Consider the following 144,179-nt stretch of genomic DNA (forward strand, 5'->3'; position numbering starts at 1 on the left):
TGTATATATGGTGACTAGATTAAAAGTGCCTTCTAGGTGATGACACCATTCTTGAAATGAATCCATGATTGCAAGAAGTTCTTTATTGTGGATTTCATAGTTAATCTTGGTTGCTAAAAAATTTCTAGAATGAAAAGCTACTAGGTGAAATTTATTATCTATTCCCATTTGTGATAATACAGCATGCAAAGCAAAGTCTGATGCATCTGTTTTCATAAAAAATGCCTTAGAAAAGTTGATATGATACAAAATTGGTGCAAAAATAAAGGTTGACTTCAAAGTTTCAAAAGATGCTTCAACTTCTTTGTTCTACTCAAGTTTGTCTTTGCAAGTCAAATGTATAAGTGGAGCTGCAACTCAAGAGAAGTCTTTGATGAAGATCCGATAATAGTTGACAAAGTTGAAAAAGCATTGGACATGTCTTATTGTTTTTAGAATCTTCCAATCTATAATCATTTGAACTTTTTTAGGATCCATCATAAGTCCATCATTTGAAATGATATATCCTAAAAAGTTGATTTGAGTAATATAGAATACACACTTTTTTATCTTGGCATAGAGTCTTGCATCTCTTAATTTTTGTAACACACAAAAAACATGAAGTTCATATTCATTTATATTCCTAGAATAGATTAAAATGTTGTCTAAATAACAGACAACAAAATTATCTAAAAATTCTTGAAAAACATCATTCTTTAGATGCTAAAAAGCTGTCGATGTATTTGTAAGTCCAAAAGGCATGATGTTGTATTCAAAATGTCCATACCTAGTTCAAAATACAGTCTTCCATTTATCTCCTTCTTTAATACATACTAAATTATATGCTCTCCATAGATCTATTTTTGTATAGATCTTAGCTTGATTCAATTGATCGAGAAGTCCAGATATCAAAGGTAGAGGGTACCTATTCTTGATGGTGATCTTGTTGAGTCCTCGATAATCAATATACATCCGCAATGATCCATCTTTCTTCTCTACAAATAAGTTTGGAGCTCCTCTTGGTGATTTGAAGTGGCGTATGAAATTCTTGGCCAGATTTTCTTCAATATATTCCTTGAGTTTAGCCAATTCATTTTGTGTTAAACTATAGATTGATCCAAATGGCAGTTATGCTCCTTCTTGAAGGTCAATTAAGTAGTCATAGGAATAATATTCTGGAAGAGTATCTCCATTCTTCTTCTCAAATACATCTTGAAATTCTTGATATTACCTAAGATTGCCACTTGAAGTCTTTGCATCATTAAAAATAGGTGTGGTGTAAATGACACAAGGTAATTCTTCTTTTGTAGCATGCAAAAAAGCTCTTGCATCTATAAACATAGGTTTAATTACACTAGACTTATAACTTTCTACTGGATTAATTTTACTTTTAATTATGCTTTTAGAAAAGTCAAGGGTATGAGAAATCCAATCTATACAAGGATTATACTTTTTTAACCATGATAAACCAAAAATGATTGGATTAGAGGGAGATTTAATTATATTAAAGATTACATAACTACTATGACCATTTATTGCTACATCTATAAGAAGTATTTCATGAAAAATATGTCTAGAAGACAATAGACGACCATCTATGACTTCTACATGAATAAATTTGATTTTTTGTACTAACGATATTTTATGACTTTTAATAAATTCTACGTCTAAGAAACAAGCTGAGGCTCTTGAATCTATCAAGACACAAGATTTATAATTATTAGATCCTAAATAAAAATTTATTATAAAATCAAGAGAGGGTTCTGAAGAGAGTATAGGACCTTCATTAAAAATTGTACAAGATGCTAGCCACATGATTCCTATTGTAGTTGAATAATTTTTTTTTCCGATACATTGTCTTTTGTGAGAGATGTACTTTTTATTTTGTGATTTTGTCGTTTCTTTGGACAATATTGAGTAGTGCATTTAGTTTCTCCACAATATAAGCATAATCCTTCTTGTAAACAACGAGTCTTTTCTTATTCGATAGAAGGTTTAAAATATATTACATCAATTTACATACCTTCTATTTTTGAATGTATGTATTGAAGAAATATTGGTATTGCCAACAAATTGTAGTAATGTTGAGGCTCATTTGTATGACTCTCAAATCAAAATTCAAAAAGTTGATTGTTATACTGCACATCAAAATCAATTGCTTGACTCAATGCTTAAGGATCAGATAAGTTGAGCATCAATTTCTTAACTTTATATTGTAATCCATAAAAAAAATAGCTAATAAATGCTGCATCATTTGACTTGATATCAATTGTAAGTTATCAAAACTGTAAAGCATATAACGTTACAAATTGATTACCTTATCACAAAATATAGAATTTATTTATAACAACATAAATTATATCTTATTTGCCATATATAGACCAAAATTTTGCCAAAAATACCTCCAGATTATCTAGTATTAGAACTTATTGTTCAAGAAAAGATGAAAATCACGATAGAGTTGAACTTGAAAGAAGTGTATTAATGAATCTAACTTGTGATCTTGAAGTTGGATAGCTTTGAGATTGAAGTTCAATCATAAGTTATATTTGATTGATAAATCCTTGAAATTTGGATCTTGTACCATCAAACTTCTCGGGCAAAGTAACTCTTGGTTCTCTAACACTTGAAGGATGTTCCACCATGGATGGAGGGACATGATTTGGTGTAGATGTTGAAGCAACTCTAATCATCTCTATATCCTCACTTTTTGCCATCTTTTTTGATCCTTGAAGTGGTAAGCTAAGTTGATGCATCGCAAGCATCAACTCTTTTAATTGCTCTTGCATTTGTGCCATAGTACTCTTTGTGATTGCTCGTTTTATTTATTCTGGAAGAAACTTCACAGAATAAATTCGTATAGGGGGATTCGAACACGGATAATGACTAGTTGCTTAAGCGTTCACGTTAAGGTCACATAATCAATTATCTCCTGAATGTATCATCTCTATTTTCAATATCTGAACACACAAAGAAACTATAATCTCCTCCTTCACCTTATCGGTCTCTTTTTTACAACAATTCAGTCATATCAATAACTGCTATTTCCACCAATATATTCACCCTCATAATCTCCAACTGTAATACTGCGCCCTCACAGCTTTCAACACACAATTATCCTCATTCCAATCACTGGAATTCTTCACACAGAATTGCCATTCATATTATAGTATTTTAGACAAACACAGACTCATTCTCTCTATTGAACTACAATCAGATGTAAGCATTCAATCTTTCTTCTTTTCAAATAATACCAATCACATTTCCATTCCATAATTCACTTCACAATATTCAGAAATTTTCAATCCTCTTATTCAAAGAAAATAACAAATAAAAGAAAAGAGATAGCACCAAGCTTATCCCGGCTCACACTATCACAGCGATGGTCCTTGGCTCACGACTTTCACAGTCTGGCTCTCGGCTTACGACTCTCACAGTTTGGCACCTTAATTAACTTCTACAACTCCTATATACTTTCTCCTGATTCTCCAGATTCTAACCGTTGTCGTGTTGTGGTTCGGCTATTATATGAAAATAATGTAATTATATATTTAATATATAATTTATTAAGTAACATGGTGAGAGCCATGTTAGTAGATTTTAGTTGGTTGTAGAATATAATTTGATTATTACTTTGAGAAGAGGGTGTTTAAAAAGATTACTATAGAATTTGTATAACTTTAATTTCTTTTTGATAGTGGCTTTTAAGATTGGTTTTGGTTGATAGTAACTTCTAAATATTTAGAGTCACCTTTGTTGGACATTGGTGATATTTGAAAACTTATTTTGGTTCTTTTATTTGGTGTTTAGAGCATACATTATGTAAATCTTATAAGAAAAAGGATTGAAGAAGGATTTTGGTAGCAAAGGGAGTAATTAGGTCACCAATATAGATGAATAGAGATGAAAAATAAAAATCTCTATTCCTATTGGTCAAAAATCATGACCAATGGGCTTTGAGGAGGCTGCCCGAGGCCATATTAGGGATTAGGGTTAGTTTCTCGAGCCCATTCGAACATTGAAGGCTAGGGTCAGAAGGTTTAGGTTTTTGGTTAAGGTTTTGGTTCAATTTTTGTGTCATTTGGGGTTTTTTTGAAGAAGTTATAGGCGCTCAAAGTTAAGGTGTTAGTTTTGGACCTACTGTCACTCTTTTGGTCATCACGCACGCGTACGGACGGCAATTGAGGATCGGCGACCGCGACTGGAGAGAGCACTTTTGCGGCTATACTTTTCACATACTGCTTACTGGATTCCAAGTTGGGATGAAGGAGTTATTGGATTTTGAAGTCAGCACATGCAATCTAAGGGTAGTAAGTAAACCGATTTACTAGTGTTTGTCTCTTGAGCTATATCTTGAGCAATTTTGTGAGGTTTTGGCTCAAAATTTCAAGGAATGTGTAATTTCATGTTAGTAAACTTTTTGCATAAGTTTTATGACATTTGGAGTTCGGATTTTTGAGATATAAGGAAAATAGTTTTCGGATGCTTGTAAATTAGGGTTTGGAGTGTCTGCTAGGGTTTCTTAGATGCCAGAAGATTGGGAGTGAATTTGCGGTTGGTTTTTTTTGTGGCATAAGTTAAGGGTAAATTAAACCTATCTTGTAAATTTGAAACAAACTGAACGGTTAGATCAATAGTTATGATTTTCTAAAGTTCGGGGAAGAAAAAACCCTTCGCGGGAAAAATATGTTTTGAAGGGATTTTGTTATATTTGGAGTTTTATACAAAAATAAAGGAGTTTTGGAAGCCAAGAAAAGAATCATATAAAGGTTTAAGATACACTCTCTACAGCTAGATACCCAGTGTATTCCCAAATAGCAAATCACGCCATACGATATCGTAATTCTGTAATAAATCACTTTTAATAACTAAATCACTCATCCGTTCTCCTGAATTTCCTATTATATGGACTATTAATATATTTTATCAATATCTTTCAAAAACGAATTAATATCTATTCTACATAGTCCCATTCCTATCTGTGTAGTGTCCTCGCAAATACTCAATTGATACCTATCAAAAAATTATCTAACAAATCTCTACAAAAATTGCGATCCCTCTGGCCTATCTAATTAATCAATTGCCATAGTATCTGTTATTGGTTCCACCGATTCCGGTTCCAACTACAAATCTTTGTCCTCCTCCAATCCTTCTATTGGCTCCTGCCTCAACTGAACTGAAAGGTCTTCATTGTACTCACCCAGTTCACGGACTTGAGCTTCCAATTTCAGGATCTGGACATCCTGAAGTTCCAATTATTGCTGCTGCTGACTCATCCATTCTAGAACATCTTCAATCAACACTTGTGATCGGCTCCTCACCGTTGTGTCTTAACTGGAACTACTACTATCCAAAACAGAAAAAATATAAGAAAATAGTACTCCAACCAATCCAAAACAACACCACAGAATGACTTTAACTGGTGCCCCACTCCTATTCTTTTACTACTTGGTGATAATGACAACATATTACCCATACTGTCTGTGAAAGGTAATGGAAAGTAATTTTTCTTGGTAGCCGCATTTAACTTTCAAAAATCTTGACATATCCTAATTTTTCCATTCATCTTTGGTACCATCACAATTGGCGACACCCATGCACTATGCGAAACAGGATAAATAAAATCCACGTCGAGAAGTTTATCCAATTCTTCTTTTATTAAAAGGAAATATTTTGGGTTAAGCCGGTATTGTCTTTGACAAACTGGCATAACACCCTCCTCCAGAATAATCTGGTGCTCATACACGTCGGCTAGCATCTCTTTCAAATCTGCATACGACCACGCAAAGGTAGATTTGAGATGGACGAAAAATTATTTTCAAGCATCCAATTCTGTACCTATAATACCGACATATATTTTAATTAGCTGTGGCGTTCCGTTGGTGCCCAACTTAATAGATTGATACACAGGGTCTTCAACAACCTCTGATTAAATTATCTTCTCCTGATCTGAATATCTTGTATTATCCGACATATGTGAACCACCTAAATCTGATTCCAATGTACTAATTCTATTGATTGCAAAATTATTCATCCATTCTACAATAGCATGATCTGAGTTAATCGCATCCTCTTGATGCAGTGAATATTTGCCAGGACTTCCACATTGGTAGACTCCTGCTTTTGTTGTTGAAGTGTTTTGTCCTACCTCAAATAGCGGTGAATTCATAGCATCATCATCTGCCTCAATCGATTGACTCTTGTTGTCCGATGTAAATTCTGATTCTGGCAATTGAGATTCACCATGATATTGTACCGGATATATCTGTAGAACAATCCGGTCTCGGCCTTTTCCAATTGTCAATGTGCCTCGGCCCCAATCGTTCTTAGCTTTGGCTTCATAAAGCCAAGGTCTGCCCAATGAAATGGGATATGATAACGTAGAACTCTGTAATTGAAATACAATATAATCGATTTTGTATGTCAATCCCACGATTATAGTGGCAATATTACATAAGATTCCCATTGTCTTTACTCGACTATGATCTGCCATTCGCAAGACCAATGTCGTAGGTAGCAATTGCTTTAGATCCAAGTCCTCCATTATATCCGTGTTCATTAAATTTACACTAGAGCCACCATCGACTTGTATCCCTAGAATTAAAATGCCATCGATTGATACATTGATTATTGGTGCTCCCGGATCTGGGTTTAAGCTAACTTCATGAATTTCTTTAGTGTGGGATCTTCGTCGTATTAGCGTTGAATTCAATGTAGATCGACATTCTGGTGCTACAACCAAAAGTTGCTTCATTGTAATTGAACATTGAATAACTTCCAAATCCTTCAGAATGTCGTAGGGTTCCATATTGAGAGTAATTTCTAATGCTCTTTTGCATTTCATTGGTTTCGATTTTACTCCGTGAGATAAGATATTCTTTCGCCTTGGACTCGGAATTGGAACAGCAGCCGGGGCTTCCTTAGAATTCCCATCCCCGAGAGGATCTTTCAATGAATAGGACGTTTCTCGGAACTGCGTAGAGATCGAAACTGCTTGGAACAGAATCGAAGCCTCCGTAATTGGGACCTCATTGGGTTCTACCACTGATTCAGGTCTCATATTGGGTACAAAGCCCATAATAGAACCTGGATTGGATGGTCTCGGCAAAGTGGCATGTGAAATCGAATTGGATTCCTTAATCTGTTGAAGTCTCAATATTGGGATACGTCCCAATATTGATATTGGTTTGTTTAGCCCCGTGGACGGCGCTACTTGCTCTCCTGCGATTGGTTCATCCATGTCTTGAATTAGATTCTTGTCTTTTTGTTGGCCTCTGGTAAGCACTATATTCACTACCTCGACACGATGTACTCATGAATTTCATTGAATTAGGCCTTTGTCCTCCGCCGGTTGGCTTGTTTGCATTTGTTGGTCCCAATTATTATAATTAAAGGGCGCATTGCATTACTGATAAGTGTGACCAGATTGCTTACAATTTCCACATATTGGAGCATAGTCATCACTGGCCCTTGGATTAGGACATTCACTCACATAATGTCCGATTTGTCTGCAACGATAGCAACAAAGTGGTCTCTTGCCAACTCCTTTAGGGATAATGGGTATCTCTATTGGTATATAATGGTTAGGTCTGTTCCATGTCAGATGAGTAAAGGATCCTGATTGACCCATTGTTACTATAGAGTCTGGCATTGGCTTCGTCATGGGTGGATATTGATGGTATCCTAATTGATTCATCGCCAATCCGTGAGTATTGGATACACCTTCTTAGTGAAGTTCAGAGTTTAGAAAATTGGAATAATTCCTGTTTTGTTTATTCGCTCAATTTCCATTCCAGCCAAATCTATTATTCGTCTGTACTTGATTGACATCCCACGAAGTTGGTTGAGTCATTATTTGATTACTGAGTTGTTGTTGCTTCCATAAATTCGAACAGTTGGTGGTAATATGCTTGCCCCTGCAAAAGGTACATTGTACAGTCATTTGAGGTGGTGAAGGATATTCTGTTACTAAATGACTGTGCCCCTTACAATTGTTGCACCATACATTGGTCCTAGTATTGGTAGGCTTTTGCCTCTTCTCCTTATCTTTGGCCATATTGATGGCCATTTCCTCCATTTTCTTCGTCAAATTCAATAACTAGGTTTCATTGGAATCTTTTAGGGCTAGCATTATTGGTATCTCTGCCGTAGTTAATGCTTGTTGTCTATACAAAAAATATGGAGCATATGTTGTTGTCATATTCGGTGGTATATCTTACAATGGGGTGACATTAACTAGCCCCTGAATAATGGTATTGGAATTGGCCTATGTTTCTAACATCCATGGATAACTACCCACTGATTCGTTCCAAGTTCAATTTTGATATCTACCTTGAATTGGAATCATCGTGGCTCCTGCAGTTAAAAACTGATCATAATGGCATTTCTCCCAAACCTTAGCTCTATTAAAGGATGCAGCCACCGTAACGGGTTGAGCTTCCTTTACAAACATTTTTAGCTTTGGTGAGAGCAAACCATCGATTAATATGGATAAGATAAATGCCTCCGGTATTTGGTGATTTGGCCACTTACTGAGTATATCAGCCACTCGGCCATAGTATGATTCCACCGCCTGTCTTAGGATCATTTTGTTGTTCATTAACCTCTCTCAAAAACCAATTGGCCGAAAATGAGATAAAAATGCATTCTTCAATGCTTCCCAATTCAAAAATTGACCCACTAGTTGGCGGTTGTACCATTCAAACGTCGTGTCTTGTAAGGTCACTGGCAGCCACTACAACCAAATATCTTCAGTTCTGCCATTATTAGCTATACATGCTGTAAGAAATTGAGACAAATATTGATCGGGATCCACACCTAGAAATCTCCAAAAAGTAGGTAGTAGCACGACATTAGTCGTACAATCGCCTACTGCACCCATTTATATTGCAATCGAAACGGCTGGTCCTCCTGAGGCCATTGAATTTCTTGTTTCGCTAAACTTCATTTTAAAATAATCTCTGCTTTCCCTTATTCTAATTTCTGAGCTCTCATTGCTCCTCGATTTCCTGTTATTTTATGCAATTAGTTTTATTGATTGAATTGCAGGTGAAAACATCAGATTTTGAAATACAATATAGTTATCTTTATTGGCGACCAATTTGTGCCAATCTGAAGAGCCACTATTGCTCGTTTCAGCGGTACCCCTATTGGAAAAATATCCAATGGAGTACCAAATTCTTTTATGCATCCTTCTCTTTCAGTTAACGGCCTCATGATTTCCACTAGAATGTTAACAAAATTTCTTGCGAGTATTCTTGGTAGTTTTTCTAATGGTACATACGACTGCAGAATTAATAGTCTGTCTGATTCTTGATATATTCAGATGCACCGACAAGCTTGCAACCATGGTTTAATCCAATTCTTTCGATGCTTCCTTTTAAGATTATGTTCTTGCTCCTCTCTAAGCAAGTTCCTTCTTTGCGCTCTTCCATGTCTTTCTCTCAACTGATTTATTTTCCTCGATGTAATGCTCTCGTTCTTATTAACCATAATCTTGCTTCAAATACTATTGAAATTTTCTTCCATTGCCAATTTTCTCACACGTTTGGTAATTAATTCCTAACACTCAAAGCTATTATCACTCCTCGGTAGCGGTGCCAAAATGTGATTGCTCGTTTTACTTATTTTGGAAGAAACCTCACAGAATAAACTCGTATAGGGAGATTCGAACACGGATAATGACTAGTTGCTTAAGCGTTCACGTTAGGGTCACATAATCAATTATCTCCTGAATGTATCATCTCTATTTTCAATATCTGAACACACAAAGAAACTATAATCTCCTCCTTCACCTTATCGGTCTCTTTTTTACAACAATTCAGTCATATCAATAACTGCTATTTCCACCAATATATTCACCCTCATAATCTCCAACTGTAATACTGCGCCCTCACAGCTTTCAACACACAATTATCCTCATTCCAATCACTGGAATTCTTCACACAGAATTGCCATTCATATTATAGTATTTTAGACAAACACAGACTCATTCTCTCTGTTGAACTACAATCAGATGTAAGCATTCAATCTTTCTTCTTTTCAAATAATACCAATCACATTTCCATTCCATAATTCACTTCACAATATTCAGAAATTTTCAATCCTCTTATTCAAAGAAAATAACAAATAAAAGAAAAGAGATAGCACCAAGCTTACCCCGGCTCACACTATCACAGCGATGGTCCTTGGCTCACGACTCTCACAGTCTGGCTCTCGGCTTACGACTCTCACAGTTTGGCACCTTAATTAACTTCTACAACTCCTATATACTTTCTCCTGATTTTCCAGATTCTAACCATAATTCTGTAATTAACCGCTTTTAATAACTAAATCACTCATCCGTCCTCCTGAATTTCCTATTATATGGACTATTAATATATTTTATCAATATCTTTCAAAAACAAATTAATATATATTCTACACTCTTCATTTTAATAAGCTCTGCCATGATAATACTCAAAAAAATATCTAATACTACTCAAGACAAGTAAAAGAAAGGGCTTAAAGATAAAAAAAAAAAAATATTAAGAATAATATCAGTTTGGATGAGGATAATCCGCAACTTCTAATATGCTTATGTCTTATCATGAGAAAGGGGTAATCCATTCTTAATCAAGATAAGACAAAGCTCTGATATTGTAAGTATACTCTTGTCAATTTGTGAAGGAGATGAATTAAAAGATGATGCATAAACCAATGAAATCCATATCAAAGAAAGAGTGATAAAATAGAAATAAGTAAGTACGTATATTAAAAAAAAATTGGAATGGCTTATTGCCAAAAGACAAGAAAACTTGAGATTCTTGAAATTAGACTAGAAACAAGAAAGGAGTTGATAAGAGTAAAGAGAGCTTCACTCTTATCTCTATATATACTATCTAACTAGGGGCTATGTGGCGATGTTCTATAGGACCTCCAATATATGTTGACTTTGTAGGACATATGCCTAGACTTACAAGGAAAGTTTTTTTATGTGTAGACCATATAGTTAGCTTGGTCTTCAAGTTAACAATATGTATAGCACATAGCCAACTTGTTGATCACGTTGCTAACCCAAAAATCAATTAAAGACACCTATAAAGTTAAAACAATATTTATAAAACTTCTTGGAAGCTTTCATAGAAGATATTATAGAATTAATTTACTTTTATCTACTTCTAATTACTTCTATCTATTTATACATGTAATTACTTGCTTACATGTGTATATCCGTGACATAGTACTATAATTTAATATAATTAGATTTCTTTTTAATGTAGTCATTTTATATTTATTGTAGCAAAAAATCTATAATCTTTGAATAGATTGGATTTCTTACAGTCTTGATTTTGTTTTAGAGCATAACTAAAAATCTTGTTAACCAAGTAAAAAGCCATAAGTTTAATGCAATTAATTTCTTATTTGTAGATATAAGAACTTTGTTGCATGTTATAGAAGAAAAACCATTTAATGTTATTTATGCCACTTTCATTTTTAATGGTGGAAAGACTTCAAGTAGTATTTCAAGCCAATATCAAGATTATCTAAATACTTTTTAGAAAAAAAATGTGGATACTTTTTTAGAATATTATTCTTATAATTACTAAATCAACTTTTAGAAGAGAGATCAACCACTATTTGAACCAATATATAATTTATCACAAAATAAAAATAGCTAAATTGAAGGCATATACTAATAAGAATGTAGCCAGGAATTTCACATGCCATTAAAAATCTCAAATATGAGCTTTTATTTTATTTGCAAAGAAAAAAGATGGATCATTGTAGATATCAATGGATTATTAATGACTTAACAAGATTATGATTAAAAATGGATATCTTCTACCTTTGATATTTAATCTTCTTGATTAATTAAAACAAGTCAAGATTTGTATAATAATAAATCTATAAAAAACATACAATATAGTAGACATTAAAGAGAAAGATGAATAGAAGATTGTACTTTGAATTAAGTATGGATGTTTTGAATACAATATCATGCCTTTTGGATTCACAAATGTACTAGTTATTTGTTAACATCTAATGAATAATATCTTTTAAGAGATTTTAGATGATTTTATTATGTATTATTTAAATAAAATTTTAATCTACTCTAAGAATATAAAAGATTATAAATTTTATATTTGTCATGTGTTACAAAAACTTAGAAATTTAAGACTATATGCTAAGATAAAAAAGTAAATATTTCACATTATTTAAGTTATTTTTTTATGATACATCATTTTAAATAATAGTCTTATGAAAGATCCTAAAAAAATTTAAACTATGAAAGATTAAAAGATTTTAAGAATAATAAGAGATGTCTAATATTTTTTTTGAGACTTGCAAATTATTATTAGATCTTCATCAAGAAATTTTTTTAAGCTACATCTCTATTTATATATTTGACTTGTGAAGACAAACTTGAATAGAATAAAAAAGATGAAACATTATTTGAAGCTTTAAAGACAACTTTGATTTTTTTACCAATCTTATGTCTTCTTGACTTTTTTAAATAATTTTTATAGAAACTTATGCATAAGAATTTGATTTGAATGTGGTACTATTACAAATGAGAATGAATAAAATACTTCACCTTATTTCTTATCATTTACAAAAAAATTCAGCAATAAAGATCAATTACAAGGTCTACAATAAAGAAATTCTTGTAATTATAGATTCATTTCAAGAATAGCCCCATTATTTAGAAGGTGCTTCAAGTCTAGTGAATATTTATAAAGATTATAAGAACCTTAAGTATTTTATATAAACATGTGTTTTAAATCATTATCAAGCTTGTTGCAACATGTTCTTGTCAAAATTTGAATTTAAGATTATATATTGGCTTAGAAATCAATAAGTTTTGTTAGGCGTCTTTTTTAGAAATTCTTATTTTATGCTAAAAAAAACACAACTTTTGATCAATAGCAAATAATTTTTTTGAAGCCAAAGTAATTTTATCTTTTAGTAATTAAATCAGCATTAACTATTCATTCAACTTTTCTTAAGCAAGTTTAATCAAATATGACCTTTGATTCTATTTTTTGTAATATTAAGAATAATTATTCTAAATCTCATGATGCTTTTAATTTCGAATTCAAAAATAATCTACTCTATTTTATGGGCCACTTATATATTCTAAAAGATAAAGTAAAATTATAAATTCTCCAAGTTTGTCAAGACTTTTCTATTGTTAATTTTTTGAATATAATAATACTTTAAATTTTATATTAAAAAATTTTTAGTAGCTATAAATATAAAATGTAGTTAAAATCTTTGTACAATCATGTAATATTTTTTTGAAAATAAAAAATTCCTTATCATCAATTTTATAAACTTCTACAACCACTATCTATATATTAAAATAAGTAGAATTTTATATTTTTGTGGATTTGATTAAAAATCTCTAAATTTAAAATTTATATAATTCTATACTTGTGAAAATAGATTATTTTATTAAGATGGCACATTTTATACTTTGTACAAAATCTATCACATGTAAAGGAATAATTTAACTTTTCTTTGTTAATATTTATTACTATCCTAGATTGTCAAGGAATTTTATATTTAATGGAAGAGCTTAATTTGTGTCAAGATTTTAGAGAGTCTTGTTAAGATATTATAAGTAGGTATAAAATTATCTTTGGTTTTTCATCCTCAAACTAATGGACAAATAAAATAAGAAAATTAAGTTTTGGATTAGTATTTGAAATGTATCATCAACTACCATGAAGATGATTAGAAAATTCTTTTGCCATTGATAAAGTTTGCATACAATAACAAAATATATTATGGCCTTAGTGTAAATCACTATCAATAGCTAAGAAAACTTATCAACTATTTTCAAAAGAAACAAAAATTAAAATATGTAGCAAATGCAGTTTATTGTATTTTGGACTTCTTCAACATGTTATGGATTGAAAGATCACAAAAATGGTATGAGATGTCCAATTTTTTTTGGGATTTGCCAACTACTATTGAATCTTTATCAAGGTTTTTTCTCGAGTTGCAGCTCTACTTAGACATTTGACTTGTAAAGACAAACTTCAGTGGAATCAAGAGGTGGAAGTAGCATTTGAAGCTTAAAAGACAGTCTTTATTTTTGCACCAATCTTCTATTGCATTGACTTCTTTAAGGCATTATTTATGAAAATAAACACATCAAACTTTGCTTTTGATGCCATATTATTATAAATAGAAATAGATGATAAACTTCACCTAATAGCTTTTTATTCTAAGAAATTTTTAGTAGTCAAGGTTAACAATGAGATCCATGACACAAAGCTTAGTAATTGTAGATTCTTTTCAAAAATGATATCAATATTTAGAAAGCGCTTTCAATCCAATCATCATGTATAGAGATCACAAGAATCTCAAATACTTCATGTGAGCACATGTTTTGAATTATTGCCAAACCCATTCGAGCATATTTTTATCAAGATTTGATTTCAAGTTTACATATCGACTTAAAAAACAACAAGGTTTATCAAACGCTCTTTCTAGACATTCTTAACTTATACCAAAAGAAGGAGATATAACTTTTGATCAACAAAGAATGATTTTCTTGAAGCTTGAGCATTTTCATCTTTGAATAATGAAATCAAAATTGATTGTTGATTCAACCTTTATCAAATAAATTCAATCAAGTTTGTCTTTTGATCTTTTTATTCATAATATCAAAAATCTTTCTTCCAAGTCTCATGATGCTTTCAAATTTGAATTCAAAAATAACCTACTCTACTTTGAAAGATGCCTATATATTCCAAAAAAAAGCACATATATATATTTTTCAAACACGCTACAATTTTTGCGGAATTGGATATTTTAGATATAACAAGACTTTAGAGTTGATATCTAAAGATTTTTGGTAGCCACAAATGTGGAAGGCGATCAAAGATTTTATTCAATCATATGATATTTACTCAAGATCAAAAACTCCCCGTCATTGACCTTACGGACTTCTTCAGTCATTACATATTTCAAAACAACCATAGTCTTCTGTTTCTATAGATTTTATCATCTTCTAGTCTCAAGTTTGTATAATTCTATATTTGTGATAGTAGATAGTTTTACAAAGATAGCACATTTTGTACCATATACAAAATCTATTATATATAAAAAAATAGCCAAGCTTTTCTTTGACAATATCTATTAGTATCATGGATTGTCTAAGGATGTTATATTTTATAGGGAGACTCAATTAGTATCAAGATTTTAGAAGAATCCTTTTCAAGATTCTAAAGATAGATATAAAGGTATCTTTGATCTTTCATCCTCAAATTAATGGACAAAAAAAGCATGTAAATTAAGTTTTGGAGCAATATTTAAAATATACAATTAATTATCAATAAGATGATTGAAAAACTCTTTTGTCATTGGTAGAATTTACTTACAATAATATAGTATATTTTTCTATGCAACAAACATATTTCTTTGTAAATTATGGTTACCATCTACGACTTGATATTTTTGACTTTTCAAAAATTGATAAATGAATAGCAAAAGATTTGGCAAATCATTTATTTGAGCTATATATAATAATGAAGGTGTAATTAAAAGAAGCACAAGAACAACAAAAGATCAATGTGAATGCCTATCAAAAAGAATAACCATAATTTAATGTAGGTGACATAGTATAGTTACTTTGTCGTAATATTAAGACTACTGTTATGGACATAGTGCTTAGAACCTTCTAGACACAAGTTTCTAGAACCTTCTAGAAGTAAGTCTCTAGAACCTTCTAGAAGCTTCCAAGTTGGTAGAAGTTACTTAAGAAGTTTCCTAAATAGGAGTATATATTAGAATCGAGGCTGAAGAATTCTTCAATCTCGACAACACATCTCTTGGAGCTCTAGCTCACCTCTTTGGTATTGTTCTTCTAGACACAAGTTTCTAGAACCTTCTAGAAGTAAGTCTCTAGAACCTTCTAGAAGCTTCCAAGTTGGTAGAAGTTACTTAAGAAGTTTCCTAAATAGGAGTATATATTAGAATCGAGGCTGAAGAGTTCTTCAATCTCGACAACACATCTCTTGGAGCTCTAGCTCACCTCTTTGGTATTGTTCTTGTATTCATCTGATTAATCTAGTTCTTGCCAATTCTTTTTGAACTTCTTGTTAGATCTTGAGCCTGTATCTTTGTGTCCATGACAATTTCTGTGTCCGTGACAGTTTGTCGAGACTTCACTCACCTCAGATATCAAAGTTAGTTTCTTCCTCGTTAGAATGCGGATTACCCCTCTGCTTGGAAATGTACTAGTATTTTAGAGGTTGCGGATTACCGTCCTCTAAACTGATACTTCTTTTGTTACAATATTGAAGTCTTATTCTTCTTGGAGAGAGTGGATTACCCCTTTTCTTGAAGTTCTTAAGGCATTTTAGAGGTTGCGGAGTACCCTCCTCTAAACCAATATTGTCTTCTTCTAGAATCATTTATGTCCTTCTCTTAGAATGGCCAGAGGCCAAGACATTAATATGAAGGAAAGTTCGGAGTCCAGTTGGATGCTATCATGAATGCCCTTGCTACATTATCACAAAGAATTACAGAGATTGAAGGAGTCGTAGCAAGGCTTCATAATGATGGGGCATCTGAGATGGCACAATCTAGGTTGTACCAGCCTCAAACTTCTGCACTTGGAGAAGCAACTTTGCCTCAGGTTTGACAAGCACCGTTGGTTCTACAACATAAGGAGCCCCAAGTTAGCCTTCCGGACAAGCTCGATGGTACGCATTCCAAGTTTCGAGGATTCGTCAATCAAATCAGGTTGATAATAGTTTTTAAATCCGAACGCTATCTAATGAAGGAGTCACGTGTTGGGCTTGTTGGAACCTTACTTACAAGGCAAGCTCTATCATGGTTTGCTCCTTTGTTTGAGAAACGATGGTCCATACTAAACAACTTTGAAACCTTTTTTGGGTGTTTGCGAAAGCATTTGGTGAACACGACAAGGTTCGATGGGCTACAACAAAGATCCAGTCACTACGACAAGGAATGTGCTCTACATTAGTCTATACATCAGATTTTAGGCAATTAGCATGCGACATCAATTGAGACGAAGAAGCATTGATGAGTCAATTCTATTGGGATTTAAGGGACGATGTGAAAGATTTGCTATTAACTCTTCCTGATCCATGAACACTCAACGAAGCTATTAGCCAAGCTGTGAAGTGCATTAAACATCCATTCCAACGTCGCCAAGACCAATGCTCAAGACAACATACGGTTTGCCATGCTCCAACTATGTCATCAAACAGCATGAATTCACATTGAAAGGTAGAAGACATGCAAATTGATGCGATACGTGTCAAATCTCTTACTCTAGAAGAAAAAAAAGTGGCATATGGAGGAAGGTCTATACTTATATTACGGTGAAGAAGGCCACAAAGTTGGAAACTGCCCCAAGAAGCAAAATTGATGCATTGTCAGGACCATGGGCACATTTATTCAAGAAAACGAGGATGCCCAGCCACAATAAGAACCGTACCACTGGACAGTGAAATATTGCAATAACAATCAGGTTCCTTTCTTTCTGCTCAACCTACCTTTTGTTTTACAATCCCTTTGTTTATTGGCCCTCAAAAACTAAGAACCTTAGCATTATTAGATTCAGGAGCATCTACTTGTTTCTGAGACGAAGAATTTGTGAAGCGTCATAAGATCCTTTTAGTACAAAAATCCAAACCTGTTCATATTGAGGTCATAAATGGGCGACCTTTATTGTCTGGTAGTATCACCCATGAATCAAAACCTATAGAAGTGACATTTAAGGGCCATAGTAGTCATATTATTTTTAATATTATTAAAATTCCATCAAATCCTATTATTCTTGGTCTTTCTTGGTTGGAAAAGCATAATCCATCCATAGATTGGAGGTTGCGGAAGATGACCTTTTCTACAAAACCATCCAAGAACAAGCCTAGTAGAAAACCCCGAATAGAGAAATTCTTATTCATTGGAGCAAGAGTATTTATAAGATCGTCCAAGGAAGGCACACCGTTTATCATTTATGCGGCTCTAACTATCAAAGAGAAGATCTCAACAACAAGTATACTTGAGCAATATAAAGATTTTAAAGACGTGTTTCAAAAAAAGAATGCCGACATGCTACCGGAACACCGACCATACGATTGCGCCATAGACTTGTAGGAAGGAGCACAACCGCCTTTTGGCCCAATCTACAATCTATCGCAAATGAAGTTGGCGGAGTTGCAAAAGTACATCGACGAGAATCTAGCCAAGAACTTCATCTGTCATTCAAAATCGTTAGCTGGAGCATCCATCTTATTTGTAAAGAAGAAAGATGGCTCGTTGCGGATGTGCGTAGACTATCAAGGCCTCAACAAGGTAACAAAGAAGAATCGTTATCCGTTACCCTTGATTTTTGTTCTCTTAGAACAACTTGAACGTGCAAGGATCTTTACAAAAATTGATCTAAGGGGAGCTTACAACTTTGTATGAATCAAGGAAGGAGATGAGTGGAAGACAGTGTTTCGTACAAGGTATGGCGATTTTGAGTATAATGTCATACCTTTTGGTCTTACCAATGCTCCAGTGGTCTTTCAACATATGATGAATGACATTTTTCGAGAGCACCTTGACGATTTTGTTGTCATCTATTTGAATGATATTCTGATATTCTCCAAAAACGAGGAAGAGCATGAAAAGCACGTTTGTTTGATCTTGAAGAAACTACGCAAGCGAGGACTATATGCCAAGTTAGAGAATTGTTTATTTCACCAAATAGAGATGGAGTTTTTGGGGTTTGTTGCGACTATGGAAGGCTTGAAGATGGACCCCATGAAGGTGGAAGTAATCATGTCCTAGGAGGTTCCAAAGACGGTTAGAGACGTACAATGCTTTCTTGGTTTTGCCAACTTCTATCGGATCTTCATCAAGAATTACTCTCAAGTTACTGCTCCTCTCACTTGGTTGACATGCAAGGATAAGCTGGAATGGGGACCTCTAGCGGAGAAGGCGTTTCAAGACTTGAAGAGCGCATTTACTATGGCTCCAATCTTGATACATCCAGACTTTACAAAGGCCTTTTATTCAGAAACTGATGCTTCAGATTTTGCTTTGAGAGCTGTACTTTCACAAATGAGAGAAGACAAGAAGCTCCATCTGGTTGCATTCTATTCTCGAAAGTTCTCTATTGCTGAAATCAATTATGAGATCCACGATAAGGAACTTCTTACTATAGTGGATTCTTTCCAAGAATGGCATCACTTTCTTGAAGGAGCTGCACACCCAGTGACCATATACATGGATCATAAGAATTTGGAGTATTTCATGTTGGCTCGAGTTCTAAATCGACGTCAAGCTCGGTGGAATATGTTGCTATTTAGGTTTGATTTTGTTATCACTTATCGACCTGGAAAGTAGCAAGGACTATCTGATGCCTTATCGAGGAGATCGTATCTTGTACCAAAGGCTGGAGAAGCAGCGTTTGATTAACAATGTACAATATTGTTGAAGCCAGAGCAATTTCAACTTTGCGCTACTATTGTGCCAATTGATGCTGACTTCCTGAACCAGGTACGTGCCTTGACCATTGAAGATTCAGTAGCCATTGATATCAAGTAGCGTGCGAATGACGACAAGTTCAAGGTGGAGGGAGATCTTTTATACTTTGAGGAGTGGTTGTATATTCCAAAAGGACCAACACGACTCCGAGTTCTTCAATGTCGCCACGATTTTCCAGCTATAGGACATTTTGGATTCAATAAGACCTTGGAACTTATTTCTCAAGATTTTTGGTGGCTCCAAATGTAGAAGGATGTGAAAGATTTTGTCCTCTCCTACGACATCTGTTCAAGATCTAAGAATCCTCGACATTGCCCTTATAGACTTCTACAGCCATTGCTAATTCCACGTCGACCATGGTCTTCAATTTCCATAGACTTCATCATGGACCTGCCATCATCGAACTCATTTGACAGCATCTTTGTCGTGGTAGATCGGCTTACAAAGATGGCGCACTTTGTCCCTTGCAAGAAGACATCATCTAGTGAAGTCACAGCAAGACTCTTTTTCGATAATGTGTATCGATATCATGGACTAGCAGATAATATTGTATCAGATCGAGGAACCCAGTTTGTGTCAAAGTTTTGGAGATCTCTCTTTGAAATACTGAAGGTGGATATCAAGCTTTCTTTAGCTTTTCATCCTCAAACTGACGGCCAAATGGAACGGATGAACCAAGTCTTGAAATAATATTTACGATGCAGCATCAACTATCAGCAAGACGATTGGATGGCATATTTGTCGCTAGCTGAGTTTACATATAAAAATACCCTCCATGTGTCGACTCAATACACACCATTGCCATGGACACAAAAATACAAACTCGAGATCTAACAAGAAGTTCAAGAAGAACTGACAAGAACTAGATTAATCAGATGAATACAAGAACAACACTAGAGAGGTGAACTAGAGCTCCAAGAGATGTGTTGTCAAGATTGAAGAACTCTTCAGCCTCGATTCCAATATATACCCCTATTTAGGAAGCTTCTCAAGCAACTTCTACTAACTAGAAAGCTTCTAGAAGGTTCTAGAGACTTGCTTCTAGAAGTTTCTAGAAACTTATCTCTAGAAGGTTCTAAGGACTATGTCTCTAACATCTTCTATCAACTAAGAAGCTTCTAGAAGGTTCTAGAGACTTGCTTCTAGAAGGTTCTAGAAACTTGTCTCTAGAAGGTTCTAAGGACTGTGTTCCTAACATCACCCCCTCCTTTAGCTTCGAGGTTTGTGAGAAGGAATGTTGTTGTTAATCAGTACCAACTCAAGAAAATGAAGATCTGTCGCATAACGTCTGCTATGAACTCTAACTGTTGTTCATGAAGCAAGTGGTACATCGACCCTTGAAGCCAACGGTAGTGGTCCACTCCTTCAACTTCTAACCAAGTATGAACTTTCGTATCTTCATTGTGAAATTGTCTTGCAAATACGCCTTCTAGCTGACCATCATAAGTAGGCTTGGACTCAAATACAATCACCAGTGATCGGTTACTTGGTATCCTCCGTCGTCGTCATGGTGTAGGTAGTTCTTCATCTCGGGGTCGCCTTCGTGAGCTAGTCGGTTGAGATAATCTAACTGGCATAGTATCTATCTCTTGGCTATCCATAACAGAAGACCAAACTATGGCTAGTGAAAAAATTCTATTTTATCTTGGAGAAAATAACTACATCAACTACGAATTTTGGTGGTGCTCTACCCCTTTCTTATATTCTTGGGTGAACAAGCTTTAAAAAGAAGCTATCGTCGAACCGGCTTAGATTTATGATGATGTTGTTGATGAAACTCTTGTACCTTTTGTGGCGCATTGGCGAGATTTTCAGCTGGCTCCCATGTTCACTCATTAATGTTGTAGCCACATTAATGAACAAGATACTCCAACTTGGCCCTCTTTCGCCGTGAATCCAGGACCTTTTCAACCTTGTATTACTCATGGTTCTCGATCTCAATACTAGGTGGCGGACATTGTACTCTCCAAAAAAAGACGACTCTCGATAAGGTTCCAACAGAGAAACATGAAAGACTAGATGTACCTTTATAAAAGCCGATAATTCCAGACAATACGCCATTGGATTGATTTGCTTCTAGATGATAAATGGTCCCAATCTTCGATAGTCCAACTTATCACATGCTCGCTTGGTCTTGATATTCCGTCGAAGAAACCATGCTTTATCTCCAATTTTGAAAGTAGGTACTTGATTCTGAAATCTATCTGCAGATGCCTTGTAGGATTCTTGAGTGGATTGTAATTAAAGCTTTAACGTATTTTGAAGCTCTGATAGTTGTTTCGCAAATCCTTCAGCTGCTGGATTGTTATTTGTTGATGGACTTAATAAATCAAGCTTCGGATGATACCCATAGTTGAAAAAGAATAGTGTATATTAAGTCGACGCATGGAGGGTGTTGTTATATGTAAACTCGACTAGCGGCAGATATGTGGTCGAATCGTCTTCCTGATAGTTGATGCTGCATCGTAAATATTGTTTCAAGAGTTGATTCATCCGTTCCATTTGGTCGTCAGTTTAAGGATGAAAAGCCGAAGAAAGCTTGATATCCACCTTGAGTATCTCAAAGAGAGATCTCCAAAACTTTGACACAAACTGGGTTCCTCGATCTGATACGATATCATCTGGTAGTCCATGATATCGATACACATTATCGAGAAAGAGCCTTGCTGTGACTTCACTAGACGATGTCTTCTTGCAAGGGACAAAGTGCGCCATCTTTGTAAGCCGATCTACCACGACAAAGATGCTGTCAAATGAGTTCGATGATGGCAGGTCCGTGATGAAGTCCATGGAAATTGAAGACCATGGTCGACGTGGAATCGAAAATGGCTGTAGAAGTCCATAAGGGCAATGTCGAGGATTCTTGAATCTTGAAAAAATGTCGTAAAAGAGGACAAAATCTTTCACATCCTTCCACATTTGGGGCCACCAAAAATCTCGAGAAATAAGCTCCAAGGTCTTGTTGAATCCAAAATGTCCCGCAACTGGAAAATCGTGGCGACATTGAAGAACTCGGAGTCGTGCTAGTCTTTTTGGGATATACAACCGCTCCTCAAAGTATAAAAGATCTTCCTCCACTTTGAACTTGTCGTCATTGGTACGCTGCTTAATATCAATGGCTACTGAATCTTTAATGGTCACGACACGTACCTGATTCAGGAAGTCAGCATCAATTGGCACAATAGTAGCGCAAAGCTGAAATTGCTCTGGCTTCAATAACGTTGTCGTATTGTAACACGAGTATACCGTGAAAATATAAAGAAAGGAGACTTTTATTAATATTCAATTACCTCGAATATTGGGGGCAACGACCAATTCCAGTGCAAATACTGGGAGGCCAAGGTCAATCACCCCGTTACAGTCAACCGGGGCATACTGAAATGCTCCGTTCGATTTCAATAACGGGAGTCAGCAAAAAAGAGAAAGGACCATTTCAACGACGGATGAGCCTAGTTCGAAGAGCCAATTGGATCCAATTTCAAGACATCTAATCCGGGTCCTCTTATCCAATATGAGACCTAAATTGGTCGGGCAACCCAATGCAGTCTAATTACGGAAAAATCCAGGTCTTACTACGGGCCTCAGCCAATCTGACGCGAAGGACCAATTTGATCCAATTACAGGAATATTCGGATCTTACTATTGGACTCTTACCTAATATGAGACTTGAATTGGTCGGGCGACTCAATGTGGTCCCAATTACGAGGCTCCGATTCCGTTTCAGGCTGTTTCGTCTTTTGTGCCGTTCCGGGAACGTCCTTTCAATAAAAAGATCTCTTAAAGGTAAAAACGAAGGAGAAAGCTTTGACGGCGAGAGCCAATTTTGGATCCAAGCTTTGACAGCGGGAGCCAATTTTGGATCCAAGATGGAAGATTGAAGAAATTCAAAATTAAGGTTAAGAAATGAGAGGGGAGAGAATAAGTTTTGGGAGGAGTTTTTAGAGGGGTCGGAGAGCTAGCTTCATGCTTCGGGCGGGGAAAAAAGACAGAGAATTGGGTTTTTTTTTCTTCATAGGGTTTAGGAAAGACTGAGGCAATCGTTGCTGAAGTCAGTATTGTAATAGTGAATCACGATTTTTAATAAAGTGGGTTTGATTACTCTTGACTATTTTGTGAAATCAAAGTTACGTCTGTGATTGAAGAATTAAAAGGGTGTCTATAGGATTGAGTATGCGGAGTCAATGAAATTAATTGGATTAGTCTAACGAGACAGTCAGTGAAAATAAGATCTTGAGTATAAAGCGGTATCCAAGATTAGGAATTTGGGTTGTTCGGGGTTCTCTGTAACGTCTAGAGACCTACCGACTAGGACAAAAAGGACTTCGACAAGCAGTCGAAGGGCATCCGTATAGATTTACAGTGTATTCTTGCAGTCGTTTATATTCCAACAGTCAAAAACGGATAGACTGCTTGAATATTGGCGAATCTCCATACTACCTTCTACAGCCAAACGCCCAGTGCATTCTTGAGCAGGAAAGCACGTAATACGACATAAGTGGTGAATCCGACGTGAAAGCTTGAGGTGGAAGGTATTGAATTTTGTTTGATTTTATTTTTATTTTTATTTTATGGAAAATGAAAATAGAAATTTTGAAAGATCTTTGGGAGGAGTTTCTGGTGGGGGTTCTTCTAAAGGACAAGGTATGCACATGGATCCATCTATTATTAGTATGTTTCAAGCCTTCTCATTATCAACGCAGCAACAGCAAAGCAATGATCGAAAGGAAGCTTTGGCAACCAAAGCATTGCAAGCAGTGGTCAATAAAATTGATCAATTTGATGGAAGGAATATTTCAAGGTATTTAAGATGTTATGTTCATGAAATGGAATTAAATCGGATTTCTGAGAAGAAAATGGTTGAATTATTTGGACTTGCCACAATGCCAGAGATAAGAGACCATATTACATCGATTACGGATCGTTATGGGAATTCATGGGAGGTTTTTTCACATGCATTGAAAGACGAATATTTCTTAGAAGATGCTGATCGCGTTACTAAGAAGTTGTTTTTCGAATAGATTGAACGGCTTAATAAGAATTTACAAGCAACAAAGCTACTAAGGAAATTTGAGAGGCAGTACTCTTAATTATCGAAGGTAGAAAAATTGACATTGGAGCCGAACAAAGTTGATCTATTTCTTCAAGTTGCTGATGGAGAATTGCAAGGGAAATTAGAACTCCTTCTTGAAGACAAAAAAGAAGATAAAGGATTGACAACAAAGTAGAAGAACGTTGAAGATGCGGTGGGGTTGCTTACAAAAAGAGAAAGGAGGAAGGATAGGAGCAATATTCCGAAAATAGTACAAGCACCCAAAGCTCCAGTATGTACAACACCACCAACAATGCCTACAGTTCAACCTTCGACATCCTTATCAAAGAAAGCAGATATGGGGATAGAAGAAATTATACGAGGAATGCGAGATCTTCAAATCAAATTGGCAAGACTTGAAGAAAATACTTCTACAAATAATTCGAAGAATGTTTCAAAACAAGGATACGTACAAAGATGCATTTGGTGTAATGACGCTTCACACACTAGAAAAGATTGAAATGAATTTAATAATATGATACGGCACTGAATTATTTGCTGAAAAGATGGGAAGATAGCATTAAAAGATAGGGAGGATCTTCTTCAAACCAATTTTGGTAAGGGAGGAATGAGAGCATTGGTTCAAGATTACTTAAAAGAGCATGAAACAGCAGCACGAGAAAGTGCAAGTTATGGTGCTAGAGTAGATGATGACCTTGGTGGAAGTACTGAAACTAGTGAGTTTTGGGCTTCTGCCGTTTCTACAATACAAGAAGGAAAATTACCTCGAGAAGCGTTATTGAGGACTGCAGCTACAATACGAGGTGCAACAGGGTGGATCCTGTTGAGTCTCTTTCAGTTCATGCATATATTGCTAAGAGCCAACATGAAGCTTTGATGGAAGAAAAGAGACGAGAAAATTTTGATGATACGAGAGAAGGAAATTCTTCTAAGAGGCAAACTTGAGGTCACAAGGCTCGGGAGGCAGCTTCACAAGAATTGCTTATAAAAGATACTTCAGCATCATTGGAAGAAAAAACAAAGGAGACAAAAGATAAAGGCAAATCAATTGCTTATAAGCTACTTTCTGACATTGAAGCGGCAACAAATTTGAAAGGGGTGTTGGAAGAACGTATATTAAATGCTAAGGTGGAATTCACATTGAAAGAAATCTTGGGAATTGCAAAGAAGGAGTTTCATGATGTTATCATTGACAGCATTAAGCAAAAGAAGTAATTAATGGGCGAATCTGGAATGAGTCATGCTATTGATGTAAGAATATATAAAGATGAAGAAGAGGTTGATATTGGTTACAAGCAACCAACAAATGAAAAGAATGGGTATAATCAACGAGTACGTTTCAAAGTAGATAGTGATAAAGAAATGGAAGCTTTGAGCCATTATACTCGAAAGCATTGGGCAAGGACAACTATTGAGGTATTGGTGAAAGTAGGAGATATAGAAGAACCAATTGTTGCTTTAGTCGACCATGGTTCTGAAATAAATCTCATGTCTAAAGATCTTTATAAGAAGCAAAAATGGCCAATTGATATGGAACATGGATGGGCAATTCGAGCAGCTAATAACACACAAGGCGAATTATATGGAGCTTGTCCAGATGTCAAAATTCGGATTGGGGATGTTACGACGGAGGAACATTTCTTTGTTTAAGATACAACGTCTTATCCGTTGATTTTAGGACAACCTTATATTACGGCAACACGGATGGAAACAAAAGTACTTAACGATGGTTCTGCTTACGTAAGGGTACGTAGCGAAGATGAGAGGAAAGCTGTACAATTTCTAACAGTATTTCCTAACCATGAACGGAATCGAGATAGGTTGAGGGAGAAACCATTGCCAAAGATTGTTGAAGGATTTAAGGATTTTGAGGAGGTACCACTGTAAAGCGAGATTATGGAGGTACAAAAGAATAGGTACTCTCGCGAGATGAAGGTGCCTTTGATGCGAGTTTTATTGGTATATTGGAAAATGGAAATATTATGTATAAGAAAGTTGATGATTTTAAAAGAAAAGAAAGAAAAAGATTATATAATATTGAAAAAGAATTACACAAGTTAGGTACATTGCAAGATGATGAGAGGATTTTAGGTATTTATGAAAAAAATGGACTGGAAGATTCATTGGAATTGATTACATCTATTGGATTAGGGGATAATGATAAGATTGTTGAGATTCATTCAAGAGAGGTTTATACCATACTTGAATCTTTTCAAGGACCAGAAGTCACAGTAGAGACGAGATATAAAACGGCAGATGAAAAGGTAAAGCCTGTTGCCGGACCATTGCCAGAAGATTCTAAAGAACAAATGGGAGAAGCATCAAAAGAAGCAAGTTTAAGAGATCCAATGAGTATTGGACATCAGTTTACTAAAGAGACTTTTGAAGAATTGAAGATTGGTTCTGATGGTTCTTTATTGCCGGAGCAAATTACTTGCTTCAAAAAAATGTTGACTAAACAAGATAGATTGTTTGCTTTCGAATCTCATGAAATTAGGTGTGTGGATCCGAATATTATAACACATATAAACAATTATAAGAATATACCGTAAATCTATACGGATGTCCTTCGATTGCTCGCTGAAGTCCTTTTTGCCCCTACCGGTAGGTCTCTAGACATTACAAAGAACCCCGAACAATCCAATCTGCTAATCTCTGATACCGCTTTATACTCATGACCTTGTATCCACTGACTGTCTTGTTAGATTAACCCAAAAAATTTTATTCACTCCGCATATTCAATCCTATAGACACCCTTTTAATTCTTCAATTACAAACGTAACTTCGATTTCACAAAACAGTCAAGAGTAATCACACCTACTTCATTAAAACCTCGATTCACCAGTACAACACATCGACTATTCAGCAACGATTGCCTCAGTCTTCTTAAAATCCTATGAAGAAAAAAACTCCAATTCTCTGTCTTTTTTCTCCCTCCAAAGCATGAAGCTAGGTCTCCAACCCTTCAAACCCTTATTCTCTCCCCTCTTTATTTCTTAACCTATCTTCTCCTTTAATTCTAATTCTCCCCTCTTTCAAACCCTAGCCTCTGAATTTCTTCAATCTTCCATCTTGGATCCGAAATTGGCTCCGTCGTCGGAGCCTCTCCTCCGTTTTTACCTTTAAGAGATCCTTTTACCAAAAGGACGTTCCCGGAATGGCACAAAGGACGGAACAGCCTGAAATAAAATTGGAACTCCCGTAATCGGGACCACATTGAGTCGCCCGACCAATTCAGGTCTCATATTGGCTAAGAGGCCCATAGTAAGACCTGGATGTTCTCGTAATTGGGTCAAATTGGTCCTTCACGTCAAGCTCGCTCAGTCATCGATTTAGACCTTTCAATTCTGTTGACTCCCACTATTAGACTTGAACGGAGCATTTCGTTACTAGTAAGTGTGCCTTGGCTGACTGTGATGGTGTCATATTACATGCTTTCCTACTCGAGAACGCGCCGGGCGTCTAGCTCTAGAAGGTAGTATGGAGATTCGCCGATAGTCACGCAGTCTATCAGTTTTTGACTGCTGGAATATAAACGACTGCAACAATGTACAGTAAATCTATACGGGTGCTCTTCGACTGCTTGTCGAAGTCCTTTTTGCCCTTGCCGATAGGTCTCTAGACGTTACAGAGAACCCCGAACAACCCAAACTGTTAATCTTCAATACCCCTTTGTACTTACGATCTTGTATCCACTGACTGTCCTGTTAGAATAACCCAATAAATTTCATTCACTCCGCATACTCAATCCTATAGACACCCCTTTAATCCTTCAATCACAGACGTAACTCGATTTTACAAAACAGTCAAGAGTATTCAAACCCACTTCATTTAAAAATCCCGATTCACCATTACAACACTGACTTCAGCAGCGATTGCCTCAGTCTTCCCAAAACTCTACGAAGAAGAAAAATCCAAATTCTATGTCTTTCCTTCCCCGACCCAAAGCATGAAGCTCCTCTCTCAAATTCCCCTGATCTTCAAAAACCTCCAATAAAAATCGAACTGATAACCTTGCAAAAGCTTGAAAACTAGCTCCCTCCTCAATTTCCTTGAAAAAAAAAACCCCCCCCCCTCAAAACTATATCCCCTCTAACCTTATCCTCTGAATTTCTTCAATCGATGTTGCTTATCAAATCGCGCCTTGTTTTGTAACCTTGCTCTTTTTAACCTTTCCAATGCTATCTGGACATCTTCCGTTCTTTGCTCCAATTGTCGAATCCTAATAGCCAGAAGTTCTTCTCTTGTCAATCCATCTTCCCATGGTAGCATACTCCAAGTAAGTACCTTTTCTTCAATCGACATAATTGGTTTTTGACCTGTCATAAGTTCTACTGGCATATATCCTATCACTGAACTATGTGTTGTTCGATCAGCCCATAATACAAATGACAAAAGCCGTGGCCACTCTTTAACCTTCCCATTACAAGCTTTAACCAATGCTTTCACAATCGGCGGGTGACCACATTCGCTTTTTGCATTCCCTTCTGGATTATAAGCAGTAGTCAGTGATAGTTTAACTCCACATCTTTCAAAGAACTTACGAACTTCTTGCGCATTTAATTCTCCATGATCTACACTGTTTTTTTCCAGGCATCCATAGCGGCAAATGACATCTTCAAGCAAAAACCTACAAATCCCCTCTATAGATTTTGTCCTCAATGCTCTTCCTTCTACTTGATTTGATAAATCTTCACGAGCTAAAACCAAATATCTCATCTGCCATAACCCAATCGGCATAATAACCAAATCAACAACCCATTTAAAATGAATAGCCAGAGGATACGTAGGATGAAGACCATCTCGATGTCGGATATTAGAATACGATTGATAGATTTCACATGACTCTACAAATGAGAGCACATCTCGATACATATTTTTCCACCAATATCGTTCCTTGAGTTTAGCAAAAGTAGCCCAGATTCCTCTATGCCCTGCCCATAAACTATCATGAAACTCCTTTAATAATTTTAGTTTTTCTTCCCTTTTGCCTATCACTCGTTGTGGCATCCCAATTCCTTTCTTCGGTCTCTTCCATAAGAATCCATCTCGAAGTAAAAATCCATATGCTTTTTTTCTTATTTGTTTGAATTTTTCTATAGACCAATTCCCCTGCTTAGACAAGGTATTCAAATAATGACCAATATCCAATAATTTTCCTTCATAAGATTCTTCAAGAAATAGCTTGTCTTCTCTGTTGAGATTTGATATTGAATAGAACTTCAATCCGACATCATCAATGTCTTCAACCATTTCGTCCTCCCTCTCGTATCTTACTCGAGATAGCATGTCTGCTACTAAATTGTCTTTTCCAGTGATATGCTTAAATTCTGGATTTAGTGACTTAATATAAGCAATCCATCTCAACATTGCAATATCTGGCGTTGAACAGTTAATAATCATTCCAAGCAATGGCAAGCAATCTGTTTCAATTACTACTACTGCCCCAATCAAATAGTCCTTTTCAGCTTTCATAGCCAAAACGACTCCCCAAAGTTCTCTTTTGACTTGCGAATATGCACGCTGACGAATACTTAAAACTTTAGCCCCAAATCGAACTGCAAATCTACTCCCATTCGAATCATCTTGACCCACAGTCCATCCAACGGCAATTGGACTAGCGTCTACAGTAAGAATCACTGGTCTATTGCACTTATAATCAACCTTCCTCAATATTGGAGGTGACATCAATAATTTCTTCAATCTTTGCATTGCCTGAATATGCCTTTCTTCCCATTCAAATCGGTAACCCTTGCGTAACAGTTCATATAATGGATCCGCTATGTGAGCATAATGAGGGATCCAGATTCGATAAAATACACATGCACCCAAAAACCTGCGAACCTCTGTTAAAGAATCACAATCCTCTTTCATCCTTCCAATTGCATCAACTTTAGTCGGATCTGGTTTTCTTCCGTAAGATCCACATAAATGTCCAAGAATTACAACCTCTTGCACTCCAAATACGGACTTCATACCCGATAATGTAAGATGAACTTCTCCAAGCCGAGTTAAAATCTTTTCACAATCTTGTATATGATCAACAACATATCTGCGACACCCCCTCGTATTTAAAGTTTCATCCTTGTCTCCTTCTTTGCATCCTTTTATAGGAACATCATCCAAAAAAGGCATAGTCTTTTCCAGAATAAAATCTCTCAATACCTTATTCATCCCATTCATTATATGCGCAACTGAGTTGGTTGCGCCTTGAGGAAGAGTGCACATTCTAACCAATCCAAGCGGTGTCCTCATGGTTGTCATATCTCTACTTCCTTCGACAAGTTGAAATTGATCATAACCTGAATACAAATCACCCATTGAGTAGATCGCCCTTCCAGCAAACGCCTCAGCAAATTCATCCACAATAGGTCCAATTCCTGCATTCCTAACAGTTACAGCATTCACCGGCTGCATATCTTGAATAAACCGTAGTGATCCATTCTTCTTAGGTACCGTAAACCATCGACTAGGATACGGCGCAAATGAAGGTTCCAATATTTTCATCTTTATCTTTTTTTTTAATAGCTCAACCAATTTAGGTAAATGTGCCCTCGGTACTGGAATCGGTCTTAGATTCCAAGGTACATGTGGTACAGTGAAGATAACCATAGGTATTATAATATTTGGATCCACACACCCAATTTCATGAGATTCGAAGGCAAACGATCTACCTTGTTTAGCCAACATTTTTTTGAAGCAAGTAATTTCCTCCGGCAATAAAGAACCATGAGAACCAATCTTCAATTCTTCAAAAGTCTCTTCAGTAAACTGATGTCCAATACTCATTGGATCTCTTAAACTTGCTTCTTTTGATGCTTCTCCCATTTGTTCTTTAGAATCCTCTGGTAATGGTCCGGCAACAGGCTTTACCTTCTTATCTGCCGTTTTATATCTCGTCTCTACTGTGACTTCTGGTGCTTGAAAAGATTCAAGCATGGTATAAACCTCTCTCGAATGAATCTCAACAATCTTATCATTATCCCCTAACCCAATAGATGTAATCAATTCCAATGAATCTTCCAGCCCATTTTCTTCATAAACACCCAAAATGCTCTCATCATCTTGCAATGTACCTATCTTGCGTAATTGTCCTTCAATATCATATAATCTTTTTCTTTCTTTTCTTTTAAAATCATCAACTTTCTTATACATAATATTTCCATTCTCCAATATACCAATAAAACTCGCATCAAAGGCACCTTCATCTCACGAGAGTACCTCCTCTTTTGTACCTCCATAATCTCGCTTTACAGTGGTACCTCCCCAAAATCCTTAAATCCTTTAACAATCTTTGGCAATGGTTTCTCCCTCAACCTATCTCGATTCCGTTCATGGTTAGGAGGTACTGTTAGAAATTGTACAGCTTTCCTCCCATCTTCGCTCCGTACCCTTGCATAAGCAGAACCATCATCAAGTATCTTTGTTTCCATACGTGTTGCCGTGATATAAGGTTGTGCTAAAATCAACGGATAAGACGTTGTATCTTGAACGAAGAAATGTTGCTCCGTCGCAACATCCCCAATCCGAATTTTGACATCTGGACAAGCTCCATATAATTCGCCTTCTGTGTTATTAGCTGCTCGTATTGTCCATCCATGTTCCATATCAATTGGCCATTTTTGCTTCTTATAAAGATCTTTAGACATGAGATTTATTTCAGAACCATGGTCCACCAAAGCAACTATTGGTTCTTCTATATCTCCTACTTTCACCAATACCTCAATAGTTGCCCTTGCCCAATGCTTTCGAGTATAATGGCTCAAAGTTTCCATTTCCTTGTCACTAAAATCTTCGAAACGTACTCGCTGATTATACCCATTCTTTTCATTTGTTGGTTGCTTGTAACCAATATCAACCTCTTCTTCATCTCTACATATTCTTGCATCAATAGCATGACTCATTCCAGTTTCACTCATTAATTGCCTCTTTCGCTTAATGCTGTCAATGATAACATCATGAAACTCCTTCTTTACAATTCCCAAGACTTCTTTCAATGTGAATTCCACCTTAGCGTTTAATATACGTTCTTCCAACACCCCTTTCAAATTTGTTGCCGCTTTAATGTCAGAAAGTAGCTTATAAGCAATTGATTTGCCCTTATCTTTTGTCTCCGTTGTTTTTTCTCCCAATGATGCTGAGGTATCTTTTACAGGCAATTCTTGTGAAGCTGCCTCCCGAGCCTTGTCTCCTCGAGTTTGCTTCTTAAAATAATTTCCTTCTCTAGTATCATCAAAATTTCCTCGTCTTTTTTCTTCCATCAAAGCTTCATGTTGGCTCTTAGCAATATATGCATGAACTGAAAGAGACTCAACAGGATCCTCCCATCCTGTTCTTCCTCGTATTGTAGCTGCAGTTCTCAATAACGCTTCTCGAGGTAATTTCCCTTCTTGCATTGTAGAAACGACAGAAGTCCAAAACTCACTAGTTTCCGTACTTCCACCAATTTCATCATCTACTCTAGCACCATAACTTGCACTTTCTTGTGCTGCTATTTCATGCTCTTTTAAGTAATCTTGAACCAATGCTCTCATTCCTCCCTTGCCAAAATTGGTTTGAAGAAGATCTTCCCTATCTTTCAATGCTATCTTCCCATCTTTCCAGCAAATAATTCCGTGTCGTATCATATTATTAAATTTATTGCAATCTTTTCTAGTGTGTGAAGCATCATCACACCAAATGCATCTTTGTACATATCTTTGTTTTGAAACATTCTTCGAATTGTTTATAGAAGTATTCTCTTCAAGTCTTGCCAATTTGATTTGAAGATCTCGCATTCCTCGTATAATTTCTTTTATACCCATATCTGCTTTCTTTGACAAGGATGTCGAAGGTTGAACTGTAGGCATTGTCGGTGGTGTTGTACGTACTGGAGCTTTGTGTGCTTGTACTGTTTTCGGAATATAGCTCCTATCCTTCCTCCTTTCTTTTTTTGTAAGCAACCCCACCGCATCTTCAACGTTCTTCCACTTCGTTGTCAATCCTTCATCTTCTTCTTTGTCTTCAAGAAGGGGTTCTAATTTCTCTTGCAATTCTCCATCAGCAGCTTGAAGAAATAGATCAACTTTGTTCGGCTCCAATGTCAATTTTTCTACCTTCGATAATTGAGAGTACTGCCTCTCAAATTCCCTTAGTAGCTCTGTTGCTTGCAAATTCTTATTGGGCCGTTCAATCCATCCCAGAAACAGCTTCTAAGTAACGCGATCAGCATCTTCCAAGAAATATTCGTCTTTCAATGCATGTGAAAAATCCTCCCATGAATTCCCACAACGATCCGTAATCGATGTAATGTGGTCCCTTATCTCCGGTATCGTGGCAAGTCCAAATAGTGCAACCATTTTTTTCTCAGAAACCCGATTTAATTCCATTTCACGAACATAACATCTTAAATACCTTGAAATATTCCTCCCATCAAATTGATCAATTTTATTGACCACTGCTTGCAATGCTTTGGTTGCCAAAGCTTTCTTTCGATCATTGCTTTGCTGTTGCTGCATTGACAATGAGAAGGCTTGAAACAAACTAACAATAGACGGATCCATGTGCATACCTTGTCCTTTAGAAGACTCCCCACTAGAAACTTCTCCCAAAAATCCTTCAAAATTTTTATTTTCGTTTTCCATAAAAATAAAGATAAAATCAACCGAAATCCAATACCTTCTACCTCAAGCTTTCACGTCGGGTTCACCACTTATGTCGTATTATGTGCTTTCCTACTCGAGAATGCACCGGGCGTCTGGCTGTAGAAGGTAGTATGGAGATTCGCCAATACTCACGCAGTCTATCAGTTTTTGACTGCTGGAATATAAACGACTGCAACAATGTACAGTAAATCTATACGGGTGCTCTTCGACTGCTTATCGAAGTCCTTTTTGCCCTTGCCGATAGGTCTCTAGACGTTACAGAGAACCCCGAACAACCCAAACTGTTAATCTTCAATACCCCTTTGTACTTACGATCTTGTATCCACTGACTGTCTTGTTAGATTAACCCAATAAATTTCATTCACTCCGCATACTCAATCCTATAGACACCCCTTTAATCCTTCAATCACAGACGTAACTCGATTTTACAAAACAGTCAAGAGTATTCAAACCCACTTCATTTAAAAATCCCGATTCACCATTACAACACTGACTTCAGCAGCGATTGCCTCAGTCTTCCCAAAACTCTACGAAGAAGAAAAATCCAAATTCTATGTCTTTCCTTCCCCGACCCGAAGCATGAAGCTCCTCTCTCTAATTCCCCTGATCTTCAAAAACCTCCAATGAAAATCGAACTGGTAACCTTGCAAAAGCTTGAAAACTAGCTCCCCCCTCGATTCCCTTGAAAAAAAAACCCCCCCCTCCTCAAAACTATATCCCCCGTAATCTTATCCTCTGAATTTCTTCAATCTTCCGTCTTAGATCCGGAATTGGCTCCCACCTCAAGCTTGGATCCGAAATTGGCTCTCGTCGTCAAGCTTTCTCCTCCGTTTTTACCTTTAAGAAATCCATTTACCGAAAACAACGTTCCCTGAAACTGCACAGAGAACAGGACAGCCTGAAACAGAATCGAACCCCGTAATCGGGACCACATTGAGTCGCCCGACCAATTCAGGTCCTATATTGGGAAAGATGCCCGTAGTAACCTGGATGTTCCCGTAATTGGGTCAAATTGGTCCTCGCATCAGATTGGCTAAGACCCGTAGTAAGACCTGGATTTCCCGTAATTAGACTGCATTGGGTTGACCGGCCAATTCAGGTCTCATATTGGATAAGAAGACCCGGATTGGATTATCGAAGTTGGATCCAATTGGCTCCTCGAACCCGTCGTGTGAATTGGTCCTTCTCTTCCTGCTGACTCCCGTTATTGGAATCGAATGGAGCATTTCAGTATGCCCCGGCTGACTGTAACGGAGTGACTGAACCTGACCACTCAGTATTTGTACTCGAGTTGATCGATGCTCCCAATATTCAAGGTAACTGAATATTAATAAAATTCCCCTTTCTTTTTATTTTCACTGTATACTCGTGTTACAACACGAAAACGGGGTGTCTGAATATTGGCACTAGAATCGGTCGTTGTTGTTAATATTCGAGGTAACTGAACATTAATAAAAGTCCCCTTTCTTTATATTTTCACGGTATACTCGTGTTACAACACAACAACGTACCACATCAATTTACATATCTTCTACCTCTGAATGTGAATTCACGCTGCTTATTGACATAGTTGGGACGTAGAGAACCGTATGTTGTCTTGAACGTTGGTCTTAGCAGCGTTGGAATAGGCAATTATTACACTTCACAACTTGGCTAATAGCTTCGTTGAGCATTTGTAGATCAGGAAGAGTTAACAGCAAATCTTTCACATCATCCCTTAAACTCCAATAGAATTGACTCATCAATGCTTCTTCGTCCCAATTGATGTCGCATACTAATTACCTGAAGTCTGATGCATAGACTGATGTAGAGCGCATCTCTTATCGTAGTGATCAAATCTTTGTTGTAGTCCATTGAACCTTGTCATGTTCACCAAATGCTTCTGCAAACGCCTCCAAAAAGGTTTCAAAGTTGTTTAGTATGGACCATCGTTTCTCAAACAAAGGAACAAACCATGATAGAGCTTGCCTTGTAAGTAAGGTTCCAACAAGCCCAACATGTGACTCCTTCGTTGGATAGTGTTCGGGTTTAAAAACTGTTATCAACTTGATTTGATTGACGAATCCTCGAAACTTGGAATGCATACCATCGAACTTATTTGAAAAGCTAACTCGGGGCTCCTTATGTTGTAGAACCAACGGTGCTTGTCAAACCTGAGGCAAAGTTGCTTCTCCAAGTACAGAAGTTTGAAGCTGGTGCAACCTAGATTGTGCCATCTCAGATGCTCCATCATTATGAAGCCTTGCCACAACTCCTTCAATCTCTGTAATTCTTTGTGATAATGTAGCAAGGGCATTCATGATAGCATCCAACTGGACTCCGAACTTTTCTTCATATTAATGTCTTGGCCTCTGGCCATTCTAAGAGAAGAACATAAATGATTCTAGAAGAAGACAATATTGGTTTAGAGGAGGGTACTCCGCAACCTCTAAAATGCCTTAAGAACTTCAAGAAAAGGGGTAATCCACTCTCTCCAAGAAGAATAAGACTTCAATATTATAACAAAAGAAGTATCAGTTTAGAGGACGGTAATCCGCAACCTCTAAAATGCTACTACACTTCCAAGCAGAGAGGTAATCCGCATTCTAACGAGGAAGAAACTAACTCTGATATTTGAGGTGAGTGAAGTCTCGACAAACTGTCACAGACACAAAAATACAGACTCAAGATCTAACAAGAAGTTCAAGAAGAACTGACAAAAACTAGATTAATCAGATGAATACAAGAATAACACCAGAGAGGTGAGCTAAAGCTCCAAGAGATGTATTGTCGAGACTGAAGAACTCTTCAGCCTCGATTCCAATATATATTCTTATTTAAGAAGCTTCTCAAGCAACTTCTACCAACTAGGAAGCTTCTAGAAGGTTCTAGAGACTTGCTTCTAGAAGTTTCTAGAAACTTATCTCTAGAAGGTTCTAAGGACTATATCTCTAACATCTTCTACCAACTAAGAAGCTTCTAGAAGGTTTCAGAGACTTGCTTCTAGAAGGTTCTAGAAACTTGTCTCTAAAAGATTGTAAGGACTATGTCCCTAACAACCATTCTTTTTCAACTATGGATATCATCCAAAGCTTGATACATAGTCCTTAGAACCTTCTAAAGACACGTTTCTAGAACCTTCTAGAAACAAGTCTCTGGAACCTTCTAGAAGCTTCTTAGTTGGTAGAAGTTACTTGAGAAGTTTTCTAAATAGGAGTATATATTGGAATCAAGGCTGAAGAGTTCTTCAGTCTCGACAACACATCTCTTGGAGCTCTAGCTCACCTCTTTGGTATTGTTCTTGTATTCTTCTGATTAATCTAGTTTTTGCCAGTTCTTCTTGAACTTCTTGTTAGATCTCGAGCCTTTATTTCTGTGTCCATTACAATTTCTGTGTCCGTGACAACTACTCATCCTTGTGATAAGTTGGACTACCATAGGCTTTGGCCTTTTCCTATTTGTGAACAAATCAATCCAGTTGCTTATCAATTATATCTATTGGAGTTAATGAAGATCCATCCCATAATCTACATATCTCTTTTTAAACTATACATGACTATGAACATACTAAAAAAAAGACAAATTCCACTTCTTTCTATAGAAATAGACAATTATGAAAAATATGAAGTGAAAGAAGTTTTAGACTTAAGGCGAAGCCAAAATAAATTAAAATTTCTTATTTATTGGCACAAATATGACATTAGTGAATGCATGTGAGAGCCATCAAAGAATCTTGTAAATACAACAAAGACACTGGAGGTTTTTTATCAACAACATTTATCAAAATTAAGATGAAGAATAACAAACCTTTACTATAAATGAAACAAGATCCAAGAAAGATTACATTCTACCTTCTATCTTTATTTGTAGTTTCTATATAATTGTAGTATTAAGGAGATGAAGAATCAACAATTAGCAGACTCAAATGAAGAGCCATGATTTATTCACTTATTGGATGAGACATTCTGATTATCACGACCTTCAAGACAATGTAATAAGAATGAAGACCTTCAAGTATAATATATTCTTTCTTGAATAGATAGTGAGATACAATGCATTTGGTATCATGACTTGGAAAAAGATTCTTAATGTTTGGTGATTTTATTGGAAGTAGGCATGATTCCTGATAATATTATAAATATTTTGTTTAAAAGAAGTTACTAAGGTTTCAATAATGATCAAATCATAGGATGGTCTTTCTGCCCTAGAATAGGACATTATTGATGGCTGAGAGGACATATCAACTATCTTCAAAAGGAGCAAAGATCATAATACATAGCAAATACAATTCATTATATTTTACACTTTTTCAACATATGATTATAACTCTGTAGAATAAGTAGTTATTTGTTGAATTGTAGATACTTAGTTCATAGTGTAAACAGGGATAGATGACTGTTGAAAAGGTAGTTCAGTAGGTAAAATGGATGAATAGTTAGGAAAAGCAGTTTTCATTAGAGATGTAGCAGTTGGTATCTCGTGGTAGCATAAGGAGGATGGGAGAGAGGAAGTAGGGGCCATTGCTGTGATAGTGTGAGCCGGGGTAAGCTTGGTGCTACCTCTTTTCTTTTGTTGTTATGTTCTTTGAAATAAGAGTATTGAGAGTTTCTGAATATTGTGAAGTGAATCATGGAATGAAAGTGTGAATGGAATTATATGTTATTGAATGAGAAGAAGAGAGATTGAATGCTGAAATCTGAATGTAGTTCAGCAGAGAGAATGAGTCTGTGTTTGTGTGAAACACTGTAATGTGAAGGCAGTTAATGGTGAAGAACTCCAAAATTTGGATTATAGTATGATTATGTCCTGTCATTTAGGATAGTGCGGGATTACATGTTGTTGTTATCAGTGATGGTGGAGTATTATTAGGAAGTGGAAAGCATTGTAGTGTTTCCTGGATGTTTTAAGTAGTGCGGAATACAGTTAATTGTGTGACCCTAACGTGTAAGCTCATGCGGTATTCTTTCCCTGTGTTCGAATTCCCCTATACAGGTTTACTCTGATTAGATAAGTTAGAGTAAGTAAAACGACAATCACATTTTGGCGCCGCTGCCGGGGAAATTGATAATAGCATGGAGTGTTAGGTTTTAACTGCCGGTTGAAGTAGATGGGAAATAGGTAGCAGTCGCAGAAGAATATAATGAAAGAGTATGGTTATTAAGAATGAGAACTTAACAGTAAAGAAAATACGACAGTCAAGAGAAAGAATAGAGAGATCGCAAGCAAGAAATTTGTTGCGAAACGAGCAACAAAGAAAGTTAAAAAGGAATCATAGACAAAGCTGGATTAAGCCATGGTTGCATGCCTGTCGTCATATTCGAGCATACCCAGAAGCTAATCGACATCTAATATTTCAGAAGTATATACCGTTAGAGAAATTGCCAAGAGCACTTGCTGAAAATTTGATCAATAGGCCAGGGTTTCTTCTGAGACCGTTAACTGAGAGTGGGGGAATCACAGAAGAGTTGGGTACTCCATTAGGTACGTTTCCAATAGCGGAAACTGCCGATTCCGTCAAAACTGGTTCCATAGAGTGGCATAAATTATTGGTCAATAAGGGCCAATTCAGTGTGTTTCAAAATCCGTCATTCTCACCTCCTATTCAACCAATAAACTTGTTCAAGGATAATAATAGCAAATTGAGCAGGGTGGAAAGTTCAGAAAATATATTTAGGAGAGACGCAGACTATATTAACAAACGATTAAGTGTCACATTGTCAAATTCAATGACGACGGGAGGTCCAGCGGTTTCCATAGCAGTACAAATGGGTACTGTGAGTGATCGCACAACTAGCGTGGCTCCATTACCTACCTTTAGGGGTTTTCCGGGTGCGGATCCAGATCAACATTTGTCGCAGTTTTTGACAGCATGTGTCGCCAATAATGGGAGAACCGAGGATATTTGGTTACGATGGTTGCCAGCAACCTTAAAGGATACGGCGTTTGAATGGTATAACCGTCAACCAGTTGGTCAATTTTCGAACTGGGAAGCATTGAAGAATGCATTTTTGACCCGTTTTCGACCAATTGGTTTTGAAGACCGTCTTCGAGGAAGGTTAATGAACAGCAAAATGATCCTAGGAGAGGCGGTGGAATCGTTATATGGCCGAGTGGCTGATATACTTAGTAAGTGGCCGAACCACCAAATGCCGGAGGCATTTATATTATCTATATTAATAAATGGTTTGCACCCACCAGAGCTAAAAATGTTTGTAAAAGAAGCTCAACCAGTTACGATATCTACATCCCTTGATAGAGCCAAGGTTTGGGAGGAATGCCATTATGATCAGTTTTTAACTGCGTGTGCCACGATGATACCAGTTCAAAGCAATTATCAATATCCGGCTTTGAACGGATCAGTGGGTAGTTATCCACAGATGATCGAAACAGTTGCCCAGTCAAGTGCCAATACTCAGGGGCCAGTTAATGTTACCCCATTGCAAGCTTTACCACCGTAAGTAACAACAGCGTATGCCCCATATTTTCCATATCAAACACACGAGTCAACTTTGGCGGAAAAACAAATAATATCAGCTTCAAAAGATTCCAATGAAGCCTTGTTATTGAACTTGACGAAGAAAATGGAGGAAATGGCCGTTAATATGGCCAAAGATAAGGAGAAGAGGCAAAAGCCAACCAATACTAGGACCAATGTATGGTGCAGTAATTGTCAGGGCCACGGTCATTTGGTAACGGAATGCCCGTCACCTTCACAAGTGTTGGGTAAATGTACATTTTGTGGAGGCAAGCACTTAACCGCTAATTGTTGGAATTTGCAAAGACAACAACAATTCAGTAATCCGACCATGATTCCACCAACTCCATGGGATGTCAATCAAGTTCAAACAGGAAATACGTTTGGATGGCATAGAAATCGATCTAACCGACAAAATCGAGCAGTCAATCATTTTCAGAATTCCACTTATAGTGAGGGGTTTGTATCAAATCCTCGGAACTATGGTAAGGAGCAGCATAGGTATCAGCCATATGCTCCATCGATGCCATTGAACCAAGTACAACCGGAACAACCAGGATCGTTTTCTCAACCTACATGGAACAAACCTAGTAGGTATATACCGGTGGAGACACCCAATATGCCTGATGGGGGTGCAAAAAGGCCATTGCGTTGTTTCCGTTGTAGACAGATTGGTCATTATGCCAATGAATGTCCCAATCCAAGCGCCAGTGACGATTATGCCCCAGTTTGTGGGAATTGCAAGCAGTCAGGGCATACGTATCAGCAATGTAATGCTCCATTCAATTTCAATAATCGGGATCAGCAGATCCAGAGTCTAGGAAAAATGGAGGGAATAAATCGAGGACCTCAAGACTCTCCAGTAAATCGGGTGGAATGTGTCCATACCGTTCTTACTAGGAGCCAGCAAAAAGGGAAAGGCCCAATTAAACATTTGGAAGATCCTAAAGCGAAGGGCCAATCACACCCAATTACGGACCAACCACATTCAGGCCCGGAAACTGGGAAAGTCTTGAGCCCTGATTTGGTTGCGAAGCCCAATGAGGTCCCAATTACGGAGTCTTCAGTTCCGTCTCGAACCGGTCTGTTCCCACCGCAGTTCCAAGAAGCATCATACCCGTTGAAAGATCCCCTTGGGAAAGGAAGTCCCAAGGAAGCTCAATCTGCTATTCCAATTCCAAGTCCAGGGCGGCAGAATAAATTACCTCACGGAGTGAAGCTCAAACCCATGAAACGGAAGAGGGCATTGGGAATTACCCTAAATATGGAACCCTATGACATTTTAAAGGATTTGGACGCTATTTGGCCTTCAATCTCTATGAAGCAACTTCTAGCAGTCGCACCAGAGTGTCGTTCCACCTTGAATTCATCCCTAACAAGACATCGGCATCGTAATATGGAAGTTTGTGAAGTTAGTTTGAACCCTGATCCAGGTGCACCAACCATTGATGTTTCGATTGATGGTGTTCGGATCTCTGGCGTCCAGGTAGATGGAGGTTCCAGCGTCAATTTAATGAACGCTGATACAATGGATGCTTTAGGTCTGGAACAATTAGTCCCCACGACATTGGTATTACGGATGGCAGATCATAGCCGAGTTAAGCCAATGGGTATTTTACGGAGTGTTCAAACTATAATTGCAGGTATTGCCTATGAAATTGACTACATTGTCTTTCGCTTACAACGTTCGACTTTATCGTACCCTATTTTATTGGGACGACCCTGGCTGTATCAAGCGAAGGCCAAAAATGATTGGGGTCGAGGTACTTTGACAATTGGTAAGGGCGTAGATAAAATGGTGTTACAAATGTACCCAGTACGCTATCACGGGGAGTCTCAGTTGCCAGTATCTGAATTGACGTCGGACGAAGGGCTTAGCTCCGATGATGACACAGAAGTACCGAGTACGGAGGCCAATGTGGAGGCAGCACAGCACCCTGAGGTGGTGTACCAATGTGGAGGTCCGGGGGAGTACTTGATATACCCGAAGGATTCGGAAAACTCTGCTTATGTAAGTATTGACTGGAAACCTGGGTACGATGTGCACCATGTTAGTGCCCTCGAGACGGGATTCGTTACTTCGCATATGTCGGACATACCGAGTAACTTTAAATCACTGCGGGAATTGAAACAGAGTATTGTTGCTGACCCTGTATGTCAAACTATTAACTTAGCGACCACGGCCGAACCTCGGCTAATTAAGGTCTACGAAGGTATTAAGGAACAAGAGTTGACCTGTTGGACAGACTTTTTCTTACATCATAAATCCGCTTTTGCTTGGACTTATAATGATCTACAAGGTATCCCCGCTGATGTCTGTGAACATCGTATCATATTGGAAGAAAACGCTAAATCGGTACGCCAGAGGCAACATCGCCTTAATCCTAAATATTCCCTTATGGTGAAGGAAGAATTGGACAAGCTTCTTGCGGTGGGTTTCATTTACCCGGTACCGAATAGTGAGTGGGTTTCTCCAATTGTGATGGTGCCGAAAAAGAACGGAAAAATCCGAATTTGTCAAGATTTCCGAAAACTTAATGCAGCCACCAAGAAAGATTACTTTCCGTTACCATTCACGGATAGTATATTGGACGCCGTCGCCGGTCACGAATGCTATTCGTTTCTCGATGGTTTCTCCGGGTATAACCAAGTTCAAATTGCAAAAGAAGACCAGCTCAAGACAACCTTTACTACGGATTGGGGCACATTTGCTTATCGCGTGATGCCTTTCGGGTTATGTAACGCCCCAGCCACGTTCCAACGCGTGATGACTCAGGCTTTTCAAGATTATCTCCGACTGTTTATGGAGATCTTTTTAGATGACTTTTGTACATTCAGTACCAAACAAGATCATCTTCATTGTTTAGGCAAATGTTTGGCTCAGTGTGCCAAATTTGGAATATCGTTGAATTCGGAGAAGTGCCAATTTGGTGTTCCGTCCGGAAAATTATTGGGCCATATTGTTTCCAGTCGTGGTATTGCTACAGATCCTGACAAAGTGCAGCATATCATGAACTTGCCCAGACCGGAGACAGTCTCCGGTGTTCGAGGGTTCGTTGGTCATGTCAGTTATTATCGACGATTTATAAGTTCGTTTGCGGTTATTTGTCAACCTTTAACGAACTTACTGAAGAAACCTCCGTCCGATGGTACTAGTCCCCTCTGGACCAAGGAGTGTACCGTAGCCTTCGAGGTCTTAAAGTCAAAATTGGTCTCTGCACCAATATTGGTGGCTCCTTGTTGGACAAAGCCATTTCATGTGTATGTTGATGCATCCAATGCTGCTATTGGCTCGGTGTTAAGCCAGAAGGATGATAAGGGATTCGATCATCCAATATATTATGCCAGTCGACAATTGGTGGCTGCCGAACGCAACTATACTACTACTGAACGAGAGGCGTTGGATATGATATACTCGGTTAAAAAATTTCGGCACTATTTGCTTGGGTATCCGTTTGTATTTTATGTGGATCATGATGCCCTCAAATATCTGATTAATAAGCCTCAATTGAGTGGGCGCATTGCTCGCTGGGTCTTACTCCTCCAGGAGTTCAATTTTACGGTGGTTGTCAGACCTGGGAAGCAACATGCGAACGCAGATCATTTATCCCGGTTGTCTAATATTCTCGGCAACGAGCCTGTTCCCGATGATCTTCCCGACGCCGCATTATTTGTGGTGGATGTGATATCCCCCGAGTATAGCGAAATTATTCAGTTTCTGACCTTCCATACTTTTCCGCCGACTTTCACGGACAAGCTTAAGAAGCGCCTTATTCTCAAGAGTGCCCCATACACGATGATTCGTGATGCTTTGTATAAACAAGGACGCGATGGTCTTTTACGGCGCTGTATCTTTCCTAGTGAAGTACAGTCGATACTTACAGGTTGTCATTTGGATAGTTGTGGTGGTCATTTCGCGGGAGACAGCACTGCCCGCAAGGCTTTAATGGCCGGATATTGGTGGCCCACAATGTTTTCTGATGCCCACCAGTTCGTTCGCCGTTGTGATCCTTGTCAACGAATTGGTCGACCTACGGGTACTTCCGCCATGCCGTTAGTCCCAATCTTGGCCCAGGTTCCGTTTGAAAAATGGGGTATTGATTTTGTTGGTCCCATTGCACCAGCGTCAAAACCTGGTCAAAAGCGGTATATCTTAGTCGCCACCGATTATGTCACCAAATGGGCAGAGGCGATTTCTACCCGCACCGATAATGCCAGTACGGTGGCAACTTTTCTGTATGAGAATATTATCACTCGCTTTGGGTGTCCCAAGGAATTGGTCAGCGATCGAGGCACCCATTTCATCAATGCTACCATCGCCGCCTTGACGACCACATATGAGATCAAGCATCGTAAGACCACTCCCTACCATCCTCGTGCCAATGGGCAAACGGAAAAGACCAACGGCATTTTGTGCAAAGTCTTGACTAAGACAATTTCAGGGGCCGGTACTGATTGGGAGACCAAACTCTTTGCAGCTTTGTGGGCTTATCGTACCGCCTATAAGGTAACTACCCACTCTACTCCGTTCCAATTAGTTTACGGTCAAGAGGTAATTTTACCTATCGAATTGGAGGTTCCCAGTTTACGAATTGCCTTAGACGAACGCCTCAGTGACACTGAGTCATTACACTCTCGGTTGATGAAATTGGAGGAATTGGATGAAATACGGGCTGTCGCTCTATTCCACATGGAAGCCACTCAAAAACGGAGGAAGAGTTACTATGATAGTAAACTACGGCCGAAGTGTTTTATGCCCAATGATTTGGTATTGCTGTATGACAGCCGATTCAACCATTTTCCGGGAAAATTTCAAGTTCGCTGGCATGGGCCATATCGCGTAATTGAAGGATTTTCCAATGGGTCTGTTCAATTGGAGGATTTCACGGGCCATCGTTTCAGTACCCGCATTAATGGAAATCGTTTACGGTTATATAATACCTAAAACCCGAGACGGGTTTTATTTCATTTGAGGGGAGGGGACTTCGAATGGACTCAGGAGGGACCTAATTATGGTATAAGACGTAGAGGCGGCTGTAAGGATATGTAGTAATCACTATTGTGTCAGATGCGAAGGAAGTGAGAAATGGACAGTATGGGTACCATGTTGTCGCTCTCATCACTAGGTAATAGAATAGGAGTGGGGCTTTTACTAAGGGTTATTCTGTGGTGTTATATTATGTTGTTGCTTATTTGTGTCTCATTTTAGTGTTTCGGGCAGACTGGAGAGTGGCATTGACGGTTAGGACCTGTAAGCGTTTGAGTCATGGCGATTGAAAGTACCAAGAGAGCTGTAGACAGAGATGAAAGTGGCCGGAATGTGAGAGCTAAACGCACAGCAAAACCACCGGCTGTGATAATCGTTACCAATATGGAGCCGATGAAGTTAGAAATCTGTTGGACGCAGAGAAAAATAAGGGATTTTCGGACTGCGAAGCTGTTCCAGTTTTTGCACCATTCAGAGCGTTTATCATCAATCAATGTGTCATTAGTGGAGGAATACATTGAGAATTACGACCCCGAGGATGGATCGAGTGTCGTTCAAGGGCGAATTATTGGGATTGATGAAACAATCCTGGAAAAGGTGTTGTTTCTTCCCATTGGAGAGATGGCAGTTGGGACTGATGAGTCAGGCGATTTCAGCCCAGGTAGATATTTCAAGGGAGGAATGTCATCCTTTGAAAGGAGCCAAGGATGGCGGACTCAGGAGGCGATTACACCAGAATATGTGAAATGGTTGCGGTTCGTGCTGAGGCGGTTAGGATTGTACCGACACCCCACATATGTGTCAAAACGATTATTGTATGCAGCAGTAGGGGCGTTTGAGGGGATGGTGTTCAACTGGGCGGCTTACGTAGCTACTCGTATTCATGCGGAGATAGGAGCCAAGTTCAAATTGGGGAAGTTCACATCCTTGCTTTGTTCAAATTATGTGTATGCTGTCATCGCGCACACATTGCGTCAACCACCGTCAGAAGAGGAAAACCCTATACCAGTGTCAGCACCTTTGCAGAGAGAACGAAATTTGTTGGCACAGAATCACAATGTAGGGGATGTACTACACGAAATTGGAGAATCAAGTCGTACAGTGGTTCAAGGGGTAGCTCCGGTTATCGAAGCGAGACGGGTTCCAAGTGGTCTTGCGGTGGAAGAGGAGAATCAAGTCCCATTATTGATAGATATCAACCAGTTGGCGTTTCCAGAGGGTCGATTCCCTGAAGGAGTATCTCTTAAAAATGCCGTATTGAAGCACATTTCGCAAATACATTGTATGGTACGAGCATTGGATGTCGAAGACAGAAGTATACGGGATTGGGAGGACAGTAAAAAAAGGATATCGGATCAAAATCAAAAAAATCAGGGAGCAAGAACTGAGGATTCAAGAAATTGAAGAAGTCAAGTTGGTCCTGGAGCGGAAATTGGTTCTCCAATATGAGGCTTAGACAAAGGAAAAAGAACAGATTTCACGGATTGTGGAAGGACAACGGGACGAATTGATTCAGAATAGGAAGTCATGGGATTTGGAACGGGAGAAGTTCAAATGCCAGTTGCAAGCGGAAGTGGACAAGACAGAGTTATTGGCGACAGAGAAAGCGTTATTGTGTGACCAATTGAGATGTGAAACGGGGAAAATGAGGTCTGAAATTGAAGTTTTATAAAATGAGGTGTCAAAACTGACGGAAGAGTTTACTGTGAGGAGCCAATCTCAAGTGTTGATTAAAGATGTCCCAGAAGGGATGAGTTCGCAGCAACATCAGTTGGAACTTCGCGATGCCCAGATCCTGAAACTGGAAGCTCAGATCCGTGAATTGGGAGAATACAATGAAGATCTTTCAGCCCAGTTGAGAAAGGAGTCGCTTGAAATATTGGAAGAGGATGAAGACGTACCACTAGAGCCAGAATCGGTGGAACCAATAATGGATAATGTAGTAATTGATCAATTGGATATATCAAATAAATAGAAATTTTGGAGAAGTTTTTTTTTTTAGTTATGTATCGGTTCTATGTTTGCGAGGACGCTGCACAGATGGGAGTGGGGCTATGTAGAATAAGTAGTTATTTGTTGAATTGTAGATACTTAGTTCATAGTGTAAACAGGGATAGATGACTGTTGAAAAGGTAGTTTAGTAGGTAAAATGGATGAATAGTTAGGAAAAGCAGTTTTCATTAGAGATGTAGCAGTTGGTATCTCGTGGTAGCATAAGGAGGATGGGAGAGAGGAAGTAGGGGCCATTACTGTGATAGTGTGAGCCGGGGTAAGCTTGGTGCTACCTCTTTTCTTTTGTTGTTATGTTCTTTGAAATAAGAGTATTGAGAGTTTCTGAATATTGTGAAGTGAATCATGGAATGAAAGTGTGAATGGAATTATATGTTATTGAATGAGAAGAAGAGAGATTGAATGCTGAAATCTGAATGTAGTTCAGCAGAGAGAATGAGTCTGTGTTTGTGTGAAACACTGTAATGTGAAGGCAGTTAATGGTGAAGAACTCCAAAATTTGGATTATAGTATGATTATGTCCTGTCATTTAGGATAGTGCGGGATTACATGTTGTTGTTATCAGTGATGGTGGAGTATTATTAGGAAGTGGAAAGCATTGTAGTGTTTCCTGGATGTTTTAAGTAGTGCGGAATACAGTTAATTGTGTGACCCTAACGTGTAAGCTCATGCGGTATTCTTTCCCTGTGTTCGAATTCCCCTATACAGGTTTACTCTGATTAGATAAGTTAGAGTAAGTAAAACGACAATCACAAACTCCATGTAGAACTCCTTCCTAAAAAGGGGGATAATGTCATGGATATATACCTACTGTAATCATTACTTCAGTAGATAGAATTAGATAAAAGTAGATTAATTTCATAATACCTTTTAGAAAAGCTTCTTAAAAGCTTTCTAGATGTTGTTTTGTCTTTACATATATTTACAATTGATTGGTAGGTTAGAAACTTGGTCAACAAGCTACTTATGTGCTACATGTATTGATAGCCTTATAAGTCAATATATATGTCATACCAAGTTAATACATTTTTGGAGGTCTTCTAGAATATCACCGCATAGATCTTAGATAGATAGTATATATAGAGGCAAGAGTGAAGTTTTCTTCACTCTTGTCAATTCCTTTCTTGCTTCTAGTCTAGATTGAAGAGTCTCTAGTTTCCTTATCTTTTAATAATAGCCATTCTAGTTTCCTTTAATATACATACTTTTTTATTTCCATTTTGTTATACTTATTTATTTACTTTCATCAAGTTCTTATCTCTGACTTATACTCATAAAAGTTAAAGAAATATAATGTATAGAGTAAAAAAAATGAAGCTACAATTCGTACTAATATTTATTACCTTTGAAACCTTATTATTTATAAACCATAATTTTTATTGTATTATTGAGGGAATTTTCTAAATTGTAACCTTGTAACAAATACATTCTTAAAATTTTCTTAGATTTAGCTCTCTAACATAACCTCTAACCTCTCAAAATAATCTGTAATTATAACATGTCTTTGTTTTTGTGCTTGAAGGATAAAATTTAAATACTAATCAATAAACAATCATTTTTTGGATTATTATTATTATTATTATTATTATTATATTTTATGATAAATTTGGTAGGAACTTATCTTTTATTTTGACCTAAATGCAATTGCATTATTCTTCTATCCATTACACCTTATTTTGACTCATTTATGGCTCTATTAAAGAGATGGAAGTTTTTTAATACAAAAGATAAAATAAAATATAAACTTTGTAGTTAAGCTTAATTTATTAGCTTATAAGGCCTAAGAATACATTCATTAAATTTAAAATATTTAAATAAATATTATATATATAATCTTCTAAAAAAATTAAACTTATTATTGTTGTTTTATTTTTTTGTTTTTTTTGTTTTTTTGTTTTTTTGTTTTTTTTTTACAAAAAAAAAATAAAAAAAATATTCTACTTATTATCAAATAAAACTATACATCAATTAATATAGATAAATTTAATTTTACATTGCATAAGTAATTTAATGCATTTAATTTTTTTTTTTATCAAAAGTATAAATTGATAGATATCATTTGTATATATATATATATATATATATATATATAATTAATTAAAATAAAAAAGCATAAAATGAAACTTCATATTAATCAAAGTAGCATTTCAATATGTATATATATATATATATATATATATATGCATATTTTTAAATATAGATTTTAATCATGTTTTAAAATTAGTTTAGTTAGGACTATTTGGATTTATAAATAAATACGTAACTTATTAATAATTTTAGAAATTGAGAAAAATAGATCAATTAATATATGTTCTACAAAAAGAGTTATGTGTGTTTAAGGTTTTTATTCTGTTGTTTCAAAAATAATAAGAAAAATTGCCTTCCCCTTCACTTCTTCATCCATATTGACATCTGAACACAGTTATTAATTCTGCCAAGTAGGTGGAGACTGAAGGTGGAATTTAGATGTCAGTGCTACTCAAACATATCACATGTTCAAATTTTTCAGATGTAGGATTACACTGGAATAACGGCAATGCTCATTAATAATAATAGTAATAATATTAATACTAATAATATTAATACTAACATGAAAAAGAGATAGGGAGAAGAGAGTGAGAAATCCGACATCGTGGAAAGGGAGCTAATAGAGAATGAATAAATGAACGAATAAATATAACCGAAAATAAAGTTCATCGATACGGATGTGTGTCATCCGTGATGGTCAACAAACGGGTGGGTTACGAATACTCTTTCCTCCATTGTCACCATCATCCATCAGGATCATCATCATCATGCATGATAATTCATTCATAATCACACTCTCTCTCTCAATCTTTATGATGAGCATGCAACAAACCCTCCCGCTCGTCTTGTCTCCCTAGCCTTTAAAACCTCGCAACCCCTCACTCAGTCAGTCCTCTCTTCGCCCATTTCCAAGAAACTACAAGAAATTGATTAAAAGAAAGAAAGAATTAAATAAATGAATATACAGACAAATGTACAAAAATATGGACCATCTCTCGCTCTCTCTCTCTCTCTCTTTTTCTTCCTCCTCCTCCTTTTTCAAACTGTTAGTTGGAGTGAAGTGGTCATCGGGAATCTAGTGGACACCTAGATAGATCTGTGCTGGTAAGCCCCTGCCGGGAGAGAGTGCTTTCCTTTTTCGGTGCAAGAGACAAAAATAAGTGAGAGAGAGAGAGTGAATCGACATATGCCTCTTCGTTGCACAGGAAAACGAATCTTCTGTGTTTGAAGCTGTGGAAGCGTGTCGTAGGTCCAGAGCAGGGAACGGAAGAAAGTGCCTTGCATGGAGAGCTTCGATGAGTTTCTCCATACACCTATATACATTTATGATATGTATATATTGAGCAAGAGGGAGAGTGAAGACGATGATGCATCAATTCTCCTTGTTGTTGCGGAATCCAGCACCATCGACTACACTTTGAGTTCCATTTCAAGGGCGCTAGATGGTAGGTGTATTGAGCTATTACAACAACTGTTGATTCTCAAAGTAAAGAGCGTGTGTTTGGGACGAGGATAAGGGGGAGGGGAACTGGAGGGGAGCAGGAGGAAGAACAGAGCGGGAAACCGAGAGAGAGGGAGAGAGAGGGCGAGGGGGGAAGGAGGGAAGAGGAGGAACACACAGCCACACACAGGCGGCAGGAAGTAGGAGGAGGAGCAGGAGGAGAGGGGCCGTGCAATGTTCTTGTTCTTCTTCACGGCCCTGCTGCTGCTGCTGCTTGCAGCCCTGGAGTAGCTGAATGTGCAGAAGTGAGCGTCATGAATGCAATAACGATTGTTCTGTGTAGAATGCCGTACGCAACAACCTTGGAAGGTAGTCATCGTCGTAGCAGGAGGTTAAAATCTCGAGAGGGAGGTAGGTGTTTGAAGGCGAAATTGTTCGAGATTGACTGCGTGAGAGGTGTTGGGAATCGGTGTCGATGATTCTGGAGTGTTGAGGGGTTGCAGAGAGAGAGAGAGAGAGAGAGAGAGAGAGAGAGAGAGAGCGCGAGAGACGGAACAATGTTGTGAATTAGTGAATTGGCTACACCTTGAGGACCAGCCATCGGAAATGTTCCGTGTGATGATAGTAATTTGCGTGGACTATTGCGGGCTGAGACTGTTGCAGGCGAACGAGATGAGGTGGTCTCGAATTGCGAAGAGGCGATTAGTAAGCCTTGAGGAGAGTCGATTGATTGTGATCGTTTGGTAAGGATCGTGGGAGGCGATTTTATAGGCAAGGGAATTAGACTGGTGTGGTAAGGAGTGGAGGAATAATATTGAAACGGAGGTTGAGGGAGCGCGCGTGCGGTTCTGTTTCTCAAGGCTGAAATTATGGTGTGTCAACAATGACGTTACTTGGAAGTGAAGCGGCGACGAGATGGTCAGAATTATTATTGATGGAAGGGTGTTTCTTTTCAAATGTGTGGGAAATAAGTGGAATTATCTTCTAGTACTTATTTCGTGTGCAGATATTACAAGGATTTTTCCTGTGCAAGCCTCCGCGGTGTATGTTCCAGAAAATCTTCGATCATGGAGTTGCAGGATCCCGAAGCTGGAGAGGCTCCTCTGGCAGAAGTAATGGGTATCCAATTCGGTATTCTTTCTGCGAAAGACATCGTGAGTTCTATGTGGATGCAGTTTCCTGGATTCAGCGCCTTTGATTGTTCTGATTATTAGACTAATTTCTCTCCCAACAGCAGCTTTTTTTTTGCGGCACCTTGACATTATATATATATATATATATATATATATATATACATATATTTTACTCTTTGAAAGTCCGTACGTATTTTCTCTGGTCATTTAGTTGAGTTGTAATTCTCCTGGGCTTTTTTTAAAAGATTAGGTTGCCACAGTTAACGATTGCCTTAGCTAACACCCTCTTATTTTCTAGTAATTCCTTGCCAATGTCTTAAATTTTTTTGCTGAATATTAGCACAGCCTCGTCGGAGAACTGAGACAATGCATCTCTTCTCTGGACAAGATGCACGTGTTGGATCTTTTATTTCATTGAGATTTTCGTTTTGTGTTGTTAAATCTGCGCACGTTTCGACGAGTTTGCAGGTTACATTGTCCGTGTTCGAGAGAGAGCACTCCATTATCACGGCCAAGGATCTATGGGACAGTCGCCTTGGGATATACAATCTTCCAGGGAATAATAATCACTGTCAAACTTGCGGAGCCAGAAAAGCCAGTGATTGCGATGGTATGCGAATCAAATATGTTCCGCCTAGTGATTCGTGAGGAAGAGAGGCTTGATACCGCCCGGAAACTCTTGGATGTTGTGGGATAATCAATTCCTGTCATTTCGGTTCAGTTCTGCAATGACTACTATGTAATACTCATCATACGGCGTTCAAAGGCTAATAATAATCTTGCATTGTTTTAGGACATTTTGGACACATCACTCTACCTATGCCGATCTACCACCCTCTTCATATATATTTCTTGAAGAAACTGCTGAATCAGATATGTCTCGTCTGCAAGAGATTCAAAGAAAAGGTATTTACTCTTACCTCTTACTTCAACAGCCCTCTTCAATGTCAACTTTATTTTTTACCGTATTAATAGATCGGTTGGTATGTAATATTTATTCGACAGTTTTTCATAAGTGGAATTTATTTCAAACTTCAAATGATAATTTTTAGACGAGGAATTCATCTGCCTCCGCTTTATATCTGCTGGAGGTTCAATGTCAGTGATCGCCGTCTTACAAAAATGTATTTGGGAAGTCACTAATTTTTTACAACATTGCTATGTATACACTACAGCTTCATCATTACATAGAACTATGCATATCTCTGAAGTTATCTTTGACAATTTTAGGAGTTCAAGAAAGGAACTTTTGAGGAACAAGCTACCTGGATGGAGATGAAGAGGCAGCTAAACATTTCTGAATTTTTGGACATAGCAAGTAACTGGGAAACAGATGCTACTAAGAAAGCTTATGTTTTGAAGACTAAGTGCAAAATTGAAGCATTGAACTCGCAAGCATTTGCCTTGAAGAGAAATTGGGCGCACATTTCCGAAAAGCTAACTAGAAAATCACAGTTACTTAATACTACAAGCTCGGAGATCCTAAGCACGCATGTAGCTTCATACATTGACTCCGCATATGCTGATTATTTGGTTGAGGAATTAGATTCAAGCGAGTCCTCCGATGATGGGAAGGCTTGCAAGTGGTGTGGAGTAAGTTGACTTCAAATTTCCTCTGAGTGCTTTTAAATGACTTTTTTATCCTTTTCATGATTTTAGTGACTTGCATTTGTGTTCATGACGTTTTTGCTTTATTACTTGAGACCAAGAAACACCTCTTCCTGACACTATCCAATTTGTTTGTAATTACATATATTTGAAGTCAATAAGCTTTGCACAATCTTAGTATGGTACCTTTCTCTTTCTTACATAGCAATCTGGTAGATTTCGTGAGAAATTCTAGATTGTGCCAAGTCTGTAGTCTATTTTTTTTTGCATAAATCATACATTGACTCCTATTCCTCCTGTTCCTACTGTATAGAAGAATTGATAAATCCATACTAGGTTTGTGTCTCAAGTTCAATGTGAACGTTGATGTTCATGTAACATTTGGCAGGCGAATATTAAGAATCCCAAAGATCGATACCCAAATCTAGTGGTTACTTTGTCCAAGATGAAAGACAATTCTTACGAGACTATTGAAATGAAAGCTTCTGTGAAGGAAGGAAAGCTACCTCTAGATTACTGGAATTTCGTTTGTGGAAATCCAGAACGAGTAAATAATACCAGGCCCCTTCTACCTTTCGAGGTACCTTCTATCCTTTTATCTGCCGGTTCCCACGAAACAGAAATAGGACTGTTTCGTTCTTAGGTTTGTATTTTTAAGTCCGCTCTGAAGTAGAACTGATAAATAAACTTACGTAAGCAAAGAGTGGACATATAGCACTGGTTCAATTCTACCCGATTCTTCACTGTGTACTTATTTCTGTATGATTTTCTCTATTTGTTCTTTATTTGGATTCAGGCCTACAATATACTACAATCTTTGTCGAAAAAGGTGATACAAAAACTGGGCATGGATGAGTACGTTGCACGGCCTGAGGCCCTTATTCTGCACTTCGTTCCTGTGCCACCCAGCGGATCGCGGATTACTGAGGTGGATTTTGGGTCGTCTTTGCCTAGAACTCACATGGTAGGTGGGCGCCGTTTCAGATTTGTTCAACTTTATCTCGGGACGGACGCGTAATTCAGAAGGATTCTTCACACTTGCTGATATCTTTTGTCATCATGTGTGCAACCTGTAGTGTTAAAAACTCTGCCTGGTTCTTTTGTAGCGCGTATATCGTTAAGTGTCCGATTGGATACGTGTCAGGCTGCATGTTAACTTTTGTAAATCTTACAAAGAGTATTTCGAGCAGTGAGTGATTTGTGAGGCTATCACAAATTTCTGTGTATCCAGGATAAGCAGCACAAGCTGCTGCAGCGACTCTCATTTGAAGTCAAGCGATTGCAAAGTTTAAGGACTGGCATGCCAGATTGGGCGACAACCAAGAACGAAGTCATGGAGCTACAGCTTTTAGCTTCCTCCTACCTCACAGGTAGTAAGGTATGAATGCCATAACTACATAATACTCTTCTGGACGTTGTAAATGGGTGATATTACATCTCAGGTATGTACGCTGATCATAATGGATTCCTTTGCTCACGTGAGATGCCCTTCTGCAGTGGGAGCATGGTCTGAATCCGAAGGCATATGATGCAGTCGTCAAAAGTGATGTTCAAAAATCGGACAGATACATGAAGGGGCATATTTTAGCAAAGACCAACAATTCCTCTGCACGAATGATAGTGGTTGGTGATCCCTCTATCAAGATCGAGGAGATATTACTGCCCGTTTTCTTGGTTGAGCAGCTGACTATTCCGGAGAAGGTCACGGCTTTTAATATTGAACGACTACAGCGATACGTTGACAATGGGCCTTATGCAGACTTGTATAAAACTGGTGCTGTGTTTCATGACAGGCCTGGAAGAGATCGAGTTCGACTTCATAGTAGATTGAAACGAATGGTTGTTGAAATTGGTGATACTGTCCACCGTCATATTAAAGACGGTGATTTGGTTATTGTGAACAGGCCACCATCGTTGACAAAGCATGCGATAATGGCTATGGAAGTACGTCTACATCATAGCTGTTCATTAGCCATCAACCCTCTGATATGTGCACCCTTCCAAGCGGATTTTGATGGTGATTGCATGCACCTATTCGTGCCTCAGACTTCTGAGGCGCATGCTGAAGCTCATGAACTGCTGAAAGTGTCGAACCAGTTGATAAACCCTCAAGGTGGTCAGTCAAATAGTGCCTTGACTGAGGATAGTCGGCTGGGTGCATACTTGATGACTAGCTCCTGCATATTTCTCAACAAGATGGAGGTGAGCCAACTTTCAACCTCAAGCCTGGTATCACTTCCTATCCCTGCCATATTAAAATCCCCCAATAAGAGGGAGCCACTTTGGACTGGTCAGCAGTTGTATAGCACAATATTACCTGAAGGAATTTGCTACAAAGTAACGGATAAGAAGTTTAGTACCGATGTTGAAAGAGGGATCTTAATAAGTAATGGTGAGCTTCTTGTCTGTAACGGAAATTCCAACTGGTTGGGCGATGCTTTTGACGCTCTTACAGCTGTCATCCATACGAGTCAGGGTCCAGCTGCAGCTCTTGTGTACCTTAATCGTGCTCAAGAGCTTGCAAATTTGTTCCTTAGAGATCGAGGTTTCAGTGTTGGGCTACAGGATTTTCAGCTATCGAGAGACCGAAGCCAGTTGTTGAGGAGGAGGCTCGAAGAAGTGAGTATAGGAAATAGAGAAGCCCTTTTTCGGACACTTCTTATGGACGAGCACGTGCAAAGGGAAGAGCTTAACAAGAATCCGGCAAGTAAGAGGGGTCTTACAGCTGAAACTGAGTGCATCAAAAGCAAAGGGTTATATCTTGGTGCTACGGGGATTGTCAAGCAGGTGGAAGCCTTGGATAAGGTTGCTGTCGATAGGTTTCAAACCAAATTCCGTGAAAGTACCAAACGTTTGGCAAAGGACTATTGTAAAAGGATGAACCCGCTACTAGTGATGATTAATGCAGGAAGCAAAGGATCAATGAGCAAGTTGGTGCAGCAAACAATAAGTGTTGGACTTCAGCTTTTTAAGGGAGAACATCTGCTTCCTTTGAATGTACCAGATTTTTGTCAAAAACAACTTACAGATGTATCGACTTTAAGAGCCACTGATTTTCTTCAATTTGAGAGAAGAGTACCTTCGGCAAATTTGTCTGGATATTGGGAATCCAGAGGAATTATAACCAGCTCGTATTTGGATGGTTTATCTCCACTCCAATTCTTCATACACACTTTATCATCACGGTATGGTATTATGCGCTCAAAAGTGGAGGAGCCCAACTTACTGCTAAAGCGTCTACTTTTGTTCTTGCGTAATCTGTATGTGGAATACGATGGCTCTGTTCGAAGCTTAGAGGGCCAACAAATCGTTCAATTTAAGTATGGAAGGTATATAGAAGGGCAAAGAGGTGCTATTACCACTTTGGAAGGGCCGAAAATTTGGTGTGAAGCAGGAGAACCTGTTGGCATATTGGCAGCTACCGCAATCACAGAGCCTGCATACCAGCTTAAGCTGGACTCACCACATAATGTTGGGGCAAAGGCAATTGGACCTTTGGATCTTATTAATGTAAGTGGTATACGGAACTCACTTTTTGCAAGTTGATATGCTTTGCGACATGCATATTTTGTGGAGTAGGTATTCATGACCACTGATCAAAGTAGCCTTAGCTCTCATCCACAATCTCGTGCAATTATGCTGTTTGTGCGATGCCTGCTTCCCATTTTCTTAATCCTTCATTTTAGATGTTTTGGTTTTGGTTTTTAAATGACGTAGAACATCAAAGACGTTGGCTCCTTCTCATGGTTATTGTGCTGTTTTGTTGGTCTTAGTGGTTGTGAAATGTGTTCTGACTTCGATCTTTCCTTAGAAGTGTCAATCTTAAAAAGAATGCAACCGAGTGTGAACTTTCCGGCCCCTCTTCCAAGTGAGGGGCACCACCTGAATCATCTCCTCACTGTTGCTCTCTTAAGGTGAAGGTCTTGAGAAGTCCCAAGATCACCTTGTTATATAGGCAAATTGAGCTTATGAATACCTTTCAATATCTCAATGACAGGAGACTTTGAGTCCAAGCAACCCTTTAAAACTTATAGACAGGCGTGTCCTCTTAAGATTTCCTCTTGCTCTGAAGAGTCGACGTCATGGCCAAGAGAACGGAGCCATGAGAATCCTTCAGCACCTGAAGCCTGTGAGTTTGAGTATGGTGGCGACAACCACTATGATAGAGTATGTGCCGTTCGTGAATTCTGTTCCTGGATTTCCTTATGTAGGATCTTGGTATAATAGGGTTTTTGCATCAATAAATACCAGTCGCTGTCCAGGTTTCTATCTTTCACGGCCCAAAGATTAATTCGTGTGATGTTCGTAGATGGATTTGGCTTTTATAAAAATATACTGAAAATATATAAATTTTCTGGTGTGTACTTTTTGCACGTGGTAGATACAGAAAAGCACAAACTGTAGTTGGAGAGCATGGAAGGAGTTCACCATGGGTCGGCCACATTCGTCTTGGTGTGGTAAGCATTTCTCCTACATTGAGTTTTTAGGAACTGATCTTAACAGTAGTCAATAGACGTTTCCATGTTGACTCTCTGAAGTCCGCGTCTCTATTAACCTGCAAAATTTAATATGGATCCTGTGTGATGGAACACGTACAGGTGAAGCTGAAAATTTACCAACTGTTAGTAGCGGATCTAGTAGGAAGCTTGGAGACGCAGTATACAAATTGCAAGTTCGCTTCCAGGTCTGTTTGTGGTATGGTTTGTTCGCACGAGACATGTGTGTGTGTCTGAGGGTATTGAACGATTCAATCAGAAAATTTTACAACCTGACATAGTTTGGGTCTGCATCACAGCCATAGCTGTCAGTTTGGATCATCTGGAGTCACTCAAGAGCAACCGAATCCATGCATTCATTTTTTCGTGGACGATTCGACGCTGGTGGCCACACTCGATGATAAGGAATATGACGAAGTCTTGTCAAATTCATTAGAAGTGATGAAGAATGTCATTTTACCAATCCTGCTGCGCACACCTATAAAAGGTGTATGATTGCCCTAGTACTCACAATGTAATTTTTGTAATGAGTATTATTATACATCGAACCAGTTCCTATGTTTGTGCTAGTTTTGTGAGGTAAATCCGACTTCGAATGGATGTTGAGGCACCGCCATTTAATTTTACAAGCTCAGACAGTGGAGGATCTTGTAATTAAAACACGTTAAATTTCCTGCAATTTCGAGGATGATGCGACATGGCCTTTAATTATATGTGGGTCTTTTGATTTGTCTGACAAGCAGGTGATGCGAGAATTGAATCAGTTAACTTGCTGTGGGAGGATATGGAGTGGAATCCTAGATGCACTAAGTATCTTTCTTCCAAAAAGCCGTGCAAAAATGGGACGGGAGAACTCGTCCTAGAGGTGACTGTCAAAAAGGAATGTTGCAAATCAAGAGGCAAGGCTTGGAAAATTGTCACAGAGTCCTGCTTACCTATAATGCAGCTATTAGATTGGCAACGGTGCACGCCTTATAGTATTCAGGAATTGAACCATGTGTTTGGGTTGGAGGCAGCAAAAGGAGTTCTACTGCAGGTATTAGCAGTATATTCTGCAACATAATACCAGAAGTCCATTTTGCATTTTTTAATAGATATATTCACTGTTTCAATTGCCACAGTATTAAGTCTGAGTTATAGTTGAACTTTTATTGAAGTTTCCACTCAAAGTTAACACATACTTGATCCAGAGGCTTGAGTTAGCAATCGCAGGAATGGGAAAACCTGTGAATCTGGAGCACTTGGAATTGATTGCAGATACCATGGTAACCTCGGGGAAGGTTAGCGGGGCATCCTTATCAGGTTACAAGGATCTATGCAAAACCATCTCTCGGTCCGCTCCATTCTCTACCGCAGCGTTCCTGGTTCGTGCTCTTTTATAATTTCCAGTTGCTTCTTTCATATTATCCACATGCGTAGGTGCACTCGCGACTTAGCGAAAATGCATAATTTATGTATTATGTACTGTTGAACGTATGCCTTAGTCAAAACTACCCCATGAGCATCGTAGGCAGCAGGAAGCTAGTGACAGCAGTCCTTGTTTCTGAATGAGTTTGACATGTCAGGCCATTTTACTAATGCATGTCTCCTACCATGATTGTGCCCTGATGTCAAGTTTTGTTTGATTTTGTGTGCTTAGTGATGTTTCGCCGATTGTTTTCCGTGAATATTAACGTACACTTAAGACGAGAATGCTCGTTATGCAACTATCCAGCACCATCGTAGTTTCTCACACCATGAAATCTACAGAATCCCAAGAACTCCTTTGTTGTGGCGGGTAGACATGGGATTAGCGAAACTATGGAAGGAGCTCTATCTTCAAGTGTCTGGGGAAAAGCTCCTTCTCTGGGTACTGGGTCAAATTTTGAATTTTTTTGGCAAGCTAAGGTATCGTCGTAGACTCTGTTTCAATTTTATTTTCACCTAATGTGCTTTTTATGTGCTTGGTCGGAGATTTTAGGTGGATATTTAAAGTTGATGGTTATTTCATTACTGTGTGAACAGAGAAGTATATTGAATGATATTCTTTGGGCTTCGGGGTTGCAGGCAAGGGAAAGGGAGGTGTGCAATATACGAGAGGGTTTTGATATACACGAGTATCTTGCAAAGCTAAATTCCTCAGCACTTAAACCATGTGAAGGTGTCCCGGTTCCTCAACATCATAATGAATCACAATGTGTTAGCACTACAATGATACAAGGTCATTGTGACATGGTAATGTCTCCTGACGATTTTAAACTAAAGCAGACCAATGATGAACTTGAAATACACTTGAGATCGAAGGAGGACTTTCCTCAGGTCGGCAATCATAATGGTGTCTTGAAACAACAGGCTAGTTCCCCGACACATATTTCTCATCCTCCTGTGACGGATCCGATTCGTACAGAAGGTGCTGTTACTTCTAGGAGTGAGGCATGTGAAGACAGCTCATCTTTTCATACACCGAATGAGACGTTAGAACTGACACGTCAAGATAGTTCTAATTCTAGTCCCTGTTCAAGTTTTCGAAAGGATCTGTTTCCTACACCAGTTTTGCACGATGATTCAGAGGGCGATGAAACGAGTGGCATTGTCTAACCTACTTCAATTGATGAAGTTGTGGTGAATTCATTTGCCACGAGATTTGCGTAACGGTTTCATCGGAAAAGTTAGGCTTGTTGTGCTCTATATCAAGGTTAGCTACTCCTTTGCTATGTCGAATTCTTGTATATCTCAGTGCCAACCTAGTCATGTTGTCATACTCGATGCATAATAAAATAGAAACAAATTTTGGACCTACTCAATCGATTTGTTCTCATCAGTTTGTCATAATGGAAAATATACCCTTCTTCTTGACCTACCTGGATGGTCTGTGGAGTTTTTTGTGTGGATGGTTAATGGCAGGTTGATCATCACCAGGATCACTTGAAGTCTCGCTGCTTCTTTGTGGTCCGCCACGATCGAATTGACCCTACGATAGGATCACAAATCAGTGTGAAATATGAGTGTGACACTTATGGTGGATTCTCCTGAGTTGAATGTATAAACTTCATGATTTCCACATAACTATGCTGTACAACTTGATAGTGACTTGACTCTTTGGAATGGAGAAATTAAAGGACGGTGGCTGTATTGAACCTAAAATGATTGATTTCAGGTAAAAGGAAGAGATCCCACGTGAAAATTAAGTTCAATTCAGCTCTTGACCAGTTTTACTTTATTTGTTCGCTACATGTTGGATCAAAACGCCTCGTTATTTCTCTCAAACAGTCGGATGTGGGCTTCGCTGTAGCTACAATTTAGTCATTCTGTTTCAATAGGAAACGAAGATCAGAGCATTTCCTTGTTTGCACTTGTTCTCCTGCCCAACTTTGATTGGTCGTTAGCTCTAAGCAATGAGTAAATAACTCATGGCTTTCATTGCGACGATCTAGATTATGATTTGCTGAATTGCTGATGCTTTGGAGATACTTTTGAGTGACGATTTTAAGCGTTTTGTGTGGAAACACCCTGCTATACAAGGTGACTGGATCCTACAAAAGTATGTTATTAGAATTATATGATTCTATACAGTGTAATTTTAGTCTCATCGGACATCTTGTGGCATGAGATTGGTTACCTTCGCAATGCCATTACTATTGGCTTAGTTATATGAGTATGCATGGCGTGTGCATGGAGATATTCATCAAGGTCAAGAATATCAGAACTCAAACATGGTATTAAGTTGATTCCTTTCTTAAAGAAATTTAATCCAGCAAATGTGAGTTGAAAATATAGTATGTTTGTTTAAAATATTCCTGCTATTCGCCATACAAAAAATTCAGTATATTTTCAATGAGTATGCAGTATGATACTCACGAAATATTTATATTGAATGAATAATCTAATATTGGGAAATGTTATTCTATTCAATAACCACAAATAATCATATAATTTTAACTCTAAAAATTAATTTTTATTATTATACAATTTCATAGAATATATTATTCAAATATGTTATGGAATATTGTTCACAGATTTAAAATATATATAAAAATATGTAAAAATATATATAAATATGTAAAAATATATATAAATATGTAAAAATATATATAAATATATATATATTATGGTTTTTTTCTGCATTAAAATAAAAATAATATTAAAAAAAATTGGAATTTTTTCTTTTTAGAGAGGCTATTAGCATCTTTAAAATCATAATAATTGTTACTTCTAAGAATTGTTATATATGTCAAGGATATAAAACACAACAAACCTTTGAAAAGAAAATTCATTAATGTTTCATTAAAGAAAGAAGAAAGTAAATAAAGAAGAGATAGTAATAAGATAGAAAAGAACTAAAATGTCTATTATCAAATACAAAGAGACTTGAGAGTCTAGAACTAAGACTAAAATACAAGAAGGTGTTGACAAGAATAAAAATGGTTTCATAATTGTTTCTATATACATTAGCTAGTAAGGTCACATTGTTGCAAAGTTAAGTAGCTAACATATTATCAATATACTTCTATTTATTTTAATCTATTTTTATTTTAATTCTATTTATTTAGGTAAAATATGAATATATTACATCATCCTTCTTTCTTGTCAATAAAATATGAATATATTACATCATCCTACAAGGAGCCATCAAATTGCTTTATAAAGTTTTAAAAGTCAAAGATCCATTGAATGATATTAGTAACAAACTTGACTCTATATTCTGCATAAAGGTGGTTGATAGGTCTCTTTAACCATTAATAATACTTTATATTAAGATAAAAATACTACTTATTTATTTAAATATTTTTGAGGCTTTAATAATTGGCTTTTAATAATACATTTTATAATCCATCAATCATAGTATCCATCTCCAACAATATTACTAAGCATTTGGAGACTCTTCTAAAATTGTGGTACAAAATAAATTATATCTTGCTATTTATCTAAGAAAGAACATGTCTTTCTTGAAGAGCGTTATTACAATTGAAACATTGTTTAGATTGACACAAACTAAGTGCTTTATTTTGCAATTTTAAAAATGACAATTCTTGAGATGAATCTACTAGCTCTTGATTCTCTATATTTGTAAAGAAGTTTTTCAAATTCATTCTTGATTTTTTTAATTTAATTTAATTTAATTAATTTATTTATTTATACTATTAAGTTGTCAATTGTTGGTCTTTGATTTTAATAGATGTTATAGATGAAAAGCAACAATAATCTTTGAAGCATTTTTAAGATTTTAGGATGGCTTCATTATGCATTTGCTAATATCACATGCAATAATGTACAAGAAAATCTATTTTTTTAAAAAAATTCATTTATATAATCCAAATTATTATATAATTTTTTATTAATTACAAGATAGTTGTCTAATTGTCTTGGTGATAATTAATAGTGCATTACAAATAATGCTTCAATATTTAATTTATATTTTTAAATTATATATATTAATTTGAGGATGAAAAGTTAAAGAATACTTGATATTAATTCTTAAGTATCGTTAAAAAAATAATAAGAAATAGGATTATCAATTAAATATAATATCACTTGGATATCTAAGAAAAATTTGGATGATTTTTTAAAAGTAGTAGTTTTTTTGCATGGTATAAAATATGTCATCTTAATTAGAAAAATACAATATTAAAAAAAATACAATTGTAAGAATTTGACATTGGAAGATTTATAATAAAATCAATTCTAATGAACAACTAAGATTTATTAAGAATAGATAGAGATTGAAGAATTCTATAGAAATAATGATGTAGAATCTTTGCTTTAGAATAAGTATCACATCATTGAAAAAAACAAATTTTGGCTTTTTAAAATTTTTGAGGCCATACATAATCTCTTGCAATAAGTATAATTCTTTTTATATTTAAAGCGTCTTATTGCTAAAAATTCATATTATACTTATAGTGCATATAGTTCTATCATAAATATCCTTTTCATCTTTATTCTACTCCAATTCATCTTTAAAAGCTAATTTTGTAAGTACAAGAATACCTTAAGATAATATTTTGATAAATATTTTATAATAATTTATAAAGCTTAAAAAAATAGACATTATATATTTTTATTAGAATTTTCTAAATAAAAACACCTTATACTTTCTTAGTTTATATTTTTTGAAACCATCTTTTGAAATAATATATCCCAAAATTCAACTTGAATTGTATAAAATACATAATTTTCTACCTTAGTATATAATCTTATATTCCTAAGTTTTTTTAGTATAAAAAAGGGATGTTATTCATCTTCTTTTGTATTTGTGGAATAAATAAAGTTATTTTTTAAGTAACATACAACAAAGTTATCTATAAATTTAAGAAATAAATCATTCTTAAAATACTAGAAAAGAGCTAAAGTATTTGTAAATCCAAAAAATATGATATTATATTCAAAATAGTTATGCCTAGTTTAGACTCTAGTCTTCTATTTATCTTCTTATTTAATAATTACCAAATTATAGGCTCCTTATAGATATACCTTGATATAGGCCTTAACTTCACTCAATTAATAAAAGATTCCAAATATCAAAGATAAAGAATAATAAATCTTGATGGTTAATTTATTGAGTCTAGAGTAATTTACATGTATTTGCAAAGATCTATCTTTTTTATTCATAAAGAAGATTATTTTACTTTTAGAAATTTTTGAATATCAATTTTTTTTTTTTATAATATTTTTATTAATACATTCTTTCAAATTAACAAGATTGTTTTACAATGAGTTGTAAACTAGTCAAATGGTAGTTGATTTTTTTCTTGAAGATTGATTCTACAATCATAAGATTGTCACTTTGGTAATACATTAATATGGAATGATCTTGAAGATAAGGTTAGATATTAGATATCTTAAATATTAAATCTTTGGTCTATTAATTAAATACAATAATACTTGGTGATTGATATAATATATAAAATGATTTGCTAATAAATAATAACAAAAATTTGAATTGAATAAATCATTATCAATGCTTCTCTTTTTAGAGTACTGTAATTTTTTTTAGCTTGATTTAGCAATTGACTTTCATTATAAATTAGTGAGTCTAATTTTTTGGTAATATTTTGGGCCAAAATACTACCAATTGCTTCATTCAAAGCATTACAATGTACATAGAAGTTTTCATTTCATTGTGATATAATTAAAATTTAAGAAAATTTTAATTTTATTTTTAAAATCTCAAAGGGCTATTGATATTTTGTGGTCCATATATATTTAACACTAGATTTTTTTAAGTTTGTCAAATTTTGTAATATATTTGTAAAATTGTGTATAAATATTTGGTAGTAACTAGTAGAATCCATGAATTCTTATTATTGTATTTTGTGAAATTTGCTTGAGAATGCATTAGGCACATGGATGTAGAAGGTAAAATAGAACTTGCAACAAGATGATCCTAACAAGTTTAATAGAATTTTAAATAAATTATAATTAAATTATAACAATGCTAATCAATCTTTAATTAAATTTCAAAAAAGTCTTAAGAATTTACAAAAAAAACATAAATAAATTATAGATTAATCTTAAAAAAATATATATAATAAAAAAATATTAAAAAAATATCAAAAACAGAAATCATACTTGAATTCTAACCAAATCCTAACATAATTCTTAATAAATTCTAATAAAATCTTAAATCAATCCATACAAAATCTTAAATAAAATTCTAATAAAATCCTAAATCAATTTTAATCAAGCTCTAAAGAAATCTTAGACCAAAATCTTTCAAATTCTAATCAAATCATAAATCCTAATTCTAATGAAATCCTAATGAAATTCTAAATCTTAGACTAAACTTAATCAAATCTTAAATTATAAATTCAATCCTAATCAAATTCTAATAAAATCTTAATTTAATCCTAATCAAAATTTAATCAAATCTTAGACCAAATCCTAGATCAAATCCTAATCAAATCCTAAATCCTAATTCTAGACTAAATCCTAATTAAATCCTAAATCCTAATCTTAGACTAAATCCTAATTAAATCTTAAATTCCAATCTTAAACCAAATCCTAATAAAATCCAAAATCATAATTTTAAATTAAATCTTAGTGAAATCTTAAATCCTAGACCAAATCTAATCAAATCCTAATCAAATTCTAAATCTTAAATAAATACTTAACAAACTCTATAGTAGATTGAAACCTCAAAAATTAATGATTGAATTGTTGATTTCAACTCAAAATTTTTACACTTTTCAACAAGTTAGTTGAAAACAAGTATAAAAAAAATAAGATCAATTGCACATATTAATTGAAAGAAATGTAAGATAATCTATGTTGTTGTTAAGCAACCTCCTTCTTCAACTTTAATGCTAAGCTTTTAGCACCAATATATCTTTTTAAAACCATTGAATTACTCTCAAAATTCATTCAAATATTGGAAATTAATTCTACTAACTATAAAATAATTTTTACTTCAATCCAACATAGAGATCACTAAAGATCTTAGAAACTTTCACTGATTCTCAAGCTCCAATTTTTGAGACCTCAACCCTCTTAAATTTCAATAATCTTCAACCTAACCATTCAATTAAGCTCAAATTTATAACACACATTAAATAAAAATATATTTACAAATTTAAAAATTTCTACTTATTAATTTATTACAAAATTTCCAAAATTGCTCAAAATATCAACTCTATTTTATTTCACAAAATCCAAAATCATCAAAAATAATCCTAACTTTGTAAAGCTCTTATAAAATTATTAAACACTCATATCTTCTAAAATTAATGTTCAAAGAAGCTTAATTTTTTTTTTTCTTCAAATTCTATTTTTTGATTTGCAAAAGAATCTTGGAAACGACATAGATGCTCAATTTTGTGCCTTGGGATTTGATTTCGCCCTTGGTTCGCAACTAGTCCTCTTTGGGTATCAATTCCTATTTTCTTAAGGTAATTTTTATTAAAATAAATTTTTAATTCTCTCTTATATATGCTTATATTCTTTATTTTTCTAATCTATCTTATTTTTGTTTTATTTATGGTCGTACAAAGTGAATAGAATCCATTTTTATAAAAAAATAGTTCTAATACTATAAGATTTTACTACTTGCCTATCTTTTATTTATATTTTTTTACTATAAATTTTTAATTAGGCTCTTTTATAATAAAATACTTTCTTTCATTTAAGAGGTTATTATACAACATGAAATTTCTTTAAGATTCTTTGGTGGTAGTAAAGAAATTATAGCTTGTATCTTAGGTGGATCCACTAGTAGTCCTTCTTTGCAAATAGTATGATCCAATAGTGCACTTAAAGTAATTGCAAAAGTGTATTTTTTGGGTTAAGACTAATTTCATATTTTTGACATCTTTGAAGATACTTTTGTAAGTGCTCTAAATGTTTGACTTGAATTTCATTTATACTAAAATTTTCAAAAACAAATTTCATAAAATCATTCAAATACTTTGCAAAGGCATGAATAATTGCTCTTTGAAATGTAATAGGTGTATTTTTTAAATCAAAGGATATTACTCAATAAACAAATTGTCTCTATTCTATAATAAAATATGTTTTAAGCTGATCTTGTATAGCTATTGGAATTTGATTATAACCACTAAATCTACCTAATATAGAATATATTTTGTATCTAGCCACTATTTTAAGTACTATATTAATAAAAGATAATGAAAAATGATTTATTTTTGTAACTCTATTAAATTTTCTATCGTCAATATAAATCCAAATTTTGCTATTTTTTTTAGGAACAATAACTATTAGAGATAACCATTCTATTTGATCTATAAAATAAATAAATTCTATCTTAAATAATTTATCAATTTCTTCTTTTATTTTAATAATATAAATTAGATTCATTTGATATCTTACTTATTTAATTAATCAAGCATGAAATTCAAGTTTAATTTGATGCTCACAAATATAAGCAAGCACTCTTTTTAAGTTTTTATAACTCCATGTAAAAGTATCTTTATATTCTTTAAATAGTTTTTTTACTTCTTCTTTATATCCCTCATCATTTTGCTTTCTTATCTTTATTGTTTTTAATTGAGGTTAAATTTTCAAATTCACTTCATCTACTTGGTCTTTTTTTGCTATTGGTTCAATCTAAGATGGATTTTTTCTTAATTCCTATTGTTGCTAGAATTGTATCAAATTCTCTTACTTCGATTTTTAATTTATAGAAATGATCAAAATACTTTATCAATTCTTTCACTTGTTAATTCATTCATGAGATTTTTTTTTTTATTTTTTTCTTAGATTTTTTATTATTATATAATGTCATTTTTACCATGTTACAATTATAATTGAACTTCTCTTTTAACCGAGATAATTCAATGTCATCTATAAGATGTAAAAAAAATATAGCTTGATAAATAATTTTTTCTTCTTTATCAATCAATCATCCTTCCTAATCATAACATTTCAAATGTATAAGATGCTTTGATGGTGGAAGATATGGATATTTTTATGTAATTTAAGCTATGATTAATCTCATAATATAGAATAGCTTGAATTTTATTTTTTATTTTTAGAATTATTATTATAATATAATAAATAGATTTTTCTACTTTTATTTGTAATTCTTTGATAATTTCTATTGAAATTACTTTTTATTGATCAACCATTTTTATTATAAAAGATGCTAGTTCAATCTTATTATAATTCAGCTTTTTACACAATTCACTTGTGATAATATTTATTTTTGAACCTCCATCTAATAACACATCTTGTATAATTTGATGTTTAATTTTTATAATTATTATAGACATTTTATATCATAATCTTGGCTTACAACATAAGCTTCTGATATACTTGGTTCAAAATTACTTTTAGAAAGAAATGCTTCTATAACCTTCTTTTTATAATATGGAGCCAACTCTAATAATTGTCCTATTGATATATTTTCTTTTATCTGTCAAAAAATATCAATTATTATTCTTTCAATCTTCTTTTCTTTGATTACTTCTTTTCTCTTAGTATTTTTACTTGTTAATTCTTTTTCAACTTCTTTAGTTAAATTTATTTTTAAAATTGGATTTTCTCCAAATTATTTTTATAATTTTTATACTTCAATAGTAATATCTTTTTATATGCCTCTTTTAGTTGCATATTCTTGAGAGACTTCTTCTTGTAATTTATTTGAATTAATAAACTCAAGTTGGTTCTTACTTCTATCTTTGTCTTCTTCATTACTACTACTATTGTTTGATACTTCAATTTCAATTCCATTTTTATCTCTTTGAGTCCAAGGTCATTACACAAACTTCCAAGATTATTACATTTGTGGCTACAAAAGTTATTTTTGTGATTGTACCTCTCTACCTTTTTTTTGGTATTTAAGCCATAGTAAAAAATCTACTTTTATATGTCTATTCTAATGGCAATAATAACACTTAAGATTATTACTCCCTTCTTTTTAATTCACATAATCTCTCTTTAATGAATTTGCATTCTTATCTCTTTTATGTCTTCTTTTATATCTTGGTTGTAATCTATCTTCATAGTAATTAAATCTATATTCTTTTTTATAAAGATATCTTTCTTCTTATCTATTATTATTCCTTTTATTATCCTCCATCCTATAATATTGTTGACTTGAAGGTCCCTAATCTCTATCTTGATTATTGAATAAGTTTCTTAAATGATATGTCATAATTTGTGCAAAATTTCATATGATATCCAAAAAAAATATATCCTTTATTATTGCATTTTCTACAAACAACACCTATTCTAAATTTCTTTGATCCAATAATTAATTGAGCCATCTCTTCTTTTAATTCTTTTAAAAAAAATTGATTTTATTTTATTTTATTTTATTTTATTTTTTCATTTTTTTTTCTTCTTTTCTTCTTTATATAAATCTTCACTCAAATCTTCAAAGTCAGTATCATAAGATTTTTCATTCTTAGATATACTTAATTCGATCTTTCTTCTTGACTATAAAGTTTCTTCCAATGTATCTATTGGTAATAAAGTTATATATTTGACTACTTTTCTTTTTAATCCTTTTAAAAACCATGTTTTCTCAAATAGATCATGAAATTGATGAATAAGTTTATTATCTACTCATATAATTCTTTCAAAGAATTCTTCTACATCTTCATCCTTCCTTTGCTTGAGATATAAAAGACTATCAATGAATTTTTTATTACTCTACTTTTCTTTGAAATAAATAATGAATGCATCTCTAAGTTCTTTCCAAGCAATAAAGTATCTTATAAAATATCAAGCATACTACTAAAGTTTTTATTTTTATTTTTAAGTATTACTAGAAAAAATGATAATTTATTCTTATCTATTATTTCTATATTAACTTTATAAATATTATTAAATTTCTTAATATAAATGTTTGGATCTCCTTTATCTTTAAATTTTGATAATTTAACTTTTAGAGATATCTAATAGTTAGTGTCATATTGGTTGCTACTCTTTATTATAATGATGTAGATATATATATTGGAAGATTGTATTGAAAATTATCTTGGTTCTATACATGTAGAATTTATTGAATTTAACTCTCTTATAAATTCTTTTATAATTGAAGTACTTCTGAAAAGGACTAGATTCTCAAAGGTCTAAAATCTTACTTATTTCATATCAATAAAGATCTCAACTCAATGTAAGACCAAGGACAATAGAACAAACTAAAAGTAACTAAATAGAATGAAACATGAAAAATAAGATTGAGTAATAGAGAATAGAATCAAACAGAACCAACCAAAACAAAATAAGAAAAAGAAACCAAACTTTAATGAAAAAAAGAGTCTAAAGCCATACCTAACCAAATGCCCAAATGGCCTCAGCTAGTCCTATTTATAGTTTGTTCAACTATCCCTAGAACTTTCTAAAATATCTCCAATGTTAGGCATCACCAAAATAACTACCTTTCTAAAAGACTTTAGAGATGGATCCTACCATAATAACTGTCTTAAAACTTTTTAGAAGATTCTATGGTAGATCTGACATGAACCACCACCCTAACCTCAATTCTAGAAACTTCTCTAAAACGACTCCAATTACATATCTCTATGTGCGAATAATACAAATGTCCTATCCATGCCCTGTTACAACTTCTTCTTTCTTCTCTACTAGTAATATTTATCAAATTTGTGTCGTCTTCACTGCTAGAACTTATATCTTCTATTAAATTTTTCAACTTAAGTCTCTCAAAAGAATCTTCTCTTTTATTGTATTTTTTTTTATTCAATATTTTGTAGATCATTTTTTTTTTTATGTATTCTATAAATATGATGTTATTTAGTAGCTTGTTCTTTTGGAATTTTTGGACTTCTAAAAAATCCAATTTCTTGGCTTATTACCTTGTGTAATATCTAACTTTTGTAGTCATTAATTTTGATATTTTATAGTTTCCTAATTATTAAAGTTATATAATATTTCTTGATTTAAATTCTTCTTTAATATATATCTTATTTTTATCTTTTTTTGACTAAAATTAGATATATATTTTTTATCCTAATTACTCAATCCTTTTAATTTAATGTGCAACATAAAATTACTTAGTACCATATTTATTTGTGATTCTTAATACTTGTCATAAAGTTGATAAGTTCTATTCAAAAACATCACTCATCTATATTTAGTAATTTCTATTAATTTTTTAAGTTTTATGAACTTAATTACCAAAGATAATAACATATCTCTAGCATAGTTGCCAAATAAATACCTAAATTTTTACATGTCAAGAATCACAAAATATTCCTTCTATGTTTTTACATAAGAACTATTCCTACTCTTCTCTTAAATATTTGAATTTCTTATTTTTGTAAAAATTGAGGTCATACAATTCAACCTTAAAACTTTCTTCAATATATCAATCAATTTTGTCTTGTCTTCTTTTACCTAGTGTTCAAAGCTTTTATATTGAAAACAACTACATCTTTGTAAATTTTACCTTATCTTTATCTTCTTCAACCTAGTTTCTAAAGCTCTTGGTTTCTTATCTTGATGAACATCTATAGCTTCATAAACTTCATCTTATCTTCATCCTTATCGACCTAATCTTCAAAGATCTTATATTGAAAAAAAACTATATCTTCATGAACTTCAATATGCAACTCTTACAAAAGTGTATGATGAAATCATATGCTAGTATGTTAATTGTAATCTCTTTAATATGATTTTTTTTTATAATTATAAGATAATTTTAAATCTATTTATAAATTTTTTATGATAAGTTTCTTTCAATGTTATTTAAAAATAATAAAACTAATTTATTTCTATAATTAATAAAGGTATTTTCAACTAACTTCTCTTTTAAATACATCGAAGACTAGCTCCTTTGCCTTTTCACACTCTTATTTTTTCCTATCCTTATTTATACTTACTTCTGAAATTTATTTTTATACACAAAATTTATATATATATATATATATATATATATATTAATTTATATATTTTCTCATTTTTCTACAATATATCTTTTTAATAAAATAACATCTTTATTTTATTAATCATAATTTATATGGTTAATAATCATGTTGTTGTTGGTAATGTTAGAGTTTGTAATCTCTTTACTTTTATAGTTTGCAAATGTAGTTATAACTTATATGTAGTTATAACTTATATCTAATAAGAAGTATTAGATATAAGTTAAATATAAGTAGATTTTATTATATCTTATAAATAGGCTTTTTCAAAGCTTTATTGATGTAGATTTGATTTTATATTTGTTTATAGTTGATTGGTGGATTAAAAATTTAGCCAACAAGTTGGCCACATATTGCACATATATAAAACTTATCTTAAAAGCTAACACATGCTTCTCAAGTTGCACACATATTAGAGATGGTATAAAATATTGCTACATAGCTCCTAGTTAGATAGTATATATGGAAGTAAGAATCAAGCCTTCTTTATTCTTGTCAATATTTTATTTTATTTTATATTTTTTAGTCTTATTTCAAGAGTCTTTAATATTCTTATCTTTAACAATAGTCATTCTAGTTCTATTATATTACTATCTTTGAATGAATATCTATTCTTTTTAAGTAACATAAGAATGTATTAAAGATTTTATTATTAAAGATTCATATTTTTGATACAATAACATCTTTTGTTTGATTTTAAGAGCTTTAGGACTTTTTTTTTATATTCTTTAATACATTTTTGATAACCTAAGATTATTATCTAAAACTTTTAATTATTAGTTTTTAATTATTAATTCTAAATATTTAAATTAATTATTAAATCTATATTCTTTGTAAAAAATTAAAAAATTAAGACTTCATGTAAAAAAGATCAAAATAAAAAAATAGACCTAATATAAAAAAGACTAAAAAAAATTTTAAAAAATTAATATAAATAAATAAGTTAATTAATTATCCATATGTTAATAAAAATAAGATAGTTTAATTGCCTCAGATAGTTTACATAGTTAGAAACAAAATAGATTTATTAAGATCAAATGGTAATAAAAGAAATTTATTATAGAAAAATAATAAATAATTATAATCTTGTATTATAAATATCATAATAGAAAATATAATAATATTCTACTATGTTATTTCTTCTTATTTTGTTCATACATAAATAATCTTAAGTCTTAGATTATAAAATGATTCAATGAAGAATTTATTAAAAAAACAATTGACCTTGATATAGTACTTCATTTCAACAAAGTAATTTACTTTAATAAGAATATTTCATCTCAATAGAGAAATCAACCTTGACAAAGTAGTCAATTTAAACAAAGTAATCAATATAGAGTATTAATCTAGACCTAAACATCAACTTTAATTTTGGACATTTAAAATAATAATTATTATCATCAAATTAATAATTTAAAAATATAAGTAGCTCCTATGTATAAGCATAAAATAAAAAACCTATATTTTTTAAGATATAAAAATTAAATTGTTCAAGATATGGCTTTAAGTAAGATTAATGGTTTGAAGATCATTGAAAAGTTTAAAAGAGACAATTTCTACCATTGAAGAAAGAAAATATAGTTTCTTTAGAACTTTGGGATATTATAGATAAAAGTAAAGATCCTTAAAGTACCAATCTTGATGTGACAAAGAAGAACTTCAAATGACATGAAAAGAAGTTTTTTGGTATGAATAAAGCCAATTTCTCTCATATCATTTCTTACAATACACCATTGAAAGTATAGAAGATTCTTTAAAATATTTTTAAGGACAAAAATCTTTTCAATGTTTTGTGGAGAAAAAAATTACTTAATTATAAAAATAAAAGAAGGTGATAATCTCATGGCTCATGTCAATGAGGTAAATGCTCTTACAAATCAATTAACAATTGTTAATAAGCTAGTAGATGATTATAACATTATCATGACTTTACTTTTAAGTCTTTTGAATCCTATAATTATTTTATTATGGCATTAGAATCCATTAAGATAAAAAAACTTATATTGGACTATAATATTTCAAAACTTACTTATGAAGTGATTAAAAGAGAATAAATAAATAAAAATCAAAATAAAGATTTGGCTCTCTTTTAAAACAAGGAAAATATACTTATTTCAATCAACATGAGAATATGAGAAGCAATGTGAAAACTTTCTTCATTTCTTAGAAAACCATGTCACTTTATACTAAATTGCTACAAGGCCAAGAAAAAAAAATGATGAAAATGCTAAAAATATAGGTGATAAATTTGGAAGAAATGATTATACAATCATGGTAAGTAAAAACACCTCTATAGCTGCCACATTCAAGTAGATTGTTAATTTAGATGCTACTATGCATATGATTCTATATAAGTATTTATTTGACATGTATAAAGAGATATTAGCAATTAAAATTTGGATTTGAGATAATTGCATGTACAATCTATTGGAATTATTTCTATTGTAGTGGAAATTATTATGAAGGATCAAACCATGAGGATTAAATTTAAAAAATATTTAATATACTAAAGATGAAAAAAACCTTCTTTTAGTGAGTCAACTTGTATTACATGATTGTAAGGTACAATTTGGCATGAATGGATATTTTTTAAGATAGTAGATAGACTCGATGTTGCTAAGTTCTTTAAAAATAGTAACCTCTAATATTAAATAATAGTAGAGATAGTAAAGAATATACTTTACATTTAAAACCTTAGGCATGAGTTTTGAATAAAAGTTGTAGTGAATAATATATACATAAGAAATTAATATCTTATAATTGTAAAAAAGATGTGAAAGTATATAGAGAAGTGTGAAAGAGAGATTATAGGCTCCCTTGAAGTATAATTACAATCACTTGTATGTCATTCCATTAAAAAAAATTGAACAATGCTACTATTTTCTAGCACTTTCTATGTTCTTTTTAATGTCTTTAATCTTAACTCTATATAATTTAATTTTATGGCCATGTCTAATTTATTTACTAAGATTAGCACTGATCTATTTGTAAAATCATATGATCTATAAGATCCAAGTATTAGATTTTTCCAAATTCTCCATATAATACGAGATTTTATATATAAGATATGGTTTTGCTCCTTTATTATTAGAGGTCTTATTATTGGTTGTGTAATTATATAAATACTTATACATTGGTCTTAAATTCACCTCCTCAGTCCTCTTCTTAGATCTCTTTGTCCTACCTTTAATCTCTAATATTCTCCTATCACTCTCTAATAACAAAAACAAGTGAAAAAATGAGAGAAAAGTAGAATAAAAGTCTTTACTATCCACCTAATCTTTCTTACCATCCTAATTCCAACCTCTACCTTAATTGGATTTTTTTATCTATCATAGTCAAAAATCATCTTGTCTTAATAGTTATATAACTAAATAAACATTATTTACTACAAATAATATAATAATTAGCTATGATTTATTCTAAAATAATTTTATTATACTAAATTACTAATGTATTAAATATTCTATTAATATTATTTCTATTTTAGATTATATTTATTTTTAGAATAATAAATAAAATTAGGCTAAATTTATTTATTATTGATCATGTCTTTATGCTTATTTAAAAAAGTATTTCTTGGCTTGAGTTTTCTCTCATCAGTTTCATATCTATCAGGTCTTTAATCTTTCCTTCGATAATGCTTTCTTCAAAGCTAATTTTTCCTTTCATATTTTTACTTGCTTCAACTACTCACTACTACTTCCTAAGCTTATATTTGGCTAGTCTTTTTGCTACTTCTCTCTTAACTATTTTATCTTTATCCAATCTTTAGTAGCTTCCATTTATTATATTGTAGTTAATACTTTTTTTTCTTAGTATCTTTCAATAATATTTTGTTGATCTCTCTTACTTCATTAATAACTAAAGTCTATCCTTCTAAGTAGCCTCTTAGATAGGTATTGTAGATCTTTTCTAGTGCAGCCTTTATTTAATTTCTTTCATCTTAGTCCTTCCTATTCCTAGTTCTTAGCTAATACGTCATTTTTCTACCTTAATCTAATGTATTTTTTCTTTAGTTGTAGCTACTATTCCTATTTAGATTGTTTTCTTGTCCTTAGATTTTTCAAGTTCTTGCTTGTAGTTCATGATTTATACTAAATTATGGTACAATGTAACTTTATAAGTCTTTATGTAAAGATATTTATGATCCTTCTATTTATATCTTTTAGGATTTAAGTAAATTTTCTCCAATTTATTCTTTCTTAGTCCATTCTTTGATTATTTTATCTAGATCTTGTAATTTGTTTGTCCAATTTATAAGCCAAATTCTTACCAATGATTTTTAAGTTTTTTTTTCTTATTTATTCATGTTTCTTTATTTTCATCTAAATTTTTTTAATGCTTATGATTTTACTATATAATTGTTTATCTAGCAAATAAATTTTAAAGGATATCTATCAATCCTTATATTTATTGTTAATTTTTAACTTTTATTATTAATTCTTATTATAACTATAATTTATTCTTTTATTGAATCAGATTGATAGTGATAAAAGTATTTAATTCATCCATAGATAATTATTCTTTTTTATTCTTAAATTTGTCTAAAGCTTGTTTATTAGAAATCCGCCATCTTTGTGTACTACAACTCTTCTACTACTACTTGATGTTGAAATCAAGCATGGTAGTTGCTTCTTTGGTCGGTAACTATACTTGTCATCCTCCAAATCATAATTGCAACAATACTATCCTAATTAGAATAGAAAAATTTACATAATCCAAACTTGTGTATAATTAAAAGGAGATTTTAAGACTTTTATAAAATATGGTAACAACTACTTGTGTGTAAAATCTTCCAAAAGATAAAATACTATCATTTTATTATCTTTGATATTGTCTATGTTTCTAAACCTATTTTCAATCTTGAATCTTTGAAACTTAATTCCACAACCAGATCTTACCTATTTATTTGAATCTAATACAAAGTTTTATATAAAATTTTAATTAAAATTTTAATTAAAATTCTAGTTATAATAGAGATTGTAGTTAAGATAGCAGCTAAGGTTTCAGGAATTAGAAGTAGGGTTGGGAGATCTAAGAGAAGAACTTAAGAAGTAAATTTGCATGACTACAAAGACATGATGATTTTTATATAATTCAGTGAAAGATTATAAACTTTTGTCCAATTAGAATAGAGGGAGACTTTGTAAATAAAAGATTTGTAAGAAGTGAAGTTGATTATTCTATATATGTGATATAATCAAATGAGCTCTTGTTGAATATTCTTTTTTAGAAGGTCTTATTTCAAATTATTATAAAAAATTATCTTAGAAATATAAATAATGATCAATAGGTATTGAAACTAAAAGTGCCAATATTGCCTTTTCTAAAAGTGGACTTCTACTTGCTTTGTAGAGCCATAAATAAGGCAAAATAAGGTAGAATAGAAAAATAAAAGCTATAGCATATGTACAAGGGAGTTAGAAGTTGATTTTAGCAAAAATTACCTCAAGAAAATAAGGATTTTTATCCAAAAAGGATTGGTGGCCAATTAGAGTCAAAATCACATTCCAAGGCACAAAATTGCATATCTACATTAATTCTAAAGGTTCTTTTACAAATCAAATAGTGGAATTTGAAAGAATACTTTGTAAAATTTTATTAAGCATTGGTTTTGGGCAATTTGAGTATGTAATGACTTTGTAAGAGCTTTGTAAAATTAAGATTTGATTTAGTGAATCTGATATTATGAAATTAATAAAAGATTCATATTTGGAAGAATTTTGTGAGTTTTTTTTATAGATCTACAAATAAGAATTTGTAGATTGAAGATTATAGGTGTTCTTATTGCATGTTATAAATTTGAGAATGATCAAAAAATTAGATTGAAGTTTATTGAAGTTCAATTGAGTTGAGGTCTTAAAAATGGGGTTTTGAAGGTCAATGAACATTTCTAAGATCTTTAGCAATTTGCTCATTGGATTGAGGTGAAATTTATGTATATAGGTAGTAGAATTAATTTCCAGCATATATGTGAATTTTAAAAGGTATTTAAAGATAGAATTAGGAAATTTTGGCTCAAAAATATGTACATGAAGATTAGAGAAGGAGGTTGACAAATACCCAAGCAGATTTATAGGTTTGTCTCTACTTAATAAGTGCAATCTTCTTCAAAATTTATGTGATTGTTGCTAAATTAGTTGTTTCAAGGTATGTAAATTTTGAATTATTATCAATGATTAAATTATTATTTATTGAATTTTTAATTTTCTATAGGATTATTAAGAGTTTTATTTAAGATTTAGAATTTGATTAAAGATTATTTAGGATTTGGAATTTGATTAGGATTTGATTAGAATTTAAGATTTGAATAAATTTTTATTAGGATTTATTTAAGATTTGATTAAAATTTTATTAGAATTTATCTAAGATTTGTTTAGAATTTGATTAAGATTTGACTAAAATTTGTCTAGGATTTGATTAGAATTTTTTTAAGATTTGACTAGGATTTGATTAAGATTTGGTTAGTATTTTATTAAGATTTGATTGAAATTTGTCTAAGATTTTATTAGGATTTTATTAAGATTCAATTGGGATTCACTTAAGATTTTTTTTATAATTTATTTGAAAATTTAATTGAACTTGATCAATATTTGATTATATTTATTAAGCCTTAATTTCAATTTATATATAATTTTATTAGAATTATTAAATTTTATTGTTGCAATTTTTTTTCTTTCCATAATAAGATGCATGGGGAATTTTCAAGCAAGACTTCACATAATATGATAGCATATGTGCTTTTTGTTGGAATAGGAATTATTTCATGGAATTGTACAAGACTACCAATAATTACAAGGTCAACAATAGAGGTAGAGTACATGGTTGTAAACCCTAGAGCAATAGAAGCAATATGACTTAAACAAATTTTAAAAGACATTAGACTTATGCAATTGGAAGCAAATCCAATGAAGTGTGACAATTAAGAATGTCTTGCTTTTATAAAGAACTCAAAACATCATTCAAAAACCAATCATATTAACATTCAATATCACTTCATAAGGAATAATATTAAAATTGGAATAATTGACATGAAGTGTTGTACAATAGAAGACATGCTTGATAATTTGTTGATAAAGGCATTAGTAAAAGATAGACATACATATTGACCTTTTTAAAGTTGATCTAATCTTCTTTAATAAGATTAATTTTCTTATAAAGAAAATTCTTTATTTGTAGAACATATAGAAGATTTAATATCTAAAAGTTATTAAGTTTAATTTTCATAATTTAAATTTGTAAAAAATATAAGAATTTTAGAAAAAGATATTGAATTTAGTCATAATACAAGATATATATTTGATGGTTTTCATTTACAAATGACTAACTATTAGATCTCTATTGCAATTGAACAGCTTGATTTATTAATTCTATGAAGCTGGAATTTGTGCTTCATGCCTTAATTCTTATTGATTTGATGGAATATTCTTATATCTTAACATAATCTCTTTTATAATATACATATAAATTTTTACAATAGCATTTGTCTTTTTCTTCTAGTTTTAATTGCTTACATCAAGTTGTTTCAATTTATATAGGTTTAAGCCTTGATAAATAGATTTGTATGAATTTGGAACTTATTGTCATGACATGATTTACTCTTTATCAACAAAATCTTTATTCTTAGCACCTTTCAAAGAATTGATTGTTGCATACAATTACTTGAGTAATAAAATGGTCTAATAAATATATTTTTGGTATTTTCAACAATAAATCTTTAAAAAACAAATCTAAATTATATTAAAATTGATTAATAGGAGTGTTATTATTCCAATCAATGTGACAAATTAGTTGTTAGAATTTGATTGTATAGATAGTAGTTAAATGTGAGTATTATTGCAAAGACCAAAGTTTTGTTTTTACTACCTTGGCTGAATTGATCTCTCCAAATGTCACCAAGAATACTTTTAAAAATATATTTAGATTATACAAAAGTTGTAAATATATTTTTTTTAAAGATATAAATTTAAAATAATATTTTTAGATAAAAATATAAGTATAAATTATATATGGATAATTCCATCAAACTAACAAGAAGAATGTGATGTTAAAAAGAGTTTGGCTTATTGTAGAAATCATTAAAATTTTAATACTATTCTATCAAACTTATTTTTTATATTAATCTTTGACTCTTTTAGATTTGTAGTAGCAAGACTTTCAAAATATACTTATGAAGTTAATCTACTTATACTTGCTTCTATCAACTATGCAATTTCTTGGCATAAACATCAAACATTATTATTAACTTCCTCTTTAGGCATAGGAATAGTGCTTCTATAGTTAAAATAATTAATATGTGAGATTTTTTTTTAAAGCATTTAAAAAAATTCATAAAGATTTGCAATAGTTGCAAACCTATTCTCACTTCAATCAAATGCAGCATCTATAATTTATTTCTTTATATTTCAACAATAAATAACAAATAAATAAATGTAAAGGTCAAAATAAAGTAGAATAAAGTACAATCTTTAATATCAAATAAAAATCTCTACAAAAAAAATTATAGTTTATTTTTTGTAAATACAAAAAAAATGTAAAAAATAAAATAATTTAAAGAATTATAGTCCACAACCTTTAAAAATATAAAAATAATATTCAAGAAGTAGAATAATCTTAAACAAAAAAATTATAAAAAATTATTATTTTTTTAAAATTTTCAAAAAAATGAATTTTAACAAAACTTTTAAAAAATAATATATTAATGTATCATTGAAAAAATTAATTAATTAATTAATTAATTAAGAAGAAATAGTCATAAAATAGAAAAGAATTAAAATAGCTATTTTTAAATATAAAAAGTCTTGAATTAAGATTAAAATAGAAGTTGTTGATAAGTATGAAGATAGCTTCATCCTTGTCTTTACATATACTAGTTATTTAAAAAGGACATATTAATGCCAAAAATAATAGCCAATATATGATCAATTTGCTAAACCAACATATAGCCAATCTTTCAAGTCTAATAGATAATATATGGCTAATATATTTCTACTTATTTCTACAAATTATTGTTCTACTTTTTTTTAGTTAGGTAATATATGTATTTATTACAATATATAAAAAAGATGATATATCTTTAAAGTTCTAATTTTTTTAAGCCACACTTATATTCTTATATAATATATTAAAAAAATATTACTTCATTTGAAGTCCAACTTCTTTTTCTTTATTATTATTTTACTATTTTATTGTTAAAAAAATTAATAATTTTAAATATTTTTTAATAAATATTTTGGATATAAATATTTTATTTTATTTATTTCTAAATTATAAATAAATTATAATTAATCTTAATTATGAAATTTTTTATTAAAATATTTTTTAATTTTTTTTAATTTTAAAAGTAGATTTTTTCTTAAGTTATTTTTTGAATTTTTTATTTGATTTTTGAATTTCAATAAATTTTATCTAGTATACTACAATTAATATCTATAAATATTTGTGACATATTACTTGAAATTTTTATATTACAAATATACTCTAGCATTTAGAATTCTTTTTTGATTATAATGTATGTTTCTTCTTTTATCTAACTTTGTTTTTTTAATAGTGCTTTGATCACATTTATTCAAGGAATTGTAAGTAAAAAGACTGATTAATAATATCAGTAAAAGAAAGTAATTCATTCTTTTAATTACAAAATATAAATATTATGTATTATTACACTATCACAAAGCTTTTTCAGTAGTTATAAAAATATTCTAATCTACTTATTCTATAACCTTTTTTTTATAAATCAAAGTGATAAACTTAAGAAAAAAACACAATTGTTTTCACATCCAAGTATATTCTTCACAAAGATGGTCAACTCAATTTATTTAAATAAGATATTTCGTAATTTTGAAAAATATATATATAAGAGAATTGCTTAAATTAAATAAATTATTTATCTATTTATTTGATAATGAAAATAAATAGGTAATATTTCTTAATATATTAAGGAATTTACACCTATTATGAAATCTTAAGTTATCTCAGATTATAATAACCTATAGTCTATTATAATCCATCTAGGATTGTGCTATATTAAATAATAAAAGCAAAACCTAATGAGTCATATATAAATCAAGTGATATTATTTTAAAATAAATAAACAAACAAAGTTGAAAATATAATAGGAATTTAATTTCTTTTCTATAAAAATAACAAAATACTATCTTTATAATTTTAAATTTTGCTAATGATTGATAACATTATTAAATGACAACTTTCTAAAGAATTGATATGATATCAAAAATCAAAATTATTTTAATTATGTTTAATACCATGTAGAGTGTATTCTAAGGACAATCTATCCAAAGCAAAAGATTCAATTATAATATATTTAACAACATATGTATATATGTTTATATGTATAATTTTAAAAATTAATTCAAAAATGTTAGTGATTATTAAAAATATATTACATACTTAATATTTAGAATTCAAGTTCTTTTAAAGTTATCTTTCTTTACCAAATTCATACTAAAATAATAAGGATATCTCTATATGGAAATTATAAAAAAATAAAACATAGAGTTATGTAAAAATATAAAAAATAAAAAATTAGATACAAGTAGTTTATTTAATTATTTGAATATTTTTAATTAATACATGTTAATTCATAAAATATTTTAATAATTTTAAAAAATAAAACCTATATTGCTGCAAAAAATAATCAGATTAAAAAAAATTAGAATTCTAATAATAAAGTGGTTTTACATAATAATAAAAATCTCTATTGACTTCATTTAATACTAGTAGCAAGTATATATCAGTATTTGGTCACATCAAATTAGTATAGATACTATTTCTTAGAGCTTCAATGTCTATAAATACTTTCTTTAAATTACTTCTTTTGTAAAATTCTAAATTAATTTTTTAAAATATATGTGTTTTTATTGATTTGGTATAGATTGTTTAAAAAAAATCAACACTCATACTAAAAAAGGTTACACTTTAGCGTAAGTCCACAGTTATGAATTAAACAAAACTCTAATATCTTTAATATTGCTATTGTCTAATATGTTTAGGTTTAGTTTAGACAATTCAAGTGGAATTTACAGTAGATTTCAAAGGATGACTTTTACACATTTTAGATTTAAGACAACACTTAATAAACTATTTTAAAAGTAAAATACAATACAATTAAATATATGTGCATGAATATGCAATTCAGAACCTTATACTTTGCAATCACATAAACTTACACCAAACAATAATATTATAGAATTGTATAGAAAAAAACATATTGTGCTAGGGAGTATCAAACAAGGAGGATGGAATAAAAAATAAAATTCAATAGAAGTTAAAATTAAGATGAGCTCCATCCGTTTGTCTCATTTACCTTGGTTGAGTCCTCCAACGTATTATATAGAGATACTATATATTGAAAAGCCCTCCTGCTTACTCTTCATTACCCAAGGTAATTATGTACAATTCTGCAGATCTCCCACATATTACAGATTTCAATCACATCTGCTTTTAGTGTTAACTCAATTAAATGTAACTTCATGTCTTAGGCAATAAATTCGCAAAACTTCTAGAACCCTCATCATGGAGAGACCTAGCTTCATCTTTGTCACTGGGTTTCTTGACCGCCTAACTCCAACCTCCACCTTCCACATTAACTTTCCCAAACTGGCAATGAATCATCTCATTTCACGTCAAGAAGCAACCAACCACCATGGACAGCAACAAAAACATTTCGTGGTTATGTAGGTTCTCTCTCTCTCTCTCTCTCTCTCTCTCTCTCTATATATATATATATATGTCTAGTTGTTGGTCTTGGCAAACCACAACATTGGGAAAAGATCCTTTATTCTCAGTGTTACAGTTGCCTAGTTTTAATAGTATCACCAACTAGAGATGATCATTTTGAATGACGTCCAAATGCTGATTAAGAAGTTATTTAGGGTTTAGGGTTGTCACCTGACATTCAAATGCAAGTCGCAACCAACAACTCGGCAGAGAAAAGACCATAGAACTTTTGTAAACATGAGTGCTCTCCTGCTTTTCACGAAAGACATGCAGAAATTTCCGCAGGATTGGTATAATAGTTCCTACCAGTTGTTACTATTACATGTCCTTCAAACAAGAATTAGCAGACTTAGCGCTTAACTGTATTTAGCACCTTGCTAGGCACTAAGGATTATGTACACCAAAGTGGTCTGCTCTGGTCTGCACCTTAAATAAATTCATCTACATTATGGAACACTTTTCTTTCTTTGCAGACTCTGGCTTTGGCATAACTGGATGGCCCCTTGATGGCCCCTGCATGTACATGTCCATTATTTGATGAGTTTGGCATCAATCCAGAGCTGGTGGAAACGGATCCTTTCGGAAGGCAGACGCTTCAAATGTATTGCATTAATGAAAAAACTACTAATCCAGAAAGAGAGAAAATAAATAAATAAATAATCTCTTTTCCTTTCGAAGGCTGTTAGGAGAAACCTTTCATCACAATGCTAAATAAATGAGTGGACAACCCTTAAAACTTACAACGAACATGCGAGTGTGAACTGCTTGTTGAGTAGCTGCTGAGGGGTCAGAAGATGACTGTGCAGGTACCCGAGGCGGCTGCTGTTGCAACTGTTGGTGCTGCTGCTGTTGCTGATCCAACTCTTGCTGTTGGAGGGCCAAAGCCAGCTGTAGGTCTGACGCGCACTGAGAGTCCAAGCTGCATCGAACAAACGCTCGAAAGAAATCTAAGCGAGTCTTATTCAAAAGAGTACACTCTAGAACTACACATCAAGATTCTGGTCAATCGCAAATAGGATACGATATTAAGAACCAAAAAAATGCAACTTGAAAATATTATTTGAAGTCGAAAGACTTGTGCACAGTAGTATACATAAACAACATATGTTGTAGAGGTCAGAGACGCTGACACAGGCTGGATACAGGGATAAAAATACACAAGATTCTTACTCTTGCTCAGATCTGGTATGAGTAGACATGAAATCCTGAACGTCCTCGTTACCCCATGTCACACATTCAGAAAAGTTAATGAAATTTCTAAGTCGGTTTCGAGAATGACGAATGCTCAAGTTGCAGATAATATCTTTAAGATCTACATCTGTGATGCAGTAGAAAGAAAATAGAATAAACTACTTGCGTGAAAATCAAATCAGATGACAAATAAAGTCAACGAAATGACAGGAACCTAAGCAATAATCAACCTCATATGCTTGTTTGGGTAAATAGAAACATACTGCTGTCTCATTCGAGGCAAGGTTCATGTTCCAAGAGCCATTGTTATGTTCCTCGGCAGTAAAAGGAGTAAAATCTCCTTTCAGAAAAATCGTGTCACCGTCAACCTGCCACAAAAAGGATCCAACACGCAGACTGCAACTTGAAGGACAAGGTTCATGTTGCTATTTCAAAGTTGGTAAAGCAAAAAATGTCATTACATAATCTTTAACTACTTGAAAAGGTTGACGATAACACTATCGTGAGAATTTAACTCGCAGTGATTAAATAGTCATCAAGTCATTAAGGAGCCAGGAATTAAAATCATAAGTGTAAAATGAAGAAAACGTGAGTAACCTACAGCAATTAAAGGCTCAGTGTATGCAAAATAAAAACAAAAACAATTAAGTCACGTCAGTATACAGGGTTTGTTAAATAATTGAATAAAAGTGCACAAGCCACATACCGACTCCAATTGCTCCCAAACCACAGGCTGGTGTAAATACCCTTGATCACTTGCAAGAAGCAATAACTTACCACGACGCTGCACAAATTTAGCAGATTAAGTTTGAGAATACGTCTGACATGAAACTTGATTTCACGGAAAGACAAGCGAAGTCCCACTCCGCGCTCGAGGCTCATCACATAATTGGTGAAAAACATGCTCAGCAAAAGTTCACACTCAAATTGTTTATATCTGTGATATAATGAAGGAAGAGTTATGTTCTCTTCCTATCTTGTATCAATTGACCCATTCTTCCAAGATATTGGCTTGACATCCAGACAACTTTACTAACTCCGGATCCAATAGCACTTTCACTTGTACTCACAGAAGCAAAACACAAAGTAACTTACACTTCGCTTCTTAAGCCTGAACTTTGAACATACTACTCGACTCAATGACGGACCGATGACTGGCGCAGGAAAAGTAGTACTCTTACAAACTTCCAAACATAGAACTCCTCCTATAACAGTCACTTACCTTGAACAAAGTACTGAAGTGATTGTTCCGGAAAAATACACATAACTCATGCTCCTTGAGATTTTCAACCAAGCTAAACAGCCTGAGATTTCGAGAAAAAGACTAAGATCAAGGTCATAGGAGTTTTGAAAATTCACAAAACAATTCCACATAGGACGTTAAAGACATAGAATAAAAATTACTCGCCGCTTAACATAGTAATCAGCAAACCTAGACTTAGCAACAACTTAGACTCTACTTAACTGTGATTGAAATTGTTCCCCTGATTCATGGTCAAATATGGAGCTGCTAAGAAACTACACATTTATCATTATAAGCCTGCTATTCTCTCGCACAAAGTTTGCCAAGATCCACTCTCCAAAAAGTTATAGTTACATTGACATATAGACTTACCCGTAGAATGTCAATTGACTTGCGTTGTCTTCGAGGAAATGTCTAATTATCCTACCTGCACACAAAAATCATCATCATCGTCATCATCATCAGATATATATATATATATATATATATATATATATATAGAGAGAGAGAGAGAGAGAGAGAGAGAGAGAGAGACTATAAGGAATTGTGTTCCTATTGAGACAAGCGAAGCATCTGCTGTTCATTCCAACTAACCTTCCCGATCAGACACAGTGATTGTCACTTTCTGAGAGTCTGAGTCGCCATGTCGTACATGTAGCTGCTCAGGGTCATGATCACTTCCACTGGCTAGCTCGGCCAAAACTACTTCACCTTCGTACAAAGGTTCACTATCACCTTGGTTAGAGCTGCCTAGGTTAGCAAAGTCATCTTCTCCCTCATACAGAGGTTCTTCATCTTCTAATCCAGAACTTCCAAAACTGCGTGAGCTGCTATGACTTGCAGGTCCAAAAGAGAGCACATGAGTATGCTGTTGTTCGGCCACGGTGGGTGATACAACGATCTCTTTCTCAACTTTGTCCGAAGATCCTTCTGCGTTGAGGTCATTAAGGTCGACCCTGCCCAAATTCGGGAAGTCTGCCTGCCCATCGGATACATTTAAATCTAAAGGCGATGTCATTTTGGCTGAAGGATTGACAACATCCGAATGCTTATCAACATTGAGGCCAGGATCTATAAGCGATGTGTCATTTTGATTTCCGAAATTGTCCCCACCGACATCCAGCAGATTGACAGGTCGATCCACATCAACACCCAAAGTAAATATAGAGCTGCTACTTAGCTCTGGCGTGATTATGTACCCTTTCTCATCGACATTTTCCTTCATGATACCTTGGTCGCTAGCAACGCCAACAACATCGACTGGAAAATGACTTTTATTCTCCGTGGACACACCTGGTTCACGCGTCACAGAGTTCTCTTCTCGAGCTCCAATTTCGGCAACTTCCACTGGCATGTCGAGCTCTTCCAAAGGAGTTATAAGATGTCCACCAGAGCAAATAGATGTACCAGACAACGGGCTAAAATTGCCATTATCATTTAAATGTCTATCCAAGTCACTTTTGGAGAGGGTATTATCTTCTGTGGAAATGAGTCCCACATCTCGGAAACCCTCATTTCGAGAAAGTTGTAAAGCCTGCACCAAAAGTCACACAAAAATGCATCGTGAAAGCAATTTCAAAACATCCATCAATATCAATTGAATCTTTTTCAGGCATTCTAGATGAAAATCGATATAATGGAAGACACTTGCACACACTAAACAGTAGAACTCAATTTCGGTGGAAGACACTCTAAGTCACCGAAAAACCCAAGCAGAGGGTTCATGCCTGCAGTAACATGGCAGCTTCTTCATCATCACCCTTCCTCTGCCGATCAAGAGGTGATTGCTTCGATTCCTCTTGATTCAACTCATTCGTAACATCTTCAAATGATATTTCGCTAGACCACATTTCCCTCGGCAAAGGTGTAGGCACCCCTAGGGTAGCAGTTGTTGCTGCAGCAAAGTCAACTGTAGGCTCCTCCACTGAAAGGTCAGAAGACTCTGCCATTCTTCTAGCTTGAAGTGCAACCAATTTTTCCTGAAGCGTGTTGTAGGAGTCAGACCCTATCACTTCGCTGGTTTCCTTATCCTGATGCAATGACAGCACAACATGATTCAGCTTGGCTAACTCATCACTTTGATAATTTGAAGTGTTTTTGAACCAACACGTTACTCATGCACATAGGAGTAAATTAAACAGAATCGATTGCAGCGGAAAACCAAAGCAAGAATTTCAAGTGCAAGATGCTATCATTTACAATGGCCTCTACCTGGGGATCGAACAGCCATCCATGCACGAGGCCGATGTCAAAAAGATCGAACAGTGCACACTCCGGCGTGAACTCAAAGTCGTGTATACTGCGGGTCCAAGAGCAGATCTAGTTAGAAACAACCATATAATATAGACTCAAATATTTAGCTTCCACTAAAGAGCGTTTGTTTCTTTCAATACGTTGCAACTAGTACAAGTTGATTAATTTGTAAATTTTATGTGGTTCAAGGTAAATGAAAATGCATCACTTATCTCGACACTCATGAGGAGCTTTACATCCACATTCCTAGTACATTAGATTTACATTATTCCAAACATTCAAATTTATGTCTATCAGAGACATCAGAGTATATTCATCCGTCTAAAGATTCAATGAGTTATCAAAGAAAAACTTTCAAAAAGAGTTCGACTCTGGAATTCAAATGATACGGTTATTGATCAATAGCGTAAAAACACAGCATCTGCAAGTAATGTACTTACTGCCTGAAGCGGAGGTTCACATCGATGCCAGTACGCAAGCGAGGAAGTAATTGCATAGCATCAGCAATATTTTGCTGCAGATTACGCTCATAATCTACACTTTTTGTCTGAACATAGAAGCAGCAATACTCCAAGTCACAAAACTAATACAAATGACTTCACACAACTCACAAACAACACGAGAGAGTTGTAGAATAGAAAATGCAGCAACTCAGATGTAGCTTAAGGCAAGTAGACATCTACCAGCTTCTGTGACTGAAGATGTTAAGGTCATTACAGAAAGACCAAATGTGAGGTAAGTTAAAGATTAGATTACCCCATTTAAAATATTGGTGTCTATAAGCCTCTCAGCAATGAGAGATAATAACTTTGATGAAGATATTTCAGTGATATCTGTGCAAAGCTTGACTTGATTTCGCAACAAAAGAACATTGCCTGCCAGTACAGAAAGAAAATAATACTTTAATGATTTGTAATAAACAAAAACATGAATTCAGAAAAGAAAAAAATAGAAAAATTAAATCAGATACTGAATTATCATCTGAAAAAAACATCACTTAACATAAATACCAGCAGGAGTAGGTCACTACTCACAGATGGCTAGTAATGGACATGGGCCATTATCGTTCTGGAGCACAATCGGCACTGACCGACCCAGAAACGGAACAACCTTGACCTTGTATATCGGACCTGTTTCATCCATATCCTCGTCCCGACGAACCAATCCTACAACCCTGAGAACACAATATGGAGTCAGGACACTCAAAACCTCACAAAGCAGACACCATTTCAGCAATAGCTGCCATACTAACAATAGGATGCATTAAAACTGTTTCCCAAACATACCCATGTTCTTGTAAATTGAGGTAATGTTACTATGAAGTACCCAACCAACTACGCCACGGGTGAATTGTTCTCAGAGTGGAAATAAATAGAGTAGAGAATTGTGAACTTGCGACAAGCTGGTAGCATCAGAGCATCTTTTTACCAGCTCCGTATCATTGAAACCTAATTTCAAGTTTGATTTAAACAAATATCTCGGCATAATATTACTAGTAACGCATTATTACCCAACACCATTCCTACATGAGCTCCTGAGAAATTAGCTAAAGATAACAAAAAGCTGCAATTCATCAAGAAATTAGATACTCCACATGTAATTCCCAAGACCTAGAATCTAAAATAGTATTCCTTCCAACAATCTCAAAATCAATTTGACTAGTCAAAAAATTAGCACACCAAACGAAGAAGAAGAAGAAGAAGAAGCTCAACCTTGCAGCAATGTCCACAAATGCTGCATCTTAATATACAGCCATATACTTTACTACACGCGCTTCAGCTTTCATTTCCACTCATGATCTGCCAACTTGTTGGCCACTAGTACTAAATCTTGCAAAATCTACACATGTCGAAAAGCATGGTAGGCAAGCTCCTTGTGAACTTCTATCCTTCCTGCCGATACAAAAAAGACGATATACAACGCCTTTCAATTACATAGTATGACCGTAAAGAAATGTACGAAATGCCTAAACATCACATAACGAGTCAAAGAACAGTATATGAGGCAAATATCCATTGGATACACGGGAAGGCATCTCATACCTCCAGCAATCATCAACAAGCCCAAAAATCAGAGAAGATCGTTGAAATTACCAAGCCTAGTCTACAGAAAATAAGATGTGATCCCACACAATGGACCAACAATCCCGAACTTGCCACGCAAATCGCATCACTCCGCACACCGTCGGGAAAATTTGAAGAAGGCCATTGAAGTGTTGCCAAAGATCCCACCAGATCCCACTCAGGAAAACCCAAACCTACCACCCGACACCTCACCAAGAACGGCGAGAAAACTGCTGAAATTGACGGCATTTGCACAGTGTTGGCGAATCGTGATACCTTCTTCAAGATCGCGAAGACTTGGCAACGAAAAAATGAGGGGAGCGATGCGGCGATCGGCACAGCAGCCTCTGCTCTCCACTTCTGCCGGATGTGACGACAACGTAGTAAATAAGAAGAGTTCATTGCAGGGGGGAGGGGGGAGAGCAATGGAGGGGAATGGAGGGGTTGGGGAGGAAGGGAGGGGAGGGGGAGGGAGAGGCCTTCCTCCTCCTCCGGGTGGGGCTGCTCTGTGGTCGGGACCCCGGAGGGAGGATGCCTTCCTCCCCTGCCTGCCCAGCAAGCCAACGCTGTAAAAGAAAAACCCCCGTCCCCCACCTACTCTTCTCTTCTCTGCTGGATACCCCCCCCCCCCTTGGCTACACATTGATTCTTTAGTTATGTAATTGAACTTTAAGAAAAAGCTCAACTATTGTTTAAATCATTTATAACTTATTTAAATAAAATAACTATTATTTCTATAAAATAAATTGAAAATAAATTAGTAATTAATTTTATTTAATATTTAAAAAAATTATAAGTAAAAAAATCTTTTTATAAAGAAAAGACGATTGATAATTGAAAATGATTCTTGTAGACTTAGTAAATTAAATAGAAGAAATTAATAAGATTATTTTATATATTAGAAATTCTTAATTAATTAATTTTATTTAAAATCCATACTAATAGAAATCTATATATAATTTGTAATCTAAAACACATTTAAAAACAAAAAAAAACTAAAAAAACTATGTTATAAAAATTTTATCATCTCTTCTGAATTTTATTTTTTTATGTATCTATTATTAAATGTTATATTATAATGAATAATTTTATAATTTTTTCAAAAAAAATATGAAAATATCAATAGTATTTTTTACAAGATACAAATTATTTAGAAATATTTTTTATTGATAGCTTATTAATATAAGAGGGAGGTTGATATAGATTAATTTACAAAAAAATAGTATAAAAAATATGATTTTATTAGTAGTTATAATATAAATAGAAGTCTTTTTAAGATATTAAATAAAATATTTTAAAATATTAATAACAAGATTTAAAGACATGAATTAGGTAATCTAAAATAAATAATAATAAAAATAAAATGATTTAATTTATAGAAATTATTATTTTAGATAAATTTCTAAAGGTAAAAAAAATCTCTCTTGGATGTAAAAAGATCATCCTATGAATAATAAAAAAAATAAGTATTAAGAAACAAGATTAAAAGGATAAAGAATCTACTAAAAAATATCCAAAGATTAGGTAAGATTATAAAATATATACTAATAGATACTCCTATGATATGAGAAATATCAAAAGACATATTAAAAGCATAAATTAAATGCCAAGGTAATAATAATCTTATTCCACACTTCTTTTTGTGTGCAATCTTATTCAAGTTATATGTTCAAATTCCTAGGTTGTGTTTCTTTAATAGGTTATGTATACATTTACATTTATTAGAATGCATTGAAGATTTTTCAAAACATTTATAAGAGCAAGAATCTTTTCAAAATTTTATATATTATAGAATTATAAATTAGAAATTTCAATACTTAGCATCAGCAAGGTTTTACACAAATAGAAGTATGAAATAAGATGATTGTTATTTCTAATATCAAATACTAATAAATGGTAGTTGCTATCTTAATAGATGATTTTTAGCCTTTGACTTATACTTTCATCAAAGGTTATATCTATTACATCTTTTGACATCTTATCTACTATAAAGATATGCCTTAGTATATATTTTATATTCCTAAGATTCTTTGACATTTCACCTATTACAAGAATTTTCTATAATATGTATTTTATATTCTCATTTAATCTCTAGATATTTTCTAATAGATCTTTTATTTTTTTAATCTTGCCTCTTAATCCTTGATATACTTCTTTATTTATAAGATGAACTTTATATATACCAAAAGTTAATTCTTTGATCATTAGTAACTTATCTAAGATAATATCTTTTATATGATAAATTTATTTAATTTTAATTTTATTTATTTAATTTAATACTATAAATAAAGACAAGATTTTTGATAATAAGGATGGAAGATGGTGATGATTTTATGGTGCATACTAACAAAATATAATATCTTTCAAATTAATTGATAGTTATTGATAAGTTAATCAATGAAAATGATATTGTCATAAACTTATTTTTGAATCTTTTTAAATCTAATAACTATCTTTATTTTAGCATTGGAGTGCATCAAGATAAAAGAACTTATATTAAATTATGTTATTTCAAGATTTGTTCTAAAATGACTTAAAAATATATATATATATATATATATATATATATTAAAATAAAGATTTGTCTCTTTTTTAAAAACAAACCAAAGGTAGCTATTCCAATCAATGTAAGAATAAGAGAAGAAATATTAGAATTTGATTCATTTAAAGAAAACTAAATGACTTTACACAAAATTGCTATAATGTCAAAAAAAATAAAATAAAAACAAATGCTAGCATTAGATGCAAAATTTTTGCAAGAAATGATAATTCATTCATGGCAAGTAAAAGCACTTCTATGGCTGCCATATTCAAGTAGATAATTGATTGAAATGTTATTAAGCACATGAATCCATATAAATATAGAAATAATATTTATAAAAAGATTCAATCAACAAGAATTTGGTTGGAAGACAATGGCATTATATAAGCCATTAAAATTGTCTCTATTGAGGTTGAGATTGTAATAAAAGACCAAACCAAGAAGATTAGATTGAAGGAAGTCTAACATGTATCAAAGATATATATATAGTAATCAAATTTATATCACATGGATATAAGCTTCAATTTGATATAAATTTTTGGATACAAGCGATAATAAATACAATATATACAAAGAATAGGTGCTCCACAAGTAAATCTACATCAATGATATTGAAGAAAAATAACTTTGATATCAGAAGACATAATATCAGCAAGATTAAACACAAAGAGAGTATAGAATAAGATATCTCTCACTTCCAACATCCATTACGTATAGATTGTAGTTGCAACCTTAAAAGACAATTTCCACTCTTTGATTTTTATATACATGGTTTTAAGTTCCTTTGGCATCTAACTTACCACAAGGTATATTATGACACTAGAATCTTTTGGCATATCATTAACTACAAAGGTATGCAATGTCAAATACTAATTATTCTTATTTAGTCTTTAGATATTTTCTAGTTGATACTTTATTTTCTTGACTTTGACTTTTGATCCTTGACCTCATCTTATATCCTTATGATGTTCTTTTCATATATCATAAATCAATCTTTTGACTATTAGTAACTTATCTAAGATAACATCATCAACAAAGTAATTTATTTTATTATATTTTTATTTATTTAATTTAAAAAATGACTCCAAAAGATACTTGAAATAAGAAAAAAACCTTGTATTTTATACAAAAATATTTTTAGATGCATTGCTTATGCAAAGTTACTAGATTATAAGAAGTCAAAACTTGATGCAAAGATACAAATTGTATGTTAGTTGGATTATTGTAAAAGTACCAATGCATATAAGATAATGTATTTAGATATTAAAAAAATCATCAAAAGTCATAATATCGAATTTTTGGAATTAAGAGTGCTTGTAAGTACTTAGAAATGTATTCAAGTAAAATTAATGGTATATTATTAAATACATCTTTATATTAAAATAAGAATTAGTTATTATAAAGAAGATATTACCTTAAATAAGTTGCTAATGGTCGAAGCATAGCAAAAAAATAAAAATAAGTAACTAATGAAGCGATTAAGATTTTAACTAGTAATTAGTCATGAAAAGATAAGGATTTAATTGAATTAAGATAATTATGGATAAGATTTAATTACAATAGATAAAAACTCTTTATATAAGAAAAGAATTTTGGAAATGAGAGACATTTCATTCTATACTTTTCTTATGTGCAACATTTTTTATTTATATGTACTTATACCTTGCTTATTGTATTTTTTCAATAAGTTATGGATCCTATGACTGCATAATTGACTCTTTAATCCAATTAAAAGATGGCTTCAATTAAGATTTATTTTTAATAGATAGAATGAAGTGAAAGTAGCAAGAAAAAGAACAAAAAAAGTAAAATACAAAATAAGTGGAACAAGTGTAATTAAGCAACTTTACACTACATAACTAGTCATAGTTTGTTCATTAAATTTTTATCTAATAAAAAATAAAACATAAAAATAAAACATATTCTAAAAAAGCTAGTAAGTCGATTTGATGACTCATACATGGTGACTATCTGGGACTACTTACAAAAGGGAAGAACCCAAAATCCACCTCTCAGAATGCTATTGAGTAAAAAGAAGCTTTATCTATGGAAGGTCTTAATAACTATCCAATATAAGAATGAATGAGTTGCTACTAATCTAAGAAAATTAAAATAAGTTTTATTTTACAAATTTAAACAAAGAAGATAGAAAAAAATCAAATCTAACCTTTAAAAAACTAAAGATCTTAGAGAAAAAAAAAAAAACCAAGGCTAAGGATTAAAAAGGTGGTATCTTCGATCTCCTTCTTAATATGAAAGGATTTTAATATCAATCCTTTAAAGCCTACATATTGAATGGATGTGTAGTATTGGTTTTTCGTGTACTAATACTAGCTCATTGGAATAGCCCATTTTTCCAACCGAATTCAAACCCAAGACACTCACTTAACAACCTCTCACATGATCAATACTTCTATGCTTTTTGAATGTTTATTAAGACACATACTTTCAAATCTTAACATAATTTATTTTATTTTATTTTATTTTATTTTTAAACACTAAAAAATTATAAGAATTTAATCAAGTATTTTTTTTCTTTATTTAGAATATTTTTGTTTTTATTTATTTATTTATTTATTCGGTGAGGTAACTAAATTGAAAGAAGGACAAGACAAATGAATACAACTATAGCTTATCTTTAATTCCAACATTTTAGCTTTGTAAATTCTATCTGGTCTTGATGATTTCTCACTTATAGAGTTGAATAAAGGTGAATTTAAGGATGAGCCATTTGATCATATGTATGATGAAAATTACACTCTATTTCTAGATATATTCATAGGAAAAACTTTTCCATTGAATGTTTGTAGGTAAAATAAATTGTTTGAAAAGACTTTTTTAATAAAATAAAAGCCTAACTATACAGCATCAAATTTTCTTAGGAAGTCTAATCTCCTAGCATCTTATAAGATGACCAATATGCTAGACTTCAAAGTTCTAACCTAATATTATTTATCAAAGGCAAGTTTTCTTCTTCTTTGAATTACCTTTGTACATTGATCACTTTGTCTTTTGACTTTATCTAGACCTTCTAATCATTCTAGCCTATCAATTGATAGGCAAAAAGATTATTTAATTGACAATCTTTTTGTCAAGGCAATATAAAAGGAAGGAATTTCAAACTCAATTGATAAAATTGCTTCTATGCCATAAACTAAAGAAAATGGGGTTGCTTAGATTGTAACTTTAAATGTCATTCTATAAGCTTATAAGGTTGCAGAAAGCTTTATATCACAATCTTGTTTGGACATTGTCATTATTTTTCTGAGAATATTAAACAAGATTTGATTGATCCTTTTTGTATGTCTATTGGTTTGAAGGTAATAAATAGTAGTTTTTCTATGATCAAATTTAAATTGATTGGTCAAGTCTTCTATTACTTTGTTTAAAAAATACTTGCCTCAATTACTAATTAAATTTTTTTGACATCTAAATCTAGTGATAATCTGATTATAGAAGAATTTTGTAGCTTGTTTGGCGTTGTCGACTTTAACTGCCTTTGCCTCAACCCACTTGGTCAAGTATTCGATTGCTATCACTATATATTTCATACCACTAGTAGAATTGGGATGAACTTCTTCAATATGATTAATTCTCCATTTCTTAAAGAAAACTAAAGGTAGAAACACATGAAGAGAGAGACTCATCTTTAAGTCATTCCTAGCATTGTGTTGGCATGCATCATAGGTCTTAATATATCTATGAGTATCTTGAAATAATGTGAGCCAATAATAGCTAGTTCTAAGGATTTTTTCGTCAATTAAGATTCGTAAAAAATATCCCCTGTATGCACTAATATGACATGCCAAGAGAATAGTAGGAATTTCTTTGTCCATTACACACCTCCTTAATATTCCATCGACTCTATGTCTACATAATTTGCCTCAAATTATGGCAAAGTATCTACTATTGATTCTTACTTTTATACATTTTATTTTAAAAAGATACAAAGGTAAAGCTTGGATTGTTAAAAACTTGACAATTAATTCATATCAAATGGAAGTGATTAAAACAATAAACAAGATTTTATCTATTAAGGTGTCGTCAATTGGGGCTTCACCAATTTATTCTAATAACCTAGATAAATAGTTTGCTTACTTGTATATCTTTTCAAGCTTGTATTCTATTGTATAATCAAATTCTTCTAGTAGAAGCAGCCATCTTGCAAGTCTACCACTCAAATCTATCTTGTAAATGAGGTATTTGATTGCCATGTGGTCTACAAAAATATTACTAAATTTAAGAGAAGGTAGTATATAAACTTCTTGATAGAAAAAACCATGGTTAGGCATTACCATTCCATGGTAGTATAATTCCTTTCCATAGGATTCAATTGCATAATTGCAAAAGCTATGGGAAAGTCTTTGCCTTTCTTCCTATTTGCTTATTACAAAGTGCTTCCTACTGTCACAGATGAAGCATCACAAAGCACATAGAAGGGCAATGACTAATTTGGTGGTTTCAAGATGGAGAAAGTACTAAGTTTCTCTTTAAAGATATCAAATACCTCTTGGCAATTTTTATCCCATTCAAACTTCACTTCTTTTTGTATTAGTCGAGTTATGAGCATAAAAAGTATAATATAGTCTTGTATGAATTTTCGATACTACCTTATATATCTTAAAGCCTTTATACATCTTTCATTGTAAAAAGAGGTTTTAATCCTATAATAAATCTCACCTTTTCTAGATTTGATTTTCTACTTTTTTTTGACACTACGTTTTTTTAGTAAAACTCCTTTTTGAACTGTTGGGAATATTTTATCAAGATTTATAGTCAAAGTTGTGTATGTGGGACCTCCATTCCAATCATTTGGTATTAGTGGATAGATAGCTATATTATTTCTAGCTATAAGACCACTCAAAATTTGTTTAAATTGTAGAAAGGAACTAAGGTCAAATTATTCAATTATGTCTTCAAATTCTTGGCTTTGAATGTCATCAAAGTTCACGTCAAAGATGTCTTCAATTATTATATCATCTATTGAGGTTGCTAAATCGACTTTTCTTTCATATTTTCACCAAGTAGCAAAATCATTTATGAAGTTGACATTCATTATTTCATCTGCACTTGAAGTAAGGTATTTTGCTAACTATTGAATAAATTTTCCATTATCTTTCCAATCATAAAATCCAATATTGTATTGTATGAAAACTTGCTTGAGAATGCATTGGGCACTTGGCTATCAAAGATAAAAGGAATTTGCAACAACAAGTTCTAACCACTCCAATAAAATTGTATATAAATTACTATAGAAGCTTAACAATCATAATAAAAAATCAATTAAGTCTAATTATTATTTTATTTTATTTTTATTTTAAAAATAAATTATAAAAAAATCAAAAAAAAAATCACAAAAAAATCCTAAAGAAACTTTAAAAAATCCTAAAGAAATCCTAAAGAAATCCAAATCAAATCTTAAATCAAATCAAATCCTAATAATAAATAAAAATCTAAAATCTAATCTAATTTTACTTCTAATCAAATTTTAATCAAATTTTAGTCAAATCCTAATTGAATCCTAATCAAATCCTAAATAAATCCAAATCCTAATCAAATCCTAAATAAATCCAAATCCTAATCAAATCTTAAATAAACCCAAAATCCTAATCCTAACCCTAAACCAAACCCTAAACCGAATCCTAATTAATTCCAAGTAATTCATATAGCAAATTTAAACCTCAATAACTAATGAACAAACCATTGATTTTAACTCAAATTTTCCACACCTCTTAAAAATTAAATTGACAATAAGTACAAAAAAAAATTAAAAAGAATCAAAATATCCATATAGAAGATAACCTCAAAAATGTGTTTGGTTGTCAACTGGCCTCCTTCTCTCACCGTGATGGTAATCTTCCAAAGCAAATTACTCATGATTGAACAATTATTTTGCTTCCAAATTCTATATACTTGTTAGAAATCAAGCTTGACTAGCTCTATAAAAAAATTTCTTCAATCTAACTAGTGGATTGATAAATATCTAAGAAAACCTCATTGATTTTCAAAACCCTAAATTTTGAGACCATAATCCATAAAAACCTTCATACTTTTCAATCGAACCATTTGATTAAATCTAAATTTATAATACACATCAAGCACAACTACACTTTCAAATTTAAAAAATTTCACTAATAAATCTATTACCATACTCTTGAAATTATCCAAAACGTCAATCCTATTTTATTTTCCAAAAATTAGAGTCACTAAAAATTATATCAACTTTGTAAAGCTCTCATAAAGTTATTATTTATCCATAACCTTCAAAATTAGTGCCTACAAAAATCTTATCAAGTCATCCCTCATATTCCACTCTTTGATCAACCAAAGTATTCCAAAATCCTTATTGAGGCTTAATTTTGTGCCTCGGGGTCTAATTTCAATCTTAGTTGATAATCAGGCTTCTTCGCATATCAATTTGGGTCCCTTTTGTAGTAAATTTTACTAAAACCAACTTCTAATTCCCTCTTTCATATGCCTATATCTTTTATTTTTCCAATCTATCTTATTTTGCCTTATTTATGGTACTACAAAGTAAGTAGAAGTCTTTTTTTTAAAAAAATGCAGCATTATTACTAAAATTTTACTACCTTTCTATCTTTTATCCATATTTTTCTACTTTATCTTTTAACTTGGCTCTTCTATAATACAATCCATATTATTATCTTTTACCATATAGTCATGTTATAACATGACACCAAGGCCCATGCAATTGAGTGGGGTAGGTTTGACTATCTTGTATTGAATCCATTCATTTTTTTGCAAATGAGCAAATCTTACTTTTTTCTTCAATTCTCCTTTAGATTGATGATTGTGAATTTCATCCTCATTAGAATTAGTAGGAACTCTTTGTAATCATAATCCTTGGAGTTCAATGAAGATTTTTGTAAGATTATGTGGTAGACCATTAATAATATGGAGTTTTTTTTTCCACCTTAATCAATTTTTGCTTTAGCTACTATCATCATGTAATACGACTATATAGTGAAACTATAATCAAAATCGAATTTCTAATTCATATCTAATTATCTTGATTCAATAATAATTCAAGGTATCTAAATATGACTTTTATAAAAGCCTCTTAGATTATTTTTTTATGTAAATAATAAGTAAATTGAAGGTTAATTAGTAATTTTATCTTTTAGCTGTAGAGATTCTTTTACTACCTTAGAAAGACCATAAATTCATTAAATCAGGTTAGAAGAGGTAAATAATTAGTATAGTTGATACTAGAATTAAGTTGAGAGTAGGATTGGACTAAATAATTCTTAGGATAGATTAGATTGATATCTATGGGTTGACCGTTTGTGAGATAGGATCAAAAATAAATCTCTGGCTACTAAAACGACCGCTTAGGAAAAAATAGAGATTCATTTGAAGATCAAAGGTTAGAATTTTAGAACTAGATTAGAGCTTATTCCAAAGATGTAAGATTGGTTTTGATAGGATTTGAAGAGAGTTAACAATTGTTATTGGAAGTCAAAGTTTATATTGGTAATTTGGAATTTATGCAATGAAATTAGGACTAGCATTCTTGGCTAATTCATAAAATTGGTATTTCTTCCATAGTTTAAATTTTGATAGTACTTGGATAATTAGATGTTCTAAGTGTTTGTAAATTTTTGTGATAATTCAAGAATGCAATTGGAAGATAACTAGGTTTTTATATAAGAACATATAGGAAGTTGGCAGTTTGGGATTGGATAGGATTTTTGTGATATCTAAAGATCTACTAATTGGATCAAGGTAAAATATGGCATGGTATTGAAGGACTTAAAGATTAAGGTACACATCAATTTTGAATTGAAGTTAATAGTTGAAGAAGGAGAAATCAGTGCTGGAACTTTTGCTTCACCTTTTAAGTTGGCAGCTAAGAGACATTAGTACAATTCTTGGAAGTTTTTTTATAATTTATAAGTTGAATTAGGTTGAAATTTCTTGAGCATATAGAAGACTTATATTGAAAATTGCATGAAAAGTTTTATATTAAATGGATGGTCAAATTAGAAGTTACAGCTTGTCAAAGTTCACTAATTAGGATTGGGGCTTATAAAAAAAATCTAAATTGCTTAAATATGAAAGTAATAAGATAATTGAGGTTTATGTGTGATTGAGACTAATAAGAAGAGTGTTTTTTAGCACTTTTGAATTGGAATTTGGATTATATTCTTTTCATATGGATGAAACCTATTAGGATTTCTTGAATGTTTGTAAAATACAACTTCATCTTCTATAGTTAGGTGCCCGATGCATTCTCAAGCAAGACAATATATAATACGACATTGCCCTCAGCAAAGGTCTATCTAGTAATAATGGATAAGAATTCTTACTTGGATATATATGAATAACATGAAAAGTGAGAAAATATTCTTCACTATCCATTATTATCCTACATCTACTAATTTGGTCTAAGAAGTGTCTTGGCTTTGATTAGCTATATTAATTACATAGGAAGAAAGCTTTGAGATTATAATTGACAAATCTCTGGATTGAATCAATGGATTAATGGATATAACAGTTGATATAGATTCTTTTTCACGTTTCATTAGAAGAAAAGGAGGCATTGACCCTTCTTTCTATTGATTTATTTCTACAATCAAGTTAAAAGAATTAGAATCTAATTCTTTTGCTCCTACTCCTTAGTCTAAATTTAATTCAAATGGATTTAGAACAAAAATTTCTTTTGATGTTGGAGGAGAAGATTGCTTTAGTCTCTACTTATTTGAGCTTTGATTTGTTTTTCTTACTAATAAGTTCCACATTCTCTATAGGTGAAGATAGGTTGAGTTGCTTAGATCTAGTAGAACAATGTATCTACACAATTATAAACATATCATTCAACTTAGTATAATTTTTAATTTATCTAATTTCTTGACAATTTAAATTTTGAGCTCTTCTACTTGCAATTCATTTAAGTACCTTTTAATATAGAAGGAAAATAAAACAGAAACAACTAAAAGAGGAATGCTTGCTTGAGTATCACTTCATACAAGACTATTCTTAACTTTAATTGTTATACAAAACTACGATATATAGGGGTGATCTTAAGCAATCTTAATTTTTTAAAAAAAGATGGTAGGAAGCACGATTTTTTTTTTTTTTTTTTTTTTTTTTTACCTTTTCACAATAAGACAATTAAGGAATTACCTACTACAGTAGTTGATAACACTTATATTAGACAAAAATCATTCTTTGCAAGGCAATGATACCACATTGAAGAAAGACTCACTTACTTACATCTATAGCCAACGTCTTATGTGTAAAAGAATTCTAATATGGACATCTTCCTATTTGATTCAAACTAATTAGTTTCTAAAGAACTATTTATGAATTGGGATAGGAAAGGATTCTAAGGCTCTATTAATCCTATAGAAAAATAAAATCTATAAGAAGGTTTAAAAGGTTATTTCTTCTTACATCTTTTTCATAGATTCTTCCCTCTAATTCCTATCTCTTGCTTCTTGTATTCAAGTAATTTTCTAAAATTTCAAAAAAAGAAATAATTGACAATATTCAAGTACTTATTTGCAAGCTATTGATGCTTTTTTTCTTTCTTTTTATGTTCCATCTTCTCAAACTATAATCTATATTAGCAAAATAAATTTAAAACTAAATAAATTTTATTAAAAAGATACTCATTTTGATTTATGACTTCAATTTTGGATCTTTTCATTTTTTGTTTCCTATTTTCTATGTTCTTTTTTTCTCAAGATTCTTCTGTCTACCTTTTCTATCTAATTCTTTTTTTTTTTTGAATTTTTTTCTTATTTTGTTGATGAAAAATTCTCTTGAGTCCTTCTTAAGCTCTTTCCAAATTACTTTTATAAATAGAAGGAATACAACGGATAGAGGGAGTAACTAATTCTCCATACTATTAGAGAAAAGCCCTCAATTGGAAATTTACAAAAATAAAAAGAAATAGAATGAAGGGTGGAGGAGGTGATTAATAATAATATTTCATAATAAATCAATTAGTAAAAAAATAAAGAAATACATTAAACTTATTTCAATATATTAAAACTACCATGTATTTAAAATAAAAAATAATACTAGTAAATAAAACTAAGAGAAAAAAAAATAAAAATAAAAACAAAGGTTAAAATAAAAATTAAAAGTAAAATAAAACTATTAATTTAGTTTAATTTTTATTAATTTATTAAATAATTATTTTAATTTATTTTTATTATTTTATTTCTATTTTAATTTTAATTTATTAAGATTACTAATTTAATATTGATTTTTCTTTATTTTCTTTTTACTTTATTTATTTTTTGATTTATATATTTATTTATTTATTTATTTTATTATAATTTGATATAGTTAAGAAGAAGATTTTTAACACATAATTTTAAAATATAAAATTAAAAATATAAATGATAAAAGAGATAGATATAACTAACCTCAATCGTATTTCAATTATGGCAGTAATCTCTCTCCACTCCAAAAATCGCATTTTGATTCAATAACAATGAATTTTTTGCCACTACAAACTTAACTTCAAGATGCTTGTCCTTAAAAATTTCCACAATAAAATAATCACTAGTCAATAAGAAATGCCTTTTCAAACAAGGCGGATATGAAACTACTTAGGCAATAAATCTCTTTCTAATCTAAAATTCACTTAAAATTCAAATCAACTCCAATTTGAATGTGTGATAGCTTTATAAAAAGCTAACATGAAGATACACAACTATAAGAAGTTTTAACTTAAAAGATGCAACATATAAAAACGGATTTATAAAAAACCGAGAGAAATCCTCATTCAATTCAACATTGAAATCCTTGACTATCTTATAATGTAAAAATTTGAATTTACTTTTTTTTCATACATAAAGAAGAGATGTAGAATATTTACCAATGATGAAGACCTATTTGAATTGCTTACTCAACAAAACCAAGTAAGATCAATCACAACAAGCAACTTGACATTCAAACACCATTAGAACCACCATCTCTTAGCAAACACACCAAAATATGAAAATAAAACCTATTCCTTAACCCAATTATAAGATGGCTTTAATTAAGAATTACTTTTAATGGATGGTATGAAGTGAAAGTATTAAGAATAAGAAAAAAAAAATCAAAATACAAAATAAGTGGAATAAGTGCAATTAAGCAACTTTACACTATATAACTAGTTATAGTTTGTTCATTAAATTTTTATCTAACAAAAAATAAAACATAAAAATAAAAAATAAATTTTTAGAAATTGATTTTTTTTTTTTTTTTTTTTTTATCTTTTCAATGGTGTAAGAAACATGTAAATCCGAGTTTCTATGAATAAGTCATGAAGGTTTGAAGAATAACAAGTAAATGAATGAAAAGTTAAGTAAATAATTTTACCTAAAGGATAACTTGCTTTAAGAGATCATGAGTTCAAGCCTCACTAAGGTTCACAAGTAGTATATATTGGTTGTTTAAAAATGCCTTGAGGCCTTAGTTTTATCTTCCTACCTATATCCAAGGTACTACAACCGACATAGGATTTGTACACCTTTCTTCCTATAAGGACTAGATGAGCTACTCGTCCTCCTATTTTTTACTAGTAAAACTCATTTTTTTGTATTTTTCAAATTCACTATGGTATTTAAAAATAACTTATTAGTCAAAAAACCTTGCATGGCCTTCGAATCTTCCTTCATTTCTTCATAATGGCTCCCAAGGTGGTAAAACTCATTTTTACCAAAGTCTTGGAAATTGCTCTAAAAATTCTTAAAAAAATCTAAATAAATTCTAAATAAATTCTAAATAAATTCTTATAGTAGTTCTATAATATTAATATTAGTTTCAAAATATAATTTCATATCTTAATGATTTTTATAGTATTAAAACCAATTTTAATCTACTATAAATTCTATTTTCTATATAACTAATTAAAAAGACATGAGGTTTTTTGTCATGCTTCTTCTAACTACTAATTAAAATTTATAGTTTTTTCTTATAAATAATATTTATAGATAGAAGGCCAATATAAATATTGATCTTAGTAAATATTCCTTAATACACAATAATAAATAAAATATACTAAACCAACTAAGATAATTAACTCTAAGACTTACTAAGAGTCCATTTCTTCTCCACTAATACTATTTTTCTTCATTTAATATTTTCTAAGCACATATTCACCTAAAAGTTTTAATTTTTGGCTTTCTACATACATTCTTTTATTCTAAAATAACTAGTAAAATAATTTGATTCTTCTTAAGTTAGTTGCCACCTAAAAATCTTAGCCTCTACTATAATAACATCTTTTAATCTTTTTTTATCTTTTGACCATTAGCATTTTATTATGGTTTAACTTTATGTGGTAGATAATATGGAAGATCTTACTGATCTTCAACACTCTCACTTTGCTAATTGTGAAAAGGCTTTTAAGCCTAATGCCTCTATTAATTCGTGGTGTCTATCTTTTATCAATGCTTTTATATACACATCAGCAAGTATGTCTTTTGTAGCACAATACTTTATACCTATTACTCAATTTTTAATTTTATTTCATATTAAATGATGTTGAACTTCAATGGTCTTGGTTCTTAAATGGTACTTTGGATTCTTAGTAAATGTAAGACATCCTTGATTGTTACACATTATTGGAGTTGCTTCCAATTATATTAGTGCAATGTCTTTTAAGAGTTGTCTTATCCAACATGCTTCTATTGCACAATGACTTGTTGTCATATACTCAATTTTCATGGTGGATCTTGCAATGATAGGTTATCTCTTGCAATGATAGATTGTCTCTTGCAATTCCATGAAATGGCTTCCACTCTAATAAAGAGTACATATCCAATTGTAGATCTTCTATCATTTATATATCTAGTCCAATCCGCATTTCAATATCCTTGCAAATTAATGTTATTACCTCCAAGGCACAATTTGAAGTTTTTTATACCTTTCAAGTATTTCAATATTTTTTTTACCATTATCCAATGTAAAAGTCCTATCCTAGACATGTATTGACTCACAACACTCATATTAAATGCAAGATCTACTATTGTAGCCACCATTGCATACATCTTTTCCATATTATTAGCCAAGATGATCAAATCATCAACATAAAAGATTATGATCAGTAAGAACTCTTTAGAATGCATTACATATAGTGAATGATTAGCCTCACTCTTTAAAAATCCTTTATTAAAAAAAAAATGTCAATACATTGGTACCATACTCTTGGTGATTGTTTCAATCAATACAAGGATTTTTTCAACTTGCATACAAAGAGTTCTTTGCCTTATTGTACAAATCCTTAAAGTTGATCCATATAGTTGTCTTCTTGCAATTCTCCATTTAAAAAAAGCCGTCTTTAAATCCATTTGGTGCATTTTTAAGTCTATTGCTACTTCAATTGATACAATAGTTTTAATGGTAGTGAATTTGGCAACAAGTATATGAGTATCATTAAAGTCAATTCTTACAACTTGTGAATATCTTTTGGCAACTAATCTTACTTTGTGCCTCACTACCTTACCTTGTATGTATCTTTAGCACATGTAAGATATCTTTCAATCTAATCCTCTTAATTTGGCCTTTCATAATAATTTCTACTACAATAGAGCCTGTTTCAATACCTAGTACTAAGCCATTGTCTCCCATGAGTATATTTATTGCTAAAATTTCTTTATAAGTATCAAATAAATACTTGTATGGAGTCATGTATTTTGTTGCATCCGAATCAATAATCCACTTGGACATGGCAGCCATGGAAGTACCTTCAATTACCATAAATACATAATCATTACTTCTATATTTATTACAAGCATTTTTTGCACTTTTTCTAGCTCCTTTCTTAGCCTTGTAGCAATTTTTAGCAAAATGACTTGATTTTCTATAAATGAAGCAAGTTTTTGCATTGCAGCATTGGTTAAAATAACTCCCCTTGTCTTGTCTTAAAAAGAGAGTCAAATCCTCACTTTGAGACTCCTTTTCTTTTCTCTTGGTCACTTCATGACCAAGGCTTGCTGTCACATAATCCATTGTGAGCTCTTTTAATCTGATGGACTCAAATGTTGAAATAAAAGTAAAAAAAAAAAAAAAAAAAAAAAAAAAAACCTTATAGAGGATATTATCTGAGGTAAGTTACTAATAGTCAAAGAATTGACTCTTGGTATATAGAAAGGGCATCCTATGGATATAAGATAAGATCATGGACCAAGAATCAAAGTCAAGAGGATAAAGTATGAACTAAAGAATATCCATAAACTATGTAAGAGTAATTAGTGTTTGGTATATGATACCATTGTGGTTAGTAAGATGCTAAAAGATCCAAAGACCATAGGATATCCTCGTGATACATTAGATACCAAAGAATCTTAGCACCAAAGATCTTATGTGTAAAAGTTAATGAGTGGAAGTTGTCTTATAGGGCAACAACCACAATCTATAAGTATTGGATGTTGGAAGTGAGAGATATCTTAATCCATACTCTCTTTGTGTACAACCTTGCTGATGTTATGTGTTGTGACTTTAAAGTTCTATTTTTTTAATGGGTTATGGATCCACTCACCTTTAGTTGTGAGTTTTGAAGTTCTTTGAAGTTGTTTTGTTGTTATGAAGAGAAGATCTTATGGTTGTTGCTGATAAAAGAATTTGTTATCTTCTATGTATCTTTTTAGCATCTAGTTGTTGATGTAGTTATGTTCTTACTTGCTATTAAGTGCATTCATGGTCTTGAAGATTGATATATACTATAGAATGTTATTTTTGAACACTAATAGTATATTTCTTTGCTAACCTATCTCATTGATATTAAAGAATAAGCACTTTGAAGTCACAACACTAAGCATCAGCAAAGTTGTACACAAAAGAGAGTATGGAGTAAGATAACTCTTACTTCCAACACTTCTTACTTATAGGTTGTGATTGCCAACCAATAAGGTAACTTCTATTGACATTACATCCATTCTTACTTCATCCAACTAAACCCTAGGTTCTTTTTTAATCTAGCCGCCACTTACAAATCCTAGCTGCCACCTACAAATCTTACAAGCCACCATAATAACTTCTTTATATTTTTTTGCATCGTTTTGACTACTAAAAACTTACCTAAGATAATATCTTTTACTAAGTGACTTACTTCAATACTCCCACTTTGTTATTGGTCAAAGGGCTTTCAATTCTTAAGCCTTTGTTAACATGTGATGTCTATCCTTTACTAATGCTTTTGTCAACAAATCAGCATGCATATCTTCTGTTGCACAATACTTTATATCAATCACTCCGATTTCAATCTTCTCTCTTATAAAGTGATGTTAAATGTCAATGAGTTTTGTTCTTAAATGATACTTGAAATTCTTTGCAAATAGAAGACATCCTTGATAATCACATTCTATTAGAGTTGCTTCCATTTTCACATTTCTAGTGTCCTCCAAAAATTGTCTTAGCAATATTGCCTCCATTGCACCATGGCTTGCTACCATGTACTCCACATCCATTGTTGACCTTACAATTGTTGGTTGTCTCTTACAATTACATGATATAATTTCCACTCCAACAAAAAACACATATCTTATTATTGATCTTCTTTCATTTGCATCTCTAGCCCAATCCACATCACAATAATCATGCAAAGTAATGTTATGACCTCGAAGGAACAATTTGAAGTTCAAAATACCTTTTAAGTACCTCATGATCCTTTTGATGGTTGTCCAATGGATTCATCCAGCCTTTGATATGTGTTGGCTCACAACACTCACTGCATATGCAAGATCCACCTTTGTGCCAATCATTGCATATATTAGTGAATCCACTGTTGCCTTGTATGGAATTCCTTGAATTTGACCTTCAACTTCAGCAAATTCTTCATCCGTCAGCTTCATCAACTTCAAATTGGCTTCCAAAGGTGTTCCAATAGGCTTAAACTTCTCCATGTTGAATTGTTTCAACACCTCTTCAATGTACTTGCTTTGACTCATTGTAATGGTTTTCTTAGCACGATCTCTTACAAACTCTATTCCTAAATTATAGTGAAGCTCTCCCAAATCACTCATCTCATATTTTCTTTTTAACTTTGCTTTTAACCAATTCATCATCTTCATAGTATTGGTTAAGATAATTAGATCATCAACATATAAGATGACAATCAATATAAACTCATTTGATTGCATCACATATAAGGAATGATTAGCCTGACTCCTTACAAATCCTTCAGTCACAAAGAAAGTATCAATGCATTGGTACTATGTCCTTGGAGATTGCTTTAGTCCATATAAAGATTTCTTCAACTTATAAATAAGATGTTGATTGTATTCTTATACAAAACTTAGAGGTTGATCCATGTAGATATCTTCTTTCAAGTTTTCATTCAAGAATGCCATCTTAACATCCATTTGATGCATCTCTAAATCTATTGCTGCCATAATTGCCATAATGGTTCTAATGGTAGTGAATTTGGCCACAAGAACAAATGTCTCATTAAAATCAATATCAACAACTTTTATATAGCCTTTAGCAATCAATCTAGCCTTGTATCTCATAATATTATCCATTGCATCCCTTTTGGTTCTAAACACCCACTTATAACCAATTGAAGATCGATTTAATGGAAGCTGAGTCAATTCCCATGTTCCATTGTTAATGAGTGATTTTTATTCTTCTTCCATAGCATTCTCCCACTTCATAGCATCCGTGGACTTCATTACATCACACAAATTCAATGGATCAACAAGAAGAGCAATATTGGCATATTCTTCACTTACTTGAAGAAATATGTGGTCTTTCTACTATTCACCACATGATTTTCTTTTTCAAAAATGATATCTTCTTTCATTTAGAGAAGCTTCATCTTTTTGCACTTCATGCTTTCTTCGAAGCTTCTTCTTCCTTAAAGCTTATCTTTTCTTACTTAAAGGTTGATACTCCGCATCATCATCATTATCATCAATATTTTCATTGTATTCACTACAGGTTCTAACAATCAAAGGCACACTATGGTCTACCTTCTTTGGCACTTCACCATTGATTTCCATTTCTTCTATCTTCATTGTCACCTAATCTTGTTCTTCTTTTTTTGCTAAAATTCATGATGTGTCCACAAATACACTATTACATCTTCAAGTGCTTAAAAACACTCTTATGCTCCAAGAACTCAACATAATAACTTTTCATGATCTTCTTGGTTTTTTAATACATTAGTTTGTATGCCTTTGTACATTCATAATATCCAGCAAATACAAATTTTGTACTTTTTGCATCAAGTTTGGACCTCATGCAATTTGGTACCTTTGCATAAGCAATGCATCCAAAGATCCTTATGTATGAAACACAAGGTTTCTTGCCACTCCAAGCTTCTTGTAGTGTCATTGATGTGAGTGCACTTGTAGCGCACATATTCCTTATGTACACTAAATTAACTATAGCTTCAGTCCAATATTCATGCCCAAGGTATTATGCATGAAGCATACTCCTTGTGTATTACATCCATTATATTGACATTTTATACCAACAAATTTTATTTTCTTTGTGGAGGTACCGGCACAGGTACAAGACTTTCCTCTACTGGCGATGTTTGGTGCAATTTGTGTACGATCATATCATACATATAATTGGAATAAAGCAAATATGTGAACTTCTCTAATTTCCACTTGGCTCCTCTCTCCGCATGAATACGAGTTGCTACGTAAGCTGTCTAGTTGAACACCATCCCTTCGAGCATCCCTATCGCTGCATACAATAATCATTTAGACATATATGTGGGGTGTTGGTACAATCCTATCTACCTCACCACAAAACAAAATCATTTTGCAAGTTTCAATGAAATTGCCTCAAGAGTCTGCCAACCTTGGCTTCTCTCAAAGGCTGACATACCTTCCTTGAAATATCTTCATAGATTGAAGTCACTTGAATCATCAGCCTCTACTGCAATCTCTCTAATGGAGAGAAACAACATCTTTTTCAGGATTGTTCCATCAATCTTAATAATTCGCCCTTATATGACACTCGATCCATCTTCCGAGTTGTAATTCGTGATATATTCCTCTACTAATGATACATTAATTGATGGTAAGTGATCCGACTGGTGTAAAAATTTGAACAACTATGTATTTTAAAAGTCTTTTATTCTTCTTGGCGTCGAGTAGATATCTAACTTGATCGGCTCCATATTGGTAATGATTATCACAAAAGGTGGTTTTGATACATGTCTAGCTCTCATATTTTGGTCATTGTCCTCTTTGTCTGTAGCTCACTTTGAACTTTCAATTGCCATGACGCTCCTTCTCTCAAATTCTTAACTGGAACTACTACTCTCGAATATACAAGAAACATAAGAAATGGCAATCTCAGAAAAAATAACCCAAAATCACACCACAGAATGACTTCTAACTAGTGCCCTACTCCTATTCTCTTACTACTAGGTGATAATCACAACAAGTTATCCATACGGTCCGTTTTTCACCTTCGTCCCATCTGACACATTAATAATTACTAACTATCCTTTCAGCCGCCTCTACACCCTAAAGTACTTATACCATGCCTAGTTCTATCCTGAGTTCATTCGAAGTCACCTCCCCAAAAAAATAAAAAACCATTCTAGGTTTTATGTATTAAATAATCGTAATCAGTTCTTGTTTATGCAAGTACTAAATAGATGGTCCATGAAATCTTCCAAATGAATAGGCCCATTGAAAAAGCCTTCAATCACCTGATACGATCTATGCCAGCAAACTTGAAATTTGCTCAAAAAATGAGTAAACCGATTATCATACAGTAATATCAAATCATTGGGCATAAAAATCTTTGGACAAAGTTTACTATCATAGTAAGTCTTCCTCCATTTTTGAGTTGCTTCCATGTTGAAAAGAGTTGTAGGCCATATTTCATCCAATTCCTCCAATTTTGCCAACCGAGAGTGTAATGACTCATTGTCATTGAGACGTTTATCTAAGGCAATTTGTAAACTTTGAATCTCTAACTTAATAAGTAAAATTGTCTCTTGTTTGTAAACTAGTTGAAACGGAGTAGTATTGGTAGTTACTTTATATGCGATATAATATGCCCATAAAGTTACAAAGAGTTTGATCTCCCAATCGGTACTCGCCTCCAAAATTATCTTAGTCAAGACCTTGCACAAAATTTTGTTAGTATTTTCCATTTGTTCATTTACATGAGGATGATATGGAGTAGTTTTTTGATGCTTAATCTCATGTGTGTTTGTGAAGGCAGCTATAGTAGTATTTATGAAATGGATGACGTGATCACTAACCAATTATTTTGAACATCCAAATTGAGTTATAATATTCTCGTAAAGAAAAGTGGCCACCATATTGGAATTATCATAGGAGGTAGCAATAGCCTTTACCCATTTTGTTACATACTCTGTGGCGACTAAAATATACCGCTTCTGGCCAGGTTTTGATGCTAGTGCAATGGAACAGATAAAATCAAAATCCTATTTTTCAAATAGTGCTTGTGCCAAGATTGGTACTAACGGCATGGCTGAAGTGCCTATGGGTCGATCCATTCATTGACAGGGATTACAACGACGAACAAATTGGTGTGCATTAAAAAACATTGTGGACCACCAATATCCTGCCATTTAAGCCTTATGAGTAGTGTTTTTGCCCACAAAATGACCACCTCAACTATCCAAATGGCAACCTTCTAGTATCAAGTGTACTTCACTTGGAAAGATACAGCATCTTAAAATACCATCTTTGCCTTTTTTATACAAAGTATTGCAAATCATCATGTAAGGGGCACTTTTTAGAATGAGTCGCTTCTTAAGCTTCTCAGTGAAAGTCAGCAAAAAAGTATATAAGGTCAAAAATTGAATGATTTCACTATACTCGAGGAAAATCACATCGACTACAAAAATTTGGCATCGGAAAGAGCATTAGGGACAAGCTCGTTGCCAAGAATATTAGACAACCAAGATAAATGATCAATATTTGCATGTTTCTTCCTAAGTTGTACAATAATCATAAAATTAAACTCTTGTAGAAGTAATATCCATCGAATAATGTGTCCACTCAATTGAAGCTTATTAATCATGTATTTGAAGGCATCACGATCCACATAAAATATAAACTGATATCCAAGCAAATAGTACCAAAATTTCTGAACCAAGTATATCATATCCAACATTTTGAGTTCAGTAGTAGTATAATTGTGTTTGACAGCCACCAATTGCCGATTGGCATAATAGATAAGATGATCTAGACCTTGATCATCTTTCTGACTTAGCACCGATCTAATAGCCATATTGGATGCATCAACGTACACATAGAAATGCTTTGACAATGAGGTGCCGCCAATATTAGAGCAGAGACCAATTTTGACTTTAATGCCTCAAAGGTCACAGTACACTCTGTGGTCTAGAGGGGACTAGTTCCATTTGATGGAGGTTTCTTCAGTAAGTTTGTTAAAAGTTGACAAATAACTACAAATAAACGAATAAAGCGGCAATAATAACTGACATGGTTGACCAACCCTCCAACATCGGAGACTGCTCCAAGACTTGGTTCACCCGTTCCGTTTGGCCATCAGTTTGAGGATGAAAAGCTGAAGAAAGCTTGATATCCACCTTCAATATCCCAAAGAGAGATCTCCAAAACTTTGACACGAACTGGGTACCTTGATCTGATATGATATCATCTGGTAGTCCATGATATCGATACACATTATCGAGAAAGAGTCTTGCTGTGACTTCACTGGACGATGTCTTCTTACAAGGAACAAAGTCTGCCGTCTTCGTAAGCCGATCTACCACGACAAAGATGCTGTCAAATGAGTTTGATGATGGCAAGTCCGTGATGAAGTCCATAGAAATTGAAGACCATGGTCGACGTGGAATTGGCAATGGCTATAGAAGTCCATAAGGGCGATGCCGAGGATTCTTAGATCTTGAACAGATGTCACAAGAGAGGACAAAATCTTTCACATCCTTTCACATTTGGGGCCACCAAAAATCTCGGGAAATAAGCTCCAAGGTCTTGTTGAATCCAAAATATCCCGCAGTTGAAAAATCATGGCGAGATTGAAGAACTCGAAGTCGTGCTAGTCCTTTTGGAATGTACAATCGCTCTTCAAAGTATAAAAGATCTCCCTCCACCTTGAACTTGTCGTCATTGGTACGTTGCTTGATATCAATGGCTATTGAATCTTTAATGGTCATAGCACGTACCTGGTTTAAGAAGTCAGCATCAAATGATACAATAGTAGCACAAAGTTGAAATCTCTCTGACTTCAATAATGTTGTACATTGTTGATCAAACGTTGCTTCTCCAGCCTTTGGTGCAAGATACGATCTCCTTGATAAAGCATCGGATAGTCCTTACTGCCTTCCAGTTCGATAAGTGATAACAAAATCGAATCTAGATAGCGACATATTCCACCGAGCTTGACGCCAATTTAAAACTCGAGTCGTCATGAAATACTCCAAATTCTTGTGATCCGTATATACGGTTACTGGATGTGCAGCTCCTTCAAGAAAGTGACGCCATTCTTCGAAAGAATCCACTATAGCAAGAAGTTCCTTATCGTAGATCTCATAATTGATTTCAGCAGCAGAGAACTTCTGAGAATAGAATGCAACTAGATGGAGCTTCTTATCTTCACTCATTTGTGAAAGCACAGCTCTCAAAGCAAAATCCAAAGCATCAGTTTCTAAATAGAAGGCCTTTGTAAAGTCTAGATGTACCAAAATTGGAGCTGTAGTAAATGCTGTCTTCAAATCTTGAAACGCCTTCTCCGCCAAAGGTCCCCATTCCAACTTATCCTTGCATGTTAATCGAGTGAGAGGAGCAGCAACTTGAGAATAATTCTTGATGAAGATCCGATAGAAGTTAGCAAAACCAAGAAAGCATTGTACGTCTCTAATCATCTTCGGAACCTCCCAAGACATGATTGCTTCTTGGGGTCCATCTTCAAACCTTCTGTAGTCGCAATGAATCCCAAAAATTCCATCTCTGTCTGGTGAAATAAACACTTTTCTAATTTGGCATATAGTCCTCGCTTGCGTAGTTTCTCCAAGACCAAACAAACATGCTCCTCATGCTCTTCCTCGTTTTTAGCGAATATTAGAATATCGTCTAAGTAGATGACAACAAAATCGTCAAGGTGTTCTCGAAAGATGTCATTCATCATATGTTGGAAAACCACTGGAGCATTGGTAAGACCAAAAGGCATGACATTATATTCGAAATGACTATACCTTGTACGGAATGCTGTCTTCCACTCATCTCCTTCCTTGATTCGTACGAGATTATAAGCTCCCCTTAAATCAATTTTTGTAAAGATCTTCACACGTCCAAGTTGTTCTAAGAGACTAGAAATCAAGGGTAATGGGTAACGATTTTTCTTTGTTACCTTGTTGAGGCCTCGATAGTCCACACACATCTGTAATGATCCATCTTTCTTCTTCACAAATAAGATGGGTGCTCCAGCTGATGATTTTGAATGACGAATGAAGTTCTTGGCTAGATTCTTGTCGATATACTTTTGCAACTCTGCCAACTCTGTTTGCGATAGATTGTAGATTGGGCCAAAAGGTGGTTGTGCTCCTTCTTGCAAGTCTATGGCACAATCATATGATCGATGTTCTGGTAGTATGTCGGGGTTCTTCTTTTGAAACACGTCTTTAAAATCTTTATATTGCTCCGGTATACTTGTTGTTGAGATCTTCTCCTCGGTAGTTGGAGCCGCATAAATGACAAATAGAGTGCCTTCCTTAGATGATCTTATAAACGCTCTTGCTCTAATGAATAAGGATTTCTTTTTTCGAGGTTTTTTACTAGGTTTTTTCTTGGGTGGTTTTGTGGGAAAAGTCATCTTCCGCAACCTCCAATCTATCAATGGATTATGTTTTTCCAACCAAGAAAGACCAAGAATAATAGGATTTGATGGAGTTCTAATAATATTAAAAATAATATGACTATTATGGTCTTTAAACGTTACTTCTATAGGTTTTGATTCATGGGTGATGCTACCAGACAATAAAGGTCGCCCATCTATGACTTCAACATGAATAGATTTTGATTTTTGTACTAAAGGGATCTTATGATGCTTTACAAATTCTTCGTTTAGAAAACAAGCAGATGCTCCTGAGTCTAGTAGTGCTAAAGTTCTCAGTTTTTGAGGGCCGATAAACAGAGGGATTGTAAAACAAAGTGCAGGTTGGGCAGAAAGAAAGGAACTTGATTGTTGTTGGGATATTTCATTGTCCAGCCGCACGGTTCCTACTGTTGCTGGGCATCCTCGTTTTCCTGAACAAATACTCCCCTAGTCTTGACTATGCCTCGATTTTTCTTTTTGGGGCAGTTTCCGACTTTGTGGCCTTCTCCACCGCAATACAAGCATAAATTTTCCTCCATACGTCGCTTTTTTTCTTCTATAGTAAGAGATTTGATACGTACCGTATCAATTTGCATGTCTTCCATCTCTGAATGCGAATTCACACCGCTTGCCGATATAGTTGGAGCATGGCAAATTGTATGTTGTCTTGAGCGTTGGTCTTGGCGACGTTGGAATAGGCGATTATCGCACTTCACAGCTTGGCTAATGGCTTCATTGAGCGTTCGTGGATCAGGAAGAGTTAACAGCAAATCCTTCACATCATCTCTTAAACCCCAATAGAATTGACTCATCAATGCTTCTTCATCCCAATTGATGTCGCATACTAATTGCCTGAAATTCGAAGCATAGACTGATGTAGAATGCATCCCTTGTCGTAGCGACCGGATCTTTGTTGTAGCCCATCGAACCTTATCGTGTTCACCAAATGCTTCCGCAAATGCTTCCAAAAAGGTTTCGAAGTTGTTTAATATGGATGATCGTTTCTCAAACAAAGGAGCAAACCATGATAGAGCTTGTCCCGTAAGTAAGGTTCCAACAAGCCCAACACGTGACTCCTCTGTTGGATATCGTTCGGGCTGTAAAACTGTTATCAACCTGATTTGATTGACGAATCCTCGAAACTTGGAACGTGTTCCATCAAACTTATCTGGAAGGCTAACTCGAGGCTCCTTATGTTGTAGAACTAGTGGTTCTTGTCGAACCTGAGGTAAAGTTGTTTCTCCAAGTACCGAAATTTGAGGCTGGTGTAGTTTAGATTGTGCTATCCCAGATACTCCATCATTATGAAGCCTTGCCACCACTCCTTCAATCTCTGCAGTTCTTTGTGATAACGTAGCGAGGGCATTCATAATAGCATCTAACTTAGACTCCGAACTTTCTGTCATACTCATGTCTTGACCTCCGGCCATTCTAAAAGAAGGACAAAAATGACCCTATAAGAGGTAATATTGATTTATAGGAGGGTAATCCATAACCTATAAAATGCCTTAAGAATGTCAAGAAGAGGGGTAATCCACTCTCTCCAAGAAGAATAAGACTCCAATATTGTAACAGAAAAAGTATCAGTTTAGAGGAGGGTAATCCACAACCTCTAAAAAATGCTAGTATACCTTCAAGTAGAGGGGTAATCCACACTCTACTAAGAAAGAACTAGCTCTGATATCTCAAGTTAGTGTAGTCTCGACAAACTGTCACGGATACAAAATATAGACTTGAAATCTAACAAGAAGTTCAAGAAGAAGTGGCAAAACTAGATTAAACAGATGAGTACAAGAACAACACCAGAAAGGTGAGCTAGAACTCCAAGAGATGTATTGTCGAGACTGAAGAATTCTTCAGCCTCGATCCCTATATATACTCCTACTTAAGAAGCTTCTCAAGCTACTTCTATTAACTACGAAGCTTCTAGAAGGTTTCAGAGGCTTCCTTTTTAGAAGGTTCTAGAAACTTCTCGAGCTACTTCTATTAACTAGGAAGCTTCTAGAAAGTTCCAGGGGATTCCTTTCTAAAAGCTTCTAAAAACTTCTCTTCTAGAAGGTTCCAGAGACTTCCTTTCTAGAAGCTTCTAGAAACTTCTCTCTAAAAGGTTCCAGAGACTTCTCTTCTAGAAAGTTCTAAGAAATATGTCTCTAACAGGTTCTTCATTTCCAATAAAAATTGAATATTTTTAAAAAAAATGCTTGTGAAATGAGGTAAATCATTTATCTTTGGGTCTTGTGAAATAAGATGTATAGATCCTAATGTTGTTGCTCCTATGGTTATCTTTATTGTACCTCATGTGCTTTAGAACTTAAGGCCAATTCTCATGCTAAGGGCACATTTACCTAAATTGGTGGAATTATTGAAAGAAAAGATACAAATGAAAATTTTAGAGCCTTCTTTTGCTCCATATTCTAGTCGATGGTTTACAATACCTAAGAAAAATGGATCATTACGTTTTATTCAAGATATGCAATCAATTAATGCAGTAACTATAAAAAATGTAGGTATAGGATTTTTAATAGACGAGTTTGTAGAAGCATTTGCAGGAAGGGCAATTTATTCAATGGGTGATTTATATTTGGGTTATGATCAATTTTAACTTGCGCATGGAAGTAGAGATCTAACAACAATGAAAACGCCACTTGGATTGCTTAAAATGTGTATTCTCTCACAAGGTGCTATTAACTCAATTGCACATATGATGAATAGGATGAACAAGGTAATAAGAGACTTCATTCCTGAAAAAACTATGCCTTTTTTAGATGATGTTCCTATCAAAGGATGTAAAGAAGGATAAAAAGATGAAACTTTAGATGAGAAGGGGTGTCACAAATATGTTGTTGATCATATTCAAGATTGTGAAAAGATTTTAATTCGACTTGAAGAGGTTCATCTTATACTTTCAGGAGCAAAATCTATATTTGGAATATAGAAAGTTCTTATTTTTGGGTATTTTTGTGGATTTTATGGGAGAAAGCCAGATCCAAGCAAAGTTGATGTAATTGGAAGGATGAAGGATTCATGTGATACTTTAACAAAAGTATGTAGGTTTTTAGGAGCTTGTGTATTTTATCATATATGGATTCCTTATTATACTCATGTAGTAGATCCATTGTATGAATTATTACGTAATGGTTATCGATTTAAATGGAAAAGAAAGCATATTGAAGCAATACATAAGCTAAAGGTGTTATTAGTGACACCTCCAATTTTAAGAAGAATTGATTATGACTATAATAGATAAATAATTCTTACTGTGGATACTAGTCCTATTGCTATTGGATGGACTGTGGATCAAGATGATTCAAGTGGAAATAGATTTGTAGTTTGATTTGGAGCTAAAGTTTTAAGTACTCGTCAACGTGCATATTCGCAAATCAAAAGAGAACTTTGGAGAGTTGTTTTGGCTATAAAAGCTGAGAAGGATTATTTAATTGGTACAACAGTAGTAATTGAAACGGATTGCTTGCCATTACTTGAAATGATTACTTATTGTTCAATGTCGGATATTGCAATGTTAAGATGGATTGCTTATATTAAGTCATTAAATCTGAAATTTAAGCATGTTGCTAGAAAGGAAAATTTAGTAGCAGACATATTATCTCGAGTAAGATATGAAAGAGAAGACAAAATGGTTGAAGACATTGATGATGTTGGATCAAAATTCTATTCAGTATCAAATCTTAACAAAGAAGAAAAGCTATTTCTTGAAGAAAATTATGAAGGAGAATTATTGGATATTAGTCATTACTTGATTACTTTGACTAAGCAAAAAAATTGGTCTGTAAAAAAATTTAAACAAATAAGAAAAAAAGCATATGGATTTTTGCTTCAAGAAGGGTTCTTATGGAAGAGACCAAAGAAAGGAATTGGAATGCCACAAAGAGTGATAGGCAATAAGGAAGAGAAACAAAAATTATTGAAGAGGCTTTATGATAGTTTATGGGCAGGACATAGAGGAATTTGGGCTACTTTTGTTAAACTTAAGGAAAGATATTGGTGAAAAAATATGTATCAAGATGTGCTCTTATTTGTAGAATCATGTGAATTTTTCAAGTATATTCTAATATATGACATCGAGATGGTCTTCATCTAAAATATCTTCTAGATATTCATTTTAAATGGATTGTTGATTTGATTATTATGGCAATCGGATTATGACAAATGTGATATTTGCTCTTAGCTCGTGAAGATTTATCAAATCAAGTAGAAGGAAGAGCATTGTGAACAAAATCTACAAAAGAAATTTGTAGATTTTTGCTTGAAGATGTTATTTGCTGCTATGAATGTGTAGAAAAATGTTGAGACATAGAAAGCATACTCTACATAAGTAAGTTAGGACCAGCAAGGTTGCACTTTAACAAATAGAGTATGGTATGAGATAATTCTTCCCATGCCAACCCTTTCCTTATATACTAGTACCAAGGTTTCAAGTGCTACAACCCATATGGGATATCTCCTAGGACCAGCCCTCCTCTTGTACTCTAATGCACTATAGACCAACACCTAACCTTATGGGATATCCCTAACAACACTTGTACTCTATTGACCATTAGCAACTACTTAAAGAGTTCTTTCCTTCAACACTCCCACTTTGCTATTGGTCATTTAGCTATCAATCGTAATGCCTTACTCAACTTGTTGTGTCTTTCTCTAACTAAGGCTTTTGTCAATAAATCAGCCAACATGTCTTTGGTTTCACAATACATCATATCAATAACCCCCATTTCTATCTTCTCTCTTATCAAATGATGCTGAATATGAATGTGCTTGGTTCTTACATGATGCTTTGGATTCTTTGCAAAAGTAAGACATCCTTGTTTGTCACACCTCAATGGAGTGGCCTCCAATTGCACAAGTCCAATATCTTCCAATAACAACCTCAATCAAATTGCCTCCATTGCTCCATGACTTGCTGCCATGTACTCCACCGCCATTGTGGACCTTGCAATGGTTGGTTGTGTCTTGCAATTCGAAGATATGGCTCCCACTCCAACAAAAAATACATAGCTCGTTGTTGATCTTCTATCGTTTGCATCTCCAGCCCAATCCGCATCACAATATCCATGTAATGCAATATTATCTCTTCCAAGACATAGTTTGAGATTCAAAGAGCCTTTCAAGTACCTCATGATTCTTTTGATGGTTGCCCAATGCATAGGACCTCGTTTTGCCATGTGTTGGCTTACAACACTTACCGCAAATGCAAGATCCATCCTTGTGCCTACCATTGCATACATGAGTGAGCCTACTACTGCCTTGTATGGTATGCCTTGCATTTGGTGCTCAACTTCAGCACACTCCTCATCCGTGAGCTTCATCAAATTCAAGTTGGCCTCCAAAGGAGTTCCAATGGGCTTGCAATCTCCCATGTTGAACCGTTTCAACACTTCTTCAATGTACTTGCTTTAGCTCAATGTGATGGTCTTTGATTCTCTACTTCTTGTGAATTCCACACCCAAACAATAATGGAAATCTCCCAAATCACTCATCTCAAACTCTCCCTCCAATTTCTTCTTCAACCAATCCAATCTTACCATGGTGTTGCTTAAGTTGATTAAATCATCTACATAGAGGATCACAACCAGCAAGAAGTCTTTCGCTTGCAATACATACAAAGAATGGTCAGCTTCACTCCTTACAAAACCTTCTTTCACAAAGAATGAATCAATACGTTGGTACCATGCTCTTGGTGATTGCTTGAGTCCATACAATGACTTCTTCAACTTGCAAACAAAGTGGTGTTTGTCTTGTTTAATAAATCCTTAAGGTTGCTCCATGTAGATGTCTTCTTCCAATTCTCCATTCAACAATGCTGTCTTGACGTCCATTTGATACATCTCAAGATCCATTGATGCTCCAATTGCTACTATGGTTCTAATGGTCGTAAACTTGGCCACGGGTGCAAATGTCTCATTAAAGTCCACTCCAGCAACTTGTGAGTAGCCTTTGGCAACCAATCTTGCCTTGTACCTCACAACATTGTCCATAGCATCTCTCTTGGTTCTAAACACCCACTTACATCTAATTGCTGATCGATTTGGTGGAAGTAGAGTCAACTCCCATGTCTCATTGTCCATAAGAGATTTGTATTCTTCTTGCATGGCAATCTCCCCCTTCATTGCATCACCACACCTCATTGCATCACACAAAGTCAATGGATCATCAAGAAGAGCAACATTGGCATGGTCTTCACTTACTTGTGGAAAGATGTGGTTCTTCCACCATTCACCTTGTGGTCTTCTCTCACGTGTTGGATATCTTCTTTCTTGTAAAGACGATGAGCCTTCATGCACCTCTTGCGGCCTTGTATGGCTCATGGAGTTCTGTCTCTTACTCATTGGTTGGTATTCTTCATCTTCATTCTCTTCATTGTCCTTGTTGTATCTTGCTGGAATTGAAGTCTTCATAGTATTGGGCTCTTCTTTCATGGCATCTTCCTCTCCTTCTTCACTTTGAGAATGTTCTTCTTCATCTTCTTGTTTGTTTGCTGGAATTGAAGATGTGTCCACAAACACACCACTACTCCCACTTGGACACATCTCTCACTTTTCACTACCACTCTTATGCTCCAAGAACTCTACATCACGACTTTTGATGATCTTTTTCGTATCTAAACACATGAGTCTATATGCCTTGGTGCCTTTAGAATAACCAAGGTATATACATCTTGTATCCTTTGCATCAAGTTTGCCTCTCATACTATCTGAAACCTTGACATATGCAATGCACCCAAAAAATCTTCATGTGGGATATGCAAGGTTTCTTACCAATCCAAGCTTCTTGGGGGGTCATTCCATCAAGTACACTTGTGGGACACCTATTTCTTGTATACACGGCATTTACCACAGCTTCCGTCCAATATTCATACTCAAATTTTCGAGCATGAATCATACTCCTTGCCATCTCCACAATAGTGCGATTTGCTCTTTCAGCATCTCCATTTTGTTGTGGAGTGTAGGGAGTAGAGGTTTGTCTTGCAATGCCTTCATGCTTCAATAACTCATCAAAGTGTTTAGACAAATACTCACCTCCATTGTCCGATCGCAGCACCTTAATCTTGTGCTCACATTGCTTCTCCACAAGTGCTTTCCACTCCTTAAACTTTGCAAAATACTCACTCTTGGCCTTGATGATGTAAATCCATACCTTCCTTAAGAAGTCATCAATAAATGTGACAAAGTACCTTGCTCCACTCATAGATGGTGTCCTCATGGGTCCACAAACATCCGAATGCACAAGCTCGAGCAATTGACTAGCTCTTGTTGCAACTCCTCTAGGAAATGGTGTCCTATGTTGTTTGCCTTGAATGCATCCCTCACAAGCAAGATTCATGGTAGAATGGCCGAGGTCTAAGCCACTTACCATGGATTGAAGCTCCTTCATGCTTTTGGCATTCAAATGTCCAAGTCTTTGATGCCATATGCCCACCTTGTCTTCATTTGATGGAAATTCAGCAAAGGCAGCAACTTCCACTCCATTGATCCTCTTACAATTGATAATATAGAGATTGCCATCCCTAGTCCCTTTTGCTACTTCTTTGCCTTCCATGGTTCTCACAAAACATCCATTCATATTAAATTGTACTTTGCACCCATGAGTTATAAGTTTACTCACCGAAAGGAGGTTCTTCTTCATCTTTGGCACATGCAACACATCCTTGAGAGTGATTTTCTTGCTTATGCCCTTCACCACCACCTTCACTACAATAATGCCCATTCCAATGGCTTGTACCATTCCATTATCACCTAACCAAACGTTGGTTGCTGGAATTGGTTGATAAGTGTTAAATGAACACTTGTATAGAGTCATGTGTTTGGTACATCCGGAATCCACAATCCATTTGCTCATATCAAGCATAGAAGGAGTTTGTTTTGTCATGAATGCAAAGTCTTCACCTCCATGGTCATGAAAAGCATTGTTGGCATTCTGTCTTTCTCCTCTCTTTGCTTTGAAATAATTTCTAGCAAAATGGCCTGGTTTTTCACATATGTAATAAGTTTTAAGAGGATAACGTTGAAAAGGGGCATTTGCCTTACTTGGTCTTGTAAATAATGCTGATTGCTCCCCAATAGACTCCTTATGCTTTCTTTTGGTCACTTGACTCAATGTGAAGGTAAAAGTTGGAGATGTGACTATAGAACAAATTTTTTTTGTTCAAGTCACTACTTTGTACCTAACGATTCTTGATCAACTATATATTAGAGTTGTGAGGATGGAAACTAAGTTTTTGGATGGAGATCAACATGTGCGTGTATAAGAAGTGAAGATAGAAAAAGGTGTTGAAGATGAGCAAGTATTTGCTTAATTACGAACTCATTGAAATTAAGCATAGTATATTAATAATAGTAAAAAAGGAGCAAAGATTTAATGTAAATTATTATGGTAGCAGCAAGAATTTAGTTGGATGAGGTAGAAATGGATGTAATATCAAAAAGATGGAAGTTGTCTCGTTGGTGAGTAAACCACCACCTATAAGTAAAGAATGTTGGAAGTAAGAATCATCTTTCTCTACACTGCTCTTAGACTACAATCCTTGCTGATGCTAAGTATTTGTAGCTTTTAGACTTCTTTTCTTCAATAGAATATGAACCCACTCACATTTGCTTGAATGTATTTTTAAGTTTTTTGAAGTGGTTTTGTAAGTGTGGAGTAGATCAAGTTGTTTTTGCTGATGTTAGGCTTTAGAAGAACCTAACTTTCAAATTCAGACCTACATCTAGATCATAGTTTGCTCTTACTTGTGGTTAAGAGTATTTAGGTATTAGTGTCTTATTTTTCACCTATAGAAAAAGTTTGCATTGTACTTTTGCTGAGATAGATCCTTGGTAATCTAACTTTACAATTTCATGTCCTAAAATTGCTAATTGTGCTTAAAAGGCCTCTTATGGTGTATAAAGTGATTTGAAAGCATAAGAGAGATATTAGAGTGGCAAATCAGATTTGAGACACTTAGATAAGTCATCAAACTTGTAAGAAGTTTTAGAAGTGAAGTTGAGAGGGTTTTTGAGAGTTAAAATACTAGTTTGTTCACAAAGAAGGCTTCTGAGATTCTAAGGCAACAAAACCTTCTTACAGATTTTTGAGGGCATTAGGACTTCTTCTTAAAATATTTTTTGATACAACTCTTCCTTAGACATGGCTTGAAGTGAGGGTGAAGGATTGAGAATTATTGAAAAATTTAGAGGTGACAATTTCTACTATTAGAAAGTAAAAATAAAACTTTTGTTTGCGTCTTTGGATGTTTGGAATATTATAGATGAAAGTAAAGAGGCTCTAAAGAAAAGATGTTGATATGAAGGAGAAGGAGTTCAAACGTTGTAAAAAGAAGGCTTTTAGATTGATTACAATCAATGTGGATGAAGCCAACTTCTCCTACATTATCTCTTGCGAAAGACCAGCAGAAGCATCAAAGACTCTTTGTAACATCTACGAGAGTAAAAACTTATCCAACATCATCTATATAAGGAAGAAGTTCTTGACTTGCAAGATAGAAGAAGGTGAAGACCTCGTGGCTCATGTCAATATGGCATATGATACCTTATCGGTGTTCATTTGACACTTATGAGGCTATTTCAGTATCAAACGTGGTGTTGGGAGATAGTAGTACATGTAAAGCCATTGGAATTGGCTTTATTATGGTGGAGGTGGTTGTGAATAGACAAACCAATAGGATCAGATTCAAAAACGTCCTTCATAAGCCTAAGATAGAGGGAAATCTACTTTCGATGAATAAACTTATAATGAAATGTTTTTAAGTTCAATTTGATAAGAATGGATGTTTTGTAAGAACATTGAGTGGAGACAAGGCCTTCAAAGGTTTGAAAGAGGGAAATTTGTACTACCTCATTTATAAAAAGGTAAATGGAGTGGAGGTACCCACATTTGCCGAGTTTACATCAAACCAAGACAAGTTGAATATATGACATTGTCACCTTGGCCATTTAAATGTGAAGAGCATGAGAGAGCTTAAGACCATAGTAAGTGGCATAGATCTTTGCAATACAAGCCATATTGTAAAACAACTTGCACATGAAGGATGCATACAAGGCAAACAACAAAGGGCCTCATTTCCAAAGATTGTAGCAACATGTGCTACAAATTTGCTAGAGATTGTCCATTCGGATGTATGTGGACCTATGAAAAACATAAGTATTGGAGGATCAAGGTATTTCCTCACTTTCATTGATGATTATTCAAGAAAGATTTGGATCTACATTCTTAAAGCCAAGAGTGAATGCTTTTGGACATTTAAGGAGTTTAAAGCACTTTTTGAGAACCAAAGTGAATGCAAGGTCAAGGTGCTATGTATGGACAATAGAGGTGAGTACATGTCTAAGCAATTTGATGTTTATTTGAAGAATGAAGGAATTACTAAACAAACCATAACTCGATACACTCCACAACAAAATGGTATTCTTGAAAGGATAAATTAAACCATTGTAGAGATAGCTAGGAGCATGCTTCATATTCAAAACCTTGGCTATGAGTTTTAGATAGAAGTTGTAATGAATGCAGTATATACAAGAAATAGGTATCCAAAAGTGCTCTTGTATCAATGACATTACAAGAAGCTTGGAATGGGAGACAACCTTACATTTTCCATATGAAGACCTTTGGTTGTATTGTATATGCAAAAACACCAAATTGTATGAGGTCCAAACTTGGTACAAAAGGTACAAAGTATGTATTTCTTGGTTATTGTGAAGGTACTAAGGCATATAGGCTAATGTGCTTGGAAACCAAGAAGATCATCAAAAGTCATGATGTTGAGTTTTTGGAACACAAGAGTGCTTGTAAACACTTGGAGATGTGTCCAAGTAGAAGTAATGGTGTGTTTGTGGATACATCTTTGAATTCAGTACAGAAACAAGAAGATGAAGACAATGAAGATGATGAAGATGAAAAGCCAAAGAAGGTTGAAAAGATAAATGTTCCTATAATTGATAGGACTAGCAATGAAAGAAATGAAGATATTGAAGATTGAGATGATGATAATGATGAAGAGTACTAATCATTGGATAAAAAATGATAAGGTTTAAGAATTGATAAAGAATAAGGAGTGCAAGAAGGTGAATGTTCTTCTATAAGTGAAAGGATATATCCTTTGAGAGAAAGAAGGCAACGTGGCAAATGGTAGAAGGATCACATCTTTCCTCAAGTAAGTAAAAAATATGCAAATGTTGCTTCTCTGGCTTAACCATTATCTTGGTGTGATGTTATGAAGTGTGAAGATGCAATCAAGTGGGAGAAGGCTATGGAAGAAAAGTACCAATCTCTTATAGACAATGGTACATGGAAATTTACACCTCTTCCACCAAATCGATCTAGTGTTCGTTGTAAGTAGGTGTTTAGAACTAAAAGAGATGCAATAGCTATGGTGGTGAGGCACAAAGCAAGATTAGTTGCCAAAGGATATTCACAAGTTGCTGGAATTGATTTCAATGAGACTTATGCACTCGTTGCCAAATTCACCATGATTAGGACCATTGTAGCAATTGGGGCAGCAATGGATTTGGAAATATACCAAATGGATGTAAAGACGGTCTTTTTGAATGGAGAATCACAAGAAGACATCTACATGGACCAACTTCAAGGATTTATACAACAAGGCAAAGAACATCTTGTATGCAAATTGAAGAAATTCTTGTATAAATTGAAATAATGGCCAAGGACATGGTACCAACGAAATGACATCTTCTTTATCAATGAAGGATTTGTGAGGAGTGAAGTTGATCATTCATTGTACATAATGAAATCTAGAGAGTTCTTGTTGATTGTAATCTTGAATATTCATGATTTGATCATCTTGGCTAACAATATTGAAAAGATGGATTGTATGAAGGCCAAATTAGAGAAGGATTATGATATGAATGATTTGGAAAAGTTGGACTATTGCTTGGGAGTGGAATTTGTAAGAGATCGTCGTAACAAGACCATTACAATGATCCAAACCAAGTACATTGAAGACTTGTTAAAACGATTCAAGATGGAGGAGTGCAAGCCTATTGAAACACCCTCAAAGGCAAATTTGAAGTTGATGAAGCTCACAGATGAGGAATTAGTACAAGTTGAAGGTGAGATACAAAGTTCCATACAAGACAGTAGTAGGCTCAGTCATGTATGCAATGGTAGCGACAAGAGTGGATCCTGCATATGCGATGAGTGTTGTAAGCCAACACTTGTCTAAGGCTAGACCAATGTATTGGAAAACCATAAAGAAGATATTGAGATACTTAAAAGATACAAAAGACTTCAAATTTTATTTGGTGGTAAAAATATTGACTTGTAAGATTATTGTGATGCGGATTGGGTTGGAGATACAAATGATAGAAGATCGACAATAAGATATATGTTATTTGTTGGAATGGGAGCTTTTTTATGGAATTGCAAGAGACAACCTACCATTGCAAGATCAACGATGGAGGCAGAGTACATGGCAGCAAGTCATTGTGCAATGGAGGTTTGTTGGATAAGGTAACTCTTAGAAGACATTGGTCTAGTGCAATTAGAAGCAACTCTCATTATGTGTGACAATCAAGGATGTCTTCTATTTGCCAAGAATCCAAAACACCACTCAAAGACTAAGTACATTGATGTTCAAGATCATTTCATATGAGAGAAGATTGAAGATGGAATAATAGGTATGAAATATTGTGCTACAAATGACATACTTGCTGATGTGCTTACAAAGCCATTAGTGAAGGATAGACATCATAACTTGATTCATAGATTAGGATTAAAAGCCTTTTGAATATTAGCAAAGTAGGAGTGTTGATGATCAGCAAGTACTTGCTTAATTATAACCACATAGAGATTAAGCATAGTATGTTGCTAATAGTAAAAAGGCAACAAAGAGTTAAAGTAAGTTATTGTGGTGGCAGCAAGGATTATGTTCGATGAGGTAGAAATGGATGTAATATCAAAAGGATGGAAGTTGCCTCATTGATTAGCAAACCACTACCTATAAGTAAAGAGTATTGGAAGTAAGAATCATCTTTCTCCACACTTCTCTTAGACTACAATCCTTGCTGATGCTAAGTATTTGTAGCTTTTAGACTTCTTTTCTTCAATAAAAGAGCACTGTAATTTTTAATAATACTTGCTAACCATGAGCACAATCAAAATTATTTATAAAGTGATTTATTATAAAGGGTTAGTGAATAGTTTATGGATTTTTGTAAGATACCACTATTAAGCGAGAATATAGTGGTACATCAAAGATGGTACTCTCGCATGAAAAAGAAAGTACCTTTTGTATAGGTGTTGTAGAATTATCTAAGAATGGATTTGCTATCTATTCACAACTTAATGATCTACCAAAGTGAGAGAAAAAAGTTGTGAAAAAATATGAAAAAGACCTCAAAAGAATTGGTGTGCTTGATGGAGATGATAAGGTGGTAGGTGTATATATAGACACTAGTTTAGAAGATTTTATGGAAGAACTTTTACAGGTTGAACAAGTAAATGAAGATCAAGTGGTGCAAGTACATTTAAGAGAGCTCTTCTCAGCTATACAAACATTTTAAGATTATAAAGTCAAAGTTGAAACTAGATATAAGACTGGGGAGAAGAAAATAAAACATGTATCTATACCATTACCTAGTAATTCCAATCATCAAGTTCAATAAGCTTTGAGGAAGTAGGACTTACGGGATCTTAAACAAATTGGCCATAAGTTTACCAAGAAAACACTCAATGAATTGAAAATAAGATCTACAAATTTTCTATTACTTATTAAAGAAATGATATTTTGAAATATGTTAAGTATGCATGGAAAGGCTTTTGCTTTTGAACCTTCAAAAATTAGATTTGTCAATCCAAGTGTTGTAGCACCAAAGATTATATTTATTGTTTCACATGTTTCTTGGGATTTAAGACCAATTTTGGTATCTAAAGCACATCTATCTAAACTTATGGAGCTTTTAAAAGAAAAGATGCAAATGAAGATCCTAGTGCCATTATTTGCACCATATTCCAATCGTTAGTTTATAATACCAAAGAAAAATGAAATACTATGATTCATTCAAAATATGCAACCAGTGAATCAAGTAACTATTAGAAATACTAGAGTTGGACCAATTATTGGAGAATTTATTGAGGCATTTATTGATAGAGCTATTTACTCTATTGGAGATCTTTATTTTGGATATGATCAATTTCAACTAGCTGAAGGAAGCAAAGATATTACTACTATGAAAACACCTTTAAGATTAGTTAAGATGTGTACATTGTCATAAGGAGCAACAAACTAAGTAGCTCACATGATGAATGGGATGAATAAGGTTCTTTGTGATTTCATTCCAAAAAAGACTATGTCCTCCTTGGATGATATTTCAATAAAAAGATGTGTGGAAGAAGAAAAAAATGAAACAATGGATCAAAAGGGGTGTCGTAAATTTGTATCTAATCATATTTCAGACTGTGACAAAATTTTATCTCGACTTGAAGAGGTTCACTTAATACTATCAGAATCTAAATGTATCTTTGGAGTTTGAGAAGTTGTAGTTGTGGAACATTTGTTTGGATAGTTTGGTCGTAAACCTGATCCTAATAAGATGGATGCCATACAACAAATGAAGGATATTTGTAGCTTACAAACAGAGGTACGGAGGATTTTAGGAGCTTGTATATTTTATTATGTATGGATTCCTCATTATGCATATGTAGCCGATCTTCTTTATAGTTTGCTATGAAAAAATAAGAGATTTAAATGGAAAAAAAAGTACACAAAAATAATTCAAAAGTTAAAGCAATTATTATCTTCTCCACTTGTAATGCAAAGGATAAGTTATGAAGATGGCAAATCGGTGATACTTACAATTGATACTAGTCCAATAGCTGTTGGTTGGACTTTAGGACAAAACAATGAAAAAATAACAAATTTGCTATAAGATTTAGAGCTAAAGTATTAACTAAATGAAAAAGAAACTATCTACAAGTGAAACCGGAGCTATGGAGAATAGTTATAGCTATGATAAATGAAAGCGACTATATGATTGGAATACTAATAATAGTGAAAATAGATTATTTGCCACTATTAAGAATGATTACCAATTGTAACACCCATGATATTGCTATGCTAAGATGGATTGCATATATTAAATCTTTAAATCCTAAAGTTAGGCATATAGCAGAAAAGGATAATAATCTTGAAGTAGATATGCTATCCCGAGTTAGATATGAACAAAAAGAAGATTCGATTGAAGATACTAAAGATATAGATACTATCTTCTCTTGTAGGATACAATGAGGAGAGGATGAATATTCAAGTCCATTTACAAAAGAATTATATGAAGAAGAATGGATTGATATTAGACGCTATTTAAGCACATTATCAAGATAATCAGGATAGAGTGATATTCATTTCAAATAAATTAGACAGAAGGCTTATAAATACCTCTTACAATGTAGCTACCTATGGAAGTGATGCAAATGGGATAATGGAATGCCACAAAGAATAGTTTGTAAGATAGAGATGCAAGAACAACTAATCCATGAATTCCATGATAGTTTGTGGGCTAGACATAGAGGTATTTATGCCACCTTTAACAAGCTCAAAGAAAAATATTGGTAGCATAACATGTATAGAGATGTCGTGAAGTTTGTAGAATCATGCCAAACTTGTCAGATATTCTCGAAGATTTGATATAGAGATAGATTACATCCTACATATCCACTTTCAATATATTATAAATGAATTGTGGACCTAATTACTATGCCTATGGAGATATGGCAAATGCGATACTTGGCTCTGGCACGAGAAGATTTATCAAACCAAGTAGAAAGAAGAGCTCTACTAACAAAATCCATTAAAGGAGTTTGTAGATTTTTACTAGAAGATGTGATTTGTAGATATGGATGTTTTGGAAAAATTACTGCTGATCGTAGAGAATTAAATGCACATGAGGCTAGACAATTCTTTGAGAGATGTGAAATCAAGCTAGCACTTACTACATCTTATAATCCGGAAGGTACTACTAAAAGTAAGCGAGGTCATCCTCCTATTATAACGGCTATTGTTAAAGCTTGCAAGAGAATGGCCAAGATTATTACCATTTACTCTTTCGAGTGATCGTACTATTCACAGTTCAGTGACAGGATATATGCTAGTAGAATTAATCCAAAGACACAAGCCTATTATGCCAATTGAATAGCAAATACCTACTTGGAGTATCTTTTGCCTTGGCAAGACAATATATTTAAAGAAGAATTTCTTGTACTTCAAATTTATCAATTAGAAAGAAGACCTGAAGATGTAGAAAAAGCAATTATAAGGTTGAAGGAGTTGCACTTGAGAATAAAGATAGATTTGATAAGTAACACAAGTTGAGGCCAAAAGATATTCAAGATGGTGATTAGGTTTTGGTATATGACAATCACTTGGATGACCGAGATAGTGCTCTTAAAAAGTTTTTTAAACGTTGGTTTGGACCTTATGTGATTGTACATTCTTTGATTAATATTACATATGCGTTAAGAAAATTAGATGGAATAAGATTTCAAATTCTAGTTACAAAAAAAAATATAAAATTTTTCAAACAACGGGATCAAGAACTAATCCTCGAAGATGTTGAAGAAGAATTTGATCTATCTAGGTATGAAGAAGAAGAATTGGATTTAGAAGAAGATATTATTGAAGAGATAATATGATACTGACTACAACTTTGGTTCTTCTTGGTGCATACCAGAGGATGCACAAGTTTAGAGGAAGTAGATGTCGTGTTGTAGTTTGGCTAATATATAAAAATAATGTAATTATGTACTTAATATATAATTTACTAAGTAACATGGTAAGAGCCATGTAAATAGATTTTAGTTGATTGTAGAATATAATTTGATTATTACCTTGAGAAGAGGTTGTTTAAAAAGATTACTATAGAATTTGTATAACTTTAATTTCCTTTTGATAGTGGCTTTTAAGATTGGTTTTGGTTGATAGTAACTTCTAAATATTAAGAATCACCTTTATTAGACAGTGATGACCTTTAAAAACTTATTTTGATTCTTTTATTTGGTGTTTAGAGCATAAATTATAAAAATCTTATCAGAAAAAGGATTGAAGAAGGGTTTTGGTAGCAAAAGGAATAATTAGGGCACTAATATAGATGAATGGAGATGAATGATGAAAATCTCCATTCTTATTGATCAAAAATCATGACCAATGGATTTTGAAGAGACTACTCGAGGCCATATTAGAGATTAGGATTAGTTTTTGGGGCCATTTGAGCTTTGAAGGCTAGGGTTAGTAAGTTTAGGTTTTTTGCTATGGTTTTGGTATAAGTTTTGTATGGTTTGGAGTTTATATGAAGGAGATACAAGCACTCAAAGTTAAGGTGTTGATTTGAGAGCTATTGTCACTCTTTTTGGTATAACGCATGTATACGGATAGCAATTGAAGATCGACGACCTTGACTGGAGAGAATCCTTAGATTACATGCATTGACTTCAAAATCCAATAACTCTTTTACTTTAACTTAGATTTTGTATAAAGTTTATGAAAAGTATTCTCTCTAATCAAGGTCGCCGATCCTCAATTGTTATTTGTACGCATGCGTTATGCCAAAAAGAGTGACAATAGCTCCAAAATCAATACCTTAACTTTGAGTGCTTGTATATCTTTCATATAAACTCCAAACCATACAAAACTTACACCAAAACTATAGCCAAAAATCTAAACTTGCCAATCTTAGCCTTCTAAACTCAAATGGCCTCAAAAACTAACTCTTATCCCTAATATGGCCTAGGACAGTCTCTTCAAAGCCCATTGGTCATGATTTTTGACCAATAGGAATAGAGATTTTCATCATTTATCTCCATTCATCTATATTGGTGCCCTAATTACTTTCTTTGCTACCAAAATCCTTCTTCAATCCTTTTTCTTATAAGATTTACATAATTTATGCTCTAAACACTAAATAAAAGAACCAAAATAAGATTTCAAAGGTCACCAATGTCTAATAAAGGTGATTCTTAATATTTAGAAGTTACTATCAATTAAAACCAATCTTAAAAGCCACTATCAAAAGAAAATTAAAGTTATACAAATTCTATAGTAATCTTTTTAAAAAACCTCTTCTCAAGGTAATAAATAAATTATATTCTACAATCAACTAAAATCTACTAATATGGCTCTCACCATGTTACTTAAAAAAATTATATATTAAATACATAATTATATTATTTTCATATATTAATCAAACCACAACATGACAGCGGGACAATCAAAGATATCTTACATTTGCAAAGAATCCAAAGCATCATTCAAGGACCTAAAATATTGACATTCAACATTACTTTATAAGAAAGAAGTTTGAAATGGGAGTGATTGATATAAAGTATTGTATAACAAAAGACAAGCTTGCTGATTTGTTGACAAAGACATTAATAAAAGATAGACACCACATGTTGACAAAGGCATTAGGAATGAAAGTCTTTTGACAATAGCAAAGTAAGAGAGTTGAAGTAAAAGTAAAAAAAAGAATAAGTTATCTTCTAGAAGGTATTATTTTAGGTAAGTTGCTAATTGTCAAAGAGTTGATTCTTGATATATAGAAAGGATATCCTATGGATATAGGATAATGTCTAGGACTAAGAGTCAAAGTCAAGAGAATAAAGTATGAACTAAGAAATATCTATAATTTATGTAAGAGTAATTAGTGAGGATACCTATGATTAGTAATATATATAATTAGTAAGATGCCAAAAGATCCAAGGACCATAGGATATCCTCGAGGTACATTAGATACCAAAGGATCCTAGGACAAAGAATCTTATGTATAAAAGTCAATAAGTGGAAGTTGTCTTATAGGGTAGCAACCACAACCTATAAGTATTCGATGTTGGAAGTGCGAGATATCTTACTCCATAATCTCTTTGTAGACAACCTTACTGATACTATGTGTTGTAACCTCAAAGTTCTATTTCTTGAATATGCAATGCTACAATGAGATAATTATAAGACTCAAGAAGGCTCATATGTAAGTTCATGACAATATCATTCTTTTCTAAAGGCTTGTCTATAATTGCAAGTTGGTTAGCAAGGGCCTTTACCTTATTGACATGAGCCATGAAGTCATTATCTTCTCCTATCTTGTAGGTGAAGAATTTCTCTTTATAAAAATAATATTAGATAAGTTCTTATTTTTATACATGTTGCAAAGGATCTTCTATGTTTCTATTGGTCCTTTGGAAGAGATGATGTGAGAAAAGTTGGCTTCATCCAAATTGATGGCAATCATGCCAAAAGCCTTCTTTTCACGTCTTGTAAAGTCCTTCCCTTCCATAGCATCAGCATGCATGCTTGAAGACTCTTTGCTTTCATCTAGAATGTTCCAAAGGTCCAATGATGCCAACAAAAATTCTATTTTGACCTTCCAATGGTAAAAATTATTATCTTTAAACTTCTTAGTCACTTTCAAACCTTCACCCTTACTAAAAGCCATGTCTTAGAATATGTCTGTTAAAAAATATCAAAAAAATGAGTCTCTATGTGCTTAAAATCATCAAAATAATTTTACACTAGCAAAATCTTAGAATGTCATTTTGTGAACAAATGAATTTTTCTTCACTCTAAATACTCTCAACTCAACTTTCAAAGCTTTTAATAAGTATGTGGACTCCAATAAGCCTCACCATCAAGTTTTCTACCTCATAAAACTTACTTCCTCACTAAAACTTCTACAACACCAAAGACACTATTAAGGTCTTTGTATAAGGTCTTAATCACTCAATCCTAGGAATGAAGAGCCTTCAAACAGATGTTAAGGATCTATATGGTCCAAATCAAAACCTATATAAGTCAAAATAGAAATTTAAATCATACAAATCCTAACAACAACAAATTATTGAAGAAATAGAACTTTGAAGTCACAACACATAACATTAGCAAGATTGTCCACAAAGAGAGTATGGAGTAAGATATCTCTCACTTCCTACATCCAATACCTATAGGTTGTGGGTGGTACCTTACAAGACAACTTCCACTCATTGATTTTTATACATAAGATCTTTGGTCCTAGGATCCTTTAGTATCTAACGTACCTCGAGGGTATCCTATGGTCTTTGGTTCTTTTGGCATCTTACTAACCACAAGGATATCCTATGCCAAATACTAATCATTCTTACATAGTTTATTGATATTCCCTAGTTCATACTTTATCCTCTTAACTTTGATTCTTGGTCCTTGACCTTATCACATATCCATAGGATGTCCTTTCTATATACCAAGAGTCAATTCTTTGACTATTAGAAACTTACCTAGGATAATATCATCTACAAGGTAACTTATTCTGTATTTTATTTTTATTTCAATACAAACACCATAAGATCTATTCGACACAAGAAAAACAACCAGCAAATAACTTCAACTTACTTGAAAAGTACAATTAAGTATGAGTGGCCTCATAACCTATTGAATAAATATAATAAGAAAGTAACAAGTAGGTAGAAATTAGTAAGATTAGACTTAGAAAAAGTGTGATATGAGATATCTCCCACTTCCAACGTCCTTTACTTATAGGTGGTAATTACTAATTAATGAGATAACTTTCATCTTCTTGATATTACATCCATTTTTACTTCATCCAACTAAAGCCTACATTATTTCTTAACCTAGTCGCTATCTTAATCCTAGCTACCACCTTAGTAACTTTACTTCATTCTTTTGTTGCCCTTTGATCATTAGCAATTTACTTAAGGTAATACTTACTTACTTTAATAATTGAATCATAAAACCTTCCATTACAAGTTTACTCATGAAATCTCATTTTAATTATCATTTTACTTATTCTACAAATTACTTCCAAAATAAACCTATTTAGGAGAATTTGAACATAGAGAAAGACTAAGCACATGAGTTTTACTTATTAGGGTCACATGATTAACTGTATTCCGAACCACTAAAACATCAAGAAATACTACAATGCTTACTTCCAGTAATAATACTCCTTCATCAATTGATAACAATAGTGTGCAACCTTGCACTCTCAAAAGACCGCTCAAAATTCAATAAATTCCATCCAACACCAGAAATAACAGACTTCACTCCAACTAATCTAAATTCATAGAATTCCTGTAATCATAGACTTCTTCTATCGAAACACACACACACAACTCTCAATAAACAACAATCATAATCTTCCATCCATAATCAATGTTCCAATAACTTCTCATATAATTTAATCACTCAGTACTCCAATTACATAATCAATAACTCATAAATCAATCTCTGATTTATTCCACAAACTCACTTTTCAATATTCAAAAACTATCCATTATTCTTCAACAACAAAGAAAACAAAGAAACAAAGAAGTAGCACCGAGCTTAACCTCGGTTTATGACTATCACAGTCTGGTACCTCAATAAACTTCTACAACTCCTATATAAATGCTACTGATTTCTAGATCCTAATCGTAATCCTATAATTAATCACTTTTAATGACTAAATCAACCATCCGTCCTCATGAACTGACTATTCTATAGACTATTAATCTATTTTACCAATATCTTATAAAAATGAACTAATATCTATTCTACACTCATCTAAATCAATCCTAGCAACTTTTGAGTATTTTTTAGAAATTAATTTTGCCTTGTGCCTTATTGATGGAATACAACAAACAAGAAACTAATATTTAAAAATTAGCAAGATTAGAAACAAGAGAAGTACAGAATGAAATACCTCTTTTTTCCAACACCCTTTACTTATAGATGGTGGTCAGTAATCAATGAGGCAACTTCCATCTTTCTGATATTACATTCATTTCTACTTCATTCAATTAAATCTTAGGTTCTTTCTTAACATTGTCGTGTTGTAATATGAGTATACCGTGAAAATATAAAGCAAGGAGACTTTTATTAATGTTCAATTATCTCAAATATTGGGAGCAACGACCAATTCCAGTGCAAATTCTGAGAGGCCAGGGTCAGTCACCTCGTTACAGCCAGTCGGGGCATACTGAAATGCTCCATTTGATTCCAATAACGGGAGTCAGTAGAAAGGAAAAAGACCAATTCAATGACGGGTGAGCCTAGTTCGAAGAGCCAATTGGATCCAATTTCAAGACATCCAATCCGGATCCTCTTACCCAATATGAGACCTGACTTAGTTGGGCAACCTAATATAGTCCAATTACGGGAACATCTAGGTCTTACTACGGGCCTCTTAGTCAATATGAGACCTGAATTGGTCGGGCGACTCAATGTGGTCTCGATTACGGGGCTCCGATTCCGTTTCAGGTTGTTTCGTCCTTTGTGCCGTTCCAAGAACGTCCTTTTGGTAAAAGGATCTCTTAAAGGTAAAAATGGAGGAAAAATCTTTGACGGCGGGAGCCAATTTTAGATCTAAGATGGAAGATTGAAGAAATTCAGAGGCTAGGATTTGAGAGAGGGGAGAATTAGGGTTAAAGGAGAGAATAGGTTAAGAAATGGAAGAGGAGAGAATAAAGATTTTTAAGGGTTGGAGAGCAAGCTTCATGCTTCGGGTGGGGAAAAAAGATAGAGAATTGGGGTTTTTTTTTCATAGGGTTTTGAGAAGACTAAGGCAATCATTGCTGAAGTCAGTGTTGTACTCGTGAATCGAGATTTTTAATGAAGAGGGTGTGATTACTCTCGACTGTTTTGTGAAAACAAAGTTACGTCTGTGATTGAAGGATTAAAAGGGTGTCTATAGGATTGAGTTTGCAGAGTAAATGAAATTTTTTGAATTAATCTAATGAGACAGTCAGTGGATACAAGATCGTGAATATAAAGCGGTATCAAAGATTAGCAGTTTGGGTTGTTCGGGGTTCTTTGTAACGTCTAGAGACCTACCGATTAGAGCAAAAAGGATTTCGACGAGCAGTCGAAGGACATCCATATAGATTTACGGTATGTTCTTGTAGTCGTTTATATTCTAACAGTCAAAAATCAATAAACTGCTTGAATATTAGCGAATCTCCATACTACCTTCTACCGCCAGATGAGCGGCACGTTCTCAAGCAGGAAAGCACGTACTACGACAACGTAGCCACCATCTAAATCCTAATTGTCTCTTTAATTACTTCTTTTTATCCTTTTCATGGCCTTTGACTATTAACAACTTACTTAAGGTAATACTTACTTATTTTATCATATTTATGGTAATATTAATTTACTTTAATACTTCCATTTTGCTATTGGTCAAAAGACTTTCAATCCTAATGCCTTTGTCAACATGTATTATCTATCCTTTACTAATGCCTTAGTCAACAAATCACCAAACATGTCTTTCATTGTCAGGGTAGAGAGAGTTTACCTCAAGAGAATATTGGACTTCTGGCTGCCACTAAATGCTCAATCAAGTCTAAGATGAATTTTATATACATATAAATAATATATCCCTTTTTAGAACAATTATATGAAAACATAAGCCCAAATATCAAGAAAACATCCAAATGAATGATAAAGTATCTTAAAACCTTATATATCCTTTTGAGAACTATTTTGTGAACTTCAATAGCTCATATCTCATAATTGGACCATCTAAAAAATCTTAAATTTTACTTAAATACTGATATACTTTCAAAAACTACTACAAAAAAATTCAACTACAAATTTGTTACGGGTCTTGAAATATCACCAAAATCCTAATACTAGCTTTAAATCCTAGCTTTCATACACTAGCGTGCTAATTTCTTCATATCTCACAAAATAAGTACTCAAATAACATGTAACTTTGATCTATATCTTTTTAACTTAATAATTTATACTTATAGAAATTTTGAGCCAAAAATTCGTACAGAAACTCTAGATATGGTTCCAACCACTATTATCAATAAAATGACTCACTTATTGCCTTTGAATTACATGTACTATCTTTAAAGCCCTATAACTCATTCATCCAAACTTTAAACTTATCAAAAAATATTTGTAAAGTATAGCCAAGAAAGTATTCTCTCTATCTCCAATTGCTAAACTTTCATTACTCTTTGTACACATATTCTATACTTCAAAAAGTGACAGTAGGTACAAATTTGCTACCTTAACTTTGAACACCTATATCTCCTTCATTAAAACTCGAAATCATACAAACTCTTCATCTTAATTATATCTAAAATCTTAAACTTGCTGATTCTAGCTTCCAAAGCTCGAATGACTTAAAAAGACTAACCCTAATCTCTAATAAGCCTTGGGTAGCCTCATTGAAGTCCATTCGACACAGCCTTTATTAAGAAAACAATACTTAGAAAACACAATACTTAGCATCACCAAGGTTGCATACAAAGAGAGTATGGAGTAAGATGTCTCTCACTTCCAACACCCATTACTTAAAGGTGGTAGTTCCTGCCCTAAAAGACAGCATCCACTCTTTGACTTTTACACACATGGCCTTAGATTCTTTTGGCATCTCATGAGTCCCAAGAGTATCCTATGTCCAATACTAATTTCTCTTATGTCTTACACACATGATCTTAGGATCCTTTGGCATCTCACAAACTACGAGGGTATCCTATGACATACACAAATGACTCATGCTTAGTCTTGGGATATTCTCTTGTTAATATTTTATCCTTTTGACTTTGACTGTTGGTCCATGACTTCCTCCTATATCCATTGGATGTCCTTACCATATACCAAGAGTCAAACTTTTGACCACTAGTAACTTACCTAAGATAATATCCTATACAAGGTAATATTTTCTACTTTTATTTTAACACTGCCTTTTTCTTATTGATCAAATGCCTTTTAAGCCTAATGCCTTTGTCAATATGTGGTGTCTATCCTATACTAATGCCTTTGTCAACAAATCAGCAAGCATGTCCTCCGTTACACAATACTTCATATCAATCACTCCCATTTCAATCTTCTTTCTTATAAAGTGATGTTGAATGTTAATGTGCATGATCCTTGAATGATGCTTTGGATTCTTTATAAATGCAAGACATCCTTGATTATCACACTCCATTGGAGTTGCTTCCATTTGCACATCTCCAATGTCTTCCAAAAGCTCTCTTAACCATATTGCCTCCATTGTACTATGCTATGCTACCATATACTCCGCCTCCATTGTTGATCTTGTAATTATTGGTTATTTCTTGCAATTCTAGGAAATTACTCACACTCCAACAAAGAATACATATCCCATTGTTGACCTTCTATCATTTGCATCACCAGCCCAATCCACATCACAATAGCCATGCAAACTAATGTTATCACCTCCAAGGCATAATTTGAAGTTTAAAGTGCCTTTTAAGTACCTCATGATCCTTTTGATGGTTGTCCAATGGAAAGGACCAGCCCTTGACGTGTGATGACTCACACAACACTCGCCGCAAATGCAAGATCTACCCTTGAGCCAACCTATGCATACATAAGTGAGCCTACTGCTCCCTTTTATGCAACACCTTGTATTTGACCTTCAACTTCAGCAAATTCTTCATCCGTGACCTTCATCAACTTCAAATTTGTCTCCAATGGTGTTTCAATAGGCTTGCACTCCTCCATATTGAATCGTTTCAATACTTCCTCAATGTACTTGCTTTGGGTCATTGTAATGGTCTTCTTAGCACGATCTCTTACAAACTCCACTCTTAAACAATAGTGAAGCTCTCTCAAATCACTCATTTCATACTCCTTTTCTAACTTTACCTTCAATCAATCCATCATCTTCAATGTATTGATTAAGATGATCAAATCATCAACATAGAGGATGACAATCAATAAGAACTCATTTGATTGCATCACATATAAGGAATGATCAGCCTCACTCCTTACAAATCTTTCACTCACAAAGAATGTATCAATGCATTGGTACCATGCCCTTGGTGATTGCTTTAGCCCATACAAGGATTTCTTCAACTTACATACAAGGTGTTGTTGGCCTTCTTCAACAAATCCTTGAGATTGATCCATGTAGATGTCTTCTTTCAAACTTCTATTCAAGAAAGCCGTCTTCACATCCATTTGATGCATCTCCAAATCCATTTCTGCCCCAATTCCCACAATGGTTGTAATAGTGGTAAATTTCGCCACGGGAGCAAATGTTTCATTGAAATCTACACCATCAACTTGTCAGTAGCCTTTGGCAACCAATCTAGACTTGTACCTCATAATATTACCCATTGCATCCCTTTTGGTTCTAAAGACCCACTTACAACCAATTGAAGATCGATTTGGTGGAAGTTGAGTCAATTTCTATGTTCTATTATCCAAGAGTGATTTATATTCTTCTTCCATGGCATTCTCCTACTTCAACGCATCCATAGACTTCATTGCATCACATAAACTCAACGGATCAGCAAGAAGTGCAACATTGGCATGTTCTTCACTTACTTGAGGAAAGATGTGGTCCTTCCACCATTCACCACTTGGTTTTCTTTCTCTCAAAGGATATCTCCTTTCATTTGAAGAAGACCCTTCTTCTTGCATTCCATCCTTCTTCTTCCTCAATGCTTGTCATTTCTCACTCAAAGGTTGATATTCTTCATCATCATCATTATCACCTTCAATATTTTCATTATCTTCATTCTTGGTCCTAGCAATTGAAGGTACACTATGATTTACCTTCTTTGGCACTTGATCTTGACTTCTATTTCTTTCATCGTCATTGTCATCATCATCTTCTTTTTCTTCTTCTTCTTCTTTCTTTGCTGAACTTGAAGATGTGTCCATAAACACACCTTTAATCTCACTTAGATACTCTTCTAAGTGCTCAAAAGTACTCTTATGCTCCAAAAACTCTACATCACGACTTTTGATGATCTTCTTAGTTTCTAAACACATTAGCCTATATGCTTTGCTACCTTCACAATATCCAACAAATACACATTTTGTACCTTTTACATCAAGTTTGGACCTCATACAATCTGGTACCTTTGCATAAGCAATGCATCCAAAAATCCTCAAATGTGAAACATAAGGTTTCTTCCCACTCCCAGCTTCTTGTGGAGTCATTAATGTAAGTGCACTTGTAGGGCACATATTCCTTGTATACACCATATTTACCAAAGCTTCCGCCCAATATTTATGCCCAAGATTTTGTATATGAAGCATAGTCCTTGCCATCTCCACAATGGTATGATTTACTCTTTCAGCAACTCCATTTTGTTGTGGAGTGTAAAGAGTAGAGGTTTGTCTTGCAATACCTTGAATCTTCATGAAGTCATCAAAATACTTTGACATGTATTCACCTCCATTGTCTGTTCTCAACACTTTGATCTTGCACTCACATTCTTTCTCTACAAGAGCCTTAAATTCCTTAAACTTTGAGAAACATTCACTCTTAACTTTAATGATATAAATCCACACCTTTCTTGACAAATCATCCATGAATGTAATAAAGTACCTTGTTCCTCCAATTGATGGTATCTTCATTGGTCCACAAACATCTCAGTACACAATCTCCAACAGTTTTGTTGCATGTGTTGCAACTCCACTTGGAAATGAAGCCCTTTGTTGTTTGCCTTGTATACATCCTTCACAAGCAAGTGTCATGGCATTGTGGCTGAATTGACCAAGATCCAAGCCACTTACCATGGATTGGAGCTCCTTCATGCATTTGGCATTCAAATGACTAAGTCATTGATGCCAAATTCCAAATTTATCTTGATCTTGTGGAAAATCAGCAAATGCCGCCACTTCAACTCCATTCACCTTTTTGCAATTGATGAAGTAGAGATTTCCATCTCTAAGGCCTTTGGCAACATGTTGGCCATCCAATGTCTTGACAAAACATCCATTCATATCAAATTGAACCTTACA

The 144,179-nt window shown here is 33.6% G+C and overlaps 2 protein-coding genes and 2 long non-coding RNA genes across 18 annotated transcripts; 1 reads left to right on the forward strand and 3 right to left on the reverse strand.

The window, feature by feature from the left end:
- Nucleotides 1-50,415: 50,415 nt before the first annotated feature.
- Nucleotides 50,416-63,216, forward strand: LOC112294412 (DNA-directed RNA polymerase IV subunit 1). Of its 14 annotated transcripts, none has more exons than XR_016498103.1 (20): nucleotides 50,427-52,247; nucleotides 52,695-52,836; nucleotides 53,020-53,132; nucleotides 53,457-53,819; nucleotides 54,223-54,414; nucleotides 54,631-54,798; nucleotides 55,066-55,212; nucleotides 55,332-57,344; nucleotides 57,832-58,001; nucleotides 58,216-58,291; nucleotides 58,433-58,518; nucleotides 58,630-58,817; nucleotides 59,074-59,366; nucleotides 59,521-59,694; nucleotides 60,080-60,217; nucleotides 60,377-61,004; nucleotides 61,214-61,466; nucleotides 61,744-62,025; nucleotides 62,481-62,764; nucleotides 63,022-63,216. XR_016498103.1 is itself a non-coding variant. In XM_024544773.3 (17 exons), exons 2-17 carry the CDS (start codon nucleotides 52,161-52,163, stop codon nucleotides 60,905-60,907), a joined length of 4,881 nt encoding a protein of 1,626 aa, XP_024400541.1. In that variant the 5' UTR covers nucleotides 50,427-51,097; nucleotides 51,757-52,160; the 3' UTR covers nucleotides 60,908-61,113. The 14 variants fall into 14 exon arrangements, 8 of the variants coding, with proteins under 8 accessions (XP_090100182.1, XP_024400541.1, XP_024400542.1 ...); XR_012219429.2 differs by having other exon boundaries at nucleotides 61,744-61,831; nucleotides 61,957-62,025; nucleotides 62,481-63,216; XR_016498102.1 differs by having other exon boundaries at nucleotides 62,481-63,216.
- A 20,623-nt stretch (nucleotides 63,217-83,839) lies between these two features.
- Nucleotides 83,840-84,702, reverse strand: LOC149987507 (uncharacterized). Its single transcript, XR_016498101.1, has 3 exons — nucleotides 84,565-84,702; nucleotides 84,200-84,273; nucleotides 83,840-84,074 (listed from the first exon to the last, which is right to left on the reverse strand). It is a non-coding gene; the product is annotated as an uncharacterized LOC149987507 (long non-coding RNA).
- LOC112294641 (uncharacterized) lies at nucleotides 84,621-91,581 on the reverse strand. 2 transcript variants are annotated; one of them, XM_024545332.3, is made up of 14 exons: nucleotides 91,420-91,581; nucleotides 90,115-90,254; nucleotides 89,837-89,955; nucleotides 89,521-89,627; nucleotides 89,039-89,126; nucleotides 88,555-88,857; nucleotides 87,422-88,361; nucleotides 87,200-87,254; nucleotides 86,807-86,888; nucleotides 86,291-86,368; nucleotides 85,848-85,952; nucleotides 85,564-85,598; nucleotides 85,135-85,312; nucleotides 84,621-84,906 (listed from the first exon to the last, which is right to left on the reverse strand). In XM_024545332.3, exons 2-14 carry the CDS (start codon nucleotides 90,221-90,223, stop codon nucleotides 84,835-84,837), a joined length of 2,271 nt encoding a protein of 756 aa, XP_024401100.1. In that variant the 5' UTR covers nucleotides 90,224-90,254; nucleotides 91,420-91,581; the 3' UTR covers nucleotides 84,621-84,834. The 2 variants fall into 2 exon arrangements, with proteins under 2 accessions (XP_024401100.1, XP_024401096.1); XM_024545328.3 differs by having other exon boundaries at nucleotides 85,564-85,607; nucleotides 91,420-91,561.
- LOC149987508 (uncharacterized) lies at nucleotides 90,805-91,413 on the reverse strand. The gene is made up of 2 exons (XR_016498100.1): nucleotides 91,174-91,413; nucleotides 90,805-90,972 (listed from the first exon to the last, which is right to left on the reverse strand). It is a non-coding gene; the product is annotated as an uncharacterized LOC149987508 (long non-coding RNA).
- Nucleotides 91,582-144,179: the final 52,598 nt, after the last annotated feature.

Source organism: Physcomitrium patens, chromosome 17 (assembly GCF_059467195.1).
Source record: "Physcomitrium patens ecotype Gransden chromosome 17, ASM5946719v1, whole genome shotgun sequence".
Taxonomy (NCBI): domain Eukaryota; kingdom Viridiplantae; phylum Streptophyta; class Bryopsida; order Funariales; family Funariaceae; genus Physcomitrium; species Physcomitrium patens.

Bases quoted from the DNA above. Each gene is read 5' to 3' on its own strand.
- LOC112294412 (XM_024544772.3), top strand. From the start codon at position 52,161: ATGGAGTTGCAGGATCCCGAAGCTGGAGAGGCTCCTCTGGCAGAAGTA. The intron at 57,345-57,831 runs GTAAGTGGTATA...TCTCAATGACAG, and splicing joins GACCTTTGGATCTTATTAAT to GAGACTTTGAGTCCAAGCAA. The intron at 59,695-60,079 runs GTTCGTGCTCTT...TGAAATCTACAG, and splicing joins TCTCTACCGCAGCGTTCCTG to AATCCCAAGAACTCCTTTGT.
- LOC112294641 (XM_024545328.3), bottom strand. From the start codon at position 90,223: ATGGATGAAACAGGTCCGATATACAAGGTCAAGGTTGTTCCGTTTCTG. The intron at 88,362-88,554 runs GCATGAACCCTC...CTTTTGGTGCAG, and splicing joins AAGCTGCCATGTTACTGCAG to GCTTTACAACTTTCTCGAAA. The intron at 85,608-85,847 runs GTATGTTTCTAT...TGGGGTAACGAG, and splicing joins TTGCCTCGAATGAGACAGCA to GACGTTCAGGATTTCATGTC.